The sequence below is a fragment of the Phyllobates terribilis genome, unplaced genomic scaffold (assembly GCF_046119375.1).
Source record: "Phyllobates terribilis strain yellow unplaced genomic scaffold, ASM4611937v1 Scaffold_7__3_contigs__length_470593459, whole genome shotgun sequence".
Taxonomy (NCBI): Eukaryota; Metazoa; Chordata; class Amphibia; order Anura; family Dendrobatidae; genus Phyllobates; species Phyllobates terribilis.
The window spans coordinates 258467182-258611360 of NW_027362767.1; the positions used below are offsets into that span (position 1 = coordinate 258467182).

General features: G+C 46.4%; 3 protein-coding genes across 3 annotated transcripts; 1 reads left to right on the forward strand and 2 right to left on the reverse strand.

Annotated features, from left to right (window-relative positions):
- Window positions 1-2503: 2503 nt before the first annotated feature.
- Window positions 2504-49335, forward strand: LOC141153132 (properdin-like). The gene is made up of 10 exons (XM_073637822.1): window positions 2504-2672; window positions 36317-36467; window positions 37060-37217; window positions 39362-39532; window positions 39716-39913; window positions 40147-40320; window positions 40455-40646; window positions 40733-40841; window positions 48893-49032; window positions 49227-49335. The coding sequence occupies exons 1-9, from the start codon at window positions 2618-2620 to the stop codon at window positions 49029-49031; spliced, it is 1347 nt and encodes a 448-aa protein (XP_073493923.1). The 5' UTR covers window positions 2504-2617; the 3' UTR covers window position 49032; window positions 49227-49335.
- Window positions 49336-67871: 18536 nt separating this feature from the next.
- On the reverse strand, window positions 67872-69732 carry LOC141155492 (zinc finger MYM-type protein 1-like). Its single transcript, XM_073642359.1, has 2 exons — window positions 69717-69732; window positions 67872-69598 (listed from the first exon to the last, which is right to left on the reverse strand). Exons 1-2 carry the CDS (start codon window positions 69730-69732, stop codon window positions 67872-67874), a joined length of 1743 nt encoding a protein of 580 aa, XP_073498460.1.
- Window positions 69733-139774: 70042 nt separating this feature from the next.
- On the reverse strand, window positions 139775-141523 carry LOC141153133 (uncharacterized). The gene is made up of 5 exons (XM_073637823.1): window positions 141370-141523; window positions 140998-141136; window positions 140526-140778; window positions 140327-140420; window positions 139775-140246 (listed from the first exon to the last, which is right to left on the reverse strand). The coding sequence occupies exons 1-5, from the start codon at window positions 141434-141436 to the stop codon at window positions 140035-140037; spliced, it is 765 nt and encodes a 254-aa protein (XP_073493924.1). The 5' UTR covers window positions 141437-141523; the 3' UTR covers window positions 139775-140034.
- Between the last annotated feature and the right edge of the window lie 2656 nt (window positions 141524-144179).

The following is a 144179-nucleotide window of genomic DNA, read 5'->3' on the forward strand; positions in this document are numbered from 1 at the left end:
TCTTTATTTTGGCAACTTACAAAAATAACTCAAAATCCTCGTTTTATTACCTGATCGTCTCTAACAGTCCACATCAATCCGTTGCCGTGGGCGACTGCACAACCGTATCACTCGTGGGTACGTCAGTTTGCTTTCTTTTGCTCTGGCCTGTGTTCAGTCTTACACAAATGTCCTACACAGAGTTCCTGCTCTGATGCGTGCCAACCAAAAACTGACATATCCAAACCTTAACTGAAAGTTTAAATGGGAATCATGGACATGAGCCACTCTCAAGACCCGGAGTGGAGGGAGAGATCCGTCCCACTACCTTCCTACAGATCTTTCCAAAAATAAAAGCCCATGTCAGGATTTCCTAAATCTGACTTGGTCAAATAGGTTGACCAAATCCAAACTCACTTTTATTTTGCGTTGTAACCACAGTTGTGGTTGTAATTATAATGCACTTCAGTGGGTTTCAGGTATGTTTCTATGCACATCCTGTGGGACACATAACAACCTTCGTATATGATCCTCCTCAGTGCTTCACAATGAGTATTGGTGGTATAGTATATGCGTATTGTTGGTACAATATATGGCATCGTTGTTAGAATATATGGGCATTGATGGGATAGTATCGGAGTATTTCAGACACAAGATGGATTATCACATCTTCTTGGTTTTCCCTTGGACTAGTGTCTTATATTCCTGGCTTCCAGCTGCCATTCCTGCAGATGACCTTAAGGGGATGAAGGAGTGAAGAGGTTCACACAATAGTGCTTAATCTGTGTATCTGCAAGTAAACATCACCATCTGCTGACCTAAGACGATAGAGAAAGTAAAAGCAGAAAGAATTGCATTAGTAGGAACCCAAGAGTGAAGTGCATGTTCCCTCGGGAAAGAGATTGGAGAAGATACTAGGTCAGGTGATAGCTAGTAATTATAAAAGGCCCAGGAAGGCAGTGAAGGGGAGGAGTTGGTGCCTGAACCTGTAGCAGGACGGACGTGCAGTAGAGCGAGCTGGCTTATAGCCGCCATTACGAGAGACCAGATGCGAGTGAAGAGCCGACCCGAGTAGTCAGATTGGAGTGAAGAACTGCGTGACCAGATCTGGGAGAACAGAGCCGAGTGTACTGAGCTAGGGCCCCTTAACTGTGAACATAAACAGTGTGCATATATATATCGCTGTTCAGATCTCCTGTTTAATTGTATTGTAATAGTGAAGGAGGGTGTAACCTTGCTTTGGTACTAAAGTAGTTAGGATAACATGTTCCCATAGTTAGGTCTCTCTGAACTGCTGTTAGGTCAAGTTAAGGGGTTAGCTTCTGTGGTACAGTCAGTAGAGTAGAGGGGGGGGAATGCAGTGTCTCGGTCAGGAGTAAAGTTTGACATATTTCCTTGTGGGGCTGTGGTACTTTTAATCAGCCACAAGATGTCACTGTCGGGCACAGCTGTTAGTGAGAGCCTGCTACCAGAATGACAGTGAGGAATTAACTGATGCAGGGGCCTGTGCATCCTAGGTTATGTCTGTCGAATTTTCCAGAAAGTGTCAGTTAGAGTCCTGTCAGAGTTGTGACAGGAAGCCTTACGGGCGGACAGCCAGGGAAATTGACTGCTAGGGTAGACGGGGCCTCCCTACCCTCAGACAGTGGATAAGTAGTGTAAATATCTCCTCATGCAGGAGTCCCATTAGCCGGCCGGAGAAACTCAACAGAGGTATTGAGGACCCCAGGGCACTTCTAGTCTGCAGGTAGCAGAGGAAGATAGGACTCCAGGTTAAGCCATGAGGGAGATATAGGATCCGGACACACTGTCGCTGGTGAGGAAACTTCTCTTCTGCTAGAGAATAGAATTAGATAGATGCTTCACCTAAAGAGGGCACCAGAGCTGAAGATGTTTCTAGCACCTGTATGGGAAATTAAAACCTGTTGGGCCTTATCCAATGTACCTACCTGTAAATACTATATATACTCCTCTCCCCCAAGTAAAATCCCAGTTATGGTTAAGAACTTCGTGTCCTCTAAATTTATTGCTGCCCAGGTCCCAGAAGAGAAATGCCTGGAGACAGCCGCGATCGGATGGTTTGAAGTAAGTGAAGAATGTCACATACCCAGCCACACATCAGAGGGAGGACACAAATTGTAGGGTGTCAAAGCGAGCAGGGACTACAACTCGCACACGACTACCTCGTTGGGACACCTTACATTATTACTGTGTTCTGATTGTGCCATATATTTTACTGTACTGTCATTGTTCACTCTTGCCCCTAACACCGTGCCTACATATTTATCTTGTTAAATAGTTGTTTGTTAAGTACCACTTACTCCTAATTGTCTGCAATGTTACATTCGCGTAACTGTTAACAACCAGGTAGTGACGACCATCCTATGCCCATGCCAGCTTGCACAATGCTCTGCTTGTTTTTTTAACACTTCCCTGTTTGCTATATTACAACATAGGCTTAGCTCTAATTCTCCTAAACAGCATTGAGGACAAGGGGGCAGGGCGGAGGTGAGCCAAAGTCTTGATAAGCAGGGGCCAGCGGCTGTGACAACATAGGCATTGCACCACCACTATACACCATATACAGGGCAGACAGGCAGGACATGCTAACACTCAGCTAGAGACAACCAGAAGCATCATGTTTTCTCTGCTGCTACTACTATTCTCCACATCCATCCTCCAGACTGCTGCAGGTCAGTAACACCGGCCATCGCCCTCGCCCCAGAGGACATTATGCTGATGTCCATTTTTGTTTTTCAATCGTTTCTCCGGTGATGGATCTGAGTCATTTTCAGAGCAAACCCACATGGCACTGGTAATAACATCGTTACTGGGCATCTGTGGCCACCACATTGTTATGAGCACACAACTATGGGACATTTGAGTCTAGCACCTACGGAGGCATTTATTGCTAATACATTGTTAAGGGGGCATCTGGGGTTGGCACATTGTTATGGGGAAGTCTTTGCCTGACAGCTGGTGATTTTTGGGTGCATCTGTAGTTGGTACATTGTTAATAGGGCATCTGTGGATGGCACATTGTTTTGGGGCTTGGTCTCTTCCAACCATACTGTACTGAAAGCTGCCGGAAAAAGGGGAGACCTCCCAGGACAAGGAGAGCAGAAAAGCACCCCAAAGTATGATGTTTCCCCCATTCCCCCACCATGCTTCACGTTTGGGATTCTTGGGATTGTAGTCATCCTTCTTCCCCCAAACATGGCGAGTGGAGTTGATACCAAAAAGTTCTATTTTGTTCTCATCTGTTCTCATCTGACCACATGACCTTCTCCATGCCTCCTCTGGATCATCCAGATCATCACTGGCAAACTTAAAACAGGCCTGGACATGTGCGTGAGCAGGGGAACCTTGCATGCCCTGCAGAATTTTAATCCATGACAGCGTAGTGTGTTACCAACGGTAATGTTTGAGACTGTGGTCCCAGCTCTCTTCAGGTCATTGACCAGGTCCTCCCATGTAGTTCTGTGCTTATTCCTGACCTTTCTCAGAATCATCCTTACCCTACAAGCCACGATCTTACATGGAGCTACAGACTGAGGAAGATTGACAGTCATCTTGTGTTTCTTCCATTTTCTAATAATTGTGCCACGCTGCTTGCCTATTGTCCTGTAGCCCATCCAAGCATTGTGCAGGTCTACAATTTTGTCCCTGGTGTCTTTAGACAGCTCTTTGGTCTTGGCCATGGTGGAGAGGTTGGAGATTGATTGAGTGTGTGGACAGGTTACTTTTATACAGGTAACAAGTTTAAACAGGTGCAAATAATACAGGTAATGAGTGCAGAGTAGGAGGGCTTCTTAAAGAAAAACTAACAGGTCTCTGAGAGCCAGAATTCTTGCTGGTTGGTAGGTGATAAAATATCAAAAATCATGCAATAAAATGCAATTTAATTATTTAAAAATCATACAATGTGATTTTCTGGCTATTATTTTTAGATTCTGTCTCTCACAGGTGAAGTGTACCTATGATAAAAATTACAGACTTCTCCATTCTTTGTAGGTGAGAAAACTTGCAAAATCGTCAGTGTATCAAATACTTATTTTCCCCACTGTACCACTGTATATATATATATATATATATATATATATATATATATATATCCTGATAATATTACTGCCAACTCCACAATAACAAAAGGAACTACTAGCTGCCACCACCAATACAGGCTGATTGGACACCCGTTAGGGGTAGCGTATGCCTTCAGGGGTGCAGTTTACAGAGCAAGAGGAACAGAGCTGTTAAACTTTATATATTTAATCCGGAAAGGTAGACAGGTAGACAAAGAGAGGAGGGATCGGATATACAGCTACATGTGGTCAAGAACAAAGTTGAAACATAAAAAGCGGATGTGCCAGAAAAAACACATACATAACATATCATTATTAAATAAGGTGAGCAAAAGAATCGGTAAAAAGATAAAGAATTTTATTATATATAAAGATTTATGCAGCGAAAAGAAAAATGTGTCCTTGTGATTTCTTTAAATGTCTTGTGTCAGGTTAGAACTCAATATATTACGAGGAAACGATGTCAGATGGATCTGTGCAGGGCATGAGGCTTTCTGTCAGTATAGGCATCAAATGTGACGGGTTCCCATATGTTGGAAAAAAATGTATGCATATAGTAAAAAAATGCGCATGATAAAAAGTATATATAAATATATTTAATTTATTTATTTAAAGAAATTCACATGGACTCAATTTTTCTTTTTGCTGCTTACATCTTTATTTATAATAAAATTCTTTGTTTTTGACGATTCTTTTGCTGACTTTAATTAATAATGAAATAATTTGTATGTGTTTTCTTTGGTACATCCGCTTTTAATGTTTGAACTTTGTCCTCGACCACATGACACTATATATCACATCACATCCCTCCTCTCCTTGACGCCTTTTTTTTTAATTCTTCATGTATTTAACCTTTTATATGTTATCCATTGCTTTTATTTGTGGTTGTCCCGAAGAAGACATTGGAGTGACTCCGAAACACTTTTGACATTAAACCAGCAATTCTTCATCTCATTGTCGTTTGTCATTTAATCAGCAGCCCAAATTAAAATACAAAAACTCAAATTCTGCTTTTTATTAGATCAAGGTTACGCCCACATACCTCCCCTTGGTGAACTCATGTGGGGGCTTGTTGTGGGAAGTGCCAAGTCTGTTTGAATTTTATGAGATCCCTAGCTTTCAGAATATTTTAACCACTGGAGGTCCCAGGCGGTAGATATTGCCATCATGTTTCCCATTACAATTTTACCTTTCTATAGAAACACGGCATGGATAGCATCATCCACTGGATGATATTATGTTAGAGGGATTAGAATGACCTTACAGTGATGTAAGTGAATGTGTTATGTTTGTCCCTTCGCTAGAATACCGAAAATATATCTCCCATAAATTTCGGATTGATGAAAACCTCAATATTCATCACTGGCCACTGGCTCCAAAGTGTTTCAGACAAGCCCTTTGAACAGTGGAAGCTCTTGCCTTGGAAGCGTACTTCTCCATAGTTACATGGGTTGAAAAAAGACCTAGGTCCATCAAGTTCAACCTTCCTCCACCAATAGTACATCTAGTTTAACTATAACCCACAATAACTCCGCCTCTTAATAAATGAATCCCAGGCTTAGTGTCTGCCTCTCAGAGCAGATCTTTGCTGCAATTACATAGTCACTGCAAGAGGGCCCTACTACAATGGAGGTTGAAGTGTCCGCTCTTTCTCACTTTCCCAGTTATAAATAATCCCATATGTTCAATGTGAGGGTGATATGTTCCCTCCCCAGAGATGTCTTTATGGATTTTAATTTTTCTCTATGATAACCTCCCTAAGAGCATGGAAATATGCTTAAACCAAATTATGTTTCCAGCCCGGGGTAGAAACCCAGCAGCAGCTTCTTTTCTTCTTATGGTCCTCATGATTGTGTAGGTTTTAACCCACAGTTTCCGACTTAAAGCCATCAAAAAAAAGTCTGTGGCCATCAGCTGTCCGGACTGTACAAATCGGCTAGTCGGCACATGTCCCTGCTATACATCACATGGTCCATGCCAGTATAGCAGCGCTCCCCTGCCCTCATGTGCCCTGCACTGCTCAATTCCATCTCCCTCCCATCTTGATGATAGTGAGTTAATGCCATAGACGAACCATGCAGCACAATATAGTGCCCAAACACTGCACCCAACATCAATATATAAAAAATCATAGCAGGCGACACCGGGCGTAAAATGGGAGCAACTGATTCCTCCACCATAGAATATCTTACAGCTGGTATTATGCCCCGGGCAGGTTATTATGGTGCATCTGGCCCTTCTACAGGCATCAGTGATTGGCACATTGTTATGGCGGCGGCACATGTTGGGCTAATGGCATATCTGTATAAGGCACTAATGGAGCATAGTATAGCTGACGTGTTATAGAGGGTGCAGGATCTGTTCATGCAGTACTATAAAGGGGCATCTGTGCCTGGTATATTACAATGGGGCACCAGTGACTGGTATATTATACAGGGCCATCTGTGGCTGGTATAATATAATGGGGAGTCTGTTGCTGGTATATTATACAGGCTCACTTGTGACTGCTGTATGATGGGGCATCTGTGGCTGCTGTATGATGGGGCATCTGTGGCTGCTGTATGATGGGCCATCTGTGGCTGCTGTATGATGGGGCATCTGTGGCTGCTGTATGATGGGGCATCTGTGGCTGCTGTATGATGGGGCATCTGTGGCTGCTGTATGATGGGCCATCTGTAGCTGCTTTATGATGGGGCATCTGTGGCTGCTGTATGATGGGCCATCTGTGGCTGCTGTATGATGGGGCATCTGTGGCTGCTGTATGATGGGGCATCTGTGGCTGCTGTATGATGGGGCATCTGTGGCTGCTGTATGATGGGCCATCTGTGACTGCTGTATGATGGGGCATCTGTGGCTGCTGTATGATGGGGCATCTGTGGCTGCTGTATGATGGGGCATCTGTGGCTGCTGTATGATGGGCCATCTGTGGATGTTGTATGATGGGGCATCTGTGGCTGCTGTATGATGGGCCATCTGTGGCTGCTGTATGATGGGGCATCTGTGGCTGCTGTATGATGGGCCATCTGTGGCTGCTGTATGATGGGGCATCTGTGGCTGCTGTATGATGGGGCATCTGTGGCTGCTGTATGATGGGGCATCTGTGGCTGCTGTATGATGGGCCATCTGTGACTGCTGTATGATGGGGCATCTGTGGCTGCTTTATGATGGGGCATCTGTGGTTGCTGTATGATGGGGCATCTGTGGCTGCTGTATGATGGGCCATCTGTGGCTGCTGTATGATGGGGCATCTGTGGCTGCTGTATGATGGGGCATCTGTGGCTGCTGTATGATGGGGCATCTGTGGCTGCTGTATGATGGGGCATCTGTGGCTGCTGTATGATGGGGCATCTGTGGCTGCTGTATGATGGGCCATCTGTGGATGCTGTATGATGGGGCATCTGTGGCTGCTGTATGATGGGCCATCTGTGGCTGCTGTATGATGGGGCATCTGTGGCTGCTGTATGATGGGCCATCTGTGGCTGCTGTATGATGGGGCATCTGTGGCTGCTGTATGATGGGGCATCTGTGGCTGCTGTATGATGGGGCATCTGTGGCTGCTGTATGATGGGCCATCTGTGACTGCTGTATGATGGGGCATCTGTGGCTGCTTTATGATGGGGCATCTGTGGCTGCTGTATGATGGGGCATCTGTGGCTGCTGTATTATGGGCCATCTGTGCCTGCTGTATGATGGGGCATCTGTGGCTGCTGTATGATGGGGCATCTGTGGCTGCTTTATGATGGGGCATCTGTGGCTGCTGTATGATGGGGCATCTGTGGCTGCTGTATGATGGGGCATCTGTGGCTGCTGTATGATGGGCCATCTGTGGCTGGTGTGATAGTCCATCTGTGGCTGCTGTATGATGGGGCATCTGTAGCTGCTTTATGATGGGGCATCTGTGGCTGCTGTATGATGGGCCATCTGTGGCTGCTGTATGATGGGCCATCTGTGGATGCTGTATGATGGGTCATCTGTGGCTGCTGTATGATGGGGCATCTGTGGCTGCTGTATGATGGGGCATCTGTGGCTGCTGTATGATGGGGCATCTGTGGCTGCTGTATGATGGGCCATCTGTGGCTGCTGTGTGATAGTCCATCTGTGGCTGCTGTATGATGGGGCATCTGTAGCTGCTTTATGATGGGGCATCTGTGGCTGCTGTATGATGGGCCATCTGTGGCTGCTGTATGATGGGCCATCTGTGGATGCTGTATGATGGGTCATCTGTGGCTGCTGTATGATGGGGCATCTGTGGCTGCTGTATGATGGGGCATCTGTGGCTGCTGTATGATGGGGCATCTGTGGCTGCTGTATGATGGGCCATCTGTGGCTGCTGTGTGATAGTCCATCTGTGGCTGCTGTATAATGGGGCATCTGTAGCTGCTTTATGATGGGGCATCTGTGGCTGCTGTATGATGGGCCATCTGTGGCTGCTGTATGATGGGCCATCTGTGGCTGCTGTATGATGGGTCATCTGTGGCTGCTGTATGATGGGGCATCTGTGGCTGCTGTATGATGGGGCATCTGTGGCTGCTGTATGATGGGCCATCTGTGGCTGCTGTATGATGGGGCATCTGTGGCTGCTGTATGACGGGCCATCTGTGGCTGCTGTATGATGGGGCATCTGTGGCTGCTGTATGATGGGGCATCTGTGGCTGCTGTATGATGGGGCATCTGTGGCTGCTGTATGATGGGCCATCTGTGGCTGCTGTATGATGGGGCATCTGTGGCTGCTGTATGATGGGGCATCTGTGGCTGCTGTATGATGGGCCATCTGTGACTGCTGTATGATGGGGCATCTGTGGCTGCTGTATGATGGGGCATCTGTGGCTGCTGTATGATGGGGCATCTGTGGCTGCTGTATGATGGGCCATCTGTGACTGCTGTATGATGGGGCATCTGTGGCTGCTGTATGATGGGGCATCTGTGGCTGCTGTATGATGGGCCATCTGTGGCTGCTGTATGATGGGGCATCTGTGGCTGCTGTATGATGGGGCATCTGTAGCTGCTGTATGATGGGGCATCTGTGGCTGCTTTATGATGGGGCATCTGTGGCTGCTGTATGATGGGGCATCTGTGGCTGCTGTATGATGGGCCATCTGTGGCTGCTGTGTGATAGTCCATCTGTGGCTGCTGTATGATGGGGCATCTGTAGCTGCTGTATGATGGGGCATCTGTGGCTGCTGTATGATGGGCCATCTGTGGCTGCTGTATGATGGGCCATCTGTGGCTGCTGTATGATGGGTCATCTGTGGCTGCTGTATGATGGGGCATCTGTGGCTGCTGTATGATGGGGCATCTGTGGCTGCTGTATGATGGGCCATCTGTGGCTGCTGTATGATGGGGCATCTGTGGCTGCTGTATGACGGGCCATCTGTGGCTGCTGTATGATGGGGCATCTGTGGCTGCTGTATGATGGGGCATCTGTGGCTGCTGTATGATGGGGCATCTGTGGCTGCTGTATGATGGGCCATCTGTGGCTGCTGTATGATGGGGCATCTGTGGCTGCTGTATGATGGGGCATCTGTGGCTGCTGTATGATGGGCCATCTGTGACTGCTGTATGATGGGGCATCTGTGGCTGCTGTATGATGGGGCATCTGTGGCTGCTGTATGATGGGGCATCTGTGGCTGCTGTATGATGGGCCATCTGTGACTGCTGTATGATGGGGCATCTGTGGCTGCTGTATGATGGGGCATCTGTGGCTGCTGTATGATGGGCCATCTGTGGCTGCTGTATGATGGGGCATCTGTGGCTGCTGTATGATGGGGCATCTGTAGCTGCTGTATGATGGGGCATCTGTGGCTGCTTTATGATGGGGCATCTGTGGCTGCTGTATGATGGGGCATCTGTGGCTGCTGTGTGATAGTCCATCTATGGCTGCTGTATGATGGGTCATCTGTAGCTGCTTTATGATGGGGCATCTGTGGCTGCTGTATGATGGGCCATCTGTGGCTGCTGTATGATGGGCCATCTGTGGATACTGTATGATGGGGCATCTGTGGCTGCTGTATGATGGGGCATATGTGGCTGCTGTATGATGGGGCATCTGTGGCTGCTGTATGATGGGCCATCTGTGGCTGCTGTATGATGGGGCATCTGTGGCTGCTGTATGATGGGCCATCTGTGGCTGCTGTATGATGGGGCATCTGTGGCTGCTGTATGATGGGCCATCTGTGACTGCTGTATGATGGGGCATCTGTGGCTGCTTTATGATGGGGCATCTGTGGCTGCTGTATGATGGGGCATCTGTGGCTGCTGTATGATGGGGCATCTGTGGCTGCTGTATGATGGGGCATCTGTGGCTGCTGTATGATGGGGCATCTGTGGCTGCTGTATGATGGGGCATCTGTGGCTGCTGTATAATGGGCCATCTGTGGCTGCTGTATAATGGGGCATCTGTGGCTGCTGTATGATGGGGCATCTGTGGCTGCTGTATGATGGGGCATCTGTGGCTGCTGTATGATGGGCCATCTGTGGATGCTGTATGATGGGGCATCTGTGGCTGCTGTATGATGGGCCATCTGTGGCTGCTGTATGATGGGGCATCTGTGGCTGCTGTATGATTGGCCATCTGTGGCTGCTGTATGATGGGGCATCTGTGGCTGCTGTATGATGGGGCTTCTGTGGCTGCTGTATGATGGGACATCTGTGGCTGCTGTATGATGGGCCATCTGTGACTGCTGTATGATGGGGCATCTGTGGCTGCTTTATGATGGGGCATCTGTGGCTGCTGTATGATGGGGCATCTGTGGCTGCTGTATTATGGGCCATCTGTGGCTGCTGTATGATGGGGCATCTGTGGCTGCTGTATGATGGGGCATCTGTGGCTGCTTTATGATGGGGCATCTGTGGCTGCTGTATGATGGGGCATCTGTGGCTGCTGTATGATGGGGCATCTGTGGCTGCTGTATGATGGGCCATCTCTAGCTGCTGTGTGATAGTCCATCTGTGGCTGCTGTATGATGGGGCATCTGTAGATGCTTTATGATGGGGCATCTGTGGCTGCTGTATGATGGGCCATCTGTGGCTGCTGTATGATGGGCCATCTGTGGCTGCTGTATGATGGGTCATCTGTGGCTGCTGTATGATGGGGCATCTGTGGCTGCTGTATGATGGGGCATCTGTGGCTGCTGTATGATGGGCCATCTGTGGCTGCTGTATGATGGGGCATCTGTGGCTGCTGTATGACGGGCCATCTGTGGCTGCTGTATGATGGGGCATCTGTGGCTGCTGTATGATGGGGCATCTGTGGCTGCTGTATGATGGGGCATCTGTGGCTACTGTATGATGGGCCATCTGTGGCTGCTGTATGATGGGGCATCTGTGGCTGCTGTATGATGGGGCATCTGTGGCTGCTGTATGATGGGCCATCTGTGACTGCTGTATGATGGGGCATCTGTGGCTGCTGTATGATGGGGCATCTGTGGCTGCTGTATGATGGGGCATCTGTGGCTGCTGTATGATGGGCCATCTGTGACTGCTGTATGATGGGGCATCTGTGGCTGCTGTATGATGGGGCATCTGTGGCTGCTGTATGATGGGCCATCTGTGGCTGCTGTATGATGGGGCATCTGTGGCTGCTGTATGATGGGGCATCTGTAGCTGCTGTATGATGGGGCATCTGTGGCTGCTTTATGATGGGGCATCTGTGGCTGCTGTATGATGGGGCATCTGTGGCTGCTGTGTGATAGTCCATCTATGGCTGCTGTATGATGGGGCATCTGTAGCTGCTTTATGATGGGGCATCTGTGGCTGCTGTATGATGGGCCATCTGTGGCTGCTGTATGATGGGGCATCTGTGGATGCTGTATGATGGGGCATCTGTGGCTGCTGTATGATGGGGCATCTGTGGCTGCTGTATGATGGGGCATCTGTGGCTGCTGTATGATGGGCCATCTGTGGCTGCTGTATGATGGGGCATCTGTGGCTGCTGTATGATGGGCCATCTGTGGCTGCTGTATGATGGGGCATCTGTGGCTGCTGTATGATGGGCCATCTGTGACTGCTGTATGATGGGGCATCTGTGGCTGCTTTATGATGGGGCATCTGTGGCTGCTGTATGATGGGGCATCTGTGGCTGCTGTATGATGGGGCATCTGTGGCTGCTGTATGATGGGGCATCTGTGGCTGCTGTATGATGGGGCATCTGTGGCTGCTGTATGATGGGGCATCTGTGGCTGCTGTATAATGGGCCATCTGTGGCTGCTGTATGATGGGGCATCTGTGGCTGCTGTATGATGGGGCATCTGTGGCTGCTGTATGATGGGGCATCTGTGGCTGCTGTATGATGGGCCATCTGTGGATGCTGTATGATGGGGCATCTGTGGCTGCTGTATGATGGGCCATCTGTGGCTGCTGTATGATGGGGCATCTGTGGCTGCTGTATGATTGGCCATCTGTGGCTGCTGTATGATGGGGCATCTGTGGCTGCTGTATGATGGGGCTTCTGTGGCTGCTGTATGATGGGACATCTGTGGCTGCTGTATGATGGGCCATCTGTGACTGCTGTATGATGGGGCATCTGTGGCTGCTGTATGATGGGGCATCTGTGGCTGCTGTATGATGGGGCATCTGTGGCTGCTGTATGATGGGCCATCTCTGGCTGCTGTGTGATAGTCCATCTGTGGCTGCTGTATGATGGGGCATCTGTGGCTGCTTTATGATGGGGCATCTGTGGCTGCTGTATGATGGGGCATCTGTGGCTGCTGTATTATGGGCCATCTGTGGCTGCTGTATGATGGGGCATCTGTGGCTGCTGTATGATGGGGCATCTGTGGCTGCTTTATGATGGGGCATCTGTGGCTGCTGTATGATGGGGCATCTGTGGCTGCTGTATGATGGGGCATCTGTGGCTGCTGTATGATGGGCCATCTCTGGCTGCTGTGTGATAGTCCATCTGTGGCTGCTGTATGATGGGGCATCTGTAGCTGCTTTATGATGGGGCATCTGTGGCTGCTGTATGATGGGCCATCTGTGGCTGCTGTATGATGGGGCATCTGTGGCTGCTGTATGATGGGGCATCTGTGGCTGCTGTATGATGGGGCTTCTGTGGCTGCTGTATGATTGGGCATCTGTGGCTGCTGTATGATGGGGCATCTGTGGCTGCTGTATGATGGGGCATCTGTGGCTGCTGTATGATGGGGCATCTGTGGCTGTTGTATGATGGGGCATCTGTGGCTGCTGTATGATGGGGCATCTGTGGCTGCTGTATGATGGGGCATCTGTGGCTGCTGTATGATGGGGCATCTGTGGCTGCTGTATGATGGGGCATCTGTGGCTGCTGTATGATGGGCCATCTGTGGCTGCTGTATGATGGGGCATCTGTGGCTGCTGTATGATGGGCCATCTGTGGCTGCTGTATGATGGGGCATCTGTGGCTGCTGTATGATGGGGCATCTGTGGCTGCTGTATGATGGGGCATCTGTGGCTGCTGTATGATGGGCCATCTGTGGCTGCTGTATGATGGGGCATCTGTGGCTGCTGTATGATGGGGCATCTGTGGCTGCTGTATGATGGGCCATATGTGACTGCTGTATGATGGGGCATCTGTGGCTGCTGTATGATGGGGCATCTGTGGCTGCTGTATGATGGGGCATCTGTGGCTGCTGTATGATGGGCCATCTGTGACTGCTGTATGATGGGCCATCTGTGGCTGCTGTATGATGGGGCATCTGTGGCTGCTGTATGATGGGGCATCTGTAGCTGCTGTATGATGGGGCATCTGTGGCTGCTTTATGATGGGGCATCTGTGGCTGCTGTATGATGGGGCATCTGTGGCTGCTGTGTGATAGTCCATCTGTGGCTGCTGTATGATGGGGCATCTGTAGCTGCTTTATGATGGGGCATCTGTGGCTGCTGTATGATGGGCCATCTGTGGCTGCTGTATGATGGGCCATCTGTGGATGCTGTATGATGGGGCATCTGTGGCTGCTGTATGATGGGGCATCTGTGGCTGCTGTATGATGGGGCATCTGTGGCTGCTGTATGATGGGCCATCTGTGACTGCTGTATGATGGGGCATCTGTGGCTGCTGTATGATGGGCCATCTGTGGCTGCTGTATGATGGGCCATCTGTGGATGCTGTATGATGGGGCATCTGTGGCTGCTGTATGATGGGGCATCTGTGGCTGCTGTATGATGGGGCATCTGTGGCTACTGTATGATGGGCCATCTGTGACTGCTGTATGATGGGGCATCTGTGGCTGCTGTATGATGGGGCATCTGTGGCTGCTGTATGATGGGCCATCTGTGGCTGCTGTATGATGGGGCATCTGTGGCTGCTGTATGATGGGGCATCTGTAGCTGCTGTATGATGGGGCATCTGTGGCTGCTTTATGATGGGGCATCTGTGGCTGCTGTATGATGGGGCATCTGTGCCTGCTGTGTGATAGTCCATCTGTGGCTGCTGTATGATGGGGCATCTGTAGCTGCTTTATGATGGGGCATTTGTGGCTGCTGTATGATGGGCCATCTGTGGCTGCTGTATGATGGGCCATCTGTGGATGCTGTATGATGGGGCATCTGTGGCTGCTGTATGATGGGGCATCTGTGGCTGCTGTATGATGGGGCATCTGTGGCTGCAGTATGATGGGCCATCTGTGGCTGCTGTATGATGGGGCATCTGTGGCTGCTGTATGATGGGCCATCTGTGGCTGCTGTATGATGGGGCATCTGTGGCTGCTGTATGATGGGCCATCTGTGACTGCTGTATGATGGGGCATCTGTGGCTGCTTTATGATGGGGCATCTGTGGCTGCTGTATGATGGGGCATCTGTGGCTGCTGTATGATGGGGCATCTGTGGCTGCTGTATGATGGGGCATCTGTGGCTGCTGTATGATGGGGCATCTGTGGCTGCTGTATGATGGGGCATCTGTGGCTGCTGTACGATGGGCCATCTGTGGCTGCTGTATGATGGGGCATCTGTGGCTGCTGTATGATGGGGCATCTGTGGCTGCTGTATGATGGGCCATCTGTGGATGCTGTATGATGGGGCATCTGTGGCTGCTGTATGATGGGCCATCTGTGGCTGCTGTATGATGGGGCATCTGTGGCTGCTGTATGATGGGCCATCTGTGGCTTCTGTATGATGGGGCATCTGTGGCTGCTGTATGATGGGGCATCTGTGGCTGCTGTATGATGGGGCATCTGTGGCTGCTGTATGATGGGCCATCTGTGACTGCTGTATGATGGGGCATCTGTGGCTGCTTTATGATGGGGCATCTGTGGCTGCTGTATGATGGGGCATCTGTGGCTGCTGTATTATGGGCCATCTGTGGCTGCTGTATGATGGGGCATCTGTGGCTGCTGTATGATGGGGCATCTGTGGCTGCTTTATGATGGGGCATCTGTGGCTGCTGTATGATGGGGCATCTGTGGCTGCTGTATGATGGGGCATCTTTGGCTGCTGTATGATGGGCCATCTGTGGCTGCTGTGTGATAGTCCATCTGTGGCTGCTGTATAATGGGGCATCTGTAGCTGCTTTATGATGGGGCATCTGTGGCTGCTGTATGATGGGCCATCTGTGGCTGCTGTATGATGGGCCATCTGTGGATGCTGTATGATGGGGCATCTGTGGCTGCTGTATGATGGGGCATCTGTGGCTGCTGTATGATGGGGCATCTGTGGCTGCTGTGTGATAGTCCATCTGTGGCTGCTGTATGATGGGGCATCTGTAGCTGCTTTATCATGGGGCATCTGTGACTGCTGTATGATGGGCCATCTGTGGCTGCTGTATGATGGGCCATCTGTGGCTGCTGTATGATGGGCCATCTGTGGATGCTGTATGATGGGGCATCTGTGGCTGCTGTATGATGGGGCATCTGTGGCTGCTGTATGATGGGGCATCTGTGGCTGCTGTATGATGGGCCATCTGTGGCTGCTGTATGATGGGGCATCTGTGGCTGCTGTATGATGGGCCATCTGTGGCTGCTGTATGATGGGGCATCTGTGGCTGCTGTATGATGGGCCATCTGTGACTGCTGTATGATGGGGCATCTGTGGCTGCTTTATGATGGGGCATCTGTGGCTGCTGTATGTTGGGGCATCTGTGGCTGCAGTATGATGGGGCATCTGTGGCTGCTGTATGATGGGGCATCTGTGGCTGCTGTATGATGGGCCATCTGTGGATGCTGTATGATGGGGCATCTGTGGCTGCTGTATGATGGGCCATCTGTGGCTGCTGTATGATGGGGCATCTGTGGCTGCTGTATGATGGGCCATCTGTGGCTGCTGTATGATGGGGCATCTGTGGCTGCTGTATGATGGGGCATCTGTGGCTGGTGTATGATGGGGCATCTGTGGCTGCTGTATGATGGGCCATCTGTGACTGCTGTATGATGGGGCATCTGTGGCTGCTTTATGATGGGGCATCTGTGGCTGCTGTATGATGGGGCATCTGTGGCTGCTGTATTATGGGCCATCTGTGGCTGCTGTATGATGGGGCATCTGTGGCTGCTGTATGATGGGGCATCTGTGGCTGCTTTATGATGGGGCATCTGTGGCTGCTGTATGATGGGGCATCTGTGGCTGCTGTATGATGGGGCATCTGTGGCTGCTGTATGATGGGCCATCTGTGGCTGCTGTGTGATAGTCCATCTGTGGCAGCTGTATGATGGGGCATCTGTAGCTGCTTTATGATGGGGCATCTGTGGCTGCTGTATGATGGGCCATCTGTGGCTTCTGTATGATGGGCCATCTGTGGATGCTGTATGATGGGGCATCTGTGGCTGCTGTATGATGGGGCATCTGTGGCTGCTGTATGATGGGGCTTCTGTGGCTGCTGTATGATGGGGCATCTGTGGCTGCTGTATGATGGGGCATCTGTGGCTGCTGTATGATGGGGCATCTGTGGCTGCTGTATGATGGGACATCTGTGGCTGTTGTATGATGGGGCATCTGTGGCTGCTGTATGATGGGGCATCTGTGGCTGCTGTATGATGGGGCATCTGTGGCTGCTGTATGATGGGGCATCTGTGGCTGCTGTATGATGGGCCATCTGTGGCTGCTGTATGATGGGCCATCTGTGACTGCTGTATGATGGGGCATCTGTGGCTGCTGTATGATGGGGCATCTGTGGCTGCTGTATGATGGGCCATCTGTGGCTGCTGTATGATGGGGCATCTGTGGCTGCTGTATGATGGGGCATCTGTAGCTGCTGTATGATGGGGCATCTGTGGCTGCTTTATGATGGGGCATCTGTGGCTGCTGTATGATGGGGCATCTGTGGCTGCTGTGTGATAGTCCATCTGTGGCTGCTGTATGATGGGGCATCTGTAGCTGCTTTATGATGGGGCATCTGTGGCTGCTGTATGATGGGCCATCTGTGGCTGCTGTATGATGGGCCATCTGTGGATGCTGTATGATGGGGCATCTGTGGCTGCTGTATGATGGGGCATCTGTGGCTGCTGTATGATGGGGCATCTGTGGCTGCTGTATGATGGGCCATCTGTGACTGCTGTATGATGGGGCATCTGTGGCTGCTGTATGATGGGCCATCTGTGGCTGCTGTATGATGGGCCATCTGTGGATGCTGTATGATGGGGCATCTGTGGCTGCTGTATGATGGGGCATCTGTGGCTGCTGTATGATGGGGCATCTGTGGCTGCTGTATGATGGGCCATCTGTGACTGCTGTATGATGGGGCATCTGTGGCTGCTGTATGATGGGGCATCTGTGGCTGCTGTATGATGGGCCATCTGTGGCTGCTGTATGATGGGGCATCTGTGGCTGCTTTATCATGGGGCATCTGTGGCTGCTGTATGATGGGGCATCTGTGGCTGCTGTGTGATAGTCCATCTATGGCTGCTGTATGATGGGGCATCTGTAGCTGCTTTATGATGGGGCATCTGTGGCTGATGTATGATGGGCCATCTGTGGCTGCTGTATGATGGGCCATCTGTGGATGCTGTATGATGGGGCATCTGTGGCTGCTGTATGATGGGGCATCTGTGGCTGCTGTATGATGGGGCATCTGTGGCTGCTGTATGATGGGGCATCTGTGGCTGCTGTATGATGGGCCATCTGTGGCTGCTGTATGATGGGGCATCTGTGGCTGCTGTATGATGGGCCATCTGTGACTGCTGTATGATGGGGCATCTGTGGCTGCTGTGTGATAGTCCATCTATGGCTGCTGTATGATGGGGCATCTGTAGCTGCTTTATGATGGGGCATCTGTGGCTGATGTATGATGGGCCATCTGTGGCTGCTGTATGATGGGCCATCTGTGGATGCTGTATGATGGGGCATCTGTGGCTGCTGTATGATGGGGCATCTGTGGCTGCTGTATGATGGGGCATCTGTGGCTGCTGTATGATGGGGCATCTGTGGCTGCTGTATGATGGGGCATCTGTGGCTGCTGTATGATGGGCCATCTGTGGCTGCTGTATGATGGGGCATCTGTGGCTGCTGTATGATGGGCCATCTGTGACTGCTGTATGATGGGGCATCTGTGGCTGCTTTATGATGGGGCATCTGTGGCTGCTATATGATGGGGCATCTGTGGCTGCTGTATGATGGGGCATCTGTGGCTGCTGTATGATGGGGCATCTGTGGCTGCTGTATGATGGGGCATCTGTGGCTGCTGTATGATGGGGCATCTGTGGCTGCTGTACGATGGGCCATCTGTGGCTGTTGTATGATGGGGCATCTGTGGCTGCTGTATGATGGGGCATCTGTGGCTGCTGTATGATGGGCCATCTGTGGATGCTGTATGATGGGGCATCTGTGGCTGCTGTATGATGGGCCATCTGTGGCTGCTGTATGATGGGGCATCTGTGGCTGCTGTATGATGGGCCATCTGTGGCTGCTGTATGATGGGGCATCTGTGGCTGCTGTATGATGGGGCATCTGTGGCTGCTGTATGATGGGGCATCTGTGGCTGCTGTATGATGGGCCATCTGTGACTGCTGTATGATGGGGCATCTGTGGCTGCTTTATGATGGGGCATCTGTGGCTGCTGTATGATGGGGCATCTGTGGCTGCTGTATTATGGGCCATCTGTGGCTGCTGTATGATGGGGCATCTGTGGCTGCTGTATGATGGGGCATCTGTGGCTGCTTTATGATGGGGCATCTGTGGCTGCTGTATGATGGGGCATCTGTGGCTGCTGTATGATGGGGCATCTGTGGCTGCTGTATGATGGGCCATCTGTGGCTGCTGTGTAATAGTCCATCTGTGGCTGCTGTATGATGGGGCATCTGTAGCTGCTTTATGATGGGGCATCTGTGGCTGCTGTATGATGGGCCATCTGTGGCTGCTGTATGATGGGCCATCTGTGGATGCTGTATGATGGGGCATCTGTGGCTGCTGTATGATGGGGCATCTGTGGCTGCTGTATGATGGGGCATCTGTGGCTGCTGTGTGATAGTCCATCTGTGGCTGCTGTATGATGGGGCATCTGTAGCTGCTTTATGATGGGGCATCTGTGGCTGCTGTATGATGGGCCATCTGTGGCTGCTGTATGATGGGCCATCTGTGGCTGCTGTATGATGGGCCATCTGTGGATGCTGTATGATGGGGCATCTGTGGCTGCTGTATGATGGGGCATCTGTGGCTGCTGTATGATGGGGCATCTGTGGCTGCTGTATGATGGGCCATCTGTGGCTGCTGTATGATGGGGCATCTGTGGCTGCTGTATGATGGGCCATCTGTGGCTGCTGTATGATGGGGCATCTGTGGCTGCTGTATGATGGACCATCTGTGACTGCTGTATGATGGGGCATCTTTGGCTGCTTTATGATGGGGCATCTGTGGCTGCTGTATGATGGGGCATCTGTGGCTGCTGTATGATGGGGCATCTGTGGCTGCTGTATGATGGGGCATCTGTGGCTGCTGTATGATGGGGCATCTGTGGCTGCTGTACGATGGGGCATCTGTGGCTGCTGTACGATGGGCCATCTGTGGCTGCTGTATGATGGGGCATCTGTGGCTGCTGTATGATGGGGCATCTGTGGCTGCTGTATGATGGGCCATCTGTGGATGCTGTATGATGGGGCATCTGTGGCTGCTGTATGATGGGCCATCTGTGGCTGCTGTATGATGGGGCATCTGTGGCTGCTGTATGATGGGCCATCTGTGGCTGCTGTATGATGGGGCATCTGTGGCTGCTGTATGATGGGGCATCTGTGGCTGCTGTATGATGGGGCATCTGTGGCTGCTGTATGATGGGCCATCTGTGACTGCTGTATGATGGGGCATCTGTGGCTGCTTTATGATGGGGCATCTGTGGCTGCTGTATGATGGGGCATCTGTGGCTGCTGTATTATGGGCCATCTGTGGCTGCTGTATGATGGGGCATCTGTGGCTGCTGTATGATGGGGCATCTGTGGCTGCTTTATGATGGGGCATCTGTGGCTGCTGTATGATGGGGCATCTGTGGCTGCTGTATGATGGGGCATCTGAAGCTGCTGTATGATGGGCCATCTGTGGCTGCTGTGTGATAGTCCATCTGTGGCTGCTGTATGATGGGGCATCTGTAGCTGCTTTATGATGGGGCATCTGTGGCTGCTGTATGATGGGCCATCTGTGGCTGCTGTATGATGGGCCATCTGTGGATGCTGTATGATGGGGCATCTGTGGCTGCTGTATGATGGGGCTTCTGTGGCTGCTGTATGATGGGACATCTGTGGCTGCTGTATGATGGGGCATCTGTGGCTGCTGTATGATGGGGCATCTGTGGCTGCTTTATGATGGGGCATCTGTGGCTGCTGTATGATGGGGCATCTGTGGCTGCTGTATTATGGGCCATCTGTGGCTGCTGTATGATGGGGCATCTGTGGCTTCTGTATGATGGGGCATCTGTGGCTGCTTTATGATGGGGCATCTGTGGCTGCTGTATGATGGGGCATCTGTGGCTGCTGTATGATGGGGCATCTGTGGCTGCTGTATGATGGGCCATCTGTTGCTGCTCTGTGATAGTCCATCTGTGGCTGCTGTATGATGGGGCATCTGTAGCTGCTTTATGATGGGGCATCTGTGGCTGCTGTATGATGGGCCATCTGTGGCTGCTGTATGATGGGCCATCTGTGGATGCTGTATGATGGGGCATCTGTGGCTGCTGTATGATGGGGCATCTGTGGCTGCTGTATGATGGGGCTTCTGTGGCTGCTGTATGATGGGGCATCTGTGGCTGCTGTATGATGGGGCATCTGTGGCTGCTGTGTGATGGGGCATCTGTGGCTGCTGTATGATGGGACATCTGTGGCTGTTGTATGATGGGGCATCTGTGGCTGCTGTATGATGGGGCATCTGTGGCTGCTGTATGATGGGGCATCTGTGGCTGCTGTATGATGGGGCATCTGTGGCTGCTGTATGATGGGCCATCTGTGGCTGCTGTATGATGGGGCATCTGTGGCTGCTGTATGATGGGCCATCTGTGGCTGCTGTATGATGGGGCATCTGTGGCTGCTGTATGATGGGGCATCTGTGGCTGCTGTATGATGGGGCATCTGTGGCTGCTGTATGATGGGCCATCTGTGGTTGCTGTATGATGGGGCATCTGTGGCTGCTGTATGATGGGGCATCTGTGGCTGTTGTATGATGGGCCATCTGTGACTGCTGTATGATGGGGCATCTGTGGCTGCTGTATGATGGGGCATCTGTGGCTGCTGTATGATGGGGCATCTGTGGCTGCTGTATGATGGGCCATCTGTGACTGCTGTATGATGGGGCATCTGTGGCTGCTGTATGATGGGGCATCTGTGGCTGCTGTATGATGGGCCATCTGTGGCTGCTGTATGATGGGGCATCTGTGGCTGCTGTATGATGGGGCATCTGTAGCTGCTGTATGATGGGGCATCTGTGGCTGCTTTATGATGGGGCATCTGTGGCTGCTGTATGATGGGGCATCTGTGGCTGCTGTGTGATAGTCCATCTGTGGCTGCTGTATGATGGGGCATCTGTAGCTGCTTTATGATGGGGCATCTGTGGCTGCTGTATGATGGGCCATCTGTGGATGCTGTATGATGGGCCATCTGTGGATGCTGTATGATGGGGCATCTGTGGCTGCTGTATGATGGGGCATCTGTGGCTGCTGTATGATCTGGCATCTGTGGCTGCTGTATGATGGGCCATCTGTGACTGCTGTATGATGGGGCATCTGTGGCTGCTGTATGATGGGCCATCTGTGGCTGCTGTATGATGGGCCATCTGTGGATGCTGTATGATGGGGCATCTGTGGCTGCTGTATGATGGGGCATCTGTGGCTGCTGTATGATGGGGCATCTGTGGCTGCTGTATGATGGGCCATCTGTGACTGCTGTATGATGGGGCATCTGTGGCTGCTGTATGATGGGGCATCTGTGGCTGCTGTATGATGGGCCATCTGTGGCTGCTGTATGATGGGGCATCTGTGGCTGCTGTATGATGGGGCATCTGTAGCTGCTGTATGATGGGGCATCTGTGGCTGCTTTATGATGGGGCATCTGTGGCTGCTGTATGATGGGGCATCTGTGGCTGCTGTGTGATAGTCCATCTGTGGCTGCTGTATGATGGGGCATCTGTAGCTGCTTTATGATGGGGCATCTGTGGCTGATGTATGATGGGCCATCTGTGGCTGCTGTATGATGGGCCATCTGTGGATGCTGTATGATGGGGCATCTGTGGCTGTTGTATGATGGGGCATCTGTGGCTGCTGTATGATGGGGCATCTGTGGCTGCTGTATGATGGGGCATCTGTGGCTGCTGTATGATGGGCCATCTGTGGCTGCTGTATGATGGGGCATCTGTGGCTGCTGTATGATGGGCCATCTGTGGCTGCTGTATGATGGGGCATCTGTGGCTGCTGTATGATGGGCCATCTGTGACTGCTGTATGATGGGGCATCTGTGGCTGCTTTATGATGGGGCATCTGTGGCTGCTGTATGATGGGGCATCTGTGGCTGCTGTATGATGGGGCATCTGTGGCTGCTGTATGATGGGGCATCTGTGGCTGCTGTATGATGGGGCATCTGTGGCTGCTGTATGATGGGGCATCTGTGGCTGCTGTACGATGGGCCATCTGTGGCTGTTGTATGATGGGGCATCTGTGGCTGCTGTATGATGGGGCATCTGTGGCTGCTGTATGATGGGCCATCTGTGGATGCTGTATGATGGGGCATCTGTGGCTGCTGTATGATGGGCCATCTGTGGCTGCTGTATGATGGGGCATCTGTGGCTGCTGTATGATGGGCCATATGTGGCTGCTGTATGATGGGCCATCTGTGGCTGCTGTATGATGGGGCATCTGTGGCTGCTGTATGATGGGGCATCTGTGGCTGCTGTATGATGGGGCATCTGTGGCTGCTGTATGATGGGGCATCTGTGGCTGCTGTATGATGGGGCATCTGTGGCTGCTGTATGATGGGCCATCTGTGGCTGCTGTGTGATAGTCCATCTGTGGCTGCTGTATGATGGGGCATCTGTAGCTGCTTTATGATGGGGCATCTGTGGCTGCTGTATGATGGGCCATCTGTGGCTGCTGTATGATGGGCCATCTGTGGATGCTGTATGATGGGGCATCTGTGGCTGCTGTATGATGGGGCATCTGTGGCTGCTGTATGATGGGGCATCTGTGGCTGCTGTGTGATAGTCCATCTGTGGCTGCTGTATGATGGGGCATCTGTAGCTGCTTTATGATGGGGCATCTGTGGCTGCTGTATGATGGGCCATCTGTGGCTGCTGTATGATGGGCCATCTGTGGCTGCTGTATGATGGGCCATCTGTGGATGCTGTATGATGGGGCATCTGTGGCTGCTGTATGATGGGGCATCTGTGGCTGCTGTATGATGGGGCATCTGTGGCTGCTGTATGATGGGCCATCTGTGGCTGCTGTATGATGGGGCATCTGTGGCTGCTGTATGATGGGCCATCTGTGGCTGCTGTATGATGGGGCATCTGTGGCTGCTGTATGATGGGCCATCTGTGACTGCTGTATGATGGGGCATCTGTGGCTGCTTTATGATGGGGCATCTGTGGCTGCTGTATGATGGGGCATCTGTGGCTGCTGTATGATGGGGCATCTGTGGCTGCTGTATGATGGGGCATCTGTGGCTGCTGTACGATGGGACATATGTGGCTGCTGTACGATGGGCCATCTGTGGCTGCTGTATGATGGGGCATCTGTGGCTGCTGTATGATGGGGCATCTGTGGCTGCTGTATGATGGGCCATCTGTGGATGCTGTATGATGGGGCATCTGTGGCTGCTGTATGATGGGCCATCTGTGGCTGCTGTATGATGGGGCATCTGTGGCTGCTGTATGATGGGCCATCTGTGGCTGCTGTATGATGGGGCATCTGTGGCTGCTGTATGATGGGGCATCTGTGGCTGCTGTATGATGGGGCATCTGTGGCTGCTGTATGATGGGCCATCTGTGACTGCTGTATGATGGGGCATCTGTGGCTGCTTTATGATGGGGCATCTGTGGCTGCTGTATGATGGGGCATCTGTGGCTGCTGTATTATGGGCCATCTGTGGCTGCTGTATGATGGGGCATCTGTGGCTGCTGTATGATGGGGCATCTGTGGCTGCTTTATGATGGGGCATCTGTGGCTGCTGTATGATGGGGCATCTGTGGCTGCTGTATGATGGGGCATCTGTGGCTGCTGTATGATGGGCCATCTGTGGCTGCTGTGTGATAGTCCATCTGTGGCTGCTGTATGATGGGGCATCTGTAGCTGCTTTATGATGGGGCATCTGTGGCTGCTGTATGATGGGCCATCTGTGGCTGCTGTATGATGGGCCATCTGTGGATGCTGTATGATGGGGCATCTGTGGCTGCTGTATGATGGGGCATCTGTGGCTGCTGTATGATGGGGCTTCTGTGGCTGCTGTATGATGGGACATCTGTGGCTGCTATATGATGGGGCATCTGTGGCTGCTGTACGATGGGGCATCTGTGGCTGCTGTATGATGGGGCATCTGTGGCTGTTGTATGATGGGGCATCTGTGGCTGCTGTATGATGGGGCATCTGTGGCTGCTGTATGATGGGGCATCTGTGGCTGCTGTATGATGGGGCATCTCTGGCTACTGTATGATGGGCCATCTGTGGCTGCTGTATGATGGGGCATCTGTGGCTGCTGTATGATGGGCCATCTGTGGCTGCTGTATGATGGGGCATCTGTGGCTGCTGTATGATGGGGCATCTGTGGCTGCTGTATGATGGGGCATCTGTGGCTGCTGTATGATGGGCCATCTGTGGCTGCTGTATGATGGGGCATCTGTGGCTGCTGTATGATGGGGCATCTGTGGCTGCTGTATGATGGGCCATCTGTGACTGCTGTATGATGGGGCATCTGTGGCTGCTGTATGATGGGGCATCTGTGGCTGCTGTATGATGGGGCATCTGTGGCTGCTGTATGATGGGCCATCTGTGACTGCTGTATGATGGGGCATCTGTGGCTGCTGTATGATGGGGCATCTGTGGCTGCTGTATGATGGGCCATCTGTGGCTGCTGTATGATGGGGCATCTGTGGCTGCTGTATGATGGGGCATCTGTAGCTGCTGTATGATGGGGCATCTGTGGCTGCTTTATGATGGGGCATCTGTGGCTGCTGTATGATGGGGCATCTGTGGCTGCTGTGTGATAGTCCATCTGTGGCTGCTGTATGATGGGGCATCTGTAGCTGCTTTATGATGGGGCATCTGTGGCTGCTGTATGATGGGCCATCTGTGGCTGCTGTATGATGGGCCATCTGTGGATGCTGTATGATGGGGCATCTGTGGCTGCTGTATGATGGGGCATCTGTGGCTGCTGTATGATGGGGCATCTGTGGCTGCTGTACGATGGGCCATCTGTAGCTGTTGTATGATGAGGCATCTGTGGCTGCTGTATGATGGGGCATCTGTGGCTGCTGTATGATGGGCCATCTGTGGATGCTGTATGATGGGGCATCTGTGGCTGCTGTATGATGGGCCATCTGTGGCTGCTGTATGATGGGGCATCTGTGGCTGCTGTATGATGGGCCATCTGTGGCTGCTGTATGATGGGGCATCTGTGGCTGCTGTATGATGGGGCATCTGTGGCTGCTGTATGATGGGGCATCTGTGGCTGCTGTATGATGGGCCATCTGTGACTGCTGTATGATGGGGCATCTGTGGCTGCTTTATGATGGGGCATCTGTGGCTGCTGTATGATGGGGCATCTGTGGCTGCTGTATTATGGGCCATCTGTGGCTGCTGTATGATGGGGCATCTGTGGCTGCTGTATGATGGGGCATCTGTGGCTGCTTTATGATGGGGCATCTGTGGCTGCTGTATGATGGGGCATCTGTGGCTGCTGTATGATGGGGCATCTGTGGCTGCTGTATGATGGGCCATCTGTGGCTGCTGTGTGATAGTCCATCTGTGGCTGCTGTATGATGGGGCATCTGTAGCTGCTTTATGATGGGGCATCTGTGGCTGCTGTATGATGGGCCATCTGTGGCTGCTGTATGATGGGCCATCTGTGGATGCTGTATGATGGGGCATCTGTGGCTGCTGTATGATGGGGCATCTGTGTCTGCTGTATGATGGGGCATCTGTGGCTGCTGTGTGATAGTCCATCTGTGGCTGCTGTATGATGGGGCATCTGTAGCTGCTTTATGATGGGGCATCTGTGGCTGCTGTATGATGGGCCATCTGTGGCTGCTGTATGATGGGCCACCTGTGGCTGCTGTATGATGGGCCATCTGTGGATGCTGTATGATGGGGCATCTGTGGCTGCTGTATGATGGGCCATCTGTGGCTGCTGTATGATGGGCCACCTGTGGCTGCTGTATGATGGGCCATCTGTGGATGCTGTATGATGGGGCATCTGTGGCTGCTGTATGATGGGGCATCTGTGGCTGCTGTATGATGGGGCATCTGTGGCTGCTGTATGATGGGCTATCTGTGGCTGCTGTATGATGGGGCATCTGTGGCTGCTGTATGATGGGCCATCTGTGGCTGCTGTATGATAGGGCATCTGTGGCTGCTGTATGATGGGCCATCTGTGACTGCTGTATGATGGGGCATCTGTGGCTGCTTTATGATGGGGCATCTGTGGCTGCTGTATGATGGGGCATCTGTGGCTGCTGTATGATGGGGCATCTGTGGCTGCTGTATGATGGGCCATCTGTGGATGCTGTATGATGGGGCATCTGTGGCTGCTGTATGATGGGCCATCTGTGGCTGCTGTATGATGGGGCATCTGTGGCTGCTGTATGATGGGCCATCTGTGGCTGCTGTATGATGGGGCATCTGTGGCTGCTGTATGATGGGGCATCTGTGGCTGCTGTATGATGGGGCATCTGTGGCTGCTGTATGATGGGCCATCTGTGACTGCTGTATGATGGGGCATCTGTGGCTGCTTTATGATGGGGCATCTGTGGCTGCTGTATGATGGGGCATCTGTGGCTGCTGTATTATGGGCCATCTGTGGCTGCTGTATGATGGGGCATCTGTGGCTGCTGTATGATGGGGCATCTGTGGCTGCTTTATGATGGGGCATCTGTGGCTGCTGTATGATGGGGCATCTGTGGCTGCTGTATGATGGGGCATCTGTGGCTGCTGTATGATGGGCCATCTGTGGCTGCTGTGTGATAGTCCATCTGTGGCTGCTGTATGATGGGGCATCTGTAGCTGCTTTATGATGGGGCATCTGTGGCTGCTGTATGATGGGCCATCTGTGGCTGCTGTATGATGGGCCATCTGTGGATGCTGTATGATGGGGCATCTGTGGCTGCTGTATGATGGGGCATCTGTGGCTGCTGTATGATGGGGCATCTGTAGCTGCTGTATGATGGGGCATCTGTGGCTGCTTTATGATGGGGCATCTGTGGCTGCTGTATGATGGGGCATCTGTGGCTGCTGTGTGATAGTCCATCTGTGGCTGCTGTATGATGGGGCATCTGTAGCTGCTTTATGATGGGGCATCTGTGGCTGCTGTATGATGGGCCATCTGTGGCTGCTGTATGATGGGCCATCTGTGGATGCTGTATGATGGGGCATCTGTGGCTGCTGTATGATGGGGCATCTGTGGCTGCTGTATGATGGGGCATCTGTGGCTGCTGTACGATGGGCCATCTGTGGCTGTTGTATGATGGGGCATCTGTGGCTGCTGTATGATGGGGCATCTGTGGCTGCTGTATGATGGGCCATCTGTGGATGCTGTATGATGGGGCATCTGTGGCTGCTGTATGATGGGCCATCTGTGGCTGCTGTATGATGGGGCATCTGTGGCTGCTGTATGATGGGCCATCTGTGGCTGCTGTATGATGGGGCATCTGTGGCTGCTGTATGATGGGGCATCTGTGGCTGCTGTATGATGGGGCATCTGTGGCTGCTGTATGATGGGCCATCTGTGACTGCTGTATGATGGGGCATCTGTGGCTGCTTTATGATGGGGCATCTGTGGCTGCTGTATGATGGGGCATCTGTGGCTGCTGTATTATGGGCCATCTGTGGCTGCTGTATGATGGGGCATCTGTGGCTGCTGTATGATGGGGCATCTGTGGCTGCTTTATGATGGGGCATCTGTGGCTGCTGTATGATGGGGCATCTGTGGCTGCTGTATGATGGGGCATCTGTGGCTGCTGTATGATGGGCCATCTGTTGCTGCTGTGTGATAGTCCATCTGTGGCTGCTGTATGATGGGGCATCTGTAGCTGCTTTATGATGGGGCATCTGTGGCTGCTGTATGATGGGCCATCTGTGGCTGCTGTATGATGGGCCATCTGTGGATGCTGTATGATGGGGCATCTGTGGCTGCTGTATGATGGGGCATCTGTGGCTGCTGTATGATGGGGCATCTGTGGCTGCTGTGTGATAGTCCATCTGTGGCTGCTGTATGATGGGGCATCTGTAGCTGCTTTATGATGGGGCATCTGTGGCTGCTGTATGATGGGCCATCTGTGGCTGCTGTATGATGGGCCACCTGTGGCTGCTGTATGATGGGCCATCTGTGGATGCTGTATGATGGGGCATCTGTGGCTGCTGTATGATGGGCCATCTGTGGCTGCTGTATGATGGGCCACCTGTGGCTGCTGTATGATGGGCCATCTGTGGATGCTGTATGATGGGGCATCTGTGGCTGCTGTATGATGGGGCATCTGTGGCTGCTGTATGATGGGGCATCTGTGGCTGCTGTATGATGGGCCATCTGTGGCTGCTGTATGATGGGGCATCTGTGGCTGCTGTATGATGGGCCATCTGTGGCTGCTGTATGATAGGGCATCTGTGGCTGCTGTATGATGGGCCATCTGTGACTGCTGTATGATGGGGCATCTGTGGCTGCTTTATGATGGGGCATCTGTGGCTGCTGTATGATGGGGCATCTGTGGCTGCTGTATGATGGGGCATCTGTGGCTGCTGTATGATGGGCCATCTGTGGATGCTGTATGATGGGGCATCTGTGGCTGCTGTATGATGGGCCATCTGTGGCTGCTGTATGATGGGGCATCTGTGGCTGCTGTATGATGGGCCATCTGTGGCTGCTGTATGATGGGGCATCTGTGGCTGCAGTATGATGGGGCATCTGTGGCTGCTGTATGATGGGGCATCTGTGGCTGCTGTATGATGGGCCATCTGTGACTGCTGTATGATGGGGCATCTGTGGCTGCTTTATGATGGGGCATCTGTGGCTGCTGTATGATGGGGCATCTGTGGCTGCTGTATTATGGGCCATCTGTGGCTGCTGTATGATGGGGCATCTGTGGCTGCTGTATGATGGGGCATCTGTGGCTGCTTTATGATGGGGCATCTGTGGCTGCTGTATGATGGGGCATCTGTGGCTGCTGTATGATGGGGCATCTGTGGCTGCTGTATGATGGGCCATCTGTGGCTGCTGTGTGATAGTCCATCTGTGGCTGCTGTATGATGGGGCATCTGTAGCTGCTTTATGATGGGGCATCTGTGGCTGCTGTATGATGGGCCATCTGTGGCTGCTGTATGATGGGCCATCTGTGGATGCTGTATGATGGGGCATCTGTGGCTGCTGTATGATGGGGCATCTGTGGCTGCTGTATGATGGGGCTTCTGTGGCTGCTGTATGATGGGACATCTGTGGCTGCTGTATGATGGGGCATCTGTGGCTGCTGTATGATGGGGCATCTGTGGCTGCTTTATGATGGGGCATCTGTGGCTGCTGTATGATGGGGCATCTGTGGCTGCTGTATTATGGGCCATCTGTGGCTGCTGTATGATGGGGCATCTGTGGCTGCTGTATGATGGGGCATCTGTGGCTGCTTTATGATGGGGCATCTGTGGCTGCTGTATGATGGGGCATCTGTGGCTGCTGTATGATGGGGCATCTGTGGCTGCTGTATGATGGGCCATCTGTGGCTGCTGTGTGATAGTCCATCTGTGGCTGCTGTATGATGTTGCATCTGTAGCTGCTTTATGATGGGGCATCTGTGGCTGCTGTATGATGGGCCATCTGTGGCTGCTGTATGATGGGCCATCTGTGGATGCTGTATGATGGGGCATCTGTGGCTGCTGTATGATGGGGCATCTGTGGCTGCTGTATGATGGGGCTTCTGTGGCTGCTGTATGATGGGGCATCTGTGGCTGCTGTATGATGGGGCATCTGTGGCTGCTGTATGATGGGGCATCTGTGGCTGCTGTATGATGGGACATCTGTGGCTGTTGTATGATGGGGCATCTGTGGCTGCTGTATGATGGGGCATCTGTGGCTGCTGTATGATGGGGCATCTGTGGCTGCTGTATGATGGGGCATCTGTGGCTGCTGTATGATGGGCCATCTGTGGCTGCTGTATGATGGGGCATCTGTGGCTGCTGTATGATGGGCCATCTGTGGCTGCTGTATGATGGGGCATCTGTGGCTGCTGTATGATGGGGCATCTGTGGCTGCTGTATGATGGGGCATCTGTGGCTGCTGTATGATGGGCCATCTGTGGCTGCTGTATGATGGGGCATCTGTGGCTGCTGTATGATGGGGCATCTGTGGCTGTTGTATGATGGGCCATCTGTGACTGCTGTATGATGGGGCATCTGTGGCTGCTGTATGATGGGGCATCTGTGGCTACTGTATGATGGGGCATCTGTGGCTGCTGTATGATGGGCCATCTGTGACTGCTGTATGATGGGACATCTGTGGCTGCTGTATGATGGGGCATCTGTGGCTGCTGTATGATGGGCCATCTGTGGCTGCTGTATGATGGGGCATCTGTGGCTGCTGTATGATGGGGCATCTGTAGCTGCTGTATGATGGGGCATCTGTGGCTGCTTTATGATGGGGCATCTGTGGCTGCTGTATGATGGGGCATCTGTGGCTGCTGTGTGATAGTCCATCTGTGGCTGCTGTATGATGGGGCATCTGTAGCTGCTTTATGATGGGGCATCTGTGGCTGCTGTATGATGGGCCATCTGTGGCTGCTGTATGATGGGCCATCTGTGGATGCTGTATGATGGGGCATCTGTGGCTGCTGTATGATGGGGCATCTGTGGCTGCTGTATGATGGGGCATCTGTGGCTGCTGTATGATGGGCCATCTGTGACTGCTGTATGATGGGGCATCTGTGGCTGCTGTATGATGGGCCATCTGTGGCTGCTGTATGATGGGCCATCTGTGGATGCTGTATGATGGGGCATCTGTGGCTGCTGTATGATGGGGCATCTGTGGCTGCTGTATGATGGGGCATCTGTGGCTGCTGTATGATGGGCCATCTGTGACTGCTGTCTGATGGGGCATCTGTGGCTGCTGTATGATGGGGCATCTGTGGCTGCTGTATGATGGGCCATCTGTGGCTGCTGTATGATGGGGCATCTGTGGCTGCTGTATGATGGGGCATCTGTAGCTGCTGTATGATGGGGCATCTGTGGCTGCTTTATGATGGGGCATCTGTGGCTGCTGTATGATGGGGCATCTGTGGCTGCTGTGTGATAGTCCATCTGTGGCTGCTGTATGATGGGGCATCTGTAGCTGCTTTATGATGGGGCATCTGTGGCTGATGTATGATGGGCCATCTGTGGCTGCTGTATGATGGGCCATCTGTGGATGCTGTATGATGGGGCATCTGTGGCTGCTGTATGATGGGGCATCTGTGGCTGCTGTATGATGGGGCATCTGTGGCTGCTGTATGATGGGGCATCTGTGGCTGCTGTATGATGGGCCATCTGTGGCTGCTGTATGATGGGGCATCTGTGGCTGCTGTATGATGGGCCATCTGTGACTGCTGTATGATGGGGCATCTGTGGCTGCTTTATGATGGGGCATCTGTGGCTGCTGTATGATGGGGCATCTGTGGCTGCTGTATGATGGGGCATCTGTGGCTGCTGTATGATGGGGCATCTGTGGCTGCTGTATGATGGGGCATCTGTGGCTGCTGTATGATGGGGCATCTGTGGCTGCTGTACGATGGGCCATCTGTGGCTGTTGTATGATGGGGCATCTGTGGCTGCTGTATGATGGGGCATCTGTGGCTGCTGTATGATGGGGCTTCTGTGGCTGCTGTATGATGGGACATCTGTGGCTGCTGTATGATGGGGCATCTGTGGCTGCTGTATGATGGGGCATCTGTGGCTGCTTTATGATGGGGCATCTGTGGCTGCTGTATGATGGGGCATCTGTGGCTGCTGTATTATGGGCCATCTGTGGCTGCTGTATGATGGGGCATCTGTGGCTGCTGTATGATGGGGCATCTGTGGCTGCTTTATGATGGGGCATCTGTGGCTGCTGTATGATGGGGCATCTGTGGCTGCTGTATGATGGGGCATCTGTGGCTGCTGTATGATGGGCCATCTGTGGCTGCTGTGTGATAGTCCATCTGTGGCTGCTGTATGATGGGGCATCTGTAGCTGCTTTATGATGGGGCATCTGTGGCTGCTGTATGATGGGCCATCTGTGGCTGCTGTATGATGGGCCATCTGTGGATGCTGTATGATGGGGCATCTGTGGCTGCTGTATGATGGGGCATCTGTGGCTGCTGTATGATGGGGCATCTGTGGCTGCTGTATGATGGGGCATCTGTGGCTGCTGTATGATGGGACATCTGTGGCTGTTGTATGATGGGGCATCTGTGGCTGCTGTATGATGGGGCATCTGTGGCTGCTGTATGATGGGGCATCTGTGGCTGCTGTATGATGGGGCATCTGTGGCTGCTGTATGATGGGCCATCTGTGGCTGCTGTATGATGGGGCATCTGTGGCTGCTCTATGATGGGCCATCTGTGGCTGCTGTATGATGGGGCATCTGTGGCTGTTGTATGATGGGGCATCTGTGGCTGCTGTATGATGGGGCATCTGTGGCTGCTGTATGATGGGCCATCTGTGGCTGCTGTATGATGGGGCATCTGTGGCTGCTGTATGATGGGGCATCTGTGGCTGTTGTATGATGGGCCATCTGTGACTGCTGTATGATGGGGCATCTGTGGCTGCTGTATGATGGGGCATCTGTGGCTGCTGTATGATGGGGCATCTGTGGCTGCTGTATGATGGGGCATCTGTGGCTGCTGTATGATGGGCCATCTGTGGCTGCTGTATGATGGGGCATCTGTGGCTGCTGTATGATGGGCCATCTGTGGCTGCTGTATGATGGGGCATCAGTGGTTGGTACATTATAATGGGGCATATGTGACTGGTATATTATATTGGGGCATCAGTGACTGGTATATTATACAGGGCCGTCTGTGGCTGGTATAATATAATTGGGAGTCTGTTGCTGGTATATTATACAGGCTCACCTGTGGATGCTGTATGATGGGGCATCTGTGGCTGCTGTATGATGGGGCATCTGTGGCTGCTGTATGATGGGGCATCTGTGGCTGCTGTATGATGGGGCATCTGTGGCTGCTGTATCATGGGGCATCTGTGGCTGCTATATTAAAATTGGGCATCAGTGGTTGGTACATTATAATGGGGCATATGTGACTGGTATATTATATTGGGGCATCAGTGACTGGTATATTATACAGGGCCGTCTGTGGCTGGTATAATATAATTGGGAGTCTGTTGCTGGTATATTATACAGGCTCACCTGTGGATGCTGTATGATGGGGCATCTGTGGCTACTGTATGATGGGGCATCTGTGGCTGCTGTATGATGGTTCATCTGTGGCTGCTGTATGATGGGGCATCTGTGGCTGCTGTATCATGGGGCATCTGTGGCTGCTATATTAAAATGAGGCATCAGTGGTTGGTACATTATAATGGGGCATATGTGACTGGTATATTATATTGGGGCATTTGTGGCTGGTATATTATAATGGGGCATCTGTTACCATTATATTATATTGGGGCATCTGTGGCTGGCACATTATAATGGGGCATCTGCGACTGGTATATTATAATGGGACATCAATGACTGGTACATTAAAATGGGGAATCTGTTGCTGGTATATTATAATGGGGCATCTGTGGCTGCTGTATGATGGGGCATCTGTGGTTGCTGTATGATGGGGCATCTGTGGCTGCTTTATGATGGGTCATCTGTGGCTGCTGTATGATGGGGCATCTGTGGCTGCTTTATGATGGGGCATCTGTGGCTGCTGTATGATGGGGCATCCGTGGCTGCTGTGTGATAGTCCATCTGTGGCTGCTGTATGATGGGGCATCTGTGGCTGCTTTATGATGGGGCATCTGTGGCTGCTGTATGATGGGCCATCTGTGGCTGCTGTATGATGGGGCTTCTGTGGCTGCTGTATGATGGGGCATCTGTGGCTGCTGTATGATGGGGCATCTGTGACTTCTGTATTATGATGGGGCATCTGTGGCTGCTGTATGATGGGGCATCTGTGGCTGCTGTATGATGGGGCATCTGTGGCTGCTGTATGATGGGGCATCTGTGGCTGCTGTATGATGGGGCATCTGTGGCTGCTGTATGATGGGCCATCTGTGGCTGCTGTATGATGGGGCATCTGTGGCTGCTGTATGATGGGCCATCTGTGGCTGCTGTATGATGGGGCATCAGTGGTTGGTACATTATAATGGGGCATATGTGACTGATATATTATATTGGGGCATCAGTGACTGGTATATTATACAGGGCCGTCTGTGGCTGGTATAATATAATTGGGAGTCTGTTGCTGGTATATTATACAGGCTCACCTGTGGATGCTGTATGATGGGGCATCTGTGGCTGCTGTATGATGGGGCATCTGTGGCTGCTGTATGATGGGGCATCTGTGGCTGCTGTATCATGGGGCATCTGTGGCTGCTATATTAAAATGGGGCATCAGTGGTTGGTACATTATAATGGGGCATATGTGACTGGTATATTATATTGGGGCATTTGTGGCTGGTATATTATAATGGGGCATCTGTTACCATTATATTATATTGGGGCATCTGTGGCTGGCACATTATAATGGGGCATCTGCGACTGGTATATTATAATGGGACATCAATGACTGGTACATTAAAATGGGGAATCTGTTGCTGGTATATTATAATGGGGCATCTATGGGTGATATAGTGTATCGCAGCATCAGTGGCTGGTGTATTATAATGGGGCATCTGTGGCCAGTATATTACATTGGGGCATATGTGGCTGGTACATTATAATGGGGCACCTGTGACTGGTATAATATAATGGGGCATCTGTGACCGGTATATTATAATGGGGGTATATGTGGCTGTCAGTGGCTGGTGTATTATAATGGGGCATCTGTGGCTGGTATATTATAATGGAGCACCTGTGACTAGTATAATATAATGGGGCAACAGTGGTTAGTACATTACAATAAGGCATATGTGGCTAGTATAATATAATGGGGCTTCTGTGGTCGGTATATTATAATGGGGGTATATGTGGCTGGTATATTATAATCAGGCATCTGTGACCAGTATATTATATTGGGGCATCTGTGGCTAATATATTATAATCAGGCATCTGTCTCTAGTATATTATATTGGGGCATCTGTGGCTGCTATATTATAATGGGAGTATATGTGGCTGGTATATTATAATCAGGCATCTGTCTCTAGTATATTATATTGGGGCATCTGTGGCCGGTATATTATAATGGGGGTATATGTGGCTGGTATATTATAATCAGGCATCTGTCTCTAGTATATTATATTGGGGCATCTGTGGCTGGTATATTATAATGGGGGTATATGTGGCTGGTATATTATAATCAGGCATCTGTGACCAGTATATTATATTGGGGCATCTGTGGCTAATATATTATAATCAGGCATCTGTGGCTAGTATATTATATTGGGGCATCTGTGGCTGGTATATTATAATGTGGCATCATTGGCTGGCATGATGGGGCATTTTATCACACTTAGAGGGTACACAACCGTTTTTTTATGCGCTGACCCCACTCAATCTTGGTCTCCACTTTTCTATTTCTCAGACAGCTCCAATGTTCATTGCTTTGCGGAGGTGAATGAACAGACTGGTGAGTGTGAGGACTACCTGGGGGAAGGAGTGTCCAACATCGACTGCTGCCTGAACATTAAATATGGCTACAAGCTGCATGGCTCATCCTCGTGTGTGGGCTGCCGGTAAGTGAGATGTCTGCTGCTGTCAACATTCTCCCGGTTGCCCTTGGAAACAGACTGCAGTTTAGCTCCCACCTGTAGTCAGACATGTGACTTATCCTCTATGACTACGACTCTGAGCTCCCACATTGCACTATTTTTCGGTAACAGAAAACCAAATTTCAGGATTTAGCTTTAGCTATGAATTTATTGTGCCGGGATTGCCCCTCTCCTCATTCTTGTCTAGTTAATGGGATTGTCCCACCAATTATTTTTTTTTTTTAGTCAGGAACCAGGACTGGCCCCTAGCAGGCGATCCTCCGGTAGGCCCAGGGTCTCGGTTGGTAAAATAAGGACATTGAAGTCCTGCTCCTATGACGACCCAAAACCAAAAGGGAACACTTATATTTTGGTGGAGTTTACGTAAACCTTGCCATCTTTCTGGACAGGGATAGAGCCTAAATTTATCCCAGTGTAACCAGGTCTCAAAGATGAAAATGTTCTTAGAGGATATGTTCATGTTGCCCATGAGGCCATCATGTACCAGTAGGCCCAATGTAACTTCTCCAGTCCCTGCTGGTAAATGCCACACTCACACTGACCTTTTCCTCTCCAGTCCGGCCGAGTGGTCCCAGTGGAGCGACTGGTCGCCGTGCACGGTGTCATGTATGGAAGGTGTTCAGCAGCGGCAGAGGGTCTGCATAGGAGATGGCGACTGTTTAAAAGGACAAAACCTGGAAGTTCGTTCTTGTAGCCTCCAAGATTGCTGTCCCCGTAAGTTCTATTACACCAGATACTGGAGTCAATATTGGGATATCTTTGCATAGTGACTGCTGATCCTGTATGTTCTATTACACCGGGTGCTGGGGTCGGTATTGGAATATCTCTGTATTGTGACTGCTGACCCCGTATGTTCTATTTCACCGGGTGCTAGGGTTGGTATTGGGACATCTCTAAATTGTTACCTGGATCCCCTTAAGTTCTATTACACGGGGTGCTAGGGTCGGTATTGGAACATCTATAGATTGTGGCAGGTAGAGGGCAAATTTCAAGGGGTACTGTACCTTTAAGAAAATAACTGTAAACATTCGGGGAAGCCAAAACTTATTTTTTGGCCATGGCCACTCTTCCTAGGAAGTGGACTTTTACTGGAAGCTGGAGCTGAGATTTGTCAGTTTTCAATATTTGTTTTGAGATTTGGACAAACAACAAATCTATGAAAACTACACAGTGCAAGAGCCGAGGTCACAGCCTGAGTACACAGGGCAAGTCCCACCCCGGGTCACCTGTAGGTCCAGATTTTAGACATTTTTTCCTAAAAGTGTCTGTGGCTTCTCACCATAAAGCTGCTTTACCAGTCAGACTTATATTTCTTCCTAGGTAGCTTTTCACAAAAGTACGTTATCGGTACTACTGTTGTATTATTTTGGGCACTATGAGGCAGTAATATTTTTAACATTTATATGTGCACTCTAGGGCAATGTAAAATGTTTACTACATGGCACTATAAAAGAGGCACTGTATGGAACTACTATATATGAAATGAAAGTGGTACATAAATGACTGTGATATGCTATGCTGGTGTTAGATAGAAGTATTATGTGGGCACTGTGTGGAACTATTATATAGACAGTGTATTGCAGCATTTTTAGCCACTGTGAATGAGAGTATTATGAGAGCAATTCATAGATGTGTTATACAGGCTTTACACGGCAGCTTTATGTGGGTACTATATGTTAGCATTGAATGAACAAATAATGGAAGTATTACTGTATGTATGCATTGTACCTGATGAAAGCCCTAACTCCCGAGCAGAAATTAGTTGTACAATTCAACCAAAGAATTGTCCATCAAAATTATTACTTTTACTTTACTTGATTTGGGAGCATTGAGAGCAGTCATATCTTATGATCCTTTATATGCACTGAATGCCGGATTTACAGTATGTGGTTGCAGTATGGCAGTATTATTTTGGCAGTGTTGAATGTAATTTGTGTGCACACTATAAAAGTATTGTGTTGACACTCACGGTGGTGTCATGTGGGATCTACATACTGGTAGTATCTGGATATGGGGAGGTTGAAGTATATGTACACTGTATGGCAGTAGTATTTGAGCACAGTTTGGCAGTGGTATGTGGACACTGCATGGCAGAACTATGTGTACACTGTATGGCAGCAGTATTTGAGCAATGCATGGCAATAGTATATCTACACTATATGGTTGTGGTATTAAAGCACTATATGATAGCAGCATTTAAGGAATTTATTGCAGTAATATGCAGGAACTGAATGACAGTAACATTTTGACCCTGTATGGCAGCAGTATTTGAGCAATGCATGGAAGTACTATGTGGGCACTGCATGGTAGTAGTATTGAGCAATGGATGGCAGTGGTATAATGTGGACACTGTACGGCAGTAGTATTGAGCAATGGATGGCAGTGGTATGTGGACACTGTATAGCAGTAGTATTGAGCAATGAATGACAGTAGTATGTGGACACTGTATGGCTCTAGTATTTAAGCACTGTATGGAAACAGTATTTGAGCAATTTATTGCAGTAATATGTGGACACTGTATGGCAGTAGTATTGAGCAATGAATGGCAGTAGCATGTGGACACTGTATGGCAGTAGTATTTAAGCACTGTATGGCAGTAGTACTTGAGCAATAAATGGTAGTATTTTGTGGACACTGTTTAGAGGTATTGTGTGGGGCTAAAAAACATTAGATTAATTGTTTAACAAACTACCCATTGGCTGTCAGTTCTTTGAACAAAGGAATGTGGCTAATTAATGGCTTATAATCGGTGACATTATCATCTGCACTACAATGATGTCACTGTCCAGGTCTTAAGATCAGGCTGAATGGGCAATAATTGATCTGATTTTACTCTATGACCTCTTGTATCCCTATAGAGGCCGGAGGCTGGTCCTCATGGTCCTCCTGGTCCCAGTGCTCCGTCACATGTAGCGTTGGGCAAAGGCAACGCACCAGAGAATGCACCAACCCTCCGCCGTCCTGTGATGCTGACTGCCCCGGTCACAGGGTGGAGACCGAACTATGTGACACCTACCAAATCTGTCCCAGTAAGTTACAAAGACATGGCACACACTACGGTAGAGTCTGAAAAATGTAAAGGGTTCTCCAGCCTCACTTCTTGGTGCTGAGCTGGGTGTTGGGACACTACTGATGACCTGACACAGAAGTAGGAGAAACCCTTTAAGGACCGGTTCATTTTCAATATTACTTATCTTTTATTCTATCCGCAGCCCACGGTTCTTGGGGTACCTGGGGGTCCTGGAATCCATGTTCCTCCAACTGCATTAGAGAAGGTTCTGGAATTTTCCCAATTCAGCCCCGTTATCGAGATTGTAATAGCCCCCCACCCTCTGTGACCCCACCCGGAAGAGCATGTGATGGAAGTCGACAAGATACCAGGGACTGTCGAGAACTTCCCTTTTGTGCAAGTAAGCTACGAAAAAATGGAACCTGTCAGCAAGCTGCTTTTGATAGATCTACCATTCTTTATAGCCATCATAATTCCAGGTTGGAGGTCATTAGTGACTTTAATAGATGATTTGCATCCTGAAATGATTTGTAAATATACCACTCATCCTGCTTGCTGGCAGTTTCCACAGTAAAACACCACAAAGTGGTATAAAATATGGGACATGTGATTATGTTGGTCCTCTCCCTGCAGTTGATGGATCATGGGGCTCATGGCAGCCCAATTCTGATTGTTCTGTGACCTGCGGTGTGGGGCGGATAACTCAAAAGAGAACTTGTGACAATCCTGCCCCCCGTCATGGCGGCAGAGACTGCGTGGGATCTCCAGTAAGACAAACCATCTGCAATACAAAAGTTCCTTGTCCCGGTAAGATCAAGATTTACAACCGGTCGGCTGGATATGATTGTGCAGAGTAGGAAGCATCAAGCCTCTACTCACTGACAGCAAGATGCTGAAAAAGAAATAGAAAAACAGCATATTGATTTTCTTGCCTTCTGCAGTTGATGGGCGTTGGTCCGAATGGACTGAATGGTCGATATGCAGCGTTCTGAGCGGTGATAACATTCGGTGCAAATCAAGTTTAGGAAGCCAGAGCAGAAATCGCGAGTGCCAGGGACAGAGACATGAAGGCAAATGGTGTGAAGGCAGCCGCCGGGAAAGCCGGGCCTGCTACTACTTTGAGAAGTGTAAGGGTAAGTGATTTCCTGATTTTTCACCCAAATCCTCCAAAAGCCCCAATCTTTTCTATCTACAATTTTAAAGTTTTTTTTTAATGCAGCTGATGGATCCTGGACAGAATGGAGCGAATGGGGGCTATGTTCATCTCCATGTGGAAGAGCCGAAAAAACAAGATCTAGGGAGTGTGAGCCTATATACCCCGACTTTCCGTGAGTAGTATGACAAGAGACTATTCACATCTATAAGGGGCAGTATTATAGTAGTTATATTCTTATACATAGGGGGCAGTATTATAGTAGTTATATTCTTGTACATAGGGGGCAGTATTATAGTGGTTATATTCTTGTACATAGGGGGCAGTATTATAGTAGTTATATTCTTGTACATAGGAGCAGTATTATAGTAGTTATATTCTTGTATATAGGAGCAGTATTATAGTAGTTATATTCTTGTACATAGGAGCAGTATTATAGTAGTTATATTCTTGTACATAGGGGGCAGTATTATAGTGGTTATATTCTTGTACATAGAGGACAGTATTATAGTAGTTATATTCTTGTAGATAGGGGGCAGTATTATAGTGGTTATATTCTTGTACATAGGAGCAGTATTATAGTATATATATTCTTGTACATAGGAGTAGTATTATAGTAGTTATATTCTTGTACATAGGAGCAGTATTATAGTAGTTATATTCTTGTACATAGGAGCAGTATTATAGTAGTTATATTCTTGTACATAGGGGGCAGTATTATAGTGGTTATATTCTTGTACATAGAGGACAGTATTATAGTAGTTATATTCTTGTAGATAGGGGGCAGTATTATAGTGGTTATATTCTTGTACATAGGAGCAGTATTATAGTATATATATTCTTGTACATAGGAGCAGTATTATAGTAGTTATATTCTTGTACATAGGAGCAGTATTATAGTAGTTATATTCTTGTACATAGGGAGCAGTATTATAGTGTTATATTCTTGTACATAGGGAGCAGTATTATAGTAGTTATATTCTTGTACATAGGAGGCAGTATTATAGTAGTTATATTCTTGTACATAGGGAGCAGTATTATAGTAGTTATATTCTTGTACATAGGGGCAGTATTATAGTAGTTATATTACTGTACATAGGAGCAGTATTATAGTAGTTATATTCTTGTACATAGCGACAGTATTATAGTAGTTATATTCTTGTACATAGGAGCAGTATTATAGTAGTTATATTCTTGTACATAGAAGCAGTATTATAGTAGATATATTCTTGTGCATGGGGGCAGTATTATAGTAGTTATATTCCTGTACATAGGGAGCAGTATTATAGTAGTTATATTCGAGTACATAGGAGCAGTATTATAGTAGTTATATTCTTGTACATAGGGGCAGTATTATAGTAGTTATATTCTTGTACATAGGAGCAGTATTATAGTAGTTATATTCTTGTACATAGAAGCAGTATTATAGTAGATATATTCTTGTGCATGGGGGCAGTATTATAGTAGTTATATTCTTGTACATAGGAGCAGTATTATAGTAGTTATTATTGCACATAGGAGCAGTATTATAGTAGTAATATTATTGTACATAGGGGCAGTATTATAGTACTTATATTCTTTTACATAGGAGCAGTATAATAGTAGTTATATTCCTGTACATAGGGAGCAGTATTATAGAAGTTATATTCGAGTACATAGGAGCAGTATTATAGTAGTTATATTCTTGTACATAGGGGCAGTATTATAGTAGTTATATTCTTGTACATAAGAGCAGTATTATAGCAGTTGTAACATACCTGGCGGCGTCCTTGCATAGTGGTCCATCTCCCACTGTGCAAGAGCGCGCACTTGATCTCCAGTCCAGTCTGCTAGCCTTGCTTCCCTCCATGCTGTCTGCTTGCCTCTGTTTCTGCTGCTTAAGGGCGGCGCCTGATCACTTCCTGTTTCTTGTACCTGCTGCAGACACACCCCTGATGCGTCCTCAGCCTATTGCTGTCTGTCACCTGGTATTTAACCCAGCTCCTCCCAAGAAACCCTGCCTGAGCATTGTGTTCTGTCAGTTGGCTTCTGTCACTGATGTGCCAGGTCCTGTCTATGTTTCCTGCCTTGCGGTATCAGTTCCTGGGCCTGAACTGTGTCCTGTCTGAACTATCTTCTAGCCTGTTGTCTTCTGCCTATCCTGAAGGCTGTATTTCCAGGCCAGTGTGAACACGCTCCTAGCCTGTTCTTTCCGCCTTCTAGGGGCCACATACCTAGGCCCGTTCCTGTATCTTGCCTGTTCCTGTCTGAACACGCTCCTAGCCTGTTCGTTCCGCCTTCTTGGGGCCGCATACCTAGACCCGCTCCTGTATCTTTCTGCTGTGTCTGTTCTTGTCTGAATACTCTCCTAGCCTGTTACCTGTTTTTCTCTATGTCCGTACCTTCCCTTTTCCTGCAGAATCTGATCCCATACTTAACTCCTACTCGTTGTCCCTGTACTCCCGTTTGTGAGTTTAGAGTCCACTCGCTACTTCATTGCAAGTATCTTGTGTGTACCTGGTTCTGCCTCTCCCTTCCTGTCTGTTCCGTGTGAACAGAGCCCTGTCCCCTCTGCTCTGCCTTGCTCACCGCTCTGGCGGTTCTTGCCTGCTCTGACCCTTTGCTCGCTGCTCCGGCAGTCTCGCTCTGCTCTGACCCTTTGCTCACTGCTCCGGCAGTCTCGCTCTGCTCCGACCCTTTGCTCGCTGCTTCGGCAGTCTCGTCCTGCTCCTCTCTCGCTCACCGCCCCAGGCGGCCTTGTCCTGCTCTTCTCTCGCTCACCGCTCCAGGCAGTCTCGTCTTGTTCTGCTCTTGCTCGCCGCTCTGGGCGGCCTCACTCTGCTGTTTGTCCACCGCGTCTGCGGTTCTATTCCTGAGTCCCAGTCTGTACTGGGTCCTATCCACTCGGTGCTCCAACCTGTCATACCTGCCAGTACCTGCATACCAGTCGTGCTTACCAGCATCCGCCAGTCTGCATACCAGCCTTGTCTGCCTATACCCAGCAGTCTGTGTGCCAGCCTAACCTGCCTGTTCCTGTATTCCCCTGTGTGGGTCAACAGTCGTGTCCGGGGTCTCTCCTGGAGTAGCACCTGGTCCCTCTGCTCGGTTCCTCCTTGGTGCACTGGCGTCGTATGCCGTCGTGCACCCTGGTCGGATTGGGTGGATACTTAGTTACGCCCCTCCAGGCATTCACTCTCCGGCACGGTCCAGTGGAATCACTACATATACACGCACACGCCACTCAGCCCGGCCGTGTGCATTACAGCATGCTCAGGCCATGGTTCCCGTTGAGCCCCACGGCCTTCGCTCTCTGAGACTTTTTCCAGCGAATACGTGCTTCTAGAAGAATTTTTTTTTTTTTTTTGCTACCAGCTGAGTTTCAGGCGAATTACGCATCCGTCCAGATGGATCTATCAGCACTCGTTCCTGCGGATCCGCCACGGTACTATGGGGATCCAAGACTGAGTCGTGCATTTGTGGAGCAATGCATGCTACACTTCAAGTTCTACCCTCTTTGTTTTCCCACCGATCGGGCTAAGGTGGGATTCATGATGTCTTACCTAGCGGGTGATGCCTTGAAATGGATCACCCCCCTATGGGACGCACAGGATCCTATCGTCCTGGACATAATGGCCTTCCTGGTGGCCTTTCTAATGGTCTTCAATGACCCTAATCTGGAGGCTCCTGCTGAAGCTTCACTTCCCAATAACCTGGAGAAGCCCCGTTGGGTAATGTGTGTGGGTAGCGCACTAGTCCTCCTGCCCGAAGAGACTACTGCCCACCCAGAATCCACACAGGATGACTACGCTCTCCGGAATACTTCTCCCAACCTCAAGAGGCAGTCCAGACGTGCTAGGCGTAGAGGCAAGCCGTCACACCAGGGTCTGTCCTTCCAAAGACCTCCTGACTCCAACCTTGAAGTCCCTGCTGAAGCTTCACTTCCCTGTATCCCGGAGCAGCCCCGACGGGTAATGTGCGTGGGTAGCGCACCAGTTCTCCTGCCCGAAGAGACTTCTGCCCACCTAGAATCCACACAAGAGGACTTCCTGCACCCAGTATCTGATGCTTCACCCACTTTAACCGGTGAGCCTGTCCAAGGGTACTCCGAAGCAGTGATTACCTCCGAGTTTAAGCATCTCTACTACCTGGCGGAGGACCCCCTGTTGCCTCCTGAATCCTCCGGGATACCACCTGATGACAAATGGAGAGAGACTTCCCTACACTCGGTACCCGATACTTCGTCCGCTCCGTCCTGTGAGCCTGACAATGGGTACCTCAAAGCGGTAGTTAACCCCGAGTCTCTACACCCCTCCGACCAGGCGGAGGACCTCCAGTTGTCTCCAGAACCCTTCGGGGTGCTACCTGGTAGCGAATGGACAGAGTCTTCCCTATACTCTGTACCTGATACCTCGCCCCCTTCGTCCAGTGAGTCCGACCTAGTGTACTCCGAAGCAGAAGTTATCCCCGAGTCTCTACACCCCTCCGACCAGGCGGAGGACCTCCAGTTGTCTCCTGAACCCTTCGGGGTGCTACCTGATAGCGAATGGACTGAGACTCTCCTATACTCGGTACCTGTTACCTCGGCCGCTTCTTCCAGTGAGTCCGACCTAGTGTACTCCGAAGCAGAGGTTATCCCCGAGTCTCTACACCCCTCCGACCAGGCGGAGGACCTCCAGTTGTCTCCTGAACCCTTCGGGGTGCTACCTGATAACTAATGGACAGGGACTCTCCTATACTCGGTACCTGATACCTCGCCCGCTTCTTCCAGCGAGTCCGACCTAGTGTACTCCGAAGCAGAGGTTACCCCCGAGTCTCTGCACTCTTCCGACCCGGCGGAGGACCCCCAGTTGTTTCCTGAATCCTCCGGGGTACCACCAGATAACAAAGAGACAGTGACTTTTCTACACCTTGTACCTGATACCTCGCCCATTTCATCCTGTGAGCTTGACAAGATGTACCCCGAAGCAGAGGTTACCCCCGAGTCTCTGCACCCCTCCAACCCGGCGGAGGACTTCCAGTTGTCTCCTGAACCCTCTGGGGTGCTACCTGATAATAAGTGGAGAGAGACTTCTTTGTGTGCTGTTCCTGGTACTCCACCCGTTTCGTCTGTTGCTGAGGATGGCTGGATAGGAGGCAGCATCCTAGCTACCCAGATGAGACCAGTTTTTCCTGTGGACAGTGGAAGTGATCTCCTTGAAGTGAAGGATTGGCCCTCGAATTCCCTGCGGAACATTCTGGCAGGCCTGAAGAAGAGGGGGCGTAAGGGGGGGGGGTACTGTAACATACCTGGCGGCGTCCTTGCATAGTGGTCCATCTCCCACTGTGCAAGAGCGCGCACTTGATCTCCAGTCCAGTCTGCTAGCCTGGCTTCCCTCCATGCTGTCTGCTTGCCTCTGTTTCTGCTGCTTAAGGGCGGCGCCCGATCACTTCCTGTTTCTTGTACCTGCTGCAGACACACCCCTGATGCGTCCTCAGCCTATTGCTGTCTGTCACCTGGTATTTAACCCAGCTCCTCCCAAGAAACCCTGCCTGAGCATTGTGTTCTGTCAGTTGGCTTCTGTCACTAATGTGCCAGGTCCTGTCTATGTTTCCTGCCTTGCGGTATCAGTTCCTGTGTCTGAACTGTGTCCTGTCTGAAATATCTTCTAGCCTGTTGTCTTCTGCCTATCCTGGAGGCTGTATTTCCAGGCCAGTGTGAACACGCTCCTAACCTGTTCTTTCCGCCTTCTAGGGGCCGCATACCTAGACCCGTTCCTGTGTCTTGCTGCTGTGTTTGTTCTTGTCTGAATACTCTCCTAGCTTGTTACCTGTTTTTCTCTATGTCCGTACCTTTCCTTTTCCTGCAGAATCTGATCCCGTACCTAACTCCTACTCGTTGTCCCTGTACTCCCGTTTGTGAGTTTAGAGTCCACTCGCTACTTCATTGCAAGTATCTTGTGTGTACCTGGTTCTGCCTCTCCCTTCCTGTCTGTTCCGTGTGAACCGAGCCCTGTCCCCTCTGCTCTGCCTTGCTCACCGCTCTGGCGGTTCTTGCCTGCTCTGACCCTTTGCTCGCTGCTCCGGCAGTCTCGCTCTGCTCTGACCCTTTGCTCGCTGCTCCGGCATTCTCGCTCTGCTCTGACCCTTTTCTCGCTGCTCCGGCAGTCTCGCTCTGCTCTGACCCTTTGCTCGCTGCTCCGGCAGTCTCGCTCTGCTCTGACCCTTTGCTCGCTGCTCCGGCAGTCTCGCTCTGCTCTGACCCTTTGCTCGCTGCTCCGGCAGTCTCGCTCTGCTCTGACCCTTTGCTCGCTGCTCCGGCAGTCTCGCTCTGCTCTGACCCTTTGCTCGCTGCTCCGGCAGTCTCGCTCTGCTCTGACCCTTTTCTCGCTGCTCCGGCAGTCTCGCTCTGCTCTGACACTTTGCTCGCTGCTCCGGAAGTCTCGCTCTGCTCTGACCCTTTGCTCGCTGCTCCGGCAGTCTCGCTCTGCTCTGACCCTTTGCTCGCTGCTCCGGCAGTCTCGGTCTGCTCTGACCCTTTGCTCGCTGCTCCGGCAGTCTCGCTCTGCTCTGACCCTTTGCTCGCTGCTCCGGCAGTCTCGCTCTGCTCTGACCCTTTGCTCGCTGCTCCGGTAGTCTCGCTCTGCTCTGACCCTTTGCTCGCTGCTCCGGCAGTCTCGCTCTGCTCTGACCCTTTGCTCGCTGCTCCGGCAGTCTTGCTCTGCTCCGACCCTTTGCTCGCTGCTTCGTCAGTCTCGTCCTGCTCCTCTCTCGCTCACCGCTCCAGGCAGTCTCGTCTTGTTCTGCTCTTGCTCGCCGCTCTGGGAGGCCTCACTCTGCTGTTTGTCCACCGCGTCTGCGGTTCTGTTCCTGAGTCCCAGTCTGTACTGGGTCCTATCCACTCGGTGCTCCAACCTGTCGTACCTGCATACCAGTCGTGCTTACCAGCATCCTCCAGTCTGCATACCAGCCGTGTCTGCCTATACCCTGCAGTCTGTGTGCCAGCCTAACCTTCCTGTTCCTGTATTCCCCTGTGTGGGTCAACAGCCGTGTCCGGGGTCTGTCCTGGAGTAGCACCTGGTCCCTCTGCTTAGTTCCTCCTTGGTGCACTGGCGTCGTATGCCGTCGTGCACCCTGGTCGGATTGGGTGGATACTTAGTTACGCCCCTCCAGGCATTCACTCTCCGGCACGGTCCAATGGAATCACTACATATACACGCACACGCCACTCAGCCCGGGCGTGTGCATTACAGCAGTTATATTCTTGTACATAGGAGCAGTATAATAGTAGATATATTCTTGTACATAGGGTCAGTATTATAGTAGTTATATACTTGTACATAGGGGCAGTATTATAGTAGTTATATAGTTGTACATAGAGGGCAGTATTATAGTAGTTATATTCTTGTACATAGGAGGCAGTATTATAGTAGTTATATTCTTGTACATAGGAGGCAGTATTATAGTAGTTATATTATTGTACATAGGAGGCAGTATTATAGTAGTTATATTCTTGTACATAGGGGGCAGTATTATAGTAGTTATATTCTTGTACATAGAGCAGTATTACAGTAGTTATATTCGTGTACATAGGAGCAGTATTATAGTAGTTATATTCTTGTACATAGGGGGCAGTATTATAGTAGTTATATTCTTGTGCATAGGAGCAGTATTATAGTAGTTATATTCTTGTACATAGGGGGCAGTATTATAGTAGTTAGACTCTTGTACATAGCAGCAGTATTATAGTAGTTATATTCTTGTACATAGAGCAGTATTACAGTAGTTATATTCGTGTACATAGGAGCAGTATTATAGTAGTTATATTCTTGTACATAGGGGGCAGTATTATAGTAGTTATATTCTTGTGCATAGGAGCAGTATTATAGTAGTTATATTCTTGTACATAGGGGGCAGTATTATAGTAGTTAGACTCTTGTACATAGAAGCAGTATTATAGTAGTTATATTCTTGTACTTAGGAGGCAGTATTATAGCAGTTATATTATTGTACATAGGGGGCAGTATTATAGTACTTATATTCTTGTACATAGGGGGCAGTATTATAGTAGTTATATTCTTGTACATAGGAGCAGTATTATAGTAGTTATATTCTTGTACATAGCAGCAGTATTATAGTAGTTATATTCTTGTACATAGGCGCAGTATTATCGTTGTTATATTCTTGTACGTAGGCAACAGTATTATATTTAACTATATATTTTGGATAATTAGTATTTCATAATATTGTAAATTATTTTTATACTGTTAGAACTATTGTGCAAGGAGCCACTAAGGTTGTAGACGTCTTTTTCTCTGGAAATCCAAAAGTGCAATGTGATGCTATCAATGGGCAAACTGTGAAGGTGGTGGAGAAAACCGAGTGCCGAAATCTTCCAGAATGCACTTAAGGTAAAAATTGTTATACACCGAAATCCCCCTCTCCCAGTACTGCCTCTACTGTGTGTCAGTCCTCACTGCAGCTCTGGCATTGTATTTACAAACACACTGCCTTATAGGATGACTTGGGTGTGGCCCCATGGAATCGCCCTAAATGATACAATGATGGTTAATTTATTAATGTTTTTTTCTTTTGTGTCTTTCAGACTTCTCATGTCGCCCTCACAAATGCTGTATTGTGTTTTTTATTTCTATCGTCACACCAAGAAGCAGCGCTATAATGGAGAATCCTCTAAACAAAAAAATAGTGTCTAATGTAGCACACATTTATTGCCACATCCGGGGATGAGGCCTTTATATTTGAGCCGCCATAATTTGTTCTCGCTTTCGCTGTTGCTTTAAAAAATTGAAAATTGAGAATTTTTAGCAAATATCATATTTCTTCCATTTCTCCGTTCTCCTCTCAGTTCCTACAAGAACATGTAAGCGGAAGTTCAGACCCCAACCAAAGGAGAGGAGCTTATAACTGCACTGCACAACAGCCCAGAGGGGAGGAACTTATAACTGTACTGCAGAACAGCCCAGAGGGGAGGAACTTATAACTGTACTGCAGAACAGCCCAGAGGGGAGGAGCTTATAACTGCACTGCACAACAGCCCAGAGGGGAGGAGCTTATAACTGCACTGCACAACAGCCCAGAGGGGAGGAACTTATAACTGTACTGCAGAACAGCCCAGAGGGGAGGAACTTATAACTGTACTGCAGAACAGCCCAGAGGGGAGGAGCTTATAACTGTACTGCACAACAGCCCAGAGGGGAGGAACTTATAACTGTACTGCAGAACAGCCCAGAGGGGAGGAACTTATAACTGTACTGCAGAACAGCCCAGAGGGGAGGAACTTATAACTGTACTGCAGAACAGCCCAGAGGGGAGGAACTTATAACTGTACTGCAGAACAGCCCAGAGGGGAGGAACTTATAACTGCACTGCAGAACAGCCCAGAGGGGAGGAACTTATAACTGTACTGCAGAACAGCCCAGAGGGGAGGAACTTATAACTGCACTGCAGAACAGCCCAGAGGGGAGGAACTTATAACTGTACTGCAGAACAGCCCAGAGGGGAGGAACTTATAACTGTACTGCAGAACAGCCCAGAGGGGAGGAACTTATAACTGTACTGCACAACAGCCCAGAGGGGAGGAACTTATAACTGCACTGCACAACAGCCCAGAGGGGAGGAGCTTATAACTGCACTGCACAACAGCCCAGAGGGGAGGAACTTATAACTGTACTGCAGAACAGCCCAGAGGGGAGGAGCTTATAACTGCACTGCACAACAGCCCAGAGGGGAGGAACTTATAACTGCACTGCAGAACAGCCCAGAGGGGAGGAACTTATAACTGCACTGCACAACAGCCCAGAGGGGAGGAACTTATAACTGTACTGCAGAACAGCCCAGAGGGGAGGAACTTATAACTGTACTGCACAACAGCCCAGAGGGGAGGAACTTATAACTGCACTGCAGAAAAGCCCAGAGGGGAGGAGCTTATAACTGTACTGCAGAACAGCCCAGAGGGGAGGAACTTATAACTGTACTGCACAACAGCCCAGAGGGGAGGAACTTATAACTGTACTGCACAACAGCCCAGAGGGGAGGAACTTATAACTGTACTGCACAACAGCCCAGAGGGGAGGAACTTATAACTGTACTGCAGAACAGCCCAGAGGGGAGGAGCTTATAACTGTACTGCAGAACAGCCCAGAGGGGAGGAACTTATAACTGCACTGCAGAACAGCCCAGAGGGGAGGAACTTATAACTGCACTGCAGAACAGCCCAGAGGGGAGGAGTTTATAACTGCACTGCAGAGCAGCCTGGAGGGTAGGAGCTTATAACTGCACTGCAGAACAGTCAGAGGGGAAGAGCTTATAACTGCACTGCACAACAGCCCAGAGGGGAGGAACTTATAACTGCACTGCAGAACAGCCCAGAGGGGAGGAGCTTATAACTGCACTGCAGAACCACCCAGAGGGGAGGAACTTATAACTGTACTGCACAACAGCCCAGAGGGGAGGAACTTATAACTGCACTGCAGAACAGCCCAGAGGGGAGGAACTTATAACTGTACTGCACAACAGCCCAGAGGGGAGGAACTTATAACTGCACTGCAGAACAGCCCAGAGGGGAGGAGCTTATAACTGCACTGCACAACAGCCCAGAGGGGAGGAACTTATAACTGCACTGCAGAGCAGCCTGGAGGGGAGGAGCTTATAACTGCACTGCAGAACAGCCCAGAGGGGAGGAACTTATAACTGCACTGCAGAGCAGCCTGGAGGGGAGGAGCTTATAACTGCACTGCAGAACAGTCAGAGGGGAGGAGCTTATAACTACTGCAGAACAGTCAGAGGGGAGGAGTTTATAACTGCACTGCAGAACAGCCCAGAGGGGAGGAACTTATAACTGTACTGCACAACAGCCCAGAGGGGAGGAACTTATAACTGTACTGCAGAACAGCCCAGAGGGGAGGAACTTATAACTGTACTGCAGAACAGCCCAGAGGGGAGGAACTTATAACTGTACTGCACAACAGCCCAGAGGGGAGGAACTTATAACTGTACTGCAGAACAGCCCAGAGGGGAGGAGCTTATAACTGCACTGCAGAACCACCCAGAGGGGAGGAACTTATAACTGTACTGCACAACAGCCCAGAGGGGAGGAACTTATAACTGCACTGCAGAACAGCCCAGAGGGGAGGAACTTATAACTGTACTGCACAACAGCCCAGAGGGGAGGAACTTATAACTGTACTGCACAACAGCCCAGAGGGGAGGAACTTATAACTGTACTGCAGAACAGCCCAGAGGGGAGGAACTTATAACTGTACTGCAGAACAGCCCAGAGGGGAGGAGCTTATAACTGCACTGCAGAACCACCCAGAGGGGAGGAACTTATAACTGTACTGCACAACAGCCCAGAGGGGAGGAACTTATAACTGCACTGCAGAACAGCCCAGAGGGGAGGAACTTATAACTGTACTGCACAACAGCCCAGAGGGGAGGAACTTATAACTGCACTGCAGAACAGCCCAGAGGGGAGGAGCTTATAACTGCACTGCAGAACAGCCCAGAGGGGAGGAACTTATAACTGTACTGCACAACAGCCCAGAGGGGAGGAACTTATGACTGCACTGCAGAGCAGCCTGGAGGGGAGGAGCTTATAACTGCACTGCAGAACAGCCCAGAGGGGAGGAACTTATAACTGCACTGCAGAGCAGCCTGGAGGGGAGGAGCTTATAACTGCACTGCAGAACAGTCAGAGGGGAGGAGCTTATAACTACTGCAGAACAGTCAGAGGGGAGGAGTTTATAACTGCACTGCAGAACAGCCCAGAGGGGAGGAACTTATAACTGCACTGCAGAACAGCCCAGAGGGGAGGAGCTTATAACTGTACTGCAGAACAGCCCAGAGGGGAGGAGTTTATAACTGCACTGCAGAGCAGCCTGGAAGGGAGGAGCTTATAACTGCACTGCAGAACAGTCAGAGGGGAAGAGCTTATAACTGCACTGCAGAACAGTCAGAGGGGAGGAGTTTATAACTGCACTGCAGAGCAGCCTGGAGGGGAGGAGCTTATAACTGCACTGCAGAACAGTCAGAGGGGAGGAGCTTATAACTACTGCAGAACAGTCAGAGGGGAGGAGTTTATAACTGCACTGCAGAGCAGCCTGGAGGGGAGGAGCTTATAACTGCACTGCAGAACAGTCAGAGGGGAGGAGCTTATAACTACTGCAGAACAGTCAGAGGGGAGGAGTTTATAACTGCACTGCAGAACAGCCCAGAGGGGAGGAACTTATAACTGTACTGCACAACAGCCCAGAGGGGAGGAACTTATAACTGTACTGCAGAACAGCCCAGAGGGGAGGAACTTATAACTGTACTGCAGAACAGCCCAGAGGGGAGGAACTTATAACTGTACTGCACAACAGCCCAGAGGGGAGGAACTTATAACTGTACTGCACAACAGCCCAGAGGGGAGGAACTTATAACTGTACTGCAGAACAGCCCAGAGGGGAGGAACTTATAACTGTACTGCACAACAGCCCAGAGGGGAGGAACTTATAACTGTACTGCAGAACAGCCCAGAGGGGAGGAGCTTATAACTGTACTGCAGAACAGCCCAGAGGGGAGGAGTTTATAACTGCACTGCAGAGCAGCCTGGAGGGGAGGAGCTTATAACTGCACTGCAGAACAGTCAGAGGGGAAGAGCTTATAACTGCACTGCACAACAGCCCAGAGGGGAGGAACTTATAACTGCACTGCAGAACAGCCCAGAGGGGAGGAGCTTATAACTGCACTGCAGAACCACCCAGAGGGGAGGAACTTATAACTGTACTGCACAACAGCCCAGAGGGGAGGAACTTATAACTGCACTGCAGAGCAGCCTGGAGGGGAGGAGCTTATAACTGCACTGCAGAACAGTCAGAGGGGAGGAGCTTATAACTACTGCAGAACAGTCAGAGGGGAGGAGTTTATAACTGCACTGCAGAACAGCCCAGAGGGGAGGAACTTATAACTGCACTGCAGAGCAGCCCAGAGGGGAGGAGCTTATAACTGTACTGCAGAACAGCCCAGAGGGGAGGAGTTTATAACTGCACTGCAGAGCAGCCTGGAGGGGAGGAGCTTATAACTGCACTGCAGAACAGTCAGAGGGGAAGAGCTTATAACTGCACTGCAGAACAGTCAGAGGGGAGGAGTTTATAACTGCACTGCAGAGCAGCCTGGAGGGGAGGAGCTTATAACTGCACTGCAGAACAGCCCAGAGGGGAGGAGCTTATAACTGCACTGCAGAGCAGCCTGGAGGGGAGGAGCTTATAACTGCACTGCAGAACAGTCAGAGGGGAGGAGTTTATAACCACTGCAGAGCAGCCTGGAGGGGAGGAGCTTATAACTGCACTGCAGAACAGCCCGGAGGGGAGGAGCTTATAACTGTACTGCAGAACAGCCCAGAGGGGAGGAGCCTATAACTGCACTGCAGAACAGCCCAGAGGGGAGGAGCTTATAACTACTGCAGAACAGTCAGAGGGGAGGAGCTTATAACTGCACTGCAGAACAGTCAGAGGGGAGGAGTTTATAACTGCACTGCAGAGCAGCCTGGAGGGGAGGAGCTTATAACTGCACTGCAGAACAGCCCGGAGTGGAGGAGCTTATAACTGTACTGCAGAACAGCCCAGAGGGGAGCAGCTTATAACTGCACTGCAGAACAGCCCGGAGGGGAGGAGCTTATAACTGTACTGCAGAACAGCCCAGAGGGGAGGAGCTTATAACTGCACTGCAGAACAGCCCAGAGGGGAGGAGCTTATAACTGTACTGCAGAACAGTCAGGGGGGAGGAGCTTATAACTGCACTGCAGAACAGTCAGAGGGGAGGAGTTTATAACTGCACTGCAGAGCAGCCTGGAGAGGAGGAGCTTATAACTGCACTACAGAACAGCCCAGAGGGGAGGAGTTTATCACTGTACTGCAGAACAGCCCAGAGGGGACGAGCTTATCACTGCACTACAGAACAGCCCAGAGGGGAGGAGCTTATCACTGCACTGCAGAACAGCCCAGAGGGGAGGAGCTTATCACTGCACTGCAGAGCAGCCTGGAGGGGAGGAGCTTATAACTGCACTGCAGAACAGTCAGAGGGGAAGAGCTTATAACTGCACTGCAGAACAGTCAGAGGGGAGGAGTTTATAACTGCACTGCAGAGCAGCCTGGAGGGGAGGAGCTTATAACTGCACTGCAGAACAGCCCGGAGGGGAGGAGCTTATAACTGTACTGCAGAACAGCCCAGAGGGGAGGAGCTTATAACTGCACTGCAGAACAGCCCGGAGGGGAGGAGCTTATAACTGTACTGCAGAACAGCCCAGAGGGGAGGAGATTATAACTGCACTGCAGAACAGCCCAGAGGGGAGGAGCTTATAACTGTACTGCAGAACAGTCAGAGGGGAGGAGCTTATAACTGCACTGCAGAACAGTCAGAGGGGAGGAGTTTATAACTGCACTGCAGAGCAGCCTGGAGGGGAGGAGCTTATAACTGCACTACAGAACAGCCCAGAGGGGAGGAGTTTATCACTGTACTGCAGAACAGCCCAGAGGGGACGAGCTTATCACTGCACTACAGAACAGCCCAGAGGGGAGGAGCTTATCACTGCACTGCAGAACAGCCCAGAGGGGAGGAGCTTATCACTGCACTGCAGAACAGCCCAGAGGGGAGGAGCGTATCACTGCACTGCAGAACAGCCCAGAGGGGAGGAGCTTATCACTGCACTACAGAACAGCCCAGAGGGGAGGAGCTTATCACTGCACTGCAGAACAGTCCAGAGGGGAGGAGCTTATCACTGCACTGCAGAACAGCCCAGAGGGGAGGAGTTTATAACTGCACTGCAGAGCAGCCTGGAGGGGAGGAGCTTATAACTGCACTGCAGAACAGTCAGAGGGGAGGAGCTTATAACTGCACTGCAGAACAGTCAGAGGGGAGGAGTTTATAACTGCACTGCAGAGCAGCCTGGAGGGGAGGAGCTTATAACTGTACTGCAGAACAGTCAGAGGGGAGGAGCTTATAACTGCACTGCAGAACAGTCAGAGGGGAGGAGTTTATAACTGCACTGCAGAGCAGCCTGGAGGGGAGGAGCTTATAACTTCACTACAGAACAGCCCAGAGGGGAGGAGTTTATCACTGTACTGCAGAACAGCCCAGAGCGGACGAGCTTATCATTGCACTACAGAACAGCCCAGAGGGGAGGAGCTTATCACTGCACTGCAGAACAGCCCAGAGGGGAGGAGCTTATCACTGCACTGCAGAACAGCCCAGAGGGGAGGAGCTTATCACTGCACTGCAGAACAGCCCAGAGGGGAGGAGCTTATCACTGCACTACAGAACAGCCCAGAGGGGAGGAGCTTATCACTGCACTGCAGAACAGCCCAGAGGGGAGGAGCTTATCACTGCACTACAGAACAGCCCAGAGGGGAGGAGCTTATAACTGCGCTGCAGAGCATCCCGGAGGGGAGGAGCTTATAACTGCACTGCAGAACAGCCCGGAGGGGAGGAGCTTATCACTGCACTGCAGAACAGCCCAGATGGAAGGAGCTTATAACTGCACTGCAGAACAGCTCGGAGGGGAGGAGCTTACCACTGCACTGCAGAACTGCCCGGAGGGGAGGAGCTTATAACTGCACTACTGAACAGCCCAGAGGGGAGGAGCTTATCACTGCACTGCAGAACAGTCAGAGGGGAGGGGCTTATCACTGCACTACAGAACAGCCCAGAGGGGAGGAGCTTATAACTGCACTGCAGAACAGCCCAGAGGGGAGGAGCTTATCGCTGCACTTCAGAACAGCCAGAGGGGAGGAGCTTATCACTGCACTGCAGAACAGCCCTGAGGGAAGAAGCTTATCACTGCACTGCAGAACAGTCAGAGGGTAGGAGCTTATCACTGCACTGCAGAACAGTCAGAGGGGAGGAGCTTATCATTGCACTACAGAACAGCCCAGAGGGCAGGAGCCTATCACTGCAATGCAGAACAGTCAGAGGGGAGGAGCTTATCACTGCAGAACAGCCCAGAGGGGAGGAGCTTATCACTGCACTACAGAACAGCCCAGAGGGGAGGAGCTTATCACTGCACTACAGAACAGTCCAGAGGGGAGGAGCTTATAACTGCACTGCAGAACAGTCAGAGGGGAGGAGATTATCACTGTACTGAAGAACAGCCCAGAGGGGAGGAGCTTATAACTGCACTGCAGAACAGCCCGGAGGGGAGGAGCTTATCACTGCACTGCAGAACAGTCAGAGGGGAGGAGCTTATAACTACTGCAGAACAGTCAGAGGGGAGGAGTTTATGACTGCACTGCAGAACAGCCCAGAGGGGAGGAACTTATAACTGCACTGCAGAACAGCCCAGAGGGGAGGAGCTTATAACTGCACTGCAGAACAGCCCAGAGGGGAGGAACTTATAACTGCACTGCAGAACAGCCCAGAGGGGAGGAGCTTATAACTGCACTGCAGAACAGTCAGAGGGGAAGAGCTCATAACTGCACTGCAGAACAGTCAGAGGGGAGGAGTTTATAACTGCACTGCAGAGCAGCCTGGAGGGGAGGAGCTTATAACTGCACTGCAGAACAGCCCGGAGGGGAGGAGCTTATAACTGTACTGCAGAGCAGCCTGGAGGGGAGGAGCTTATAACTGCACTGCAGAGCAGCCTGGAGGGGAGGAGCTTATAACTGCACTGCAGAACAGTCAGAGGGGAGGAGTTTATAACTGCACTGCAGAGCAGCCTGGAGGGGAGGAGCTTATAACTGCACTGCAGAACAGCCCGGAGGGGAGGAGCTTATAACTGTACTGCAGAACAGCCCAGAGGGGAGGAGCTTATAACTGCACTGCAGAACAGCCCAGAGGGGAGGAGCTTATAACTACTGCAGAACAGTCAGAGGGGAGGAGCTTATAACTGCACTGCAGAACAGTCAGAGTGGAGGAGTTTATAACTGCACTGCAGAGCAGCCTGGAGGGGAGGAGCTTATAACTACACTGCAGAACAGTCCGGAGTGGAGGAGCTTATAACTGTACTGCAGAACAGCCCAGAGGGCAGCAGCTTATAACTGCACTGCAGAACAGCCCGGAGGGGAGGAGCTTATAACTGTACTGCAGAACAGCCCAGAGGGGAGGAGCTTATAACTGCACTGCAGAAAAGCCCAGAGGGGAGGAGCTTATAACTGTACTGCAGAACAGTCAGAGGGGAGGAGCTTATAACTGCACTGCAGAACAGTCAGAGGGGAGGAGTTTATAACTGCACTGCAGAGCAGCCTGGAGAGGAGGAGCTTATAACTGCACTACAGAACAGCCCAGAGGAGAGGAGTTTATCACTGTACTGCAGAACAGCCCAGAGGGGACGAGCTTATCACTGCACTACAGAACAGCCCAGAGGGGAGGAGCTTATCACTGCACTGCAGAACAGCCCAGGGGGGAGGAGCTTATCACTGCACTGCAGAGCAGCCTGGAGGGGAGGAGCTTATAACTGCACTGCAGAACAGTCAGAGGGGAAGAGCTTATAACTGCACTGCAGAACAGTCAGAGGGGAGGAGTTTATAACTGCACTGCAGAGCAGCCTGGAGGGGAGGAGCTTATAACTGCACTGCAGAACAGCCCGGAGGGGAGGAGCTTATAACTGTACTGCAGAACAGCCCAGAGGGGAGGAGCTCATAACTGCACTGCAGAACAGCCCGGAGGGGAGGAGCTTATAACTGTACTGCAGAACAGCCCAGAGGGGAGGAGCTTATAACTGCACTGCAGAACAGCCCAGAGGGGAGGAGCTTATAACTGTACTGCAGAACAGTCAGAGGGGAGGAGCTTATAACTGCACTGCAGAACAGTCAGAGGGGAGGAGTTTATAACTGCACTGCAGAGCAGCCTGGAGGGGAGGAGCTTATAACTGCACTACAGAACAGCCCAGAGGGGAGGAGTTTATCACTGTACTGCAGAACAGCCCAGAGGGGAGGAGCTTATCACTGCACTACAGAACAGCCCAGAGGGGAGGAGCTTATCACTGCACTGCAGAACAGCCCAGAGGGGAGGAGCTTATCACTGCACTGCAGAACAGCCCAGAGGGGAGGAGCTTATCACTGCACTGCAGAACAGCCCAGAGGGGAGGAGCTTATCACTGCACTGCAGAACAGCCCAGAGGGGAGGAGCTTATCACTGCACTGCAGAACAGCCCAGAGGGGAGGAGCTTATCACTGCACTGCAGAACAGCCCAGAGGGGAGGAGTTTATAACTGCGCTGCAGAGCAGCCTGGAGGGGAGGAGCTTACAACTGCACTGCAGAACAGTCAGAGGGGAAGAGCTTATAACTGCACTGCAGAACAGTCAGAGGGGAGGAGTTTATAACTGCACTGCAGAGCAGCCTGGAGGGGAGGAGATTATAACTGCACTGCAGAACAGCCCGGAGGGGAGGAGCTTATAACTACTGCAGAACAGCCCAGAGGGGAGGAGCTTATAATTGCACTGCAGAACAGCCCGGAGGGGAGGAGCTTATAACTGTACTGCAGAACAGCCCAGAGGGGAGGAGCTTATAACTGCACTGCAGAACAGCCCAGAGGGGAGGAGCTTATAACTGTACTGCAGAACAGTCAGAGGGGAGGAGCTTATAACTGCACTGCAGAACAGTCAGAGGGGAGGAGTTTATAACTGCACTGCAGAGCAGCCTGGAGGGGAGGAGCTTATAACTGCATTACAGAACAGCCCAGAGGGGAGGAGTTTATCACTGTACTGCAGAACAGCCCAGAGGGGATGAGCTTATCACTGCACTACAGAACAGCCCAGAGGGGAGGAGCTTATCACTGCACTGCAGAACAGCCCAGAGGGGAGGAGCTTATCACTGCACTGCAGAACAGCCCAGAGGGGAGGAGCTTATCACTGCACTGCAGAACAGCCCAGAGGGGAGGAGCTTATCACTGCACTACAGAACAGCCCAGAGGGGAGGAGCTTATCACTGCACTGCAGAACAGCCCAGAGGGGAGGAGCTTATCACTGCACTACAGAACAGCCCAGAGGGGAGGAGCTTATCACTGCACTGCAGAACAGCCCAGAGGGGAGGAGCTTATCACTGCACTACAGAACAGCCCAGAGGGGAGGAGCTTATAACTGCGCTGCAGAGCATCCCGGAGGGGAGGAACTTATAACTGCACTGCAGAACAGCCCGGAGGGGAGGAGCTGATCACTGCACTGCAGAACAGCTCGGAGGGGAGGAGCTTACCACTGCACTGCAGAACAGCCCGGAGGGGAGGAGCTTATAACTGCACTACTGAACAGCCCAGAGGGGAGGAGCTTATCACTGCACTGCAGAACAGTCAGAGGGGAGGGGCTTATCACTGCGCTACAGAACAGCCCAGAGGGGAGGAGCTTAAAACTGCACTGCAGAACAGCCCAGAGGGGAGGAGCTTATCGCTGCACTTCAGAACAGCCAGAGGGGAGGAGCTTATCACTGCACTGCAGAACAGCCCTGAGGGAAGAAGCTTATCACTGCACTGCAGAACAGTCAGAGGGTAGGAGCTTATCACTGCACTGCAGAACAGTCAGAGGGGAGGAGCTTATCATTGCACTACAGAACAGCCCAGAGGGCAGGAGCCTATCACTGCAATGCAGAACAGTCAGAGGGGAGGAGCTTATCACTGCAGAACAGCCCAGAGGGGAGGAGCTTATCACTGCACTACAGAACAGCCCAGAGGGGAGGAGCTTATCACTGCACTACAGAACAGCCCAGAGGGGAGGAGCTTATAACTGCACTGCAGAACAGTCAGAGGGGAGGAGATTATCACTGTACTGAAGAACAGCCCAGAGGGGAGGAGCTTATAACTGCACTGCAGAACAGCCCGGAGGGGAGGAGCTTATCACTGCACTGCAGAACAGCCCAGAGGGGAGGAGCTTATCACTGCACTGCAGAACAGTCAGAGGGGAGGAGCTTATAACTGCACTGCAGAACAGTCAGAGCGTAGGAGCTTATCACTGTACTGCAGAACTGCCCGGATGGGAGGAGCTTATAACTGCACTGCAGAACAGCCCGGAGGGGAGGAGCTTATTACTGCACTGCAGAACAGCCCGGAGGGGAGGAACTTATAACTGCACTGCAGAACAGCCCGGAGGGGAGGTACTTATAACTGCACTGCAGAACAGCCCAGAGGGGAGGAGCTTATAACTGTACTGCAGAACAGCCCAGAGGGGAGGAGCTTATAACTGCACTGCAGAACAGCCCAGAGGGGAGGAGCTTATAACTGTACTGCAGAACAGTCAGAGGGGAGGAACTTATAACTGCACTGCAGAACAGTCAGAGGGGAGGAGTTTATAACTGCACTGCAGAGCAGCCTGGAGGGGAGGAGCTTATAACTGCACTACAGAACAGCCCAGAGGGGAGGAGTTTATCACTGTACTGCAGAACAGCCCAGAGGGGACGAGCTTATCACTGCACTACAGAACTACCCAGAGGGAAGGAGCTTATCACTGCACTGCAGAACAGCCCAGAGGGGAGGAGCTTATCACTGCACTGCAGAACAGCCCAGAGGGGAGGAGCTTATCACTGCACTGCAGAACAGCCCAGAGGGGAGGAGCTTATCACTGCACTACAGAACAGCCCAGAGGGGAGGAGCTTATCACTGCACTGCAGAACAGCCCAGAGGGGAGGAGCTTATCACTGCACTACAGAACAGCCCAGAGGGGAGGAGCTTATAACTGCGCTGCAGAGCATCCCGGAGGGGAGGAGCTTATAACTGCACTGCAGAACAGCCCGGAGGGGAGGAGCTTATCACTGCACTGCAGAACAGCCCAGATGGAAGGAGCTTATAACTGCACTGCAGAACAGCTCGGAGGGGAGGAGCTTATAACTGCACTGCAGAACAGCCCGGAGGGGAGGAGCTTATAACTGCACTACTGAACAGCCCAGAGGGGAGGAGCTTATCACTGCACTGCAGAACAGTCAGAGGGGAGGGGCTTATCACTGCACTACAGAACAGCCCAGAGGGGAGGAGCTTATAACTGCACTGCAGAACAGCCCAGAGGGGAGGAGCTTATCGCTGCACTTCAGAACAGCCAGAGGGGAGGAGCTTATCACTGCACAGCAGAACAGCCCTGAGGGAAGAAGCTTATCACTGCACTGCAGAACAGTCAGAGGGTAGGAGCTTATCACTGCACTGCAGAACAGTCAGAGGGGAGGAGCTTATCATTGCACTACAGAACAGCCCAGAGGGGAGGAGCCTATCACTGCACTGCAGAACAGTCAGAGGGGAGGAGGTTATCACTGCAGAACAGCCCAGAGGGGAGGAGCTTATCACTGCACTACAGAACAGCCCAGAGGGGAGGAGCTTATCACTGCACTACAGAACAGCCCAGAGGGGAGGAGCTTATAACTGCACTGCAGAACAGTCAGAGGGGAGGAGATTATCACTGTACTGAAGAACAGCCCAGAGGGGAGGAGCTTATAACTGCACTGCAGAACAGCCCGGAGGGGAGGAGCTTATCACTGCACTGCAGAACAGCCCAGAGGGGAGGAGCTTATCACTGCACTGCAGAACAGTCAGAGGGGAGGAGCTTATAACTGCACTGCAGAACAGTCAGAGCGTAGGAGCTTATCACTGTACTGCAGAACTGCCCGGATGGGAGGAGCTTATAACTGCACTGCAGAACAGCCCGGAGGGGAGGAGCTTATTACTGCACTGCAGAACAGCCCGGAGGGGAGGAACTTATAACTGCACTGCAGAACAGCCCGGAGGGGAGGAGCTTATCACTGCACTACAGAACAGCCCAGAGCGGAGGAGCTTATAACTGCACTGCAGAACAGTCAGAGGGGAGGAGCTTATCACTGTACTGCAGAACAGCCCGGAGGGGACGAGCTTATAACTGCAGAACAGTCAGAGGGGAGGAGCTTATCACCGTACTGCAGAACAGCCCGGAGGGGACGAGCTTATAATTGCAGAACAGCCCGGAGGGGAGGAGCTTATAACTGCACTGCAGAACAGTCAGAGGGGAGGAGTTTATCACTGCACTACAGAACAGCCCAGAGGGGAGGAGCTTATAATTGCACTGCAGAACAGTCAGAGGGGAGGAGCTTATCACTACTGCAGAACAGCCCGGAGGAGAGGAGCTTATAATTGCACTACAGAACAGCCCGGAGGGGAGGAGCTTATAACTGCACTGCAGAACAGCCCGGAGGGGAGGGGCTTATCACTGCACTTCAGAACAGTCAGAGGGGGGGAGGCTTATAACTGCACTGCAGAACAGTCAGAGGGGAGGAGCTTATCACCACTGCAGAACAGCCCGGAGGGGAGGAGCTTATCACTGCACTACAGAACAGCCCAGAGGGGAGGAGCTTATAACTGCATTGCATAACAGTCAGGGGGAGGAGCTTATCACTGTACTGCAGAACAGCCCGGAGGGGAGAAGCTTATAACTGCACTGCAGAACAGTCGGAGGGGAGGGGCTTATCACTGCACTGCAGAACAGCCAGAGGGGAGGAGCTTATAACTGCACTTCAGAACAGTCAGAGGGGAGGAGCTTATAACTGCACTGCAGAACAGTCAGAGGGGAGGAGCTTATCACTGTACTGCAGAACAGCCCAGAGGGGAGGAGCTTATCACTGCACTGCAGAACAGTCAGAGGGGAGGAGCTTATCACTGTACTGCAGAACAGTCAGAGCGTAGGAGCTTATCACTGTACTGCAGAACTGCCCGGATGGGAGGAACTAATAACTGCACTGCAGAACAGCCTGGAGGGGAGGAGCTTATCACTGCACTACAGAACAGCCCAGAGGGGAGGAGCTTATAACTGCACTGCAGAACAGTCAGAGCGTAGGAGCTTATCACTGTACTGCAGAACTGCCCGGATGGGAGGAGCTTATAACTGCACTGCAGAACAGCCCGGAGGGGAGGAGCTTATTACTGCACTGCAGAACAGCCCGGAGGGGAGGAACTTATAACTGCACTGCAGAACAGCCCGGAGGGGAGGAGCTTATCACTGCACTACAGAACAGCCCAGAGGGGAGGAGCTTATAACTGCACTGCAGAACAGTCAGAGGGGAGGAGCTTATCACTGTACTGCAGAACAGCCCGGAGGGGACGAGCTTATAACTGCAGAACAGTCAGAGGGGAGGAGCTTATCACCGTACTGCAGAACAGCCCGGAGGGGAGGAACTAATAACTGCACTGCAGAACAGCCTGGAGGGGCTTATCACTGCACTACAGAACAGCCCAGAGGGGAGGAGCTTATAACTGCACTTCAGAACAGTCAGAGGGGAGGAGCTTATAACTGCACTGCAGAACAGTCAGAGGGGAGGAGCTTATCACTGTACTGCAGAACAGCCCGGAGGGGAGGAGCTTATAACTGCACTGCAGAACAGTCGGAGGGAGGGGCTTATCACTGTACTGCAGAACAGTCAGAGGGGAGGGGCTTATCACTGCACTGCAGAACAGTCAGAGGGGAGGGGCTTATCACTACTGCAGAACAGTCATAGGGGAGAGGCTTATCACTGTACTGCAGAACAGCCCAGAAGGGAGGAGCTTGTAACTGCACTGCAGAATAGTCAGAGGGGAGGAGCTCATTACTGTAATACTGCAGCACAGCCTGGAGGGGAGGAGCTTATCACTGCACTGCAGAACAGTCAGAGGGGAGGGGCTTATCACTGCACTGCAGAACAGTCAGAGGGGTGGGGCTTATCACTGCACTGCAAAACAGCCCCGAGGGAAGGAGCTTTTCACTGCACTGCAGAACGGCCAGAGGGGAGGAGCTTATCACTGCACTGCAGAACAGCCTGGAGGGGATAAGCTTATCACTGCAGTGCAGAACAGCCAGAGGGGAAGAGCTTATCACTGCACTGCTGAACAGCACAGAGGGGAGGAGTTTACCACTGTACTGAGGGGGAGGAGCTTATCAGTACACTGCAGGATGTACACCATGTAGTGGTCATTCTCAGGTTCTGCAGCTCAGCTACTATTGAAGTGAATGTGAGTTGAGCTGCAGACCCCCAGTATTATACTGCATCTCCCATCTCCCCCCACACACACATGTGCATCTCCCATCCCCCCCACACACACACACATGTGCATCTCCCATCTCCCCCCCCACACACACACATGTGCATCTCCCATCTCCCCCCCACACACACACACACATGTGCATCTCCCATCTCCCCCCCCCACACACACACACATGTGCATCTCCCATCTTCCCCCCCCACACACACACACACACACACATGTGCATCTCCCATCTCTCCACTCCTAGTTAATTGTATTTAAAAAAAAAAAAAACTTGTTATACTTACCCCCATGCGATCCCTGCAGAATCCTGGCGCTCGTCCAAATCGCTGACAGCAGGTTCTCCTGACTTCCGGCCATGTGACGGCACCGTCACATGACCGGAAGTCAGGGGAATCATGAAGGCGCTGCTGCAACAGCGCAACTCAGCGCTGAAATGTCCCGGACCCGGCGCATAGCATGGGGCCGGGGGCCCCATGAGGAGAGAGACGCACAAGAGGGGGGCCCCCGAGGGGGCCCCTACCGGCCGGGCCCCATACTGGAGTCAGGGCAGTCATGCCCTGATGGCGGCCCTGCTGGAGGGGCCCCCTCTCCCTCGGGGCCCCCGTTCAATGAACCGGCTGCACGGGCGGTAGTTCCGCCCCTGATTTACTCTCCCCCACCCCACATTCGTTATGTGCAGCTCATTATCCCCCTACTCCCAATTCCCCCATGTGCAGCTCTCAAACCCCCCCATGTGCAGCTCTCATCCCCCCCATGTGCACATCTCTCACCCCCTCCCCCACATGTGCCCCTCTCTCATCCACCTCCCCCACATGTGCCCCTCTCTCATCCCCCTCCACCACATGTGCACCTCTCTCATCCCCCTCCACCACATGTGCACCTCTCACATCCCCACCCACATGTGCACCTCTCACATCTCCCCCCCCCACACACATGTGCATCTCCCATCCCCCCCCACACACACATGTGCATCTCCCATCTCCCCCCCCACACACACATGTGCATCTCCCATCTCCCCCCCCCACACACACATGTGCATCTCCCATCTCCCCCCCCCCACACATGGAGTAAATGATAAATGATGATGGGGTGGGGAGAGCACGGACATGATATAATGAATTGGGGCAGGGGGTGCATGTAAATATTGAATGCGGGGAGCAGGAAGTATAGAGTAGGGGGCGTTGCGGATGCAGGAGTGTGACTGGTAACAAATTGGCGGAAAGAGTAGAGGTTCTAATTAAATTATATATTAAGTGCCTATTTACAGTTAATGGGGGCACAGTGGTGGATTACAATTTATATTTGGAATGGTAGGTTGCATAATAACTAACCATATATTGATGGTGGATGCATGTCTGTATTCAGCTGCGTAATGTAGAAGTTGGGGAATGTGCTCTAGATAACTGTGTTATTTTATGCAGAGACGAGTCCTGGCTGGAAGACGTGATGGCGGTCTGTGCTGGATGAAGGAGAAAAGCGAAGATGAAGGACTTCACCTAGAGACGTCACCGGTGAGTCAGTCTATTACATGTATACTGTGTATAATGTCACTGGTGATCACTGTATTACCTGTACACTGACACTATATACAGAGCTCCTGTGTATAATGTCACTGGTGATCACTGTATTACCTGTACACTGACACTATATACAGAGCTCCTGTGTATAATTTCACTGGTGATCACTGTATTACCTGTACACTGACACTATATACAGAGCTCCTGTGTATAATGTCACTGGTGATCCCTGTATTACCTGTACACTGACACTATATACAGAGCTCCTGTGTATAATGTCACTGATGATCACTGTATTACCTGTACACTATATACAGAGCTCCTGTGTATAATGTCACTGGTGATCCCTGTATTACCTGTACACTGACACTATATACAGAGCTCCTGTGTATAATTTCACTGGTGATCACTAGATTACCTGGACACTTACGTTATACATACCATGTATAGAGCTCCCGTGTATAATGACACTTATGGTAATATTAGTAATGTGGTGGTAATATTAGTAATGTAGTGGTAATATGTGGTCTGGTCATGGTGTGGCAGTTTTTCTCCCTTCTGTGTGGTATTATTCGGTCACTATGTTGTGGTAATATGTGGTCTGGTCATGGTGTGGCGGTATTCCCTGTATGTGGTATTATTGGTCATTTAAAAAAAAAATGTATATGACACATTCCCTTAAAGAAAACTAAATAAAAATATATCTAAAAAGAGTATTGGATATTTTAAGAAAATTTTAATAGGTTAGAGTAGGGCCCGCCCAGAAGAGTCTACCTTATCGTGGTGGCGGCTTTAAAAATCTTTTGGCCAAAACAAAAGCTGATGGCTATGTATGTGGCGCCGTCACATGGCCGAACGTCAGGAGAACCTGGTGGCAGCGACGTGGACGAGCGCCAGGATTCTGCAGGGATTGCATGGGGGTAAGTATAACAAGTTTTATTTTTTTTAAATACAATTAATTAACTAGGAGTGGGGGGAATCAGAGATGCACGGGGGGGATGAGAGATGCACATGGGGGGGTGAGAGATGCACATGGGGGGGTGAGAGATGCACATGGGGGGGTGAGAGATGCACATGGGGGGGTGAGAGATGCACATGGGGGGGTGAGAGATGCACATGGGGGGATGAGAGATGCACATGGGGGGGATGAGAGATGCACATGGGGGGGATGAGAGATGCACGGGGGGGGGTGAGAGATGCACATGGGGGGGTGAGAGATGCACATGGGGGGTTATGTTTACATAACTTTGTTGCCTTATGAAGGGCAGGGGGGGCCCCCCAAAATTTCTTGCACAGGGGCCCACTACAGTCTGTGTCCGCCCCTGATTATACAGGACAGGCTCCTGTTACAGATTTTGCATTGGAGCTCTGGATATAATCCATAGGGAAAGCTACATGCAGATGGGTAAGGAACTGGCTAAGAGGCAGGAAATAAAGAGTCGTCATAAATGGTACGTTCTCTAAATGGGATATAGTCAGCAGTGGGGACCGCAGGGATCTGGGCTAGGACCAGGGCCGGCCTTAGGGTATATGGCGCCCTGTGCGAAATCCCTCTTGGCGCCCCCCCCCAAAGAAAAAAAATTAAACTCATGTAGGTGAAAACAACAAGTGCATTTTTTATTAATCAAATGATCAAGTAATAACAAGCAACAAAAGTTGAACAGACGGTCATTATAAAGTATAAAGTGTTTTGAACAGGTACAATTTTTATTTCTGAAACAATCAATTTCAACCATAAAATACACATTCAAAGTGCATTGCAAAGAGTCCCAAATGAATGTGCTTAGAAAATAACTTTTCGGGCTTTTGTTCTTGCAAACTCATCGATAGTGGTGGTCATGTCCAGACTCTGAAGAATGTCATTTTCAATGGACAGGACTGCTAAAGCTGTTAGTCTGTCATCTGACATTGACGACCTCAAGTAAGTTTTTATCAGTTTTAATTTGGAAAAGCTACGTTCTCCTGAAGCCACCGTGACAGGAATTGTCAGCAAAATACGAAGTGCTACCCACAGATTGGGGAAAGTGTCAGTCAGACTATTTTTGTTTATGAAGTTTAGCACATCAAGAGGATTTATGGTATCACTAGGTAAAAGACTTTGAATGTGGTAGAATTCCTGGGCCAACTCTTCTCCGTTTACGTCAGATTCAGTTCCACTAACCAATGCAGCTTGTAGATTTAGGCAACTTCTTGTCAGGTCTTCTCTAGAAAAACTATTATTTTTTATGTTGTATAAGAATCCCCATACTCCGTTATGGTTTTCTAATTGTTTGAAGCGCTCCTCCAATGATGCTGACGCTGTGTCTACTAAAACGAAAAAAAAATCTACCTTGAATTTAGATTGCGGGTCTGTTATTGCTTCGTCCCGTCCTTCATAACTAAAACTAGCTTTCTTCACTCTGATGCGCTTTTCTGGCCTAAACACTGGCTCCAAATTCAAATTCTCAGCAATCTCCTTTGCACTCTGCAGTGCCATGTCAAATCCTTTTTCACGAAAGTTTCTAATAAATTCTAGACACTTGTGAATTAGTTCTGTCACTGTACTGAGATCAGAAGTTTGTCTTTGCATGGCTTTACTTACGATATTTATTTGAAACAATATGTCATACCAAATGATAAACGACATGATAAACTTAAAGTCCGTAATCTTCTGAGCAAGAGTCTTGGCTTCAAAAGATACATTTGGCTCAACTCTCTCTTCCTCAGATAGTGCAATTAGTGCCTCATGTATGTCTCCTAAATGATAACGAAAGGGTTTAAGGCAGTCTATTCTGCATTCCCATCTTGTAGTAGACATGGGTTTCAAAGTCAGACCTGAAATATGGTCAGTCAAGATTTTCCACCTTTTAACAGAGCCAGAAAAAAGAACATAAATACACTGGATTAAACCAAAAAGGTCCTTTGAGTCTTTACTAGATCTTGCTGCATCTCCAACCACAAGATTAAGACAATGGCATCCACATGGTACAAAGACAGCACGAGAATTTTTCTCTAAAATTTGAACTTGAACACCGTTGTGTTTTCCTGCCATATTGGCACCATTATCGTAGCCTTGACCACGACAATTAGTAATATCTAAATTTTTCTCACTCAGAAAGTCAAGAAGGGCATCGGTCAATCCCTTTCCTGTTGTGTCTACAACATTTTTGTATCCAATAAAATGTTCCTTAATTGTGTATATGCCACATACTTCATCCAAAAAGCGAATGGTAAATGACATTTGCTCCTTGTGGCTTAAATCAGGGGTGCAGTCTAGTATTATAGAGTAATATTTAGCCTGGTTGCAGCGCGTTACAATGTGGTTAATGACTTGGCTTGCCATCAGAGCAATAATTTCATTTTGAATAGTTTTACCACAATAGTGGTCTGATATTTCTTTGGAGACAACACGATGCAGGTGTTCTGACATCACTCTATCAAACTTTCCAAGTACCTGCACAAACCCCAAAAAGTTTCCATTATTGGGGGTAAAAAGACGATCAGAACTTCCTCTGAATGCCAAATTGCGTTCTGCAAGAAATTGAATAATACATACAAGCCTTTCCAACACTCCTCTCCAGTGTTGTCTTTCTCTATTCATAAGAGTTTGCATGTTGGAATCTATTGTTGTATTCGTCTTGAGCCGAACCTGAGTCTCCAACCATTTACGTTCTGCTAAAAAATGATTTGGTGAGGACTCGTGTGATTTTAATATAGATGATATATGTTGCCAGTCTTGAGATCCATCTAAAGCAAGAGATGACCTTGGTTTTCTATCAAATAATTTACAACAAAAGCAGAATACTTTGTTTGCAGATTTTGAGTAAACCAACCACTGTCTCTTGCAGTGTTGTCCATTAACCAAAACTCTCTTATAGAATTTAGCAGAAAAGTGACGGACGGTCATTTGAATCTTTTTTAAACTCCATATCTGTTATATGAACAGGCCCAGTTTCCACAACATGATCTATAACTTTGGTAGTCAATGAAGGCCATAGAGCGGGATCAGTGTCAATCAGTATTAGATCTTGATTGCTTGGAAATTCTGGGATATCAGTTTCCTGGTGACCAGTGCCTGTGTCAGCTGCAGAATGTTCCTCTGGATTTTCAACATTTTCAGTTAAATTTTCTAAAAATTGAGGATCCTCTGCTATCTCTGATTCATCGTTTAGAGAGCCATCAGGGTTTGAAAATTGTCCTGACGTGGAAGGTTCATCCAAATCGATTTCTATTGGACCTTCTCTATGTGTCGCTACACTTTCATATTGTTCTGCAGCTGTCTCTTTAGAAGAGCATTGGTCGCTGGATTTCTGAAAAAGCTTTTTGAAAGACTCTGCACATTTTTTGTCTTCAACTTCTTTAAGTGCTTTTCGTTTTCGATTTTGTGCTCCTGATAGTTTTTTGGGGCCCATAATTAAACTGAAAAATGTATATAATAATAACACTATTATTATTGAAACTTAAATATTCTAAATATTCTTCATCTTTTTATTATAATGCAGCAACAAAGAACAGATAGTCAGGGAACTGATCTTCTACCAACAAAGGCTGTCCATTTATGATGGGAGTCGTAGTTTTGCAATGGCTGACTCACAGGGTGGCAATGGGGACATTGGGGGGATGTCTGTCTGTCTGCACCTTATTGTTAACGTCTTTATTCAAGTTTGTTCATCATATCAGGCTCAGCAGCACAGCACTCACCAGTCACCACCACTTTGTAGCTGAGCTGCCTGCAGCATCCCCGGCGCGGCACTGTGTCTGAGCTGTGTGACGTCACAGTGCCGTGCCCGCGCCAATGGAAGGAGACGAGAGATGCTGCAGGCGGCGCCTCCCGCACTGTCTCCAGCGCTGGGGGTAAGTGTGTGAGGAGGAGAGAGTGCAGCGCGCCCGGGTCCCGGCCGGACATTTCAGAGCAGAGAGGGGGCGCCGGCGCCTGAGCACAGAAGAAACGCTGGGCGCTCCCTCTCTGCTCTTCCATAAGAAAAATACCGACGGGGAGGGAGCCAGCGCAGCGCCCCCCTTCACTCTCAAGTTTGAGGCGCCCTGTGCAGTTGCACAGCTGGCACGCCCCAAAGGCCGGCCCTGGCTAGGACCAATTCTTTTTAATCTCTTTATTAATGACCTGGGAGATGGGATTGTGAGTAAATTGCCAGTCTTCGCTGACAACACTTAGATATGTAGGATATTACAAACTTACCTTGATAGTACAGTATTGCAGAACGATCTGGATAAGATGACTGAATGGGCAAACACTTGGCAGATGAGGTTTGAGGTTGATAAATGTAGAGTAATGCACCTAGGACGGAGTAATGCTACTGCTGCATATTCATTAAATGGGAGTATACTCCGGACTACAGAACAGGAGAAGGACTTGGGTATTGATGAGTAGTGATGAGCGGAAGTACTCGTTACTCGAGTTTGCCTAGGGTGCTCGGGTATGCACCGAGTATAGCGGGTGCTCGAGTTACATGTTTGAGTCCCCGTGGCCGCATGTTTCGCAACTGTTAGCGACAAAACATGCGAGGATTGCCTGACAAATATGGGCAATCTCCGCATTTTTTGTCGCTGTCTGACAACCGCGAAACAGCACTGTGTGACACAAACAAGATTTTAGGGTGTTGTTAGAATGCCTGTTATTCTTCTACAGTTTGACCCTAGTGACTGCTATTGTTCACCTTAATAATTGTGCTGCAATCCCACTCCTTACCACTGGAGGCTGCTGTTGTGTTCTGCAATTGTCCTTTACTAACATGGCAGATTCTGAACTTGTGGGATCCATCTTGTGTCCTGTTTGGGCCTACTTAAACCCGCATGGATCTCTCACTCATTGCTTGAGTAGTGTGTCTAGCTGTTAGCCTAGTTACCATTCTTCAGTTCTGAATATTCTAAAGATTCTTACCTATCTATGAATTGTTTCCTACAACTCCTTTACAAAACTCCAAGAACTTCTACTGCCGCTTGCTGTTCTTGCTCGCGCTCCTTCGAACACTGGTTTCCAGCAGTACTACATCAGTATCGTAACAGGTGTATACAGTGATGAGCAAAAGGATAACAATGTTTCGAACTTTTGACTTTCATCTCCGTATCTCACCATCCACTACTGATTCGAACGTGAGACTACCATCATTTTATAGACAATCCTCTTGGCTATCTCATGCATAAATTTGACTTGCAACTATTTAGCATATGATTAGTCATGTAGATTCTTGCATTGTTACTGTTTTGCTCCTGGTGGTAGAAAAATATTTTTCTTCCTGTATACTACAAATTACCACCTGTTCTCACATTCCCTAATAGCTCAGTGTGTAATTAGATTGATTCCCAAGCAAAAGGTCACTTGATTGAATCAAGGAGCAACCTGGAAGAAGATTTCCAAAGAAAAGAGAAACAGCATCATCCAGCTCATCGATAGCGGTCTCTCGGCCAAGAAAATTGCCAAACTGCATCATGTGAGCGCCATGACAGTGGGAAGAATATGAAATGAAGCCCGTCCAACTATTCAAAACCAAGAGGTGGACGTCCAGGCAAAATATCGGAGTCAGCAATCGGCCCATCACAAGGTCTATCAGTTCTGGCGCGACAAACACGGCAGTGGAGGTGACTCGTATGCTTCGTAATAGTGAGATCACAGATGTCCATGCAAGCACAGTGCAACACACGTGTAGCGCCGGCGTCTCTGCCTCTCGGCCGGCAGAGACGCCGACCCCCTTACCGCCACGGCTCTGCTCCGGCGTCCTCCGCTTCCCTGTCTGTGTGTGCCCGGGGCGCACCTCGCGCAGATGCCCGGCCACTGTGCTTAGGGCACGCGCGCGCACTCCCTGCTTCTTAAAGGGGCCGCTTGCGCCGTCCTAATATGTCCCTAGCCAATCGCCAGAGGACAGCTGATATTTTAGGCACCTCCTCCAAAATGGAGGTGCCTGTGCAATAGTGAGTGTTAACACTCTCTCCAGCCCCCAGGTCCCAGTGCTGTCTGACAGCCTGTCTATCAGCCGTGCCCTCCAGCCTGTCTTTCAGCCGTGCTCGCGAGCCTGCCTATCTGCCGTGCTCGCCAGCCTGCCTATCTGCCGTGCCCACCAGCCTGTCTATCAACCGTGCCCGCCAATCAGTCTGCCAGCCAAGCCTGTCTGTCAGTCAGCTCCATCCGTCTGCCTACCAGCTGTGCTCAGCTGTCTGCCCATCTGTTGTGCCAGTCCGCTTTGGCTATCAGCCCCATGGGAGTCGCCTGCTCACACACGAGGTCGGTCCCAGAGTGGCACCTGGTTCACCTTGCCAGTCCCTCCTTGGTTCACGAAGTCAACTAAGCCGCCGTGTAGCCAGGGTCGGTCCGGGTAGGCAGTTAGTTACGCCCCTCTGGTCCCTCCTTGTACCACGGCACAGTGGTTCCACCATCCGGACCCGTAACAGTTTGCACAGGCCATGGAATCCGGTGGCTCCCAGGCTCCTCGCTTTCAGACCTGTATCAAGAGTTCTCCAGCCAGAGATCTCAACAGGTTACTATCCTGTCCTACCTGCAGACTGTAAACTCCCATCTGGATGCACTGTCCAACCCAGCTGTGTCCGCCTCTAACCAAGTGGCAACCGCTCCGGCGGCACCTCTTCCCAGCAGCAGTGTGGCACCCAGCGTTGGACCCCGACTATCTGCTCCTCCACGTTTTGGCGGTGATCCTGCTCTATGTCGGGGCTTCGTTAACCAGTGCACGCTGCACTTTGAGCTCCTGGCTCATCAGTTCACTTCTGACTGGGCTAAAGTGGCATTCATTATGTCTCATCTCACCGGGGAAGTGTTGGCGTGGTTTAACCCCCTTTGGGAGAGAGGGGATCCTCTGGTGTCCGATCTCTAGGCTTTCCTTGCGGCTTTCCAGAGGGTGTTCGATGAGCCTGGACGCACATCTTCGAATGCCTCCTCCCTCCTTCGACTCCACCAAGGGAGTCTCACTGTGGGCCAGTACGCTGTACGATTCTGCACCCTCGTGTCAGAACTTGCCTGGAACAACGAGGCTCTGGTGTCTACTTTTGGGAGGGCCTTTCTGGGCGGATCAAGGATGAGATAGCGGGTCGTGACATACCTACCTCTCTGGACGATCTGGTGTCGTTGGCCACACGGATCGACATCCGTTTCCAGCAGCATTCAAAGGAGGTGATCCGTGAGAAAAGGCCTCTGCGCCTTGCACCAACCTTCCAAAGGCCAGTCTCTCAACCAGCATAAGCCTCGGCCTCCTCCCCAGAGTCTATGCAAATAGACCAAGTTAAGATGGTCAAGTCTCGCCAGGGAAGTTGCTTTTACTGTGGCAGTACTGAGCATCTAATCTGTTCGTGTCCAGTGGGACTGGGAAACTCCAGTGTCTAGGATTGCTTGGAGAGGTTGTCCTAGGCAAAAATTCTTCCTCTCCACCCCTGACTCTGTCTGTATCTATCACCTGCGGTAAGGCACACTTCTTCAAGACTGCCTACCTGGATTCCGGTGCTGCTGGGAATCTCATCCAACAGGCCATTGTGGAGCAGTATCAGATCCCTATCCAATGTCTTGCGGATACCTTATCAGTCTCCTCCTTGGATGGGAAGCTACTTTCTGAATCCATCTTTTTCATCACCGAGCCTATAGTTCTTCAGGTAGGAATGCTACATCTCCTATGTACAGTCCGGCCTCTCCCACTCATTACTGCTTGGTCTTCCCTGGCTTAAAACACATGAGCCAGTCTTGAATTGGAATTCGGGAGAGGTGCTCTATTGGGGTCAGGAGTGTCACAGGACCTGCCTGGTTCCTGTCCGTCCTGCTCCACCTCTGTCCTCTCCAGCTAACTTGCCCGGCTTGCCGGCACCCTACTGGCCGTATGCTGACTTCTTTGACAAGAAGGAGGCTGAGACACTACCATCACATAGGCCGTATGACTGTCCTATTGACCTCATCCCTGGTGCTTCACCTCCCCGAGGTCGAATTTACCCCGTCGGTGACCGAGACCAGAGCTATGTTCGAATACATCGAGGAGAATCTTGCTAGGGGATTTATCCAGAAATCCACCTCTCCGGCAGGAGCAGGATTCTTCTTCGTCAAGAAGAAAGATGGCTCTCTTCGCCCATGTACTGACAATAGGGGCCTAAATCAAATCACTATCAAAAATAAGTATCCTCTGCCTCTCATCTCCGAGTTGTTTACTAAGCTCGATCTCCGTGGCACATACAATCTTATCCGGATTCGCCAAGGTGATAAGTGGAAGACGGCATTCAACACCCGAGATGGCCACTACAAGTACCGCGTGATGCCCTTTGGACTCTGCAACGCACCAGCAGTCTTCCAAGAACTGGTGAATGATATCTTCCGAGATCTACTGTACTCATGCGTGTTAGTGTATCTGGACGACATCCTGTTGATCTCTTCTGATTTGCCCTCGCATCATAGATGTTATTTTCTGCAACATAGAACTAAGGAATAGGAGGGAAAAGCTGTCCCTGCACTGAGGCTCAGCTTTACCCTACGCTGGGGTGGGTGCCCTATTCCTTATGAATAGCCCCACCGAAACTCCTGCACTGAACTCAAACGAAGACCTGTAGGAAGGGGAAAGGGGTCACTAAAAGATCTAAGGACTGGGAGCAAAAGAAGGAGACCTCCTAACAGAAAAGTTAGTTGCAGAAACGAAAATCAAAGGAAACAAAACTGGTGGAACAAGAAGGCCCAGGATAACAATAGTCCAAAGCAAGAAGAACTAAAGAATTCTACTTAGCCAGAGAACGAGCGTTACAACACTGATGTCCAGAGGGGAACTAGAGAGCCAGGTGCTGAGTAATAAAGGGTGCAGAGATCACGTGACCAAGAAAACCAGCACCAGAGGAAAAGACTAGAAGCCAGCAAACCACAGCAAGATGGCCGATAGTAAAACAACATAGATTCTAACAATAGACATGTTCGACAGGTACTGCAGAGTGTAACGGGTCTGGGAGGCGGAACCTCTGAGCAACTATACAAGGGGGCGGTCCTTGTAAGGAAGCGGGTGGCTCCCAGGGAAGACGGGCAGGTAGACACGGCAAGTGACAGGGACAGTCTCTGGGTAGAAGGGCAGGTAGTCACGGCAAGTGACAGGGACAGTCTCTGGGTAGAAGGGCAGGTAGTCACAGCAAGTGACAGGGACAGTCTCTGAGTAGACTAGCAGACAGGTAGCAGGTGGATGCTCCCAGGTGAGCGGGCAAGAGTCTCTGGACGGGCAGGTGGTCACAGCAAGTGACGGCAGAGCCTCCAGGTAGGCTAGCAGGCAGGTAGCAGGTGAGCGCTCCCAGGTGAGCGGGCAAGAGTCTCTGGACAGGCAGGTGGTCACGGCAAGTGACGGCAGAGCCTCCAGGTAGGCTAGCAGGCAGGTAGCAGGTGAGCGCTCCCAGGTGAGCAGGCAAGAGTCTCTGGACAGGCAGGTGGTCACAGCAAGTGACGGCAGAGCCTCCAGGTAGGCTAGCAGGCAGGTAGCAGGTGAGCGCTCCCAGGTGAGCGGGCAGGCTGGTCCATAGACAGACTGACAGGTGTCGGAAGGCAGACCGTCGGACCGCAGGCTTGCAAGCAGGTAAGCGGATATCAGGCAGGTATCAAGCAGGAATCTGGCAGGTGACTGGCAGGTAACAGGCAGGAATCTGGCAGGTGACTGGCGGGTAGCAAGCAGGAATCTGGCAGGTGACTGGCAGGTAACTGGTAACGGGACCTGAGGGCTGAAGCAGAGTGAAGGCTTTGCAACAACATTGCTCGGGCACCTCCATTTTGGAGGAGGTGCCTTATATATGGAGAGATCCTCCGGCCATTGGCCGGGGACTCCTTAGGACGGCGCGCGCTGCCCCTTTAAGAGAGGGGGAGCGCGCTCGCGCCCTAAGCACAGTGGCCGGGAAGGAGCGCGCGCTGCCAGCAGAGCGGGAGGAAGACGCCGGGCACAGAGCGGAGAGGTGAGGGGAACAGCGTCCCTGCCTAGCAGGAGGCAGGGACGCCGACGCTACAGTACCCCCCCTTTAGGCCCCCCCTTTTTTAGGCCAGACAGAAATTTACCAAGGATGAGAGGGGCATGGATGTTCTCCCGGGGCTCCCACGTTCTCTCCTCAGGACCAAACCCCTTCCAATCTACTAGAAAAAAGGTCTTTCCTCTTACCCTTTTGGTGGCCAGAATGTTCTCTACCTCAAACTCATTTTCAGCGGAAACCGGAGCAGGGGGCGTACCTGTAGACTTGGAAAAAGAGTTAAGTACCACGGGTTTGAGGAGAGATACATGGAAGGAATTAGGGATCCGCAAGTTGGCCGGGAGTTTCAATTTATAGGCCATCCGGTTGATCTGTTTGATAACCTCCAGTGGGCCGATGAACCGAGGCCCTAACTTGTAGGAAGGAACCTTGAGCCGGACATACTTGGACGAGAGCCAGACTTTATCTCCAGGACGGAATTGTGGAGGATCCAGGCGTTTTTTGTCAGCGTGTTTTTTCATCCGCTCGGACGACTGAAGGAGTGCGGATCGGGTACTCTCCCAAATGGAGGAAAATTTGCTAACGAGAGATTCCGCAGCCGGATTGTCCACCGAGGTGGAGACGGGAAATGGGATCCGAGGATGCTGACCGAAGACTACAAAAAAAGGGGATTTGGAGGAAGATTCGCTCTCGTGATTATTGTAAGAGAATTCGGCCCATGGCAGGAGATCCACCCAGTCTGAATGGTGGGCATTAACTAAGTGCCGGAGGTAACTGGTCAGGATCTGATTGATCCGCTCCACTTGACCATTGGACTGTGGGTGGTATGCGGAGGAGAAGTCCAGGGTGACGTCTAGCAGCTTACATGTGGCTCTCCAGAAGCGTGAGGTGAACTGAACCCCACGATCCGACACGATGTGGAGGGGCGGGCCATGAAGACGGAAGATGTGGCGGATAAAGTCTTTAGCCAGCTCGGGTGCAGACGGGAGGCCTGGCAGGGGAATGAAATGAGCCATTTTGGAAAAGCGGTCAGCGACCACCCAAATGACCGTACAACCGGCAGAGACAGGGAGATCTGTTATGAAGTCCATAGCTATATGCTGCCAGGGGGCTGCAGGTACTGGTAGAGGAAGGAGGCGACCGGCTGGCAGGTGTCTTGGAACCTTGTTGCGGGCGCAGGACACACAGGCAGAAATAAAGTCAATTACGTCCTTGTGCAGGGTAGGCCACCAGTAGTGCCGGGTGATAAGCTGGAGGGTCTTTTTCTGACCGGCGTGGCCAGCTAGCTTAGACGAGTGACCCCAGTGTAGGATCTTCTCCCGATCAGGTACCGTTACGAACGTCTTACCGGGAGGGAGACGATTTAGACTCACGGGGGCCACCTGCATTACTCTGGCGGGATCGATGATGTGTTTAGGTTCCTCCTCAAGATCAGACACCAGGAAGGATTGGGACAAGGCGTCAGCTTTGATGTTTTTGTCAGCCGGGCGAAAATGAAGAACAAAATCAAAGCGAGCAAAAAACAAGGACCACCGGGCTTGGCGCAGGTTAAGTCTCTGGGCACTCTGGAGGTAAGCCAAGTTCTTGTGGTCCGTGTAAATTATTACCGGGTGAAGAGCCCCCTCGAGCAGGTAACGCCACTCCTCCAATGCCAGCTTAATGGCCAATAACTCTCGGTCTCCTATAGAATAGTTGCGCTCAGAAGAGGAGAAGAGTTTGGAGAAGAAGCCGCAAGTTACCATTCTCCCGGAAGACGATTTTTGGGTAAGTACCGCTCCGGCTCCAGAGGAGGAGGCGTCAACTTCCAGGAAGAATTGCTTGTTGCCGTCCGGGCGATGCAGCACCGGGGCGGAAGAGAAAGCCTGTTTTAAGGAAAGAAAGGCTTCCTCTGCTTCGGGCGGCCATTCTCTGGGATTAGTGCCCTTACGGGTGAGCGCAGAGATTGGGGCAGTCCGGGAAGAGAAGTGCGGTATGAAGAGGCGGTAGTAGTTGGCGAAGCCCAGGAACCGCTGAATAGCCTTCAACCCCTCTGGTCGAGGCCACTTCTCGATGGCAGACAGTTTCTCAGGATCCATTCGTAGGCCGGTCTGAGAAATTATGTAGCCCAAAAACGGAAGCGAGGTCTGCTCAAAGAGGCACTTCTCATATTTAGCGTAGAGGTGGTTCTGCCTGAGCCTGAACAGAACCTGACGAACATCCCTCCGGTGAGTCTGGAGATCCGGAGAGAAGACCAAGATGTCGTCCAGGTACACCACTACGCAGGAGTAGAGAAGGTCCCGGAAGATGTCATTGACCAACTCTTGAAAGACGGCGGGAGCGTTACAGAGACCAAAGGGCATTACCAGATATTCATAGTGGCCGTCCCGGGTGTTGAATGCCGTCTTCCATTCATCCTCCTGACGGATACGGACCAGGTTATAGGCCCCACGGAGGTCCAGCTTTGTGAAGATTCTAGCCCCCCTCAGACGGTCAAATAATTCCGGAATGAGCGGAAGGGGGTATTTATTCTTCACCGTGATCTGGTTAAGGCCTCTATAGTCTATACAGGGACGGAGCGAGCCGTCCTTCTTTTTAACGAAGAAGAAGCCTGCTCCCGCCGGGGAGGTAGATTTCCAGATAAATCCCCGGGCCAGATTCTCCTCAATATATTCAGACATAGACCGGGTCTCAGCAGCGGACAACGGGTAAATACGCCCACGGGGAGGAGTAGTGCCGGGTAACAGGTCGATTGGGCAGTCGTATGGTCTATGAGGGGGTAATGTCTCTGCCTCCTTTTTATTAAAGACGTCCGCATAAGACCAATAAGGAATCGGAAGTCCAGGTAGATTAGCTGGGGTAGGAGAAGGACGGACAGGATGGACGGGAACTAAACAAGTTTTATGGCAGTCCTGTCCCCAGCGAACGACTTCTCCGGTCTGCCAATCAAGCACGGGTGCATGTCTCTGAAGCCAAGGTAGGCCTAGCAAGAGGGCGTGAGAGAGTCCAGGCAGAACATGAAAGAAGATGCTCTCAGAGTGCAGCATTCCCACCTGCAGAGTAATGGATTCGGTGATGAGTTGGATGGGATGTGGTAAGAGGCCCCCATCCACGGCAGCGACAGATAAGGGTACAGCCAGAGGTTTGGTGGGAATGCGGTATTTCTCTACCAGGGACTGAGAAATGAGATTCCCGGCAGCTCCAGAGTCAAGTTGGGCTAGTTCAAAATAACGGTTCTCCCCGCAGATGATAGAGACCGACAGCAGCAGAGATGGAGAGGGTTTATTCTTGTCTAGGACGACCTCTCTGAGCGATCCTAGACACAGGCGTTTCCCGACCTCTCCGGGCAGGTACGGATCCGGTGCTCCTTACTGCCACAGTAGAAGCAGCTCCCCTCAGCTCGGCGTAACTCTAGACGGGTTTTGACCATCTTGGTCTGGTCGACCTGCATAGGTTCGGGTGAGTGCGCCTGGGGAGTAGCGGGAGAAGAGACGGGTTTCTGAAAGGTAGGAGCTAGACGTGGAAACCTCCTCTCACGGGTGACCCCTTTGGCGCGCTCCTGGAACCGGATGTCAATCTGGGTGGCAAGAGTTATTAAGTCGTCGAGAGTGGTAGGAATGTCCCGACCGGCGAGTTCATCTTTAATACGGCCGGACAGACCCTCCCAAAAGACAGACACCAGGGCGTCGTTATCCCAGGCCAGCTCCGAGGCAAGGGTACGGAACCGTATAGCATATTGGCCCACGGTGAGATTTCCTTGATGGAGGCGTAGCAGAGATGATGCGGATGAGGTCTTCCGTCCGGGTTCGTCAAAGACTTTCCGGAAAGCCGTGAGAAAGGCTGGCAGGTCGGACACCAGGGGGTCTCCTCTCTCCCATAGAGGATTTAGCCAAGCCAGTGCCTCCCCCGTGAGATGGGACATAATGAAGGCTACTTTGGCCCGGTCAGAGATAAACTGGTGGGACAGGAGTTCAAAGTGCAGGGTGCACTGGTTTATGAAGCCCCGGGCTTGAGCGGGATCGCCTCCGAAGCGAGGAGGTGCAGAAAGCCAGGGTCCGGGGCAGGATACCATGGTATTGGTGCGCAGCGGCGCTGCCGGGTTGCGAGTCATGACACTAGCGGTGGTTGCTGGTGGAGCAGTCAGAGTGTCCAGGCGAGAGTTAACTCCACGCAGGTGACTCAGGATGGACTCCTGTTGGGACCTCTGACGGGAAAGTTCATGACATAGGTCCGAGAGCGAGGGAGCTTGGGTGCCACCGGGTTCCATGGCCCGAGCAAACTGTAACGGGTCTGGGAGGCGGAACCTCTGAGCAACTATACAAGGGGGCGGTCCTTGTAAGGAAGCGGGTGGCTTCCAGGGAAGACGGGCAGGTAGACACGGCCAGTGACAGGGACAGTCTCTGGGTAGAAGGGCAGGTAGTCACGGCAAGTGACGGGGACAGTCTCTGGGTAGAAGGGCAGGTAGTCACAGCAAGTGACAGGGACAGTCTCTGGGTAGACTAGCAGACAGGTAGCAGGTGGATGCTCCCAGGTGAGCGGGCAAGAGTCTCTGGACGGGCAGGTGGTCACAGCAAGTGACGGCAGAGCCTCCAGGTAGGCTAGCAGGCAGGTAGCAGGTGAGCGCTCCCAGGTGAGCGGGCAAGAGTCTCTGGACAGGCAGGTGGTCACGGCAAGTGACGGCAGAGCCTCCAGGTAGGCTAGCAGGCAGGTAGCAGGTGAGCGCTCCCAGGTGAGCAGGCAAGAGTCTCTGGACAGGCAGGTGGTCACAGCAAGTGACGGCAGAGCCTCCAGGTAGGCTAGCAGGCAGGTAGCAGGTGAGCGCTCCCAGGTGAGCGGGCAGGCTGGTCCATAGACAGACTGACAGGTGTCGGAAGGCAGACCGTCGGACCGCAGGCTTGCAAGCAGGTAAGCGGATATCAGGGAGGTATCAAGCAGGAATCTGGCAGGTGACTGGCAGGTAACAGGCAGGAATCTGGCAGGTGACTGGCAGGTAACAAGCAGGAATCTGGCAGGTGACTGGCAGGTAACTGGTAACGGGACCTGAGGGCTGAAGCAGAGTGAAGGCTTTGCAACAACATTGCTCGGGCACCTCCATTTTGGAGGAGGTGCCTTATATATGGAGAGATCCTCCGGCCATTGGCCGGGGACTCCTTAGGACGGCGCACGCGGCCCCTTTAAGAGAGGGGGAGCGCGAGCGCGCCCTAAGCACAGTGGCCGGGAAGGAGCGCGCGCTGCCAGCAGAGCGGGAGGAAGACGCCGGGCACGGAGCGGAGAGGTGAGGGGAACAGCGTCCCTGCCTAGCAGGAGGCAGGGACGCCGACGCTACACAGAGGCTCAGGGAGAATCTTCTGTATGCAAAATTCGAGAAATGCATCTTTGAACAGACATGTCTTCCCTTCCTGGGATACATAATCTCAGAGACCGGGCTTAAGATGGATCCTGAAAAGATGTCTGCTGCTCTAAAATGGCCCCGACCGGAGGGGTTGAAGGCTTTACAGCGTTTTTTTGGGGTTCGCTAATTATAACCACCTGTTCATCCCTTGCTTTTCTTCCCGGACAGGTCCCATCTATACTCTGACCCGCAAAGGGATTAACCCCAAGGTATGGACTCCAGAGGAGGAAAACGCTTTCATATCCTTGAAACAAGCTTTCTCCTCTGCTCCGCTGCTTGCTTCATCATCCTGACAGTAACAAGCAGTTCTTCCTGGAGGTAATGCCTCTTCCTCTGGGGCCGGAGCAGTTCTCACACAGAAGTCCTCATCCAGGGAGAATGGTAACCTGCGGCTTCTTTTCCAAACTCTTCTCTCCCTCAGAGCGCAATTACTCCATTGGTGATCGAGAATTGCTTGTAAACTGGCATTGGAGGAATGGCGGTTCTTGCTAGATGGGGTTCTGCACCCTGTGGTCATCTATACGGATCACAAGAATCTCTCCTACTTGCAATCCGCTCAGCGATTCAATCCTCGTCAGGCCACATGGTCCCTGTTCTTTGCTCGCCTAAACTTCACCCTTCATTTCCGTCCAGCAGACAAGAATATTAAGGCAGACTCACTCTCCCATTCCTTCCTGTCTACCAATCAAGAGGAGGAGCCTCTGCACATCATTGATCTCTCCAGAATAATGACTGTTGCCCCGTTTGATCTGTCTCATCTTCCTCCTGTCTCATCTTCCTCTTCATCTTCCCAGCTCCAGACAGAAGGAGGGTCTTACTCTGGGGTTATTCTTCCAAACTGGCTGGACATGCTGGTCAGAGGAAGATGCTTCTGTTAATTTCCCGACATTACTGGTGGCCGACTCTGCACAAGGACGTTGCGGATTTTGTCTTTGCTTGTTCTTCCTGTGGTTGTAGCAAGACACCTAGGCAACTTCCGACTGGTCGTCTTCTTCCTCTTCTCATGCCTTCTGCTCCGTGGCAACACATTGCGATGGATTACATCACGGATCTTCCTGTATCGGCCGGTTGTACTGTCATTTGGGTGGTCGCTGACCATTTCTTCAAGATGGCTCACTTCATTCCCTTGCTGAGTCTTCCTTCTGCGCCAGTGCTAGCCAAAGACTTCATCCTTTACATCTTCCGTCTCTACGGCCTACCTCTCCATATTGTCTCGGATAGAGGAGTTCCGTTTACTTCACGCTTCTGGAGAGCCACATGTAAGCTGCTAAATGTCGCTTTGGACTTCTCTTTGGCCTATCATCCTCAGTCCAATGGTCAGGTTGAGCTTATCAATCAGATCCTCACTAGTTTCCTTCGGCATTTCGTCAACGTTCACCATAGTGACTGGGTGGAGCTCCTACCTTGGGTTGAATTTTCCTACAATAACCATGTGAGTGAATCCTCGGGCAGATCCCCATTCTTTGTAGTGTACGGTCAGCATCCCAATATTCCGTTTCCTTTTTCTACTTCGGTGGACAATCTGGCCGAGGAGTCTCTCGTCAGAAACTTTGCAGTGATTTGGGAGGACACTAAAACGGCATTACTACAATCCTCGGAGCGGATGAAGAGACATGCTAACAAGAGACGTCTGGACCCACCTCTATTCCGTCTGGGGGACAAGGTGTGGCTTTCTTCTAAGTATGTCCGCCTCAAGATGCCTTCTTACAAGTTGGGTCCGAGGTTCATTGGTCCGTTCGAGATTCTGGGCCAAATTAATCCAGTGGCATACAAGTCTCCTTAAGCCTCTTGTCCTCAATTCTTTCTCTGATGATCCAGGTTCCGTTCCAGCTCCATTCAGTGCTGAGGACGTTTTTGAGGTAGAGAGCATTTTGGCCTCCAAGAGGGTAAGAGGAAAAACTATTTTTCTTGTGGATTGCAAGGGATTTGGTCCATTATACAGAATAATGGGCCCCGCATAGTCCTCCATGCAGTATAATGGCCCCACATAGTCCTCCATACAGAATAACAGGCCCCACATAGTCCTCCATACAGTATAATGGCCTCACATAGTCCTCCATACAGTATAATGGGCCCCACATAGTCCGCCATACAGTATAATGGCCCCACATAGTCCTCCATACAGTATAATGGGCCCAACATAGTCCTCCATACAGTATAATGGGCCCCACATAGTGCGCCATACAGTATAATGGGCCCCACATAGTCCTCCATACAGTATAATGGCCCCACATAGTCCTCCATACAGTATAATGGCCCCACATAGTCCTCCATACAGTGTAATGGGCCCCACATAGTCCTCCATACAGTATAATGGGCCCCACATAGTCCGCCATACGGTATAATGGCCCCACATAGTCCGCCATACAGTATAATGGGCCCCACATAGTGCTCCATACAGAATAATGGGCCCCACATAGTCCTCCATACAGTATAATGGGCCCCACATAGTCCTCCATACAGTATAAAGGGCCCCACATAGTCCTCCATACAGTGTAATGGGCCCCTCATAGTCCTCCATACAGAATAATGGGCCCCACATAGTCCTCCATACAGTATAATGGGCCCCACATAGTGCTCCATACAGTTTAATGGGCCCCACATAGTCCTCCATACAGTATAATGGGACCAACATAGTCCTCCATACAGTATAATGGGCCCCACATAGTGCTCCATACAGTATAATGGGCCCCACATAGTCCTCCATACAGTATAATGGCCCCACATAGTCCTCTGTACTGTATACATGGCCCCGCATGGTGCTCCATACTGTATACATGGCCCCGCATAGTGTTCCATACAGTATAATGGGCCCCACATAGTCCTCCGTACTGTATACACGGCCCCCATAGTGTTCCGTACTGTATACATGACCCCGCATAGTGCTCCGTACTGTATACATGACCCCGCATAGTGCTCGGTACTGTATACATGGCCCTGCATAGTGCTCCGTACTGTATACATGGTCCCACATGGTGCTTCACGCAGTATACATGGCCCCACATGATGCTCCACACAGTATACATGGCCCCACATGGTGCTCCACACAGTATACATGGCCTCGCATGGTGCTCCACACAGTATACATGGCCCCACATGGTGATCCTCATAGTATAATGGCCCCAGATTAAAAAAATAAATAAATACTCACCTCTGCCATTCCAGCACTGATCACCACCTACCTGTAGGCCCACGGGCCATCCACTCACTCTTGTCAGCATGCGCGCGCCATCCCCCTTTCACTAGCGCCGCGGCCACTCTCCTCTATGCACGCCCTCCCATCAGGCCGCGTGCCCTCCCAACAGGCAGTGCGCCCTCCCAACAGGCAGTGCGCCCTCCCATCAGGCCGCTCGTTCTCCCATCAGGCTGCACGCTCTCCCATCAGGCCGCGTGCTCTCCCATCAGACCGCGCGCCCACATGGGAGGACGCGTGCAGAGGAGAGTGGCCACGGCAGTATTGAGGCAATGGCTGATGGCCGGGCGGCCTAAAATCTCTGCTGGAGGACCGGCCTGGGGGCATTTGCCCCTCTGCCCCCCAGCCCAGCCTGCCCCTGGATAGCAGTGTCATTTTAATGCTCCTGAGTAAAAATATCTGCCCTACGCTGAGCCCCTGAATAAATAATTGCACAAAATATGCCCCCAAACTCTCCCTCTTATGGTACATGCCCTCCACACTGCCCCCTCCTTTCCATACTGTTCCCCCTCTGCACACTGTCCTCTCACACTGTGCCCCCCCATATGGCCCAATCTCTATACTGTGATCCCTCATCACACTCTTCCTCCTTAAAATACTGTCTCATCCTGGGAGTAACCTTACACTGTCTCCCTCCATGCTACCACCCCCACACTACTACATTTCTCCCCCCATACTATCTCCTACACTAGTTCTCCTCACATATTTACCCCCTCACTCTCCATACGTCCTCCTCACACATCTCCCCACACCACATACTGTGACTGCACACATCCCATCACCCTAGCTCTCCATACTGTGTCTGCATACATTTTTCCCCTCGCTACTCATACTGTGCCCGCACCCATCCCCCCATTCACTATATTGTGTCTACACCCACCCCCCCACTCGCTTCCGACAGAATAAATCTCCCCCTCCACACAGAATAAATCTTCCCCCTCCACACAGAATAAATCTTCCCCCTCCACTCAAAATAAATACCCCCTCCACTCAGAATAAATACTCCCCTCCACACAGAATAAATTCCCCCTCCACACAGAATAAATCCCCCCCTCCACAGAATAAATCTCCCCACCTCTATACAGAATAAATCCCCCCCTCCACACAGAATAAATTCCCCCTCCACACAGAATAAATCCCCCCCTCCACAGAATAAATCTCCCCACCTCTACACAGAATAAATCCCCCCTCCACACAGAATAAATCTCCCCCTCCACACAGAATAAATCTCCCTTCCACACAGAATAAATCCCCCCTCCACACAGAATAAATTCCCCCTCTACACAGAATAAATCTCCCCCTCCACACAGAATAAATCCCCCTCCACACAGAATAAATCCCCCCACAAGTAATAAATCCCCCCCTCACTCAGAATAAATACATGGGGGTGACAAAATGCAACTGCCGAGGGAGATACCTTGGACCGCCGCATTAGGCAGCCCGACAGCGCCCCCCCTAGATACGCCTCTGCACCTCGCCAACCATTAAGCATGTAGGTGGATTAATCATGCTTTTGGGTTTTGTTGCAGCCAATTGCACGGGGAACAGCTCACGGGTAGAGGGAAGAATGGATTCAATGAAATTGTAGCAAATTCTTGATGCAAACATAACACCATTTGTAAAAAAGCTGAAGTTGAAAAAAAGGATGGCTTCTACAAATGGATAATGATCCTAAACACACTTCAAAATCCACAATAGACGACCTCAAAAGGCTCAAGATGAAGGTTTTACAATGGCCCTCACAGTCCCCCGTTCTGAACATCATTGAAAATCTAGACCTCAAAATAGCAGTGTACGCAAGACGACCAAGTAATCGCACAGAATTGAGGAATTTTCCAAGGAAGAATGGATGAAAATCCCTCAAACAAGAATTGAAAGACTCTTGTTTGCAGGGGCGGACACTGACAGCTTGAAGCCCCTGTGCAAGAAATGTGTCTGGGCCCCCCTCCTTTTATGGTGACAAAGCTACAGATTTATATATATAGCCAAACACACATATATATATATATATATATATATATATATATATATATATATATATATATATATATATATATATATATATATATATATATATATATATATATATATCTTACATAGTCTCCTTTATTATGTACAGTTGTGCTCAAAAGTTTACATACCCCGGCAGAATTTTTCCTTTCTTGGCCTTGTTTCAGAGAATATGAATGATAACCAAGCTTGAAAGTGACTTTTTGCCCTCATGTCCCATCAGGCCTCTGGCTTACTATCGTTTCATTGGCGATATTTTAATCATCTGGACAGGGTCTGAGCAACAGCTGACGACGCTCCATTAACACTTTAATCGATTTCATCCGACCATTTACCTAACACTTAACTACTCCTGTACTGAAATTAACTTTTGGACACCATCATCAAGCTACAGAACAATGAAATAGAGACATCCTTGTACCGGAAGCCAATCGACCGTCCTACATACCTTAAATGGGACAGTTTCCATCCAAAATACATAAAAAACTCTATTGTCTACAGCCATGCCATCAGATACAATCGGATCTGTTCCAACACTATGGATAGAGACAAACACCTTGGTGGCCTCAGAGAGACCTTTTTGAATCAGGGCTACCATCCAAGAACAACTGAGAACCAGATTACAAGAGCCACCAGAATATCAAGAAATCACCTCCTACATTACAAAACAAAAAAACAAAACAAGAAAGCAACCGGGTGCCTCTAGAAGTCACCTACAACCCAAATCTGGAGGCGCTAAGGAGAGTTGCACGGAAACTACAACCCTTACTACAAAAAGATGCCCGATTACAATCCATATTTCCAGACCCCAGACTTCTGTGTTTCAGGCAACCCCCAAATTTAAGAAGCATCATTGTCAGAAGCTCCCTGTCATCTGCACCAGCTACAGGAATCTTTCCCTGTAACCAGAAAAAAAGTAAAACCTGTCCATTTATAATGACCACAGGCAAAGATACCCAACTCACATCAGGACTACAAGATCCCAGGTACTTTCAGCTGTATCACATCTAATGTAGTGTACTTAATTATATGCACCAAATGTCCATCAGGGGGTCTGTATGTAGGGGAGACAGGGCAAAAACTTAGGACAAGGATGAATCATCATCGCCACACAATAAAAGAAGAAAAAATAGATCTACCTGTGGCCAAGCATTTTTGTTTACCTGATCACAACATCACATACATGAAATTTTTGGTATTAAAAGGTAACTTCAATTCTCAGAGAGACAGAAGAGTCTCAGAATATAAACTAATGGTGGCCTTTGACACCTTCAGAGCAGGAATGAATGTGTCGCATGGATTTATGTCATTCTGCATCAACTAAGGAATGTGGGATCATCATAACAGTCCTTATCTATGAACCAATACAATATTTACAGCCAGAACTGTTTATCTTTCTCCCACGGTAATAGCTCTGCTTAAGGTTACCTGTCTCATCTATTGCATTATTTCTGTGTCCTATTGTGTATAAATATGTAACTCTTCAGATTTTGTGTTATATTAGCCTAATGAAGAGGCCTGAGTAGCCTCGAAAGCTTGCAACCTGTTACCATCTTTTCAGTTAGCCATTAAAAAGTACCAACCACTTAGGACTCTCAAATCTAAATGATAACCAAAAAACTTTTTCTCCACTCATGGTTATTGGTTGGGTGAAGCCGTTTTTTTGTCAAACTACTGTGTTTTCTCTTTTTAAATCTTAATGACAACCAAAAACATCCAAACGACCCTGATCAGAAGTTCACATACCCTGGTGATTTTGGCCTGATAACATGCACAGAATTTAACACAAATGGGTTTGAATGGCTACTAAAGGTAACATCCTCATCTGTGACCTGTTTGCTTGTAATCAGTGTGTGTGCATAAAAGCTGAGTGAGTTTCTGGGATCCAGACAGACTTTTGCATCTTTCATCCAGCCACTGACATTTCTGGATTGTGAGTCATGGGGAAAGCAAAAGAATTGTCAACGGATCTATGGGAAACAGTAGTTGAACTGTATAACACAGGAAAGGGATACAAAAAGATATCCAAGGAATTGATAATGCCAGTCAGCAGCGTTCAAACTGTGATTAACAAATGGAAAATCAGGGGCTCTGTAAAAACCAAACCACAGTCAGGTAGACCAACAAAAATTTCGGCCACAACTGCCATGAAAATTGTTCGGGATGCAAAGAAAAACCCACAAATAACATCAGATGAAATTCAGGACTCTCTGAAAACTAGCGGTGTGGCTGTTTCAAGATGCACAATAAGGAGGCACTTGAAGAAAAATGGGCTGCATGGTCGAGTCACCAGAAGAAAGGCATTACTGCGCAAATGCCACAAAGTATCTCACCTACAATACACCAAACAGCACAGAGACAAGCCTCAAAACTTCTGGAACAAGGTAATTTGGAGTGATGAGACCAAAATTTAACTTTTAGGCCACAAATTTTTTAGGAACACAATTCCTATAGTAAAGAACGGAGGTCGATCGCTGATGTTTTAGGGATGTATGAGCTACAAAGGCACAGGAAACTTGGTAAGAGTTGAAGGAAATATGAATGCTATCAGCAAATTCTGGAGGCAAATTTGCACTCATCAGCCCGGAAGCTGCGCATGGGATGTGCTTGGATGTTCCAACATGACAACAATCCAAAACACAAGGCCAAGTCGACCTGTCATTGGCTACAGCAGAACAAAGTGAAGGTTCTGGAGTGGCGATCTCAGTCTACTGACCTCAATATCATTGAGCCACTCTGGGGAGATTTCAAGTGCGCAGTTCATGCTAGACAGCCCAGGAATTTACAGGAACTGGAGGCTTTTTGCCAAAAAGAATAGGCAGCTTTACCATCTGAGAAATTAAAGAACCTCATCCACAACTACCACAAAAGACTTCAAGCTGTCATTGATGTTAGAGGGGGCAATACACGGTATTAAGAACTGGGGTATGGGAACTTTTGATCAGGTCATTTGGATGTTTTTGATTGTCATTAAGATTTAAAAAGAGAAAACACAGTAGTTTGACAATAAATGGCTTCACCCAACCAATAACCATGAGTGGAGACAACGTTTTTTGGTTATCATTCATATTCTCTGAAACAAGGCCAAGAAAGGAAAAATTCTGCCAGGGTATGTAAACTTTTGAGCACAACTGTATATTGCTGTCCCTTATTACACAGTGCCCTTTCTTGTTATGTACAGCTCTATCCCTTACATATCGGATTATTTATGGCGCCCCTGTATTTATTGCATACTGTCCTCTCTTGTTAGATATACAATGCAATGACGGCTATTGGAGCATGGGAAAGCTTCTTTTCTGATGGAGGAACTGATGGACTGGTCTTCTGGTCACCAGCTACTTCATCAGCAGTCATTTTATATCTAACAAGAGACGACTATGTAATAAAAGAGGGAGCTGTGAATAACAAAAATAACGAGAATACGCTATGTAAGGGACAATGCTACATGTAACAAGAGAGGGCACTGTGAATAATAATGAGAATAAACTATGGAAGGAACAGCACTGTACATAACAGCAGAGGCAGCTATATAAAAAGCGATGGCACCATACATAACTAGAGAGGATGGTACGTAATAAGGGATGGTGTTATACAAAATAAAAGAGGTAACTATGTAACTAGGGATGGTGCTATACATAATAAGTAAGTACACTATATACTAAGGGACTGTGCTATACATAATAAGTAAGTACACTATATACCAAGGGACTGTGCTATACATAATAAGGCTACATTCCTGTATCCGTGTGCAGTGTCGGTGTGCTGCCCGCTTTTACAGACGCATTGAGCATGTCCTATTTTGATCCTCAAAATTGGATGAGAACAGTTCTCTCCACCACACCTCAGTGTTCTCTCCACCCCATCATTATTGTCCTTCACCACACCACAGTGTCCTCTCCACCACTCAAATCATTGCTCTCCCCCACCACACCTCAGTTTCCTCTCCACCACCCCATCATTCCTCTCCACCACTCCCATCATTGTTCTCCCCCACCACACCTCAGTGTCCTCTCCACCCCCCATCATTGTTCTCCCCCACCTCATCTCAGTGTCCTCTCCACTCCCCAACATTGTTCTCCCACACCACACCTCAGTGTCCTCTCCACCACCCCCATCATTTTTCTTCCCCACCACACCTGTGTCCTCTCCACCACCCCATCATTGTTCTCCCCCACCACCCCCTTCATTGCTCTCCCTCACCACACCTCAGTATCCTCCACTACCCCCATCATTCCTCTCCATCACTCCAAACATTGTTCTCCCACACCACACCTCAGTGTCCTCTCCACCACCCCCATCATTTTTCTTCCCCACCACACCTCAGTGTCCTCTCCACCACCCCATCATTGTTCTCCCCCACCACCCCCATCATTGCTCTCCCCACCACACCTCAGTATCCTCTTCACCATCCCCATCATTCCTCTCCACCACTCCATCATTTTTCTCCCGACACCTCAGTGTCCTCTCCACCCCCCATCATTGTTCTCCCACACCACACCTCAGTGTCCTCTCCACCACCCCCATCATTTTTCTTCCCCACCACACCTCAGTGTCCTCTCCACCACCCCATCATTGTTCTCCCCCACCACCCCATCATTGCTCTCCCCCACCACACCTCAGTATCCTCTTCACCACCCCATCATTCCTCTCCACCACTCCCATCATTGTTCTCCCCCACGACACCTCAGTGTCCTCTCCACCCCTCATCATTGTTCTCCCCCACCACACCTCAGTGTCCTCTCCACCCCACAACATTGTTCTCCCACACCACACCTCAGTGTCCTCTCCACCACCCCTATCATTTTTCTTCCCCACCACACCTCAGTGTCCTCTCCACCACCCCATCATTGTTCTCCCCCACCACCCCCATCACTACTCTCCCCACGACACCTCAGTATCCTCTTCAACACCCCCATCATTCCTCTCCACCACCCCAACATTGTTCTCCCACACCACACCTCAGTGTCCTCTCCACCACCCCCATCATTTTTCTTCCCCACCACACCTCAGTGTCCTCTCCACCACCCCATCATCTCCCCCCCCCACCCCCATCATTGCTCTCCCCCACCACACCTCAGTATCCTCTTCACCACCCCCATCATTCCTCTCCACCTCCCCATCATTGTTCTCCCCCATGACACCTCAGTGTCATCTCCACCACCGCCATTATTGTTCTCCACCACACCTCAGTGTCCTCTCTGCCTCCCCATCATTGTTCTCCCCCACCACACCTAGGTGTCCTATCCACCACCCCATCATTGTTCTCCCCCGCCACCCCATCATTTTTCTCCCCATCACACCTCAGTGTCCTTTCCACCACCCCATCATTGCTCTCCTCCACCACACCTCAGTGTCCTCTTCACCACCCATACCTCAGTGTCCTCTCCACCACCCCCATCATTCTTCTCCACCACTTTAATCATTGCTCTCTCCACCACACCTCAGTGTCCTCTCCACCCCATCATTATTCTCCTCCACCACATCTCAGTGTCCTCTCCACCACCCCCATCATTTTTCTTCCCCACCACACCTGTGTCCTCTCCACCACCCCATCATTGTTCTCCCCCACCACCCCCTTCATTGCTCTCCCTCACCACACCTCAGTATCCTCCACTACCCCCATCATTCCTCTCCATCACTCCAAACATTGTTCTCCCACACCACACCTCAGTGTCCTCTCCACCACCCCCATCATTTTTCTTCCCCACCACACCTCAGTGTCCTCTCCACCACCCCATCATTGTTCTCCCCCACCACCCCCATCATTGCTCTCCCCACCACACCTCAGTATCCTCTTCACCATCCCCATCATTCCTCTCCACCACTCCATCATTTTTCTCCCGACACATCAGTGTCCTCTCCACCCCCCATCATTGTTCTCCCACACCACACCTCAGTGTCCTCTCCACCACCCCCATCATTTTTCTTCCCCACCACACCTCAGTGTCCTCTCCACCACCCCATCATTGTTCTCCCCCACCACCCCATCATTGCTCTCCCCCACCACACCTCAGTATCCTCTTCACCACCCCATCATTCCTCTCCACCACTCCCATCATTGTTCTCCCCCACGACACCTCAGTGTCCTCTCCACCCCTCATCATTGTTCTCCCCCACCACACCTCAGTGTCCTCTCCACCCCACAACATTGTTCTCCCACACCACACCTCAGTGTCCTCTCCACCACCCCTATCATTTTTCTTCCCCACCACACCTCAGTGTCCTCTCCACCACCCCATCATTGTTCTCCCCCACCACCCCCATCACTACTCTCCCCACGACACCTCAGTATCCTCTTCAACACCCCCATCATTCCTCTCCACCACCCCAACATTGTTCTCCCACACCACACCTCAGTGTCCTCTCCACCACCCCCATCATTTTTCTTCCCCACCACACCTCAGTGTCCTCTCCACCACCCCATCATCTCCCCCCCCCACCCCCATCATTGCTCTCCCCACCACACCTCAGTATCCTCTTCACCACCCCCATCATTCCTCTCCACCTCCCCATCATTGTTCTCCCCCATGACACCTCAGTGTCATCTCCACCACCGCCATTATTGTTCTCCACCACACCTCAGTGTCCTCTCTGCCTCCCCATCATTGTTCTCCCCCACCACACCTAGGTGTCCTATCCACCACCCCATCATTGTTCTCCCCCGCCACCCCATCATTTTTCTCCCCATCACACCTCAGTGTCCTTTCCACCACCCCATCATTGCTCTCCTCCACCACACCTCAGTGTCCTCTTCACCACCCATACCTCAGTGTCCTCTCCACCACCCCCATCATTCTTCTCCACCACTTTAATCATTGCTCTCTCCACCACACCTCAGTGTCCTCTCCACCCCATCATTATTCTCCTCCACCACATCTCAGTGTCCTCTCCACCACTCAAATCATTGCCCCCCACCAAACTTCAGTATCCTCTCCACCACCCCCATCATTCTTCTCCACCACTCCAATCATTGCTCTCCCCCACCACACATCAGTGTCCTCTCCACCCCATCATTGTTCTCCTCCACCACACCTCAGTGTTCTCTCCACCACCCAAATCATTGCTCTCCCCCCACCACACCTCAGTATCCTCTTCACCACCCCCATTATTCCTCTCCACCACCCCATCATTGTTCTCCCCACCACACCTGTGACCTCTCCACCACCCCCATCATTGTCTTCCCCACCACACCTCAGTGTCATCTCCACCACCCTCAGCATAGTCCTCCTCCACCACACCTCATTGTCCTCTCCACCCCCATCATTGTTCTCCCCCACAACACTTCAGTGTTCTCTCCCCCACCCCTCCATTGTTCTTCCCCACCACACTTCAATGTCCTCTCCACCACCCCTATCATTGTTCTCCCCCACCAACCTCATCATTGTTCTCCACCTCCCCCATCATTATTCTCCCCCACCAACCTCATCATTGTGCTCCTCACCACCCCTCAGTGTCCTCTCCCCAGTGTATTGATTAAATTAAAAAAAACATACTCACCTCTCCGTCTGGTTCCCCTGCAGCATTGTCGTCGCCTGCAACTTTTTCTCTGACACAGGCGCTCGCTACATGCTGACGTCATCAAGCCGTTGCCGCCTGTGTCAGGGAGAAAGCGCCGGGCAGGAAGCAAAAGGCGGATTCCCGCAGGTCCATAGCAGAGCTGCAGGGATCGCTCCCTGCCCGCCGTGTATGATGAGAGCAATCTGACCATGGGCCCCCAAGAGCCTGGGGCTACGATAAACAGGCCAGATTGCCCTCAGTATTAGCTGCCTTGCAAGGGACCCCTTCACCTCTGGGCCCCGGTACAGCTGCACCAGCGGTATGTCCACCCCTACTTGTCTGGTTACAAAAAGCCTTTACAAGCTGTGATACTTTCAAAAGGGGATGCTACTAGGTATTAACCATGCAGGGTGCCCAAACTTTTGCAGCGGCTAATTTTCCTTTTTGTCATTTTTAAAATGTAAAAGATAAAAATATATATATTTTTTGCCTAAAATACAAAGGAAATGTGTAATCTTTAACTTTAGGCCTTTTAGAGATCATTTCATGTTCAACTTGCTTAACTGTTCACAATAACAGTCATTTTGACCAGGGGTGCCCAAACTTTTACATGCCACTGTATATATGTCCGATAATCAAATGCAATAACGGATTAGATGAATGCAACCCTTATGTCCCCAAAAATATATATGCCGTGAAATCTGTGGTATGACCACCAGGTGGCAGAGCTGCATTTCTATTGGTTTTCTGTGCAGCCTGTTGGCAGTAACTTGCCCTTTCTGTTCAGCAGCTCCAGTGTGTCAGGTCAATGGGTACATCTTAAATTAATTTCTGCTCAGTGTAGACAGGGAGATGACGCTTGCAAACTTGGGACGCCCAGAGGCAAATCACTGAATATAATGTTATAAAATGACAGACAGATTTCAGCAAGAAAAACAACCAATAGCACCATGAAAAATGTCCTCAAAACGACTCTCCACTGCATGTCTAGCGCTGTTCATCCTGATCCACCTGATCCGTGAATAGAATGATGCCAGTGATACTAAATCTGCTGGGATCTTGAATGTAAACTATTGCTATCTGTTATCAGCCATTCAAGCTGCATTTTTCCTTTGGATTGAATGCAGGGAAGTCACTGCCTCCCATGGTTTCTATAATGCAGCCAACTTTACTATTCCTGACCCTTTAAATAGCAGATTGATAACTTATGCAGAAGCTTCACATTCACTTTCAATCCTGCTATAACTTCTAATGATTCAACTGCAGTTAAATAGACCCAAATAGCAGGTGTAGCTCTCTGGTAGATTCTGGTCTACTAAAATTTTAATGTGTAAATGGGTTTCTAATTATGTAGAACACAAAGACCGCCCCAGCAACAAGACAAACTATATATAAATATACTAAATAAATAAACTATACATATATTATATACTGTATATTATGTATGTAAAAAATTGCCTTCTATCTAAAAGAATTGCCCCCTATGTACAAGAATATAGCTACTATAATACTGCCCCTATTTACAAGAATATAACTACTATAATACTGCCCCCTATGTACAAGAATATAACTTCTATAATACTGCTCCCTATGTACAAGAATATAACTACTATAATACTGCTCCTATGTACAAGAATATAACTACTATAATACTGCCCCCTATGTACAAGAATATAACTACTATAATACTGCTCCCTATGTACAAGAATATAACTACTATAATATTGCCCCCTATGTACAAAAATATACTATAATACTGCTCCTATGTACAAGAATATAACTACTATAATACTGCCCCCTATGTACAAGAACATAACTACTATAATACTGCTCCTATGTACAAGAATATAACTACTATAATACTGCCCCTATGTACAAGAATATAACTACTATAATACTGCTGCTATGTACAAGAATATAACTACTATAATACTGCTCCTATGTACAAGAATATAACTACTATAATACTGCTCCTATGTACAAGAATATAACTACTATAATACTGTCCCCCATGTACAAGAATATAACTGCTATAATACTGCCCCCTATGTACAAGAATATAACTACTATAATACTGTCCCCTATGTACAAGAATATAACTGCTATAATACTGCCCCCTATGTACAAGAATATAACTACTATAATACTGCTCCTATGTACAAGAATATAACTACTATAATACTACCCCCTATGTACAAGAATATAACTACTATAATACTGCTGCTATGTACAAGAATATAGCTACTATAATACTGCTCCTATGTACAAGAATATAACTACTATAATACTGCTCCATGTACAAGAATATAACCACTATAATACTGCTCCTATGTACAAGAATATAACTACTATATTACTACCTCCTATGTACAAGAATATAACTACTATAATACTGCTCCCCTATGTACAAGAATATAACTACTATAATACTATCCCCTATGTACAAGAATATATCTACCATAATACTGCTCCTATGTACAAGAATATAACTACTATAATATTGCCCCCTATGTACAAGAACAAAACTACTATAATACTGCTCCTATGTACAAGAATATAACTACTATAATACTGCCCCCTATATACAAGAATATAACTACTATAATACTGCTGCTATGTACAAGAATATAACTACTATAATACTGCTCCTATGTACAAGAATATAACTACTATAATACTGCTCCTATGTACAAGAATATAACTACTATAATACTGTCCCCTATGTACAAGAATATAACTGCTATAATACTGCCCCCTATGTACAAGAATATAGCTACTATAATACTGTCCCCTATGTACAAGAATATAACTGCAATAATACTGCCCCCTATGTACAAGAATATAACTACTATAATACTGCTCCTATGTACAAGAATATAACTACTATAATACTACCCCCTATGTACAAGAATATAACTACTATAATACTGCTGCTATGTACAAGAATATAACTACTATAATACTGCTCCTATGTACAAGAATATAACTACTATAATACTGCTCCATTTACAAGAATATAACCACTATAATACTGCTCCTATGTTCAAGAATATAACTACTATAATACTACCTCCTATGTACAAGAATATAACTACTATAATACTACCTCCTATGTACAAGAATATAACTACTATAATACTGCTCCTATGTACAAGAATATAACTACTATAATACTGTCCCCTATGTACAAGAATATAACTACTATAATACTACCTCCTATGTACAAGAATATAACTACTATAATACTGCTCCTATGTTCAAGAATATAACTACTATAATACTGCCCCGTATGTACAAGAATATAACTACTATAATACTGCCTCCTATGTACAAGAATATAACTACTAAAATACTGCTCCTATGTACAAGAATATAACTACTATAATACTGCTCCTATGTTCAAGAATATAACTACTATAATACTGCTCCTATGTACAGGAATATATCTACTAAAAACTGCTCCCTATGTACAAAAATATAACTACTATAATACTGCAACTATGTACAAGAATATAACTACCATAATACTGCCCCCTATACACAAGAATATAACTACTATAATACTGCCCCCTATATACAAGAATATAACTACTATAATACTGCCCCCTATATCCAAGAATATAACTACTATAATACTGCCCACTATATACAAGAATATAACTACTATAATACTGCCCCTATGTACAAGAATATAACTACTAGAATACTGCTCCTATGTACAAGAATATAACTACTATAAGACCACAGCCCCACTATCAGTATTTGGTCGGTATTCGGTCAGTATTTTTTCTCAGGAATGGGAGCCAAAACCAGGAGTGGGTGATAAATACTGAATTGGTGACTTGTTTCTATTATACCTTTTCTCTAATTGTTCCTCACCTGGTTTTGTCTCCCACTCCTGAGAAAAAATACTGACCGAATACTGACCAAATACTGATAGTGGGGCCGTGGCCTAATATTGCTACTTTGTACAAGAATATAACTACTATAATACTGCCCCCCTATGTACAAGAATATAACTACTATAATACTGCCCCTATGTACAAGAATATAACTACTATAATACTGCTCCTATGTACAAGAATATAACTAATATAATACTGCCCCTATGTACAAGAATATAACTACTATAATACTGCCCCTATGTACAAGAATATAACTACTATAATACTGCCCCCTATGTACAAGAATATAACTACTATAATACTGCACATTTGGTACAAGAATATAACTACTATAATACTGCCCCCTATGCACAAGAATATAACTACTATAATGCTGACCCTATGTACAAGAATGTAACTACTATAATACTGCTCCTATATACAAGAATATAACTACTATAATACTGCCCCCTATGTACAAGAATATAACTACTATAATACTGCCCCTATGTACAAGAATATAACTACTATAATACTGCCCCCTATGTACAAGAATATAACTACTATAATACTGCACCTTTGGTATAAGAATATAACTACTATAATACTGCCCCCTATTCACAAGAATATAACTACTATAATACTGACCCTATGTACAAGAATGTAACTACTATAATACTGCTCTTATGTATAAGAATATAACTACTACAACACTGCCCCTATGTAAAAGAATGTAACTACTATAATACTGCTCCTATGTAAAAGAATATAACTACTATAATACTGCCCCCTATGCGCAAGAATAGAACTACTATAATAATGACCCTCTGTACAAGAATGTAACTACTATAATACTGCTCTTATGTATAGGAATATAACTACTATAATACTGCCCCCTATGTACAAGAATGTAACTACTATAATACTGCTCCTATGTACAAGAATATAACTACTATAATACTGCCCCCTATGTACAAGAATATAACTACTATAATACTGCCCCTATGTACAAGAATATAACTACTATAATACTGCCCCCTATGTACAAGAATATAACTATTATAATACTGCACCTTTGGTACAAGAATATAACTACTATAATACTGCCCCCTATGCACAAGAATATAACTACTATAATACTGACCCTATGGACAAGAATGTAACTACTATAATACTGCTCTTATGTATAAGAATATAACTACTATAACACTGCCCCCTATGTACAAGAATGTAACTACTATAATACTGCTCCTATGTAAAAGAATATAACTACTATAATACTGCCCCCTATGCGCAAGAATAGAACTACTATAATACTGTCCCTATGTACAAGAATATAACTACTATAATACTGCCCTCTATGTACAAGAATATAACTATTATAATACTGCCCCCTATGCATAAGAATATAACTACTATAATACTGAACCTATGTACAAGAATGTAACTACTATAATACTGCTCTTATGTATAAGAATATAACTACTATAATGCTGCCCCCTATGTACAAGAATATAACTACTATAATACTGCCCCCAATTCACAAGAATATAACTACTATAATACTGCCCCCCATGTACAAGAATAAACTACTATAATACTGCTCCCTATGTGCAAGAATATAACTACTATAATAATGGCCTCTATTTACAAGAATATAACTACTATAATACTGCCCCCTATGCACAAGAATATAACTACCATAATACTGACCCTGTGTACAAGAATGTAACTACTATAATACTGCTCTTATGTAGAAGAATATAACTACTATAGTACTGTCCCATATGTACAAGAATGTAACTACTATAAGACTGATCCTATGTACAAGAATATAACTACTATAATACTGCCCCCTATGTACAAGAATATAACTACTATAATACTACCCCTATGTACAAGAATATAACTGCTAAAATACTGCCCCTATGTACAAGAATATAACTACTATAATACTGCCCCTATGTACAAGAATATAACTACTATAATACTGCCCCTATGTACAAGAATGTAACTACTATAATACTGCCCCCTATGTACAAGAATGTAACTACTATAATACTGCCCCCAATTCACAAGAATATAACTACTATAATACTGCCCCCTATGTACAAGAATATAACTACTATAATACTGCCCCTATGTACAAGAATATAACTACTATAATACTGCCCCCTATGTACAAGAATATAACTACTATAATACTGCACCTTTGGTACAAGAATATAACTACTATAATACTGCCCCCTATGCACAAGAATATAACTACTATAATACTGACCCTATGTACAAGAATGTAACTACTATAATACTGCTCTTATGTATAAGAATATAACTACTATAACACTGCCCCCTATGTACAAGAATGTAACTACTATAATACTGCTCCTATGTAAAAGAATATAACTACTATAATACTGCCCCCTATGCGCAAGAATAGAACTACTATAATAATGACCCTCTGTACAAGAATGTAACTACTATAATACTGCTCTTATGTATAGGAATATAACTACTATAATACTGCCCCCTATGTACAAGAATGTAACTACTATAATACTGCTCCTATGTACAAGAATATAACTACTATAATACTGCCCCCTATGTACAAGAATATAACTACTATAATACTGCCCCTATGTACAAGAATATAACTACTATAATACTGCCCTCTATGTACAAGAATAGAACTACTATAATACTGCCCCCTATGCATAAGAATATAACTACTATAATACTGCCCCCTATGCGCAAGAATAGAACTACTATAATAATGACCCTCTGTACAAGAATGTAACTACTATAATACTGCTCTTATGTATAGGAATATAACTACTATAATACTGCCCCCTATGTACAAGAATGTAACGACTATAATATTGCTCTTATGTATAAGAATATAACTACTATAATGCTGCTCCCTATGTACAAGAATGTAAGTACTATAATACTGCCCCCAATTCAAAAGAATATAACTACTATAATACTGCCCCCTATGTACAAGAATAAACTACTATAATACTGCTCCCTATGTGCAAGAATATAACTACTATAATAATGGCCTCTATTTACAAGAATATAACTACTATAATACTGCCCCCTATGCACAAGAATATAACTACCATAATACTGACCCTGTGTACAAGAATGTAACTACTATAATACTGCTCTTATGTAGAAGAATATAACTACTATAATACTGTCCCATATGTACAAGAATGTAACTACTATAAGACTGATCCTATGTACAAGAATATAACTACTATAATACTGCCCCCTATGTACAAGAATATAACTACTATAATACTCCCCCTATGTACAAGAATATAACTGCTAAAATACTGCCCCTATGTACAAGAATATAACTACTATAATACTGCTCCTATATACAGGAATATAACTACTATAATACTGCCCCTATACAAGAATATAACTACTATAATACTGCTCCTATGTACAAGAATATAACTACTATAATACTGCCACCTATGTACAAGAATATAACTACTATAACACTGCCCCCTATGTACAAGATATAACTACTATAATACTGCCCCTATGTAAAAGAATATAACTACTATAATACTGCCCCCTATGTAAAAGAATATAACTACTATAATACTGCCCCCTATATACACAAATATAACTACTATAATACTGCCCCCTATGCACAAGAATATAACTACTATAATACTGACCCTATGTACAAGAATGTAACTACTATAATACTGCTCTTATGTATAACAATATAACTACTATAACACTGCCCCCTATGTACAACAATGTAACTACTATAATACTGCTCCTATGTACAAGAATATAACTAGTATAATACTGCCCCCTATGTACAAGAATATAGCTGCTATAATACTGCCCCCTATGCAGAACAATATAACTACTATAATACTGACCCTATGTACAAGAATGTAACTACTATAATACTGCCCCTATGTACAAGATTGTAACTACTATAATACTGCCCCCTATGTACAAGAATGTAACTTCTATAATACTGCCCCCAATTCACAAGAATATAACTACTATAATACTGCCCCTATGTACAAGAATAAATTACTATAATACTGCTCCCTATGTGCAAGAATATAACTACTATAATACTGCCCCCTATGTACAAGAATATAACTACTATAATACTGCCCCTATGTACAAAAATATAACTACTATAATACTGCCCTCTATGCACAAGAATATAACTACCATAATACTGACCCTATGTACAAGAATGTAACTACTATAATACTGCTCTTATGTAGAAGAATATAACTACTATAATACTGTTCCCTATATACAAGAATATAACTACTATAATACTGCCCCCTATGTACAAGAATATAACTACTATAATACTGCCCCCTATGTACAAGAATATAACTACTATAATACTGCTCCCTATGTACAAGCATATAACTACTATAATACTGCCCCCTATGTACAAGAATATAACTACTATAATACTGCTCCATGTACAAGAATATAACTACTATAATACTGCCCCTATGTACAAGAATATAACTACAATAATACTGCCCCTATGTACAAGAATATAACTACTATAATACTGACCCTATGTACAAGAATGTAACTACTATAATACTGCTCTTATGTATAAGAATATAACTACTATAACACTGCCCCCTATGTACAAGAATGTAACTACTATAATACTGCTCCTATGTAAAAGAATATAACTACTATAATACTGCCCCCTATGCGCAAGAATAGAACTACTATAATAATGACCCTCTGTACAAGAATGTAACTACTATAATACTGCTCTTATGTATAGGAATATAACTACTATAATACTGCCCCCTATGTACAAGAATGTAACTACTATAATACTGCTCCTATGTACAAGAATATAACTACTATAATACTGCCCCCTATGTACAAGAATATAACTACTATAACACTGCCCCCTATGTACAAGATATAACTACTATAATACTGCCCCTATGTAAAAGAATATAACTACTATAATACTGCCCCCTATGTAAAAGAATATAACTACTATAATACTGCCCCCTATATACACAAATATAACTACTATAATACTGCCCCCTATGCACAAGAATATAACTACTATAATACTGACCCTATGTACAAGAATGTAACTACTATAATACTGCTCTTATGTATAACAATATAACTACTATAACACTGCCCCCTATGTACAACAATGTAACTACTATAATACTGCTCCTATGTACAAGAATATAACTAGTATAATACTGCCCCCTATGTACAAGAATATAGCTGCTATAATACTGCCCCCTATGCAGAACAATATAACTACTATAATACTGACCCTATGTACAAGAATGTAACTACTATAATACTGCCCCTATGTACAAGATTGTAACTACTATAATACTGCCCCCTATGTACAAGAATGTAACTTCTATAATACTGCCCCCAATTCACAAGAATATAACTACTATAATACTGCCCCTATGTACAAGAATAAATTACTATAATACTGCTCCCTATGTGCAAGAATATAACTACTATAATACTGCCCCCTATGTACAAGAATATAACTACTATAATACTGCCCCTATGTACAAAAATATAACTACTATAATACTGCCCTCTATGCACAAGAATATAACTACCATAATACTGACCCTATGTACAAGAATGTAACTACTATAATACTGCTCTTATGTAGAAGAATATAACTACTATAATACTGCTCCCTATGTACAAGCATATAACTACTATAATACTGCCCCCTATGTACAAGAATATAACTACTATAATACTGCTCCATGTACAAGAATATAACTACTATAATACTGCCCCTATGTACAAGAATATAACTACAATAATACTGCCCCTATGTATAAGAATATAACTACTATAATACTGACCCTATGTACAAGAATGTAACTACTATAATACTGCTCTTATGTATAAGAATATAACTACTATAACACTGCCCCCTATGTACAAGAATGTAACTACTATAATACTGCTCCTATGTAAAAGAATATAACTACTATAATACTGCCCCCTATGCGCAAGAATAGAACTACTATAATAATGACCCTCTGTACAAGAATGTAACTACTATAATACTGCTCTTATGTATAGGAATATAACTACTATAATACTGCCCCCTATGTACAAGAATGTAACTACTATAATACTGCTCCTATGTACAAGAATATAACTACTATAATACTGCCCCATATGTACAAGAATATAACTACTATAATACTGCCCCTATGTACAAGAATATAACTACTATAATACTGCCCTCTATGTACAAGAATATAACTACTATAATACTGCCCCCTATGCATAAGAATATAACTACTATAATACTGAACCTATGTACAAGAAGGTAACTACTATAATACTGCTCTTATGTATAAGAATATAACTACTATAATGCTGCCCCCTATGTACAAGAATGTAAGTACTATAATACTGCCCCCAATTCAAAAGAATATAACTACTATAATACTGCCCCCTATGTACAAGAATAAACTACTATAATACTGCTCCCTATGTGCAAGAATATAACTACTATAATAATGGCCTCTATTTACAAGAATATAACTACTATAATACTGCCCCCTATGCACAAGAATATAACTACCATAATACTGACCCTGTGTACAAGAATGTAACTACTATAATACTGCTCTTATGTAGAAGAATATAACTACTATAATACTGTCCCATATGTACAAGAATGTAACTACTATAAGACTGATCCTATGTACAAGAATATAACTACTATAATACTGCCCCCTATGTACAAGAATATAACTACTATAATACTCCCCCTATGTACAAGAATATAACTGCTAAAATACTGCCCCTATGTACAAGGATATAACTACTATAATACTGCTCCTATATACAGGAATATAACTACTATAATACTGCCCCTATACAAGAATATAACTACTATAATACTGCTCCTATGTACAAGAATATAACTACTATAATACTGCCACCTATGTACAAGAATATAACTACTATAACACTGCCCCCTATGTACAAGATATAACTACTATAATACTGCCCCTATGTAAAAGAATATAACTACTATAATACTGCCCCCTATGTAAAAGAATATAACTACTATAATACTGCCCCCTATATACACAAATATAACTACTATAATACTGCCCCCTATGCACAAGAATATAACTACTATAATACTGACCCTATGTACAAGAATGTAACTACTATAATACTGCTCTTATGTATAACAATATAACTACTATAACACTGCCCCCTATGTACAACAATGTAACTACTATAATACTGCTCCTATGTACAAGAATATAACTAGTATAATACTGCCCCCTATGTACAAGAATATAGCTGCTATAATACTGCCCCCTATGCAGAACAATATAACTACTATAATACTGACCCTATGTACAAGAACGTAACTACTATAATACTGCCCCTATGTACAAGATTGTAACTACTATAATACTGCCCCCTATGTACAAGAATGTAACTTCTATAATACTGCCCCCAATTCACAAGAATATAACTACTATAATACTGCCCCTATGTACAAGAATAAATTACTATAATACTGCTCCCTATGTGCAAGAATATAACTACTATAATACTGCCCCCTATGTACAAGAATATAACTACTATAATACTGCCCCTATGTACAAAAATATAACTACTATAATACTGCCCTCTATGCACAAGAATATAACTACCATAATACTGACCCTATGTACAAGAATGTAACTACTATAATACTGCTCTTATGTAGAAGAATATAACTACTATAATACTGTTCCCTATATACAAGAATATAACTACTATAATACTGCCCCCTATGTAAAAGAATATAACTACTATAATACTGCCCCCTATGTACAAGAATATAACTACTATAATACTGCTCCCTATGTACAAGCATATAACTACTATAATACTGCCCCCTATGTACAAGAATATAACTACTATAATACTGCTCCATGTACAAGAATATAACTACTATAATACTGCCCCTATGTACAAGAATATAACTACAATAATACTGCCCCTATGTACAAGAATATAACTACTATAATACTGACCCTATGTACAAGAATGTAACTACTATAATACTGCTCTTATGTATAAGAATATAACTACTATAACACTGCCCCCTATGTACAAGAATGTAACTACTATAATACTGCTCCTATGTAAAAGAATATAACTACTATAATACTGCCCCCTATGCGCAAGAATAGAACTACTATAATAATGACCCTCTGTACAAGAATGTAACTACTATAATACTGCTCTTATGTATAGGAATATAACTACTATAATACTGCCCCCTATGTACAAGAATGTAACTACTATAATACTGCTCCTATGTACAAGAATATAACTACTATAATACTGCCCCCTATGTACAAGAATATAACTACTATAACACTGCCCCCTATGTACAAGATATAACTACTATAATACTGCCCCTATGTAAAAGAATATAACTACTATAATACTGCCCCCTATGTAAAAGAATATAACTACTATAATACTGCCCCCTATATACACAAATATAACTACTATAATACTGCCCCCTATGCACAAGAATATAACTACTATAATACTGACCCTATGTACAAGAATGTAACTACTATAATACTGCTCTTATGTATAACAATATAACTACTATAACACTGCCCCCTATGTACAACAATGTAACTACTATAATACTGCTCCTATGTACAAGAATATAACTAGTATAATACTGCCCCCTATGTACAAGAATATAGCTGCTATAATACTGCCCCCTATGCAGAACAATATAACTACTATAATACTGACCCTATGTACAAGAATGTAACTACTATAATACTGCCCCTATGTACAAGATTGTAACTACTATAATACTGCCCCCTATGTACAAGAATGTAACTTCTATAATACTGCCCCCAATTCACAAGAATATAACTACTATAATACTGCCCCTATGTACAAGAATAAATTACTATAATACTGCTCCCTATGTGCAAGAATATAACTACTATAATACTGCCCCCTATGTACAAGAATATAACTACTATAATACTGCCCCTATGTACAAAAATATAACTACTATAATACTGCCCTCTATGCACAAGAATATAACTACCATAATACTGACCCTATGTACAAGAATGTAACTACTATAATACTGCTCTTATGTAGAAGAATATAACTACTATAATACTGTTCCCTATATACAAGAATATAACTACTATAATACTGCCCCCTATGTACAAGAATATAACTACTATAATACTGCCCCCTATGTACAAGAATATAACTACTATAATACTGCTCCCTATGTACAAGCATATAACTACTATAATACTGCCCCCTATGTACAAGAATATAACTACTATAATACTGCTCCATGTACAAGAATATAACTACTATAATACTGCCCCTATGTACAAGAATATAACTACAATAATACTGCCCCTATGTACAAGAATATAACTACTATAATACTGACCCTATGTACAAGAATGTAACTACTATAATACTGCTCTTATGTATAAGAATATAACTACTATAACACTGCCCCCTATGTACAAGAATGTAACTACTATAATACTGCTCCTATGTAAAAGAATATAACTACTATAATACTGCCCCCTATGCGCAAGAATAGAACTACTATAATAATGACCCTCTGTACAAGAATGTAACTACTATAATACTGCTCTTATGTATAGGAATATAACTACTATAATACTGCCCCCTATGTACAAGAATGTAACTACTATAATACTGCTCCTATGTACAAGAATATAACTACTATAATACTGCCCCATATGTACAAGAATATAACTACTATAATACTGCCCCTATGTACAAGAATATAACTACTATAATACTGCCCTCTATGTACAAGAATATAACTACTATAATACTGCCCCCTATGCATAAGAATATAACTACTATAATACTGAACCTATGTACAAGAAGGTAACTACTATAATACTGCTCTTATGTATAAGAATATAACTACTATAACACTGCCCCCTATGTACAAGAATGTAACTACTATAATACTGCTCCTATGTAAAAGAATATAACTACTATAATACTGCCCCCTATGCGCAAGAATAGAACTACTATAATAATGACCCTCTGTACAAGAATGTAACTACTATAATACTGCTCTTATGTATAGGAATATAACTACTATAATACTGCCCCCTATGTACAAGAATGTAACTACTATAATACTGCTCCTATGTAAAAGAATATAACTACTATAATACTGCCCCCTATGCGCAAGAATAGAACTACTATAATAATGACCCTCTGTACAAGAATGTAACTACTATAATACTGCTCTTATGTATAGGAATATAACTACTATAATACTGCCCCCTATGTACAAGAATGTAACTACTATAATACTGCTCCTTTGTACAAGAATATAACTACTATAATACTGCCCCCTATGTACAAGAATATAACTACTATAACACTGCCCCCTATGTACAAGATATAACTACTATAATACTGCCCCTATGTAAAAGAATATAACTACTATAATACTGCCCCCTATGTAAAAGAATATAACTACTATAATACTGCCCCCTATATACACAAATATAACTACTATAATACTGCCCCCTATGCACAAGAATATAACTACTATAATACTGACCCTATGTACAAGAATGTAACTACTATAATACTGCTCTTATGTATAACAATATAACTACTATAACACTGCCCCTATGTACAACAATGTAACTACTATAATACTGCTCCTATGTACAAGAATATAACTAGTATAATACTGCCCCCTATGTACAAGAATATAGCTGCTATAATACTGCCCCCTATGCAGAACAATATAACTACTATAATACTGACCCTATGTACAAGAATGTAACTACTATAATACTGCCCCTATGTACAAGATTGTAACTACTATAATACTGCCCCCTATGTACAAGAATGTAACTTCTATAATACTGCCCCCAATTCACAAGAATATAACTACTATAATACTGCCCCTATGTACAAGAATAAATTACTATAATACTGCTCCCTATGTGCAAGAATATAACTACTATAATACTGCCCCCTATGTACAAGAATATAACTACTATAATACTGCCCCTATGTACAAAAATATAACTACTATAATACTGCCCTCTATGCACAAGAATATAACTACCATAATACTGACCCTATGTACAAGAATGTAACTACTATAATACTGCTCTTATGTAGAAGAATATAACTACTATAATACTGTTCCCTATATACAAGAATATAACTACTATAATACTGCCCCCTATGTACAAGAATATAACTACTATAATACTGCCCCCTATGTACAAGAATATAACTACTATAATACTGCTCCCTATGTACAAGCATATAACTACTATAATACTGCCCCCTATGTACAAGAATATAACTACTATAATACTGCTCCATGTACAAGAATATAACTACTATAATACTGCCCCTATGTACAAGAATATAACTACAATAATACTGCCCCTATGTACAAGAATATAACTACTATAATACTGACCCTATGTACAAGAATGTAACTACTATAATACTGCTCTTATGTATAAGAATATAACTACTATAACACTGCCCCCTATGTACAAGAATGTAACTACTATAATACTGCTCCTATGTAAAAGAATATAACTACTATAATACTGCCCCCTATGCGCAAGAATAGAACTACTATAATAATGACCCTCTGTACAAGAATGTAACTACTATAATACTGCTCTTATGTATAGGAATATAACTACTATAATACTGCCCCCTATGTACAAGAATGTAACTACTATAATACTGCTCCTATGTACAAGAATATAACTACTATAATACTGCCCCCTATGTACAAGAATATAACTACTATAACACTGCCCCCTATGTACAAGATATAACTACTATAATACTGCCCCTATGTAAAAGAATATAACTACTATAATACTGCCCCGTATGTAAAAGAATATAACTACTATAATACTGCCCCCTATATACACAAATATAACTACTATAATACTGCCCCCTATGCACAAGAATATAACTACTATAATACTGACCCTATGTACAAGAATGTAACTACTATAATACTGCTCTTATGTATAACAATATAACTACTATAACACTGCCCCCTATGTACAACAATGTAACTACTATAATACTGCTCCTATGTACAAGAATATAACTAGTATAATACTGCCCCCTATGTACAAGAATATAGCTGCTATAATACTGCCCCCTATGCAGAACAATATAACTACTATAATACTGACCCTATGTACAAGAATGTAACTACTATAATACTGCCCCTATGTACAAGATTGTAACTACTATAATACTGCCCCCTATGTACAAGAATGTAACTTCTATAATACTGCCCCCAATTCACAAGAATATAACTACTATAATACTGCCCCTATGTACAAGAATAAATTACTATAATACTGCTCCCTATGTGCAAGAATATAACTACTATAATACTGCCCCCTATGTACAAGAATATAACTACTATAATACTGCCCCTATGTACAAAAATATAACTACTATAATACTGCCCTCTATGCACAAGAATATAACTACCATAATACTGACCCTATGTACAAGAATGTAACTACTATAATACTGCTCTTATGTAGAAGAATATAACTACTATAATACTGCTCCCTATGTACAAGCATATAACTACTATAATACTGCCCCCTATGTACAAGAATATAACTACTATAATACTGCTCCATGTACAAGAATATAACTACTATAATACTGCCCCTATGTACAAGAATATAACTACAATAATACTGCCCCTATGTATAAGAATATAACTACTATAATACTGACCCTATGTACAAGAATGTAACTACTATAATACTGCTCTTATGTATAAGAATATAACTACTATAACACTGCCCCCTATGTACAAGAATGTAACTACTATAATACTGCTCCTATGTAAAAGAATATAACTACTATAATACTGCCCCCTATGCGCAAGAATAGAACTACTATAATAATGACCCTCTGTACAAGAATGTAACTACTATAATACTGCTCTTATGTATAGGAATATAACTACTATAATACTGCCCCCTATGTACAAGAATGTAACTACTATAATACTGCTCCTATGTACAAGAATATAACTACTATAATACTGCCCCATATGTACAAGAATATAACTACTATAATACTGCCCCTATGTACAAGAATATAACTACTATAATACTGCCCTCTATGTACAAGAATATAACTACTATAATACTGCCCCCTATGCATAAGAATATAACTACTATAATACTGAACCTATGTACAAGAAGGTAACTACTATAATACTGCTCTTATGTATAAGAATATAACTACTATAATGCTGCCCCCTATGTACAAGAATGTAAGTACTATAATACTGCCCCCAATTCAAAAGAATATAACTACTATAATACTGCCCCCTATGTACAAGAATAAACTACTATAATACTGCTCCCTATGTGCAAGAATATAACTACTATAATAATGGCCTCTATTTACAAGAATATAACTACTATAATACTGCCCCCTATGCACAAGAATATAACTACCATAATACTGACCCTGTGTACAAGAATGTAACTACTATAATACTGCTCTTATGTAGAAGAATATAACTACTATAATACTGTCCCATATGTACAAGAATGTAACTACTATAAGACTGATCCTATGTACAAGAATATAACTACTATAATACTGCCCCCTATGTACAAGAATATAACTACTATAATACTCCCCCTATGTACAAGAATATAACTGCTAAAATACTGCCCCTATGTACAAGGATATAACTACTATAATACTGCTCCTATATACAGGAATATAACTACTATAATACTGCCCCTATACAAGAATATAACTACTATAATACTGCTCCTATGTACAAGAATATAACTACTATAATACTGCCACCTATGTACAAGAATATAACTACTATAACACTGCCCCCTATGTACAAGATATAACTACTATAATACTGCCCCTATGTAAAAGAATATAACTACTATAATACTGCCCCCTATGTAAAAGAATATAACTACTATAATACTGCCCCCTATATACACAAATATAACTACTATAATACTGCCCCCTATGCACAAGAATATAACTACTATAATACTGACCCTATGTACAAGAATGTAACTACTATAATACTGCTCTTATGTATAACAATATAACTACTATAACACTGCCCCCTATGTACAACAATGTAACTACTATAATACTGCTCCTATGTACAAGAATATAACTAGTATAATACTGCCCCCTATGTACAAGAATATAGCTGCTATAATACTGCCCCCTATGCAGAACAATATAACTACTATAATACTGACCCTATGTACAAGAACGTAACTACTATAATACTGCCCCTATGTACAAGATTGTAACTACTATAATACTGCCCCCTATGTACAAGAATGTAACTTCTATAATACTGCCCCCAATTCACAAGAATATAACTACTATAATACTGCCCCTATGTACAAGAATAAATTACTATAATACTGCTCCCTATGTGCAAGAATATAACTACTATAATACTGCCCCCTATGTACAAGAATATAACTACTATAATACTGCCCCTATGTACAAAAATATAACTACTATAATACTGCCCTCTATGCACAAGAATATAACTACCATAATACTGACCCTATGTACAAGAATGTAACTACTATAATACTGCTCTTATGTAGAAGAATATAACTACTATAATACTGTTCCCTATATACAAGAATATAACTACTATAATACTGCCCCCTATGTAAAAGAATATAACTACTATAATACTGCCCCCTATGTACAAGAATATAACTACTATAATACTGCTCCCTATGTACAAGCATATAACTACTATAATACTGCCCCCTATGTACAAGAATATAACTACTATAATACTGCTCCATGTACAAGAATATAACTACTATAATACTGCCCCTATGTACAAGAATATAACTACAATAATACTGCCCCTATGTACAAGAATATAACTACTATAATACTGACCCTATGTACAAGAATGTAACTACTATAATACTGCTCTTATGTATAAGAATATAACTACTATAACACTGCCCCCTATGTACAAGAATGTAACTACTATAATACTGCTCCTATGTAAAAGAATATAACTACTATAATACTGCCCCCTATGCGCAAGAATAGAACTACTATAATAATGACCCTCTGTACAAGAATGTAACTACTATAATACTGCTCTTATGTATAGGAATATAACTACTATAATACTGCCCCCTATGTACAAGAATGTAACTACTATAATACTGCTCCTATGTACAAGAATATAACTACTATAATACTGCCCCCTATGTACAAGAATATAACTACTATAACACTGCCCCCTATGTACAAGATATAACTACTATAATACTGCCCCTATGTAAAAGAATATAACTACTATAATACTGCCCCCTATGTAAAAGAATATAACTACTATAATACTGCCCCCTATATACACAAATATAACTACTATAATACTGCCCCCTATGCACAAGAATATAACTACTATAATACTGACCCTATGTACAAGAATGTAACTACTATAATACTGCTCTTATGTATAACAATATAACTACTATAACACTGCCCCCTATGTACAACAATGTAACTACTATAATACTGCTCCTATGTACAAGAATATAACTAGTATAATACTGCCCCCTATGTACAAGAATATAGCTGCTATAATACTGCCCCCTATGCAGAACAATATAACTACTATAATACTGACCCTATGTACAAGAATGTAACTACTATAATACTGCCCCTATGTACAAGATTGTAACTACTATAATACTGCCCCCTATGTACAAGAATGTAACTTCTATAATACTGCCCCCAATTCACAAGAATATAACTACTATAATACTGCCCCTATGTACAAGAATAAATTACTATAATACTGCTCCCTATGTGCAAGAATATAACTACTATAATACTGCCCCCTATGTACAAGAATATAACTACTATAATACTGCTCCTATGTAAAAGAATATAACTACTATAATACTGCCCCCTATGCGCAAGAATAGAACTACTATAATACTGACCCTATGTACAAGAATGTAACTACTATAATACTGCTCTTATGTATAAGAATATAACTACTATAACACTGCCCCCTATGTACAAGAATGTAACTACTATAATACTGCTCCTATGTAAAAGAATATAACTACTATAATACTGCCCCCTATGCGCAAGAATAGAACTACTATAATAATGACCCTCTGTACAAGAATGTAACTACTATAATACTGCTCTTATGTATAGGAATATAACTACTATAATACTGCCCCCTATGTACAAGAATGTAACTACTATAATACTGCTCCTATGTACAAGAATATAACTACTATAATACTGCCCCCTATGTACAAGAATATAACTACTATAACACTGCCCCCTATGTACAAGATATAACTACTATAATACTGCCCCTATGTAAAAGAATATAACTACTATAATACTGCCCCCTATGTAAAAGAATATAACTACTATAATACTGCCCCCTATATACACAAATATAACTACTATAATACTGCCCCCTATGCACAAGAATATAACTACTATAATACTGACCCTATGTACAAGAATGTAACTACTATAATACTGCTCTTATGTATAACAATATAACTACTATAACACTGCCCCCTATGTACAACAATGTAACTACTATAATACTGCTCCTATGTACAAGAATATAACTAGTATAATACTGCCCCCTATGTACAAGAATATAGCTGCTATAATACTGCCCCCTATGCAGAACAATATAACTACTATAATACTGACCCTATGTACAAGAATGTAACTACTATAATACTGCCCCTATGTACAAGATTGTAACTACTATAATACTGCCCCCTATGTACAAGAATGTAACTTCTATAATACTGCCCCCAATTCACAAGAATATAACTACTATAATACTGCCCCTATGTACAAGAATAAATTACTATAATACTGCTCCCTATGTGCAAGAATATAACTACTATAATACTGCCCCCTATGTACAAGAATATAACTACTATAATACTGCCCCTATGTACAAAAATATAACTACTATAATACTGCCCTCTATGCACAAGAATATAACTACCATAATACTGACCCTATGTACAAGAATGTAACTACTATAATACTGCTCTTATGTAGAAGAATATAACTACTATAATACTGTTCCCTATATACAAGAATATAACTACTATAATACTGCCCCCTATGTACAAGAATATAACTACTATAATACTGCCCCCTATGTACAAGAATATAACTACTATAATACTGCTCCCTATGTACAAGCATATAACTACTATAATACTGCCCCCTATGTACAAGAATATAACTACTATAATACTGCTCCATGTACAAGAATATAACTACTATAATACTGCCCCTATGTACAAGAATATAACTACAATAATACTGCCCCTATGTACAAGAATATAACTACTATAATACTGACCCTATGTACAAGAATGTAACTACTATAATACTGCTCTTATGTATAAGAATATAACTACTATAACACTGCCCCCTATGTACAAGAATGTAACTACTATAATACTGCTCCTATGTAAAAGAATATAACTACTATAATACTGCCCCCTATGCGCAAGAATAGAACTACTATAATAATGACCCTCTGTACAAGAATGTAACTACTATAATACTGCTCTTATGTATAGGAATATAACTACTATAATACTGCCCCCTATGTACAAGAATGTAACTACTATAATACTGCTCCTATGTACAAGAATATAACTACTATAATACTGCCCCATATGTACAAGAATATAACTACTATAATACTGCCCCTATGTACAAGAATATAACTACTATAATACTGCCCTCTATGTACAAGAATATAACTACTATAATACTGCCCCCTATGCATAAGAATATAACTACTATAATACTGAACCTATGTACAAGAAGGTAACTACTATAATACTGCTCTTATGTATAAGAATATAACTACTATAACACTGCCCCCTATGTACAAGAATGTAACTACTATAATACTGCTCCTATGTAAAAGAATATAACTACTATAATACTGCCCCCTATGCGCAAGAATAGAACTACTATAATAATGACCCTCTGTACAAGAATGTAACTACTATAATACTGCTCTTATGTATAGGAATATAACTACTATAATACTGCCCCCTATGTACAAGAATGTAACTACTATAATACTGCTCCTATGTAAAAGAATATAACTACTATAATACTGCCCCCTATGCGCAAGAATAGAACTACTATAATAATGACCCTCTGTACAAGAATGTAACTACTATAATACTGCTCTTATGTATAGGAATATAACTACTATAATACTGCCCCCTATGTACAAGAATGTAACTACTATAATACTGCTCCTTTGTACAAGAATATAACTACTATAATACTGCCCCCTATGTACAAGAATATAACTACTATAACACTGCCCCCTATGTACAAGATATAACTACTATAATACTGCCCCTATGTAAAAGAATATAACTACTATAATACTGCCCCCTATGTAAAAGAATATAACTACTATAATACTGCCCCCTATATACACAAATATAACTACTATAATACTGCCCCCTATGCACAAGAATATAACTACTATAATACTGACCCTATGTACAAGAATGTAACTACTATAATACTGCTCTTATGTATAACAATATAACTACTATAACACTGCCCCTATGTACAACAATGTAACTACTATAATACTGCTCCTATGTACAAGAATATAACTAGTATAATACTGCCCCCTATGTACAAGAATATAGCTGCTATAATACTGCCCCCTATGCAGAACAATATAACTACTATAATACTGACCCTATGTACAAGAATGTAACTACTATAATACTGCCCCTATGTACAAGATTGTAACTACTATAATACTGCCCCCTATGTACAAGAATGTAACTTCTATAATACTGCCCCCAATTCACAAGAATATAACTACTATAATACTGCCCCTATGTACAAGAATAAATTACTATAATACTGCTCCCTATGTGCAAGAATATAACTACTATAATACTGCCCCCTATGTACAAGAATATAACTACTATAATACTGCCCCTATGTACAAAAATATAACTACTATAATACTGCCCTCTATGCACAAGAATATAACTACCATAATACTGACCCTATGTACAAGAATGTAACTACTATAATACTGCTCTTATGTAGAAGAATATAACTACTATAATACTGTTCCCTATATACAAGAATATAACTACTATAATACTGCCCCCTATGTACAAGAATATAACTACTATAATACTGCCCCCTATGTACAAGAATATAACTACTATAATACTGCTCCCTATGTACAAGCATATAACTACTATAATACTGCCCCCTATGTACAAGAATATAACTACTATAATACTGCTCCATGTACAAGAATATAACTACTATAATACTGCCCCTATGTACAAGAATATAACTACAATAATACTGACCCTATGTACAAGAATGTAACTACTATAATACTGCTCTTATGTATAAGAATATAACTACTATAACACTGCCCCCTATGTACAAGAATGTAACTACTATAATACTGCTCCTATGTAAAAGAATATAACTACTATAATACTGCCCCCTATGCGCAAGAATAGAACTACTATAATAATGACCCTCTGTACAAGAATGTAACTACTATAATACTGCTCTTATGTATAGGAATAAAACTACTATAATACTGCCCCCTATGTACAAGAATGTAACTACTATAATACTGCTCCTATGTACAAGAATATAACTACTATAATACTGCCCCCTATGTACAAGAATATAACTACTATAATACTGCCCCTATGTACAAGAATATAACTACTATAATACTGCCCTCTATGTACAAGAATATAACTACTATAATACTGCCCCCTATGCATAAGAATATAACTACTATAATACTGAACCTATGTACAAGAATGTAACTACTATAATACTGCTCTTATGTATAAGAATATAACTACTATAATGCTGCCCCCTATGTACAAGAATGTAAGTACTATAATACTGCCCCCAATTCAAAAGAATATAACTACTATAATACTGCCCCCTATGTACAAGAATAAACTACAATAATACTGCTCCCTATGTGCAAGAATATAACTACTATAATAATGGCCTCTATTTACAAGAATATAACTACTATAATGCTGCCCCCTATGCACAAGAATATAACTACCATAATACTGACCCTGTGTACAAGAATATAACTACTATAATACTGCCCCCTATGTACAAGAATGTAACTACTATAATACTGCCCCCTATGTACAAGAATATAACTACTATAATACTGCTCCCTATGTACAAGCATATAACTACTATAATACTGCCCCCTATGTACAAGAATATAACTACTATAATACTGCTCCATGTACAAGAATATAACTACTATAATACTGCCCCTATGTACAAGAATATAACTACAATAATACTACCCCTATGTACAAGAATATAACTACTATAATACTGACCCTATGTACAAGAATGTAACTACTATAATACTTCTCTTATGTATAAGAATATAACTACTATAACACTGCCCCCTATGTACAAGAATGTAACTACTATAATACTGCTCCATGTACAAGAATATAACTACTATAATACTGCCCCTATGTACAAGAATATAACTACAATAATACTACCCCTATGTACAAGAATATAACTACTATAATACTGACCCTATGTACAAGAATGTAACTACTATAATACTTCTCTTATGTATAAGAATATAACTACTATAACACTGCCCCCTATGTACAAGAATGTAACTACTATAATACTGCTCCTATGTAAAAGAATATAACTACTATAATACTGCCCCCTATGCGCAAGAATAGAACTACTATAATAATGACCCTCTGTACAAGAATGTAACTACTATAATACTGCTCTTATGTATAGGAATATAACTACTATAATACTGCCCCCTATGTACAAGAATGTAACTACTATAATACTGCTCCTATGTACAAGAATATAACTACTATAATACTGCCCCCTATGTACAAGAATATAACTACTATAATACTGCCCCTATGTACAAGAATATAACTACTATAATACTGCCCTCTATGTACAAGAATATAACTACTATAATACTGCCCCCTATGCATAAGAATATAACTACTATAATACTGAACCTATGTACAAGAATGTAACTACTATAATACTGCTCTTATGTATAAGAATATAACTACTATAATGCTGCCCCCTATGTACAAGAATGTAAGTACTATAATACTGCCCCCAATTCAAAAGAATATAACTACTATAATACTGCCCCCTATGTACAAGAATAAACTACTATAATACTGCTCCCTATGTGCAAGAATATAACTACTATAATAATGGCCTCTATTTACAAGAATATAACTACTATAATACTGCCCCCTATGCACAAGAATATAACTACCATAATACTGACCCTGTGTACAAGAATGTAACTACTATAATACTGCTCTTATGTAGAAGAATATAACTACTATAATACTGTCCCATATGTACAAGAATGTAACTACTATAAGACTGATCCTATGTACAAGAATATAACTACTATAATACTGCCCCCTATGTACAAGAATATAACTACTATAATACTCCCCCTATGTACAAGAATATAACTGTTAACATACTGCCCCTATGTACAATAATATAACTACTATAATACTGCTCCTATATACAGGAATATAACTACTATAATACTGCCCCTATACAAGAATATAACTACTATAAAACTGCTCCTATGTACAAGAATATAACTACTATAATACTGCCACCTATGTACAAGAATATAACTACTATAACACTGCCCCCTATGTACAAGATATAACTACTATAATACTGCCCCTATATAAAAGAATATAACTACTATAATACTGCCCCCTATGTACAAGAATATAACTACTATAATACTGCCCCCTATATACACAAATATAACTACTATAATACTGCCCCCTATGCACAAGAATTTAACTACTATAATACTGACCCTATGTACAAGAATGTAACTACTATAATACTGCTCTTATGTATAAGAATATAACTACTATAACACTGCCCCCTATGTACAACAATGTAACTACTATAATACTGCTCCTATGTACAAGAATATAACTACTATAATACTGCCCCCTATGTACAAGAATATAGCTACTATAATACTGCCCCCTATGCAGAACAATATAACTACTATAATACTGACCCTATGTACAAGAATGTAACTACTATAATACTGCCCCTATGTACAAGATTGTAACTACTATAATACTGCCCCCTATGTACAAGAATGTAACTTCTATAATACTGCCCCCAATTCACAAGAATATAACTACTATAATACTGCCCCTATGTACAAGAATAAATTACTATAATACTGCTCCCTATGTGCAAGAATATAACTACTATAATACTGCCCTCTATGCACAAGAATATAACTACCATAATACTGACCCTATGTACAAGAATGTAACTACTATAATACTGCTCTTATGTAGAAGAATATAACTACTATAATACTGTTCCCTATATACAAGAATATAACTACTATAATACTGCCCCCTATGTACAAGAATATAACTACTATAATACTGCCCCCTATGTACAAGAATATAACTACTATAATACTGCTCCCTATGTACAAGCATATAACTACTATAATACTGCCCCCTATGTACAAGAATATAACTACTATAATACTGCCCCATGTACAAGAATATAACTACTATAATACTGCCCCTATGTACAAGAATATAACTACAATAATACTGCCCCTATGTACAAGAATATAATTACTATAATACTGCCCCCTATGTACAAGAATATAACTACTATATTACTGCCCCTATGTACAAGAATGTAACTGCTATAACACTGCTCTTATGTATAAGAATATAACTACCATAATACTGCTCCCTATGTACAAGAATATAACTACTATAATACTGCCCCCTATGTACAAGAATATAACTACTATACTACCCCCTATGCACAAGAATATAACTACTATAATACTGCCCCTATGTACAAGAATATAACTACTATAATACTACTAGTATGTAGAAGAATATAACTACTATAATACTGCCCCTATGTAGAAGAATATAGCTACTATAATACTACTATTATGTACAAGAATATAACTACTATAATACTGCCCCAATGTACAAGAATATAACTACTATAATACTGTCCCCTATGTACAAGAATATAACTACTATACTACCCCCTATGCACAAGAATATAACTACTATAATACTGTCCCCTACGTACAAGAATATAACTACTATAATACTGCCCCCATGTGCAAGAATATAACTACTATAATACTACCCCTATGTACAAGAATAAAACTACTATATATACTGCTCCTATGTACAAGAATATTACTACTATACTACTGCTCCTATGTACAAGAATATAACTATTATAATACTGCCCCCTATGTACAAGAATATAACTGCTACAATACTGCCCCAATGTACAACAATATAACTACTATAATACTGCCCCTATGTACAAGAATATAACTACTATAATACTGCCCCTATGTACAAGAATATAACTACTATAATACTGCCCCTATCTACAAGAATATAACTACTATAATATACTGCCCCTATCTACAAGAATATAACTACTGTAATACTGTCCTCTATGTACAATAATATAACTACTACAATACTGCCCCATGTACAATAATATAAGTACTATAATACTGCCCCCTGTGAACAAGAATATAACTAACATTATACTGCCCCCTATATACAAGAATATAACTACTATAATACTGCTCCTATGTACAAGAATAAAACTTCTATATATATTGCCCCCCTATGTACAAGAATATAACTACTATAATACTGCCCCATGTACAGTACTATAACTACTATATTACTGCCCCCATGTACAAGAATAAAACTACTATAATACTGCCCTTATGTACAAGAATATATCTATTATAATACTACCCCTATGTACAAGAATATAACTGCTATCATACTGTCCATATGTACAAGAATATAGCTACTATAATACTGCCCCTATGTACAAGAATATAACTATTATAATACTACTCCTATGTACAAGAATATAACTACTATAATACTGCCCCCTATGTACAAGAATATAACTATTATAATACTGTTCCTATGTGCAAGAATATAACTACTATAATACTACCCCCATGTACAAGGATATAATCACTATAATACTAACTCCTATATGCAAGAACTACTATAATACTGCCCCTATATACAAGAATATAACTAGTATAATACTGCATCCTATGTACAAGAATATAACTACTATAATACTGTCCCCAATGTACAAGAATATAACTACTATAATACTGCTCCTATGTACAGTAATATAACTACTATAATACTGCTCCTATGTACAAGAATATAACTACTATAATACTGCTCCTATGTACAAGAATATAACTACTATAATACTACCCCCTATGTACAAGAATATAACTACTATAATACTGTCCCCTATATACAAGAATATAACTACTAAGAAAAAACCTGAAGGTCTGAACTGAAACGTAAGTAGATGTGCATGTGACTCGCCCCCTGGGCCGTGGGGCACTCGGATCCGGGCAATAGGGAAACGGTGGGAGTAGTAGTGGCAACCCGGTTCCGTGGCTCCGGGTGGTCAGGCCAGTGGTAGTCCGTTATGTGCTGATGGTTATGTCCGACTACGCCACCCGTGGATTTGCGGTCATTAGGAACCGCCGCTGCAAGGCAGACCGCTGGGGCTGATGATGTATGCAGCTGGGATGGTGTGACTCCCCACGGGAAGAGTGCGGCCCCAGGGCAGTATAATGGATGGTGAGAGTGATGGTGGTGAGAGTCCCAGTGCCGTTAGTGCTGGAAGAGCAAGGAGCACACAGACAACAGGTTGCAATCCAGGGTCTTTACTAGAACAGGTAAACTGACCCACAAACAGTCCCGGCTAGGAGGGGACCTGGATGTCTGAGAGCAATGGGGAAATTGGCCCTGGTCAGGGTGAGGGTGTAGGCCTACCGTGCTCTCTGCGCTCCTTCTGGCTATTTCCTCCTGGTAGGGTAACAGCCCACGGTCCGAGCTCACCGTGTATTCTCGCCTGTATGGCCTGCGACGTGGGTTCCTTTCTGCTCCCGGCCTGGTACGGCTGTGCTGGTCCCTTCTGTTGTGGCAGAGCCTCCAGGCTTCTTAGGCCAAGGAATATACAGTCCCCTGCGGACTGGTTATCTGCTGTAGGATGTGGAATCCTCGCAGCCTCAGACACCAAAGTCTGGTAAATTAAGTCATTTATCTGCCAAGACAGGCTCACTTTGCCTCTTGTCTCTGGCTTGTGGCTCTCCTCCTGCCACACTTCCTCTTAGGTGCAATACAACTGTCTGTCCCTGCTCTCGAGCACCTCTTTCTTCAGACACAGGTTGTCCAGTTCTCTCTAACCCTGCCCCCAGCACCAGCTTTTATAGGGGCAGCCTGCTCCCCCTACTGGCCTGAGACAGGAGGTATTGCATGCTAATGTTCCCCTGACTAGAGAACCTCCCCCTTGCTCTCAGACACAGCTTTAATATACTTGTGGCATCCAGGCCAGGGTGACACATTCCCCCCTAGTAGAATTTAGTACTCCGGGACTAAACAGTAAACAAAGACAATATACATGACTATAAAACATTAGTAGACAAACGACGCACAGATTGAGTTCTTAAGGTCACAGTGTGGTCTGTGACCGGGTGTCCATATCACCAATACAACGGGGAGCCTTAACCAGGTGGGGGTCTGTCCTACCCCAAGTCCTTTACAGTCTTAGTTCATTCCTTGGTTAGGCTCCGAACGCAGTCCATACAAGGTCCCGGTTATTAAAAGTCCATAACCTTTGAGTCCTTACGGAAACTGCAAGAAACTGAAACACAGAATTACCAAACATGCATGTAACTTGGCAAACATTTCAACACTTGGCAACAGGGTTATTTACAATCTTAGTGCACCCTGTATTCTCCAGCGAGCGGGTATCTGCCCCTTTGTGCTCCTGGTTGACCTCCTTAACCCACTGTCTGGTGGTGGACCAACCTGGCTTTCCCCACTAGCGTTAGGGGTACAGCTACCAGCTGGGTTTACAGGTAGGGCAGGCAGCTGTCTGCGGGTCCTTTGGCTTACCGCAGGCATGGCAGGCTCACTGTCAGCAGAGGGTTGACTCTCCTGGGCTGCTGATACAGGCTCTTCTGCCTCTGGAACTGCTTGCTCCTCTTCACCTTCCGGCTCTGGTGTTGGTTGTTGCTGTGCCGGCTGCAGGAAATGCAGGACGGGTACCACTATGGCATCGTTTATCCGAGTCCAGGACTGAGGGAACTCTCAGAGAACGGTGCTGATCATTTCTTCCTTGGCCTCTGCGGGTTCAAGGTCACTTTGATCCTCTTCTGCACTACGGAGTTGCTCGGGGCACCTTTTTAGGTGGTCTCTGGAGACGGTACTAGTGGTTTCTCCTCCGTCCTTGGTGATCACGCACACCTTCGGATTGTCATGATCAGACTGCAGTACGGTGTAGGGTTCCCTTTCCCACTGGTCGTCCAACTTGTGAAGCCTTCTCTTTCGCTTCAGGACCTGCTCACCAGGTTCTAGGGGACCAGCAGGGGCGTGTTGGTTGAAGAGTTTTTCTTGCCTCTCTCTCACCTGGGCCAGGCTCTTCTCCACACTTTCCTGTACCTTCTTGTACTGCAGTTGCCTTTCCGTATCCCAGTCCGCATCCGGGGAGGTGTCCTCAGGTGTTAGAACTCCCATCTCCAGATCTACGGGCAGCTTACCTGGTCTGGCTCGCATCAGGTAAGCCGGGGTGCAGTTTGTAGCATTCACCGGGATATGGTTGTATAAGTCTATTAGATCCGGCAGTTTTTCTGGCCACAGGCTGCGTTCCTCCAGGGGCAACGTCTTCAGGAGATCAATGACTATATTGTTCATTTTTTCACACATCCCGTTGGTTTGTGGGTGGTAAGGCGTTGTCCGAATCTTCTTACAGCCATAGAGGTTGCAGAACTCTTGGAAGATTTCAGCCTCGAACGCTGGACCCTGGTCTGTCAGGACCTGTTCCGGATACCCGTGTGGACGGCAGAAGTATTGCTGGAAGGCTCTGGCCGCTGTTTGGGCTGTCAAGTCCTTTACTGGGACCACCACTAGAAAACGGGAATAGTGGTCGACGATTGTCAGGGCATAGATGTATCCTGACCGGCTTGGAGCCAATTTGACGTGGTCCAGAGCTACCAGCTCAAGAGGCTGCGTGGTGACGATGGGCCTCAAGGGTGTCTTCTGGCTGGCACGGTCCTTCCTCCTTAGGTGACAAGGGCCACAGTCTCTGCACCAATTCTCTACAGCCCCTCTCATGCCGACCCAAAAGAACCGTCCTCTTAGCAGAAACTCCAGTTTCTTCCAACCGAAGTGCCCCGCTCTGTCATGGTAAGCCCCCAGGACCATAGCTGCATCCCGCCTTGGGACCACGACTTGCCAGGTCAGCTCGTGCGTACGGTGGTTGACAATCCTTCTGCACAGCTTGCCTTCGTAGAGGAACAGCTTGCTCTTCTCTTTCCATAGCTGCTTGGCTTCCTCTGGAGCATCCGGATCTATGCGGGCATCTTCCTGGGTCAGCAGATCTTTCACCAGGCGGATGGCAGGGTCACTATCTTGGGTCTCGGCCCAGCTGTGGTGAGGTAGGGGATTGATCATCACGGTTGTTAGATCCTCCTCCTTCACGCGGTGGGAGTATTGAGCGGCTCCATACCCGTGAAACGCGGGGAGTTCTACCTCCTCCAGCTCTTCTGGGTCTTCGTCACCTTCAGGTAAGTGAGGCATTCGCGATAGGGCGTCAGCGTTGGCATTGATTTTGCCTGCCCGGTACTTGATCACGAAGTCATAGTTGGAGAGACGGGCCATCCACCGCTGTTCCAGGGCACCCAGTCTCGCATTGTCCAGGTGTGTCAACGGGTTGTTGTCCGTGTACACGGTGAACTTTGCGGAGGCCAGGTAATGCTTGAAGCGTTCCGTTACGGCCCACACCACCGCCAAGAATTCTAGCTTGAAGGAGCTGTAATTCTCCGGGTTCCTCTCGGTGGGTCTCAGCTTCCGGCTGGCGTACGCGATCACCCTTTCTCTGCCCTGTTGGTTTTGGGACAGTACGGCTCCCAGTCCCACATTACTGGCGTCTGTGTGGAGGATAAAAGGCTGGCCATAGTCAGGGTAGGCCAGGATCTCATCCCCCGTGAGGGCCATCTTCAACTGGCGGAAGGACTCCTCTTCCGGTTTATCCCACTTGAAGGGTGGCTTTTGACTTCTGGACTTAGACTGTCCTATCAGGAGGTCCTGCATAGGAGCTGCCATCTTAGTGAACCCGGGGATGAACCTTCGGTAGTAGCCTACCAACCCGAGGAATTGCCTCACTTCCTTGATGTTCGAGGGGCTTGGCCAGCTCTTGATTGCCGTGACCTTGTCAGGGTCGGGGGCTACACCTTCCGCACTTACCACGTGCCCTAGGTACTGGACCTTTGGTTTCAGCAGGTGACACTTCGATGGTTTCACCTTCAGGCCATAGCCTGCCAGGGCTTCGAACACCTCGGCCAGGTGCTTTAGATGGTCCTCGTAAGTCTTTGAATAGACGATCACGTCGTCCAGGTAAAGGAGAACCGTCTCGAAGTTTCGGTGCCCTAGACAGCATTCCATCAGCCTCTGGAAGGTCCCTGATGCGTTGCAGAGCCCGAAGGGCATACAGTTGAACTCACTCAGTCCCATCGGGGTGGTGAAGGCGGTCTTCTCCTTGTCAGCCTCTGCCACAGGAACCTGCCAGTACCCGCTAGTAAGGTCCAAAGTAGAAAAGAAGTTAGCTGATTTTAGTGCGGCTAAAGACTCCTCTATTCTAGGCAGCGGGTACGCGTCTTTGTGGGTGATACGGTTGATTTGTCTATAGTCCACGCACATTCTCATGGTGCCGTCTTTCTTTTTTACCAGAACCAGGGGGGCTGCCCAGGGGCTACAGCTATCTCTAATGACCCCAGCTTCTTTCATTTCCCGCAGCATACCCTTGGCGTTCTGATAATGTGCAGGGGGTACAGGCCTGTGTCTCTCTTTTATTGGTGGGTGGCTCCCTGTGGGGATATGGTGTTCTATCCCTTTTACTTTGCCAAAGTCTAGCGGGTGCTTACTAAAGACTCTCTCGTACTCCTGTACCACTCGGTTGACTCCTTGTTTTTGGTGCAGGGGGGTGGAGTCAGCACCCACATGGAGTTTCTGGCACCAGTCCTCCTTTTGTTTCTGGGAGCCATTACCCTCCGCCTGTGGAGATGGGGGCAAGGGTTCCACGGCCCTGATAGCTTTGTGTTCGACAACAAACAGTTTGGCAAGTGTAGCGTACCTGGGCAAGTGTACCTCTCTCTCCCCAATGTTGAGAATGCGAACGGGCACCCTCCCATGACGGACATCAACCACCCCCCTGGCTGTCAAAATGGTGGGCCTGCTGTCTGAGTACACGGGTTCTACCATGGCTTGGTAGTCTCTATCTCTCAACCCGATTGCAGTCTGACACCAGATCATCATTTCACTTTTGGAAGGCATGGAAATGGGGAATGGGTCACTCAGTCTTACGCTACCGATCTCACCACCAGACAGTTCTACCTGCTGCCGCCTCATCAGGGCTTTTATCTCCTTGTTGAGGACTCTCTGTTGGCTGGAACTAGCATTCACCGCCACCTGTTGTAGAATTACAATTACCTCTGAAAGACAATTTTCAATTACATTAGTACCCACAGTTATTTTAGGGTGAATTTCACGACGGTCAATGTCCACAATAATCACTCCCTGTGCCGGTAGTTCAACTTTACCAATCTTAATGGTCATCTCCTTGAACCCCATCTGCGGCACGGGTAAGCCATTACTGGCGATGATGCTCAAGTTACTGTCTGGATACCGTGTGATATCAGCATCAGTCCAATACTGCTTAAAAAGTACATAAGGGATAGTGGTTACTTGCGACCCAGTATCCAGCAAGGCGCTCATGGGGATACCGTCCAGCACCAAGGGTAAAACCGGGCGCCCCCCAACGTACTTATTACGCCAATTGTAAGGGCCTGGTGATCTTATGCCTGGGGGTTGGCCCTCTGCCCCAGGTTGGACCCGTTTAAATTACAGTACCTGGAAATGTGTCCGGGCTGGTTGCATCGACGGCAAATGGGCTGTCCATCCTCTGCGTAGCGGTCTGTGGGCCTCCCTCGGAACGACGGGATCCTCCTCTGTCGATGCCACGGGACATCCTCCGGACTTGAAGCCAGCTCGATGGGACTTGACGGGTCCACTTGTAACGCCTGGACGGTCCTGGTCAACGCCGCGACGCTCCTGGTCAGCTCCTGGACTTGATGATGCAGATCTTTCGACGGGGCTTGGTTCAGGGCCTGTGCGTCAGCCCCCACGGAGTCCATAGAGGAGGGCGCCGCCTCCTGGTGGTAGGGGAGAGCAGGGCGCCAGGGGTTTATAGCGCCACTTGTTGCGGGTTCACGGAGCACCTTTATGGCCCTGTCCTTAAATTGGGCAAAGGTCAGGGTTCTGGAAGAACATGAGGCGCAGCTGGGTCCTGTGGGCGCTAGACAGCAGACCTTCTATAAACTGTTCTGTTAGCAGCTTATCCGTTTCCTGCACACTGCCAGGGTCAGCTTGTTTGATGACCCTCAGGGCTTCCTGCAAATTTAGGGCATAGTCTCTGATGTTGTCCTGTGCCTGCTGCTTACATCCATAGAACCTCATTTTAATTTCAGCGGAGGTACGTGTGTCAAAGGTACCCCGCAGCTGGGACAGAATGTCCTTTACAGTCCTTTTCTCCTCAGCGGGCCATGATTTTACCTCCCTTTGGGCTGCGCCAGTTAACTGCCCTGTTAGTATGCTGACCTTCTGTTCCTCTGTCAGGGGGTAGACTTGGAACAAACTGTACAGCCTTTCCTTAAAGTCAGTTAGGGCATGGGGCTCCCCTGAGTACTTAGGCAGCCAGGCCGCTCCAGGGATGTAGGGCAGGGAAAATGGCATCACCGCTGCTGCAGCTGCGCTGGTGTTAGTGGGCGCCTCCGTGTCCGACATCTTCCTCTCCCCTAGTTAAGCGTGGCCTACCTTCCGACGATCCTCTTCTGTAGGCCGCGGCTCCGCTGCTGCTGCTCTGGACGAGGACCTTGCGTCGCGTCCTGATGACGTCGGCGTCGCTCTCTCTCCCTTCCAGGACATTGCGCAGCGTCGGTGCGTGGGGCGGAGCTTCGGATCTCGCGCGGTTTGGACGTCCACGCCCCTCTTCTTCCCGAGCGGCATCCTGAAGATGGCGTCCGATGGCATGAAAGCGGCTGAAGATGGCGGGAACCGATGGAAGATGGCGGGAGACGGCTGGAAATGGCGGGAAACCTCTTTTCAGGTAAGTGCAAAGTCTTTTCTAGGCACGCAATACCCGTTTGTGGCGGGTTGGTTGCAATCCTGCCGACTACGCCAAAGCTGACTCGCTCCCTGGGCCGTGGGGCACTCGGATCCGGGCAATAGGGAAACGGTGGGAGTAGTAGTGGCAACCCGGTTCCGTGGCTCAGGGTGGTCAGGCCAGTGGTAGTCCGTTATGTGCTGATGATTATGTCCGACTACGCCACCCGTGGATTTGCGGTCATTAGGAACCGCCGCTGCAAGGCAGACCGCTGGGGCTGATGATGTATGCAGCTGGGATGGTGTGACTCCCCACGGGAAGAGTGCGGCCCCAGGGCAGTATAATGGATGGTGGGAGTGATGGTGGTGAGAGTCCCAGTGCCTTTAGTGCTGGAGGAGCAAGGAGCACACAGACAACAGGTTGCAATCCAGGGTCTTTACTAGAACAGGTAAACTGACCCACAAACAGTCCCGGCTAGGAGGGGACCTGGATGTTTGAGAGCAATGGGGAAATTGGCCCTGGTCAGGGTGAGGGTGTAGGCCTACCGTGCTTTCTGCGCTCCTTCTGGCTATCTCCTCCTGATAGGGTAACAGCCCACGGTCCGAGCTCACCGTGTATTCTCGCCTGTATGGCCTGCAACGTGAGTTCCTTTCTGCTCCCGGCCTGGTACGGCTGTGCTGGTCCCTTCTGTTGTGGCAGGGCCTCCAGGCTTCTTAGGCCAAGGAATATACAGTCCCCTGCGGACTGGTTATCTGCTGTAGGATGTGGAATCCTCGCAGCCTCAGACACCAAAGTCTGGTAAATTAAGTCCTTTATCTGCCAAGACAGGCTCACTTCGCCTCTTGTCTCTGGCTTGTGGCTCTCCTCCTGCCACACTTCCTCTTAGGTGCAATACAACTGTCTGTCCCTGCTCTCGGACACCTCTTTCTTCAGACACAGGTTGTCCAGTTCTCTCTAACCCTGCCCCCAGCACCAGCTTTTATAGGGGCAGCCTGCTCCCCCTACTGGCCTGAGACAGGAGGTACTGCATGCTAATGTTCCCCTGACTAGAGAACCTCCCCCTTGCTCTCAGACACAGCTTTAATATACTTGTGGCATCCAGGCCAGGGTGACACACATGCAAAATGTAAATGCATGTTCACACAAGGCTATTAAACAGAGAGAAACCAAAGACAAGAAAAATACCCAAATAACTGAAAGTAAATGTATAAATCGCACAGTGCAAAAATAATGATAAATAATAAAGGGTATTTAGTTAACATAATTTTGATCAAAATAATGTGAAAGCCATCCCGCAACTTCACGGCAACCCTTATGGGACAGTCCTAACTCTAATATAACTACTATAATACTGCTCCTATGTACAAGAATATAACTACTATAATACTACCCCCTATGTACAAGAATATAACTACTATAATACTGTCCCCTATATACAAGAATATAACTACTATAATACTGTCCCCCATATACAAGAATATAACTACTATAATACTACACCTATGTACAAGAATATACTGTAGCTACTATAATACTGCCCCCTATGTACAAGAATATAACTAGGATAATAATGCCTCCTATGTACAAGAATATAACTATTATAGCACTGCCTCCTATGTGGAAGGATATAACTACTATAATACTGCCCCTATGTACAAGAATATAACTATTATAACACTGCCTCCTATGTGGAAGAATATAAGTACATTTTCTAAACATTAGCTGCTTAGAAGATGATTAGAATCTTTTTATACATACTGTCTTATTACTATTGAATTATATTTACCTGTTTATAGATCATGATAATTTGCATGATCGTACTGTTGAATAGGTAAGGAGAATTGGCGTGCACACAGAAGAGGTAGCGAGGTGCTAATGGAAAGAGGTGCGAACCCATGGTGTACATTGATAGGAATTTCAAAGCACAATCTTACTACAATAATGCTAACATTTTTATTTCCACGTGTAAGCAATAAGCAGACATATTTATTTTTTATGGTGCAGGGATGTGAGCAACATATTTTTACATTTTGACCCTATCCCCGGGTCTCTATCACAAAGTATGGTAGGTGAAACAGGGCACTCCCGCGCCTAAGTCATGTCCGTTGCATATTTTTGCATTATCAAAATAAAAGCGTGCATTGAAATTCCTTTCTACTGTTGAATAGGCAGCATTGTATTGAAAAATCCAAAATTACAAATCCATTAAAAATTTAAAAGTTTATGAATATGGGATGTGGTCAGGCCCCATAGCGGTTCCCTGTGTAATAGATTTATTTGCTCAGTACCCTAGTTGTACTTAAACAATGATCATAGTTATATTTTTGGCCTAGGCGTCTATAAACTATTCTACATACCTGGACCTATGGCTATGGACCATCCATCCATTGCCCAAGGTCATCCATTTCCAATATTGTATGGTCTGACTTTGCATATTTCATTAATGATCTTTATATGTATCTTTACTGCAATAATTTAAGCCCCTTCAGGTCGAATCAATCCCCACCGCACTATTTTCCACCACTCGCCCATACATGTTGATGAAGTCAATTGTGCATGATACAAGATGGCTCTTTGTCTTCCTTGGATTCCGGCCCGTTTGAAGTTGGGCCTTAGACAAATGTATTGTTCTTTTTAGATGCCCAGAGGGGAAAATTGACTTTGTTCTATGGAGTGACACACACACAAGCATTCTTCAGTGATAGCCTGGAGTCTTGGATTTCCTTCGAAAAGACCGGTCCAACCGGTTGATCCAGGGATCATATTCCTGAGTGGATTGTAGCTTCACAACTCATAGCCCCAGGATTGGTGTCTGAAGAAGGTAACACCTTAAAGGGACAGCTGTGGCGGGCTGGCATGTGGGGAGGAATGCACCTGTGACATGTGGAGAAGCTGCGAAGACTTGTCTAGAAAGGTGGGGTGGGTGGCTGCCGAGGATTACACATCTGCCACAATCTGCGCTTCTTATTAGCCAAGGCTCCTAATTACAGCTCAGGAAATATGAGGAGCGCTTTCATCCGATGAAAGATTTACCAAGGACGTCCTCGAGGACGGAAGTCGATATCGGCGGGTTCGGCCGGCATTAGTCTAATGTATATGGGGGCTTCAGTTTAAATCTTGTTTTGTACCAGGAGCATTAATATTAAGCGCTGGACTCATAAAAATACTCGTGAGCAATTCTAAGACATCCAGGAGCCATAAATGATAAAGATCAGTCCCATTACAGGGGTCCCTGACTTACCACTCGTCCCATTACAGGGGTCCCTGACTTACCACTCGTCCCATTACAGGGGTCCCTGACTTACCAGACGTCCCATTACAGGGGTTCCTGACTTACCACTCGTCTCATTACAGGGGTCCCTGACTTACCACTCATCCCATTACAGGTGTCCCTGACTTACCACTCGTCCCATTACAGGGGTCCCTGACTTACCGCTCCTCCTCTCTCTATGTAGTGGAAAAAGATTAATACAGATAATACTCCAGACGCTGCTGAGCCATGTATCTAATCCTATCCTGTGTGATGCTGTCTGCTGAGCCGTGTATCTAATCCTATCCTGTGTGATACTATCTGCTGAGCCATGTATCTAATCCTATCCTGTGTGATACTGTCTGCTGAGCTGTGTATCTAATCCTATCCTGTGTGATGCTGTCTGCTGAGCCGTGTATCTAATCCTATCCTGTGTGATACTGTCTGCTGAGCCATGTATCTAATCCTATCCTGTGTGATACTGTCTGCTGAGCTGTGTATCTAATCCTATCCTGTGTGATGCTGTCTGCTGAGCCGTGTATCTAATCCTATCCTGTGTGAGACTGTCTGCTGAGCCATGTATCTAATCCTATCCTGTGTGATACTGTCTGCTGAACCGTGTATCTAATCCTATCCTGTGTGATACTGTCTGCTGAGCAGTGTATCTAATCCTATCCTGTGTGATACTGTCTGCTGAGCCGTGTATCTAATCCTATCCTGTGTGATATCGTCTGCTGAGCTGTGTATCTAATCCTATCCTGTGTGATACTCTCTGATGAGCTGTGTATCTAATCCTATCCTGTGTGATACTGTCTGCTGAGCCGTGTATCTAATCCTATCCTGTGTGATACTGTCTGCTGAGCCGTGTATCTAATCCTATCCTGTGTGATATCGTCTGCTGAGCTGTGTATCTAATCCTATCCTGTGTGATACTCTCTGCTGAGCTGTGTATCTAATCCTATCCTGTGTGATACTGTCTACTGAGCCGTGTATCTAATCCTATCCTGTGTGATACTGTCTGATGAACCGTGTATCTAATCCTATCCTGTGTGATACTGTCTGATGAGTTGTGTATCTAATCCCATCCTGTGTGATACGGTCTGCTGAGCCATGTATCTAATCCTACCCTGTGTGATACTGTCTGCTGAGCTGTGTATCTAATCCTATCCTGTGTGATACTGTATGCTGACCCGTGTATCTCATCCTATCCTGTGTGATACTGTCTGCTGAGCTGTGTATCTAATCCTATCCTGTGTGATACTGACTGCTGAGCTGTGTATCTAATCCTATCCTGTGTGATACTGTCTGCTGAGCCGTGTATCTAATCCTATCTTGTGTGATATCGTCTGCTGAGCTGTGTATCTAATCCTATCCTGTGTGATACTCTCTGCTGAGCTGTGTATCTAATCATATCCTGTGTGATACTGTCTGCTGAGCTGTGTATCTAATCCTATAATGTGTGATACTGTCTGCTGAGCCGTGTATCTAATCCTATCCTGTGTGATACTGTGTGCTGAGCTGTGTATCTAATCCTATCCTGTGTGATACTGTCTGCTGAGCCGTGTATCTAATCCTATCCTGTGTGATACTGTCTGCTGAGCTGTGTATCTAATCCTATCCTGTGTGATACTGTCTGCTGAGCTGTGTATCTAATCCTATCCTGTGTGATACTGTCTGCTGAGCCGTGTATCTAATCCCATCCTGTGTGATACGGTCTGCTGAGCCATGTATCTAATCCTACCCTGTGTGATACTGTCTGCTGAGCTGTGTATCTAATCCTATCCTGTGATACTGTCTGCTGAGCCGTGTATCTAATCCTATTATATGTGATACTGAATGCTGACCCGTGTATCTCATCCTATCCTGTGTGATACTGTCTGCTGAGCCATGTATCTAATCCTATCCTGTGTTATACTGCCTGCTGAGCTGTGTATCTAATCCTATCCTGTGTGATACTGTCTGCTGAGCCGTGTATCTAATCCTATCGTGTGTGATACTGTCTGCTGAACTGTGTATCTAATCCTATCATGTGTGATACTGTCTGCTGAGCTGTGTATCTAATCCTATCATGTGTGATACTGTCTGCTGAGCTGTGTATCTAATCGTATCGTGTGTGATACTGTCTGCTGAACTGTGTATCTAATCCTATCATGTGTGATACTGTCTGCTGAACTGTGTATCTAATCCTATCCTGTGTGATACTCTCTGCTGAGCTGTGTATCTAATCCTATCATGTGTGATACTGGCTGCTGAGCTGTGTATCTAATCCTATCCTGCGTGATACTGTCTGCTTAGCTGTGTATCTAATCCTATCCTGCGTGATACTGTCTGCTGAGCTGCTGTACCTAATCCTATCCTGTGTGATACTGTCTGCTGAGCTGTGTATCTAATCCTATCCTGTGTGATACTGTCTGCTGAGCTGTGTATCTAATCCTATCGTGTGTGATACTGTCTGCTGAGCTGTGTATCTAATCCTATCGTGTGTGATACTGTCTGCTGAGCTGTGTATCTAATCCTATCCTGTATGATACTGTCTGCTGAGCCGTGTATCTAATCCTATCCTGTGTGATACTGTCTGCTGAGCTGTGTATCTAATCCCATCCTGTGTGATACTGTCTGCTGAGCTGTGTATCTAATCCCACCCTGTGTGATACTGTGTGCTGAGCCATGTATCTAATCCTATCCTGTGTGATACTGTCTGCTGAGCTGTGTATCTAATCCCATCCTGTGTGATACTGTCTGCTGAGCTGTGTATCTAATCCCATCCTGTGTGATACTGTCTGCTGAGCTGTGTATCTAATCCCATCCTGTGTGATACTGTCTGCTGAGCTGTGTATCTAATCCCATCCTGTGTGATACTGTCTGCTGAGCTGTGTATCTAATCCTATCCTGTGTGATACTGTCTGCTGAGCTGTGTATCTAATCCTATCCTGTGTGATACTGTCTGCTGAGCTGTGTATCTAATCCTATCCTGTGTGATACTGTGTGCTGAGCTGTGTATCTAATCCCATCCTGTGTGATCCTGTCTGCTGAGCCGTGTATCTAATCCCATCCTGTGTGATACTGTCTGCTGAGCTGTGTATCTAATCCCATCCTGTGTGATACTGTCTGATGAGCTGTGTATCTAATCCTGTCCTGTGTGATACTGTCTGCTGAGCCGTGTATCTAATCCTGTCCTGTGTGATACTGTCTGCTGAGCTGTGTATCTAATCCTGTCCTGTGTGATACTGTCTGCTGAGCCGTGTATCTAATCCTATCCTGTGTGATACTGTGTGCTGAGCCGTGTATCTAATCCTATCCTGTGTGATACTGTGTGCTGAGCAGTGTATCTAATCCTATCCTGTGTGATACTGTCTGCAGAGCCATGTATCTAATCCTATCCTGTGTGATACTGTGTGCTGAGCCATGTATCTAATCCTATCCTGTGTGATACTGTGTGCTGAGCCGTGTATCTAATCCTATCCTGTGTGATACTGTCTGCAGAGCCATGTATCTAATCCTATCCTGTGTGATACTGTGTGCTGAGCCGTGTATCTAATCCTATCCTGTGTGATACTGTCTGCTGAGCTGTGTATCTAATCCTATCCTGTGTGATACTGTCTGCTGAGCTGTATCTAATCCTATCCTGTGTGATACTGTGTGCTGAGCTGTGTATCTAATCCCATCCTGTGTGATCCTGTCTGCTGAGCCGTGTATCTAATCCCATCCTGTGTGATACTGTCTGCTGAGCTGTGTATCTAATCCCATCCTGTGTGATACTGTCTGCTGAGCTGTGTATCTAATCCTGTCCTGTGTGATACTGTCTGCTGAGCAGTGTATCTAATCCTATCCTGTGTGATACTGTCTGCTGAGCTGTGTATCTAATCCCATCCTGTGTGATACTGTCTGCTGAGCTGTGTATCTAATCCTATCCTGTGTGATACTGTCTGCTGAGCTGTGTATCTAATCCTATCCTGTGTGATACTGTCTGCTGACCCGTGTATCTAATCCTATCCTATGTGATACTGTCTGCTGAGCTGTGTATCTAATCCTATCCTGTGTGATCCTGTCTGCTGAGCTGTGTATCTAATCCTATCCTGTGTGATACTGTCTGCTGAGCTGTGTATCTAATCCTATCCTGTGTGATACTGTCTGCTGACCCGTGTATCTAATCCTATCCTATGTGATACTGTCTGCTGAGCTGTGTATCTAATCCTATCCTGTGTGATACTGTCTGCTGAGCAGTGTATCTAATCCTATCCTGTGTGATACTGTCTGCTGAGCTGTGTATCTAATCCCATCCTGTGTGATACTGTCTGCTGAGCTGTGTATCTAATCCTATCCTGTGTGATACTGTCTGCTGAGCTGTGTATCTAATCCTATCCTGTGTGATACTGTCTGCTGACCCGTGTATCTAATCCTATCCTATGTGATACTGTCTGCTGAGCTGTGTATCTAATCCTATCCTGTATGATACTGCCTGCTGAGCTGTGTATCTAATCCTATCCTGTGTGATACTGTCTGCTGAGCCGTGTATCTAATCCTATCCTGTGTGATACTGTCTGCTGAGCTGTGTATCTAATCCCATCCTGTGTGATACTGTCTGCTGAGCTGTGTATCTAATCCTATCCTGTGTGATACTGTCTGCTGAGCTGTGTATCTAATCCTATCCTGTGTGATACTGTCTGCTGACCCGTGTATCTAATCCTATCCTATGTGATACTGTCTGCTGAGCTGTGTATCTAATCCTATCCTGTGTGATCCTGTCTGCTGAGCTGTGTATCTAATCCTATCCTGTGTGATACTGTCTGCTGAGCTGTGTATCTAATCCTATCCTGTGTGATACTGTCTGCTGACCCGTGTATCTAATCCTATCCTATGTGATACTGTCTGCTGAGCTGTGTATCTAATCCTATCCTGTGTGATCCTGTCTGCTGAGCTGTGTATCTAATCCTATCCTGTGTGATACTGTCTGCTGAGCTGTGTATCTAATCCCATCCTGTGTGATCCTGTCTGCTGAGCCGTGTATCTAATCCTATCCTGTGTGATACTGTCTGCTGAGCTGTGTATCTAATCCTATCCTGTGTGATACTGTCTGCTGAGCTGTGTATCTAATCCTCTCCTGTGTGATACTGTCTGCTGAGCTGTATCTAATCCTATCCTGTGTGATACTGTCTGCAGAGCCATGTATCTAATCCTATCCTGTGTGATACTGTGTGCTGAGCCGTGTATCTAATCCTATCCTGTGTGATACTGTCTGCTGAGCCGTGTATCTAATCCCATTCTGTGTGATACTGTCTGCTGAGCCGTGTATCTAATCCCATTCTGTGTGATACCCTCGCAGTTCTGGTTATACAGTGATGTTTCGGGGCAGTGCGATCACTCCTTTAGTACAGGCGTACGTTGGGACCGTCAGTCCCCGAGGTCACATGACTCATGGTGCCGCCGTCTGCTTGTGATGAGTCAGGCGGCGCAGGCAGCACCTGGTGGTTGTCAGGTTTGGACCTGTCCATTGTCAGGAATAATAGGACTCAGGCGTTATCCTGGACCTCCACTCTCTCCTCCATTACATCCACACTCAGAGCTCTAGGGCGCCTATACTTATGCAACCTCATAGTGAAAGGTAGCTCTCACCATTTTCAAGATCTCTGCTTGCTGCTGGGACCTTCTACCCTGCATCCAGGGACTATATAATTGTATCCAGATAAGACATCTGGAATGTAAAGATGACTGGTTACATAATGACAACCTGTCATAGCAGGAGACAGATAGGGGGGCTGGATTTCTATTCACTGACAGCAAGCAGAAGCCAGGACCACTGATCGGAATTATGAGCAAACTGCACAGTTTTAGCTATGAAAGGTTAGAGTGGTGCAAAAGTATTCACACCTCCCCTCCCCCAGAAGAAAAAAAAGAAAGTACATTTACTCATTACATTCATAATTTCAGTTTAAGGGGAGCTGAATATTTTTGCAAGACGCTTTTTTTTTCCTTCTTCTAGTACCTGGACCCACCACAAGTACTATTTTTTAAGGGTAGACAACCGAGTCCGTAATTAAACAAATCACTTTTATTCAAACCATTTCATATTTACACAATGATCCAAGATACACGCATTAAAGACAAACTCCAGCGCCCTCCAGTCATCACCCACACCCCAAAATTCTTCACATCTCCATATTCCTCGGAGACCATGATAAAATATCAATAAATATATATTACAAACGTGGGAACAGGGCGTCTGTCACCTCCAGTCTTTTTTTAGGCAGTGGTCATGTAAGTGTGGAAGATCCAACCAAGGTCTTGTGGTTGGGGCTAACGTCTGGTGGGCTGATGTTGAGAAGATGGGGAGTCCGCCGCAGCTCGGATTAGGAGCCATCGGGAGCCCAAGGCTTTGGAGAAATGGTCTTCTACTGAAGTGTAGGAGGAATGGCATGGAGGGAAGCAGGCACTGACTTGGGGGGTGCAGGATTTGAGGCTTCTTTGGAAATGTTCTTCTACTTCAGGTGAGCAGGTTCTGGGGGACCCTACAGAGAGATCAGCGTAAGATTTAGGACTTGACACAATACAATGATTAGAAGTGAAGGTCCCAAAACTAGGAACTTACGTTGAGTATGAGAGTCTTGGAGAGGACCTGTCTGGTTTTCTGGAGGTGGACTTGTTTTGGGTCTGGAGATGCAGGTGATTACAGAAGGTCTCATCTGAAAATGGAAGACACAAGGTTATATGAGGCAGAACTTTGGACAAGTGAACCCTAATGAAGCTTCTGTAGACCATTCTTGGTCAACCGTGTGCATGTCACCCACCTGTTGTAGCATGGCCGGAGACACCATAGGTTGCTCCCTTGGATTCTCCATCTTTTTTACTAAGGCTAGAGGTTGCTCTTCTTCAGTTTCTCGGGTCTCCTTCCTTTCCAAGAGTCTCTGCTCAGGTATTAACCTTTTCAGGACATTTTGCAGCTCGATGTGAGAAGCAAAAATTCTAGGACTGGTGGCCTCAGCAGCTGAAGATTGTTTTCCTGCACACTTTATATTAACTGGTGAGTGGGAAGAATTGTCCCTGGAAGAAATTTAGGAATTCTTAGTTTTGCAAAAAAATATGCAATTCATCCTCTCCCCCCTTGAGATGCCAAACTATCTGAAGGAACGTTAGAGGAACAGAATCATTTGTGAAAAAGTTTTTTGGGGTGATACACACTTCGCTATTCCAATGTCTTACGTGGAGATCAGCAATCTGCTGGTTTATGGTTCGCCGGTATTAATTTATTATGGTATTTACCTGTTCTGGTGGTTGGAGGAACAGAGTCTCTTCTGAGATTGAGGAGGATCTGGGCTCAGTTTTCGTTTGATGGGATATATTGGTATTCCGTGGTTAGACAATGGACGGTACCGGTCCATGTTGCGTGCGCTGTGCTGCCCTGCAATGATATATTATATATTAGTGATGCAAGGCAATCAGACACCTGAGGTCCTCAATATGATGGGCAAAGCACGGGCAATGGAGTAAAGTCAACCAACCCCAGGAGGTGGCCACCTAGATTAGAAAGTTGACCCTATATTCATCACTATGGTATGGTCAATGCAATTTTTTGGGAAAAAGCCATTATTAATATGGGGGTGGCCGACCCTACAGAGAGCAGATGGCACCCACCTTCTAAGATGTAGACTTTGAAGCCGCTGGAGATTCCCATCGTGTACTGCAGGCTGGACACGGCCATTTTCACCGAGCTCCAAAATTACAGACACTTCTACTTGGAGCTTCTCTGTGCTGGTTTTATATTTACCTGGATAAAAGGACGGCCAATCCGAGGAGGAGCTGCGCCTGGCTCCACCCACCCCCTCACCTGGATGATCGCCTTTCAGAGCCTGCACCCCCCCACCACCACCATCGCCTCATCTGTGTTGTCATCACCTACTGTGCAGGCTAATGCAATTTTGTGGTGTGGGGCCAAAAAAAAGGCTAATGTATATGCCAAGAAGTCAGCCCAGGTACAGGAACGTTGTCCGCACTTCTTCATTCTTTTCACCTGCATCTGAAGACATCAAAGTCTGTGCAGGATACAAGCAAGAAAACATCAGCGATAGTGTCCATATAACACAACCCAATAATACCGCCATACAGTGACATATCAGTATACAGTCCCAAAACAATGTCTCCATACTGTGCTCAAATAATATCACCATATACTGCTCAATCAATAACTATCTGTTCCAGAACAGTAGCTGCCTATGGGGCCCAAATAATACCACCATATAATACTCCCAAGATCACCATACAGTTCCCCAATAATACCACCATTTATTGCCAAAACAATGTCGCCATACATTGCACAAACAATATCACTATACAGTGCCAGAAAATCTCCATACTATGCCCAAATAATACCACCATATGCTGCTTTTAGAAGATCCCCCTACAGTGCCCTAATAATAAAATTATTTAGTGCCTGAACAAGATCGCCATATAGTGCCCAATCCATATCAGTTTACAGTCTCAGAACAATGTCTCTATACTGTGCCCAAATAATACCACCATATAGTGCTGTTAGAAGATCACCGTACAGTGTTCCAATAATACCACTATCCAGTATATAAACAATATTGCCATTCAATGCCCTAACAATATCACCATACAGTGCTCATGAAAAATTACCGTACCCAAATAATACCACCAGACAGTGCCCCAATAATACCACTATTCATCACCTAAAAAATATCTCCATATGGTGCCTAAACGTTAGTACACTGTATAATCGTAGGCCAATATCTTCATACTGTGCCCAAATAATACCACCATTCAGTTCCCTAATAACACTATACATTTCCTAAGCTACAGTGTGCCCCTAAGAACACCGCCATATGTCGCTCATGAAATATTATCGCAACCAAATAATACCAGCATGCAGGTTTCTATTCGCTGACAGCAATCAGAGATCTTGAAAAATCAGAAGTACAATTTCTAATGAACTGTATTGCTATAGGAGGGAGACAGAGCGGACAGGGGGGCATGATTTGGAATCACTAAGCACAGTAGATAGCGGGTAGTCAGGAGCACCCACTGGCAGTGGTGGTGCAGCGCAGGCCCGCACACGTACGGGGCAGGGAGCAGGCACATTCCCTCATACAATCCAGTCGGTTTACATACTTGTCATTCCTCCATAGGATCACAGCAACATGTTACAGCACAACATGTATTGTCTGTCCATATTACCGACACCCTGTCCCCGTGGGCCCCTGACTTCTGGCAGACCCCTATCTAACGTTCATGGCGGACCCCTACATTACATTTCCAGAAGACCCCTCCACCACTGGCTGGATGTTGTGGAATGTCGTTCTTCTAGAATGGATGCAAAACATCACGGTCCTAAATTGTGGCACCGAAAAAATGCCCCCAGGGGCGACGTTTCCAAAAAATTGCCACTTATGCATGAAGTTGGACACTCCTTAAAGGGACCTGTCCACTTTAAGGGACAGTACCTACTATCACTATCACAATATAACCATGTATAATCCCCCTCCCCCACACCATGTGACCTGATGAAGTGATCCTGGAGGTTGGGGGGAGGAGGGACATTTTGAAGAACAGCCATAACCCCTTAAGGGTCAGGCAATTTATTTATTTTTTTTCATTTTCGTTTTTAATTTTGCAAGAGCCATTCATATTTTATTTTTCCATTTTTTATCTTGGTGAGACAAGTTGTAGTTTTGATGTCTCAACAATGGTAAAATTATCCATCTTGTAACACAATTCAACAATCATGGTCGCTGCAATTCAGACACAACAGAACATATATTTCAGTAGAGATGAGAATGACAACCACACATTTCTAAAAACTCCCCAAAATGATAAAAAAGTCTGAAAAAAAAGCAGACCAAACAAAGGAACAATAGACACAAAACAAGCCTGCAGGAGGCGTGGACGAATTTTTTTTTCTTATAGTTTTATATATTTATTTTTGATAGTTTTCTAATTATTTTTTATAGTTTTATATGCAAGTTTTTATAGTTTTATATATATATTTTTTTTATAGTTTTATATATTAGTTTTTATCGTTTTTGATTTTTTATAGTTTTATATATTATTTATTATAGTTTTATATATTTATTTTTTATAGTTTTATATATTAGTTTTTATAGTTTTATATATTTATTTTTTATAATTTTCTATATTATTTTTTATAGCTTTATATATTTATTTTTATAGCTTTATATCTAATTTTTTTATAGTTTTCTATATTATTTATTATAGTTTTATATTTTTTATAGTTTTATATATTAGTTTTTATAGTTTTCTATATTTTTATAGTTTTATATATTATTTATTATAGTTTTATATTTTTTATAGTTTTATATATTAGTTTTTATAGTTTTATATATTTTTTATAGTTTTATATATTATTTATTATAGTTTTATATTTTTTTATAGTTCTGTATATTAGTTTTTATAGTTTTATATATTTA

Excerpts from the sequence above, each read along its gene's own strand:
- LOC141153132 (XM_073637822.1), top strand. The coding sequence starts at position 2,618 with ATGTTTTCTCTGCTGCTACTACTATTCTCCACATCCATCCTCCAGACT. Across the intron at positions 37,218-39,361 it reads CCTCCAAGATTGCTGTCCCC|AGGCCGGAGGCTGGTCCTCA; the intron begins GTAAGTTCTATT and ends GTATCCCTATAG. Across the intron at positions 40,842-48,892 it reads CCTATATACCCCGACTTTCC|AACTATTGTGCAAGGAGCCA; the intron begins GTGAGTAGTATG and ends TTATACTGTTAG.
- LOC141153133 (XM_073637823.1), bottom strand. The coding sequence starts at position 141,436 with ATGGCCGTGTCCAGCCTGCAGTACACGATGGGAATCTCCAGCGGCTTC. Across the intron at positions 140,779-140,997 it reads TCCTCCAACCACCAGAACAG|GGACAATTCTTCCCACTCAC; the intron begins GTAAATACCATA and ends AATTTCTTCCAG. Across the intron at positions 140,247-140,326 it reads CCAAGACTCTCATACTCAAC|GGTCCCCCAGAACCTGCTCA; the intron begins GTAAGTTCCTAG and ends ATCTCTCTGTAG.